We start from the raw sequence: 110,397 nt of genomic DNA, 5'->3' as shown, positions 1-110,397 counted from the left end.
CAAGTCAATAATTTTTAAAATAATAATATATTTATAGCAGGAAGACACTCTTTGCTTCAGGCTAAAAATGATGGCATAAGATTTTGCCTTACTCTGGAAGAATTTCGTTAAGCTGAATCAGAAACATCCAACTGAGCAATCACACCTAATTGTGATATATAATAAGGACCCCAAAGTAATGTCTTCCTTCTTCATCTTTTGTGTGTTTTCATTAACTTATTTTCTTATTTAATACTAACACGACAATCATTTCTGCTTCTAAAGTGCTTCTTAAATCATGAAGGTAGAAAACCACTTGCCTATTTAACTTAAATTCAGACTTCATATTCATTCATTGCTAATTCATAGGGTTGTTGGGAGGATTAAAGGAATTAAGAGAAGTGCTTAGAACAATACTTGGCGCACCATAAATGCTCTATACGTGTTTGCAGTAATAATGTTATATGTATATATTCTCTCCATTCATTTATTTATTCATACAGCAAATTACAGCTATGTATCCAGTACTATGCCAGGCACTGGAAATGTAAACATATTAAACTGCTCCCAAGGATCTCATCTCTATTGGAAAAAACAAATATATAAACGCATAATTAAAGTGTGATAAATGCAGTGATTGAGGTGTATTTAAGGCGAAGTGGTAGCAAAAGGCAGAAATTAATAATTCTGCTTGAGAGAAAGAGTTACAGAGAAAATGTTGCTCAAATGTTAAGGCTAGGCATAACCAGCTGAGAGAAGTTAGTAGAAAGTAACAAGAGGAAATAAGCTTTTAACAAAGACATAAAGTCACGGAGCATCAGGGTATATCTGAGGCCTTGTAGAGTGACTGATGTATATATTATAAGGAAGAAAGTGAAGTACTTATGATTATGAGAGGATTGTATCATTGGTAAAGAATTTGAACATTTTTTATAGAGGATGGTGAGCAACTAAAGGAGTTAGGTAGATTCCCATTTTAGAAAATATGCAGCAAGAGGCACAAATTCAAATAGCTGTGAGGACCAAGCAATTACCAAATGTGTAAGTAGAAAAAAACAAAACAAAAACAAGTGTGTAAATTAGGGTATGGTCTAAAGTGATGGGGGAACTGAAAAGTGTATAAAGACATTCAAGTGATTAAAAATAACAATGGGGCACTTGGCTGGCTCAGTTGGTAGAGCATGTGACCCTTGATCTCAGGGTTGTGAGTTGAGCCCCACGTTGGGTGTGGCAATTACTTAAAAATAAAATCTTAAAAAAATTAAAATTAAAAATAACAACAAAATAAAAGCTGCTAAGTCAATCCAGTCTGAGTGCTGCCAGTTTGAACTCCTGGTGTAGAGGCTGTTGTCTGTTTGGGGAAAAGTGGAAGAAGGTAGAGACTAATTAAGGAATCCCTTAACATAAAACATAACACAGAACAAAAGCAAGAAAAAAGCTGCAGGGGTGAAGGAGGACCCAACCTGAACAATGTTTAGGGAAGAAAAAAAATCCATAGACCTTGATGACCTACGGAAAGGAAGAAGGAAAGAAGCTAGAATGATTCCCAGGTTTCTGGCTTAGATGACTGGAAATATGATAAAACCATTCACCTCTACAGAAATGGTAAGGACTGGGAAGCAGGTAGACATGATGAGTTGGTTTTAGAAATGTTGAGTTTGTAGTGTTTGTGGGTCATCCAAGTGTAAACTCCCAGTAGATGGCTAGATTTACAGATGGAAAGTACAAAAGAAAGGCTAGGGCTAAAAAATACAGATACAGGAGTTATCAGGTTATAGGTAGGAATTAACAAGAGAGATGTAGTTGATATTGTCCAGAATAAAAGTGTGAGAAAAATTATAGAGAAGAAATTTTTAATCAAATTTTTAAAAATGCTTTTGTATCTCTGGTCATTTTCATATTCATTATATGCTAAGAATTCTTTTTATTTAACTTTGTATTCTTCTTAAGTGAATTTGGCATGTAGAAATAACAGTGTTAAAATGTACAACTTAGGGGGTGTGTGGGTGGCTCAGTCATTAAGCATCTGCCTTCAGCTCAGGTCATGATCCCAGGGTCCTGGGATCAAGCCCCGTGTTGGGCTCCCTGCTCCGTGAGAAGCCTGCTTCTCCCTCTCCTATTCCCCCTCCTTGTGTTCCCTCTCTCGCTGTCTCTCTGTCAAATAAATAAATAAAATCTTAAAAAAAAAATGTACAACTTAGCATGGGTACTGGAGAAACCAGTCTGGAAATAACGTATTTATAGGAAATGTAACATACCACATCTACAACAAGACAGAAAAAAGAGAAATTAAGGAGTCGATCTCATTTACAATTGCACCCAAAACCATAAGATACCTAGGAATAAATCTAACCAGAGAGGCAAAGAATCTGTACTCAGAAAACTAGAGAATACTCATGAAAGAAATTGAGGAAGACACAAAGAAATGGAAAAATGTTCCATGCTCATGGATTGGAAGAACAAATATTGTGAATATGTCAATGCTACCTAGAGCAATCTACACATTTAATGCAATCCCTATCAAAATACCATCCACTTTTTTCAAAGAAATGGAACAAAGAATCCTAAAATTTATATGGAACCAAAAAAGACCCCAGATAGCCAGAGGAATGTTCAAAAAGAAAAGCAAAGCTGGTGGCATCACAATTCCGGACTTCAAGCTCTATTACAAAGCTGTCATCATCAAGACAGTATGGTACTGGCACAAAAACAGACACATAGATCAATGGAACAGAATAGAGAGCCCAGAAATGGACCCTCAATTCTATGGTCAACTAGTCTTCGACAAAGCAGGAAAGAATGTCCAATGGAAAAAAGACAGTCTCTTCAACAAATGGTGTTGGGAAAATTGGACAGCCACATGCAGATGAAGGAAACTGGACCATTTCCTTACACCACACACAAAAATAGACTCAAAATGGTTGAAAGACCTAAATGTGAGACAGGAGTCCATCAAAATCCTTGAGGAGAACACAGGCAGCAACCTCTCAGACCTCAGCTGCAACAACTTCTTAGAAACATCGCCAAAGGCAAGGGAAGCAAGGGCAAAAATGAACTATTGGGACTTCATCAAGATATAAAGCTTTTGCACAGCAAAGGAAACAGTCAACAAAACCAAAAGACAACCGACAGAATGGGAGAAGATATTTGCAAATGACATATCAGATAAAGGGCTAGTATCCAAAATCTATAAAGAACTTATCAAACTCAACACCCAAAGAACAAATAATCCAATCAAGAAACGGGCAGAAGACATGAACAGACATTTTCCACAGAAGACATCCAAATGGCCAACAGACACATGAAAAAGTGTTTAACATCGCTCAGCATCAGGGAAATCCGAATCAAAACCTCAATGAGATACCACTTCACACCAGTCAGAATGGCTAAAATTAACAGGTCAGGAAATGACAGATGTTGGCGGGGATGCGGAGAAAGGGGAACCCTCCTACGCTGTTGGTGGGAATGCAAGCTGGTGCAACCACTCTGGAAAACCGTATGGAGGTTCCTCGAAAAGTTGAAAATAGAGCTACCCTATGACCCAGCAATTGCACTACTGGGTATTTACCCCAAAGATACAAATGTAGTGATCCGAAGGGGAACCTGCAACCCAATGTTTATAGCAGCAATGTCTACAATAGCCAAACTATGGAAAGAGCCTAGATGTCCATCAGCAGATGAATGGATAAAGAAGATTGGTATATATATATATATATATATATACAATGGAATATATATATATATGATGGTATATATATACAATGCAGCCATCAGAAAACGAAATCTTGCCATTTGCAACAACGTGGATGGAACTAGAGGGTATTACGCTAAGTGAAATAAGTCAATCAGAGAAAGACAATTATATGATTTCATATGAGGAATTTGAGAACAAGACAGATCATAAGGGAAGGGAGGGAAAAATGAAACAAGATGAAGCCAGAGAGGGAGACAAACAATAAGGGACTCAATCTCAGGAAACAAACTGAGGGTTGCTGGAGTGGTGGGGGGTGGGAGGGATGGGGTGGCTGGGTGATAGACATTGGGGAGGGTATGTGCTATGATGAGCACTGTGAATTGTATAAGAGTGATGAATCACAGACCTGTACCCCTGAAACAAATAATACATTATATGTTAATAAAAAATACAATGTAACATACCTGTATTTTTTACACATATTGTTAAAAGCATATATCATGTAAGTACATTCAATTCCTTTAGATGGTTCCTTGCTAAGTATTTTATTTGGCAAGACATACACTAAAAAGGAAGGGTTAGTACAAGAGTATGAGGTGAATGGAGACAGATCACACATAAAGAATATCACAGCCATTATCTAAGAATACTGTTTATAGAGTGTATGTGTGAACTCACCAAAAGCAGCAAGTTTTTAAAATTTAGGCTAGTTCCAGCTAACATACTGTTTACTATCCCTATTTCCAACCAGCAGTGACTCAACCCTAACAAGAGCCCTTTGTCTGGAATATTTGAGAACAAACTTGGACTGATGTAAGTGTGAAACAGGCTCCCACATTAAAACATAACCATCCCAGACCCAGGAATGGGTCAATCCCCATCAAAATGTTTACTTTGGGTCCATCTACATAACCTATTAAGAGTCAACTTTGTTTAGCAAAGACAACTACTAGAAGGATAATGAAGAAATACTATAGTTTCCAGGTTTTTTTTTTTAAATCACTGTTTGCTTAACACTTTTAAGTGAATTAAAAGCAGATGTTGAAATTGTTGCCAACTGTTGACTTGTCATCTGTGAATGGGAATTAACTTGGTTTTGTTCATCATTAAATTAAATGTTAGGCTTCAGTAGTTTAAAGAATCTTGGAATGCAGGTCCTAATGGGATTTTAAAATGACAAATAACTTAAGTAAATTTGATAATTGTGAAGATATCTGTCCTTGTAAAATAAAAAGAAAAATTCCTGGGGAAGTTTGGAATTCTGAAACTCAAAAATCAGGTATTTTGAAACAAATCAATATTTTAATATTCAACAAGAACTTTTGGACACCATCTATACTTTCAGCCCTTTTGTGGTGTAGTGGAGGTGTAATGGAGGCTACAAAGGAACTTAAAAGTGGTTATCATTCTCAGAGTGAAAGAGTACAAGATGCTGTATGACTCAGGGCCCACATGAGGGAGCCTATTAACAGTCCTTCACAAGTTCAGAAGAGGAATAGCTCAAGGAGAGCTGGGATGATATGGGCAGGGATCTCAGGGGCAAGTTGGTTGGACGATGATGGATGTACAGGATTTAATATTACCTCAAGTGACAGTCAGGTGCTAAGACGGCTCTTAGCAATTCTTGCCCTTGGGTATTCAAGCTTTTTTGTAGCTGACCTGTATAAGCAACAGGATATCGAATAGAGCTGACCTGTGTAACCAACAGGATATTGGTTGAACAGAGCTGACCTGTGTAACCAATAGGATATTGCAGACATGATGGGTGTGTGACTTTTGAGGCTAGGTCATAAAAAATATTGTGGCTTTGGTCTTGGTTTCTCTTAAACTCTCACTTTAGGGGAAGTCAAACTCCATGTTAAGAGGACATTCAAGCAGCCCCTGGAAAGACTAATTTGGAGAGGACCCTAAGCCTCCTGCCGATAGTCAACACCAACTTGTCAGGCATGTGAGTGAGCCACCACAGACGTAGATCCTCCTGCCCTAGTGAAGTCTTCAGATTGACTACATAACTGCAAACCTGGCCAATATCTTGACTAACCTCAAGAGACCCTGACCCAGAACATCCATTTACCTGCTTCTAAATTCCTGATCCACAGAAATTGTGAGATGATGAATGTTTTAGGACACAGAGTTTTGGGGTGATTTTTAATATAGCAGTAGATTAATACAATTTATTAGGTCTTCATCTTCACCTGGGAATACATGAAAATCAAGAAGAGATTGCTATCAGATACGGCACAACAGCCATTTGAAGAGCAAAGCAAGTCTCTTGAAAAACCAAAACAAAAAAAGAATCGCTGTTTCATGTGCAGGAAGAAAGTGGGACTTACTGGGTTTGAATGCCGGTGTGGAAATGTTTACTGTGGTGTACACCGTTACTCAGATGTACACAATTGCTCTTACAATTACAAAGCTGATGCTGCTCAGAAAATCAGAAAAGAAAATCCAGTAGTTGTTGGTGAAAAGATCCAGAAGATTTGAGCTCCTGCTGGAATACAAAATCCTTTGACCATCTGCAAACTAAAAATTGACTTGAGGTTTTTTTTCCTAGTCACTGGGAATGTAGAGCAATATATCTTGCATAGACCTTTTAAGCATGCATGTCATCAGAAGAATAGATTTTTGTTTTTGTTTTGAAAATGACTGAACATTTATTTCCATTGCAGTTTCTGTGGCTGAAAAGACTTAAGTAAACTTTACAAGTATTATCCTTTTAAGATCATTTTAATTTTAGTTGAGTGCAGAGGGCTTTTATAACAAACATGGCGAAATTTTGGAGGGCTGTGATTTTTCCAGTATTAAACATGCATGCATTGATCTTGCAGTTTATTTTCTCATTGTGTGTGTACATAGCTTTTCTCTGCAGCACGATCTCTGTCGATGGCGCCCCTCAGGGCACAACTAGTTACCAGTCACTGAATGTATCTTCATCCTTACGGCTGCTTCTGGGTTTTCATTAACAAAGGTTCTACATATGTTAGCATATAGTTTCTTTGTACCCACTATTTATGTCTGAATCATTTGTCACAAGAGAGTGTGTGCTGATGAGATTCTAAGTTTGTGTGTTTTTAAGTTTTTTTGAGCGAGGGAAGGAAAAGCTGTAAGCATTTCATTGCCGACTGCAGGTTTCTTTCAGATTACGTTCATTGGTCTGTGTGTATACAATATGAAGAATGATCTGAAGTAATTGTGCTGTATTTATGTTTACCCACCAGTCTTTGATTAAATAAAAAGGAAAACCAAAAAAAAAAAGAAGAGATTGCTTAAATATGAATAAAGGAACAACAGCTGGCATCACTTCTCTCTTGTTAAAAGAAATGCTATAAGATTATAATGAAAAGTGAAATAAATTGTACTACACTAACATAACAATTGACCACACAGATGAGTTCACAATCCCTACCTGCCTCAATCCCAACCAGCTGTATAGGTGAATGACTTCATCCATTCAAAAATACTTCAAAAAAACAAAACAAAACCCACAAAAACCCCTTAGTTCATTTGACAAATATTTATTGAGAATAAACTATGTGTCAAAATATGAATTAAGTACACATAATAAAATATAAATTACATAATTATATGGCATAGAAGAGCAAATAATAGATGAAAAATATTTTTTATAGTTTCATTTAAAACCAAGAGACTTAAATTTTCCCTTTATAAAAATTGCAACTTGATTTTGTCCAAGGATAATATGGCATAATTCTACACCTCCCTATTTGGGTGTGGGGATACAATTAGCTGCACAAATACAGGAAGGTAACATACCCTATGTGGATGACTGGGTGTGCCTTTTTTGGACATGCGTCTTGGGATAGCTACACTGTGCATAGTTCTGGATGGTCACCACTATCAGCATCACCTTAGTACAGCATCAGGTCTATAAAAAAAGAGAGTCCAACTCCCTCTGCTCCAGAGGGATATAGAGAAGTACAAGAACAGAAAGTGTTCCTAGTATTATTGATGAAATCTTCTTAAAATTAGGAAAAAAGAGAAATGTAAGAAAAAGAAACAGATGATTTCTTCTTTAGCTCTTGAAAAGGGCTTTTTTTTTTTTTAAGGCAGAGATCCACTACTAGAATTTAACAAATTCTGCCTGTAGTTCCATGCTGTTTTTTTTGAAACACATAACAATTGAGATAAATGGCAGGACTATGAGTTTTTTTTTAAAGCACAAAATACTCAGAAGTTACACCCATAAAAATTTGCATCCAGCTAGAAAATGTTCTGTGACCATAACGTGGTTCTTGTCATCTCAGGAAGTGAGGTGTGTTGGGGAAAATGTGGACAAACCAGATTCAGAGCAAGTAGAAGAGCTTATCATAACAAACCCATCAGCAAGGGGGTCAGTACTAACTCAGCGGCTTGGAGTTCAACAACCCAGTGCGGTGTTTGTCCTTTCAGAAGATAAGGCAAGGTGAGGGTAAAGTGTGGATGACCCTGATCCAGAGCAAGAGAAAGAGGAGAAAGGGCTTGTGGGCAGAGGACTCACCTACTGCTGAGATCTGTACTAACTGCAGCTTGGATGTTAACAAGCAAAACATGAGCAAACACCATACACTGTGGAAAGTAAACTAGTAGAACCTGTTCAAGAAAGAGGAACCAAAGGCATACCAAGTATCAAGGAATTCACCCAACAAGCAGATTCCTAGAATTACCACCGGAGGAAGAGGATGTCATCTTGGTGAATATCATGAACTCAGAGTGAACTCAGCAGAACATAGAACAGGTTGATGAGTAAAGAACAAATGATATAACTCCAGAAAATATTATCAATTTCAAGTGAGATCTTGTCCCCAGTGTGTTACATATTAACATCATATTAACCCTATCTAGGACTGGCTACAGAATTTGTGGGGGGCCCTGTACAAAAAGAAAACGAGACCTCCTGTTCCTAAATCATTAGGAATTTCAAGATGGCAATAGCAGAGCACTAAACCAAGTGCAGGGCCCTTCTAAGCAGGGGGTCTTGTGCGTTGCCCAGGTTGCATGCTCATGAAGCTGACTCTGGCCCTATTAAAAAGAGTAGAAGTCAGAAGTTTTGACTTTACTTTTACAAAGTGAAGAACTGCTTGAAATGTCGAGTGAAATATATATATATATTTTTTAAGATTTTATTTATCTATTTGACAGAGAGAGAGAGCACAAGCAGGGGGAACAGTAGAGGGAGAGGGAGAAGGAGGCTCCCCGCCAAGTAGGGAGCCCGATGCAGGGCTCAATCCCAGGACCCTGAGATCATGACGCAAGCGGAAGGCAGAGGCTCAACCATCTGAGCCACCTAGGCACCCCGTCAAGTGAGATATTTTTAATGGAATAATATTTTTACCAGAGTATAAAGCAATCACTGATTTAATTATACTAGACATGAACATTATGATTGAGGATTAGCAACATCTTAACCAGTGAACAACTGCTTGTCAAGTCACTGATATAATAGTTTTTTTTATAAGTTGAAACATTTTTTATTTATTTATTTGACAGAGAGAGAGAGAGAAAGAGCACAAGCAGGAGGAGTGGCAGAGGGAGATCCTGACTTGGGGCAGGGGGGGCAGACGGCAGGGTGTTGGATCCCAGGGCCCTGGCATCAGGACCTGAGCCAAAGGCAGACACTTAACCGACTGAGCCACCCAGGAGCCCCAACATAATAGTTTTTAAAACCATTTTATTTTTTTATTCTTTTAAGATTTTATTTATTTATTTGACAGAGAGAGAGAGACAGCGAGAGAGGGAACACAAGCAAGGGGAGTGGGAGAGGGAGAAGCAGGCTTCCCGCTGAGCAGGGAGCCCAATGTGGGGCTCTATCCCAAGACCCTGGGACCATGACCTGAGCCAAAGGCAGACGCTTAACAACTGAGCCACCTGGGCGCCCCAGTTTTTAAAGCCATTTTAGAAAAGCTTCTGAAAACCCACCAACAATTGAAGGGACACAGTGGAAGTCTTGAAGTTAGGATGGTATACTGACCTAGATTCATGCCTTTTATTCTTTTTGATGGTTGTCATCAAACCCCTCATTCCATGTTAAAAGAAATTTTCCCCATGGAAGGAAAAGATCCTGGGCTTGGAAATGGGTGTAATAACATGTGGTTCTGCATCATCCCCCTTTTGGGAAGAGAGTAAACATGTTTTTGGTTGTTAATGAAATGTCTGGACTATGCTTTCTACTTATTTTAGTCAAATAGTTTTAAAATTATGAAAAATTCTGTGTACTAAAATATAGACTCTATAAAGAATAGTGAACACCTACTGTACTACACTTCTCAGCTCTTAAGAAACAAAATATTAAAAATATAACAAGCCATTTCTTCCCCTTCCCCCAAATGTAATTCTCAGAACTGCAAAACTTTCTGAAGATAAAACCTTGTCCAAACCTCTGCACTAAGAGACTTGACCAAACTCTAGCATGGTTTCTAGCAACTTAACACCATGTCCCTAGGAGGACTCTAGCCCCTCATGGAAATCCAGCTTCTCATTAAAATGCCTGATTGAGAAAGTTCAACTGCCAGGAGAATTCACTCTTTGTTCTAGCCAATCCTGATGATAGGTTCCTGACCTCTCTTTCTTGGAGCATTTATTAGAAAGGGTTTACAACTGTGAATATGTTTCTCTTACAACTTAAAAGTGTCCTTCTCAAGGATCTGAGAGTCATTTCTTTGAAATGTAATCATCAGGAATGATAGGGCCACTGTCCTTCAGCCTCTGTGGGAGGATAGAATCCTAACTTCAAAAATTGCCAGCTAGCAGACACAGCTGGCCTAATCACACACTGGCTAACCCTTTGTAATTTTTCACTGCTCTGACTCTAATGAGCCCCCACTCTCCCTACTCCCTCATTCTCCCTTTAAAACCTCTAATCACCTCTGCACCAATTGGAACGGAGCTCAGCTCTTTCCCGTACTGTCAGTAGTTTCTGAATAAAATCTGTTTTCACTGCTTTAACTAATGTCTGGCTGTATGAGAAATGCCATTCCAGTTTTTCTATCCTTCCCCTTCATTTTTAAAAGCACATATGCATCTATTCATAAACAGTATATTGTTTTGCCTATTTTTAACACCAAATATAAATGACACCGTACCTTACCTAAACTTCTGCAATCTGTTTTGTCCATTCAACATTATATTTTTCCGATTTATTCATATTGCTACATGCATCTCTACTTCATCGGTGTTGGTTTCAAGGCTTGGAAAAGCATTTCCCTAGGTCCATCCTCCTGAGCTTGTGCCCACCCGGAATGGTAAGGGGAGACAAGAGGCTGCTGCTTTTATGGTGGTGGTGTGGACCTAGTTTGGACGTGGAGGCCAAGGTGCCCACACTTGTGGAGTGAACTGGAAAGGAAGTACGGCGGGAAGAGAAGAAATGTGGCAGCTCTATTTGGGATTCCAGGAGTTCTAGATATCTGAATTTGGATTTGACCTTCCAGGTTATTAGGTTGGACCTATTTCCTTTATTTTTAGCGCTTGTTTTCAAACAACTTCTAAGTATTCAGGCAGAAAGTATGTGGCCTCCATTTGTACTTTTGACCGCGCCCCACAAATAGGGGTGGGCGTGACCTTTCTTACACCCAACTCTTTCCGCAAACCGAGTTGTTACAGCAGGAAGTGACTAGTGTGGCTATCCTCCTACCTTCACCTTCCCTGTGGAATTCTCCCCCCTCCTACTCTCTCCACTAGTTAGGACTCCCAATTCTGATTTTGTTAAGAAGGACGCCAAGACATAATGAAGAAGCCAAAGGGACGCTAAAAAGCGACGCTCACAAGGCCTTTCACCAGGTCACGCTCCCTCATCAAGGTCCGCCCACTCTCCCTACTCCCTCGTTCCGTCCGGGTCCCGGGGCATCCTGGGACATGTAGTCTTTGAAAGGGCACAACAGCTTTGACTAAGTCTCCTCCCCCAAGCTGCCTTTCGCCGTGGGGATGTCGTGACGTTGCGTTCCTCCCGTCTCTTGCCTCCTTCCTCTTTCTTTTCCTCTCCAGAAGCTCAGTCCCAGACTTCCGAGAATCTTTTACGACATTGGGTCTCCGAGTCGGTCCCGGCGCCGGGTCCACTTTTCGGCAAAGAGACGTGGACGTCAACAGCAATGGCGGAAGGAGAAGAGGTCCTGTTAGGGCCAACGTCAAGCATTGACGGCTGGTGAGTGAAAGCCCAGGGCAGATTCTTATTGCCCCTCTATTCTTCCTTCTCACCATCCTGCCCGTCCTGGAGGCACCGGCAGGCGCCAGCGTGGAACGGGAAGACCCGTCCTGGACAAAGTCCACTGCCCTGCCCCGCCCCCTCTGCCGGCTGGGTCTTTTCAGCCAATTCCGTCAAGCCAGAGGGGCTGAGGCCCGACTCCAAGGGAGAGGGGTGTCGCCCAGGTACTGGGCCTCAGTTCGGTCACCCTGTTTCGTTCACCGGTCCAAAACGTGCTGGAGAGGGTGGCTTCAGGGCTGGGTTTGGCCGGAATATGTGGCCCTGGGAGTTAGAGTAGGTTGGTTCGGAAGGAAGTTGCGCCGATATAGATCTGAGGCTCTAGAATACCATTTGAAGACACTTGAAATTACCACCGCTACCTTTGCCTGAGAGGTTGAGAGGTACACCCAGGGAGGATCCCTCCCACAGAGTTCAGATGTTTTTTATTCTAGTTTTTATTGTTTTGCATTTCAACAGTTTCCACTATTCGTCTCACACAAGTCGTCTTTTTTCTTACGACCACTTTCCTCACAGCTCAGTCTTTACAGCTTTGGATGCTTTCTGGACATTGCTCTTGCTGCTCCCAAGCCTTTGCGTGCTTACCTGACTTATACTCAGGGTTGTGGGGAGGAGGGACCTCCAATAATTTTCGGTGGACTTTAGTCATCCAGTGTCGTTAATCTTTGGGAAAGGCTCCTACTTTTGAAATAGTTGATCTTTAAAATACATTTTTAGGGACGATATCATAAAAAAATATGAAACCCTTAGAGGCTTTTTGAATTTTTCTATTTAAGTATATTGACCACATGTATTAGATAGTTTTAGATTTGCTCTTTCATCACATGACGTGTATACAGCTCATGTAATAAAGCTGTTTGCCCAAAATTATACAGGACATTTTAGACATGGACTTTAATCCTTGAGAAAGAAATGGAAATCATTGAAAGGGATAGATAATATAGTAACTGAGAAACTCAACTCTCAGTTAGCAGACATCCAGTATCACCTTAGTGCATGCATGTACTCTCCAAGGTGTAAGAGGAAAACTTAACCGGTGACCTACATGTAGTTTCTTTTCTCAGTTTGCTTATATTGGAGCTGTGACAGTTACACTCAGTAACAAGGTAAAATTGATCCAGCTCTTTGGGAATGTGAGTGAAAGTGTTATGGGATTTCGGGGGGGGGGGCGCAGAAGCCACTTCATTTGCAGTTATTGGCGAAAGCTTCATGGAAGCAAAGGTGTTTGAATTAGGCCTTGAAGAATCAACAGGATTCAGACTAGTGTTGTCCAATAGAAGTATAATGTGGGCCACATATGTAATTTAAAATTTTCTTTTTAAGATTTATTATTATTATTTTTTTAATTTTTAAGTAATCTCTACACCCAACCTGGGGCTCAAACTCACAACCTGAAATCAAAAGTCACATGTTGTCTCAACTGAGCCAGCCAGGTGCCCCTATAATTTAAAATTTTCTAATAGCCACATTAGAAATTAAAACAAAAAACAAAAAGCAGTTGAAATTATTATATCCAAAATATTATTTCAGTCATTGTCAAAAGAAACCAATTAGATAATTTTACATCTTTTTTGGTAACAAGCCTTCAAAATTCAACATGTATTTTACCTTTACCCAACATCTCAATTGGATCTAGCCACATTTCAAATGTTAAATAGCCACACATGGCTAGTGGCTAACATTGGATAGTGCATTCAGATTAACAGATGGGAAAGGCCTCTGAATGGAGTACTAGTATGAGTATGGACATAGGCAAGAAAACTAATGATTATTTGGAGAGCGAGGACTAGAACTTCATGAAATTTGCTGTCTTGGAAGTGTGAATTTTTGTATCATAAACCTTCTCTGTTCAGCCTATTGGAGGCCATGAGAAATGTTTCTAGAGTTAAAGCATCTTTGAGAAGTTCTTAGGAGGATTGTGAATATGAGCCTGATTCACAGAGGCAAGGAACATGGAGCTAGTGACTTTCAATTTTTGTTGTTTATATTTTCATGAATGGAGGAACCCTGAGTCGTTCCGTGATTTCTGCTCTCCTTTCATTCTCATGTAATCTTTCTCCTTTTTCTCTGCTTACTCCACTCCGGGGTGTCCCCTAGGAGTGAGTTTGAGTACAATCAGAGAAGACATTTGGATTTGGAGCCATAGATTTGGTAAAGCCTCTGTTCTTAGACTAGTGAATGGATTGTTATGGAATGGGCAGGGTTTACTCTATCCAAAAAAAGTCACTTTTTTTTTTTTTTTTTTTTTTTTGTAGAGAGAGTGTATGTGGTGGTGGTGGTGGTGGTGGTGGAGGGGCAGAGGGAGAGGGAGAGAGAGAATCTTAAGCAGGCTCCATGCTGGGCTTGATCTTTCGACCCTGAGATAATGACCTGAGCTGAAATCAAGCGTCAGATGCTTAACCGACTGAGCTACCCAGGTGCCCCAAGTCACATTTTTATTGTAACTCTTTCTGAAATGTGTTATATATCTCATTGCCTAACTGGAACTTAGCTCAGTGACTTAGGGTCATTCAGTTTACAGATGTAAGTGTGTAAGAATAAAACTAGGTTCCTGTCCTCAAGGAATTTGTGGTCTAGTTAGAGGAGGCACATTTAAGAATATCAATTACTATTACACTTCAGTATTACAGTGAGACCTATCTAGGCAGAAAGGGTGGATTGTTGCTATGTTAAATGGCCGCATACAGCCATCTCCTTTTGAGATTGCTTTTTGTTAGTTTTTTTCTGTTTTCTTTCTTTGTTAGTGATATTTCCCAGTTTGTTTTCTTAATCTGTGAAACTGGGTAGCTGACCATGTTAAAATTGTGTATACATTTGTAAAAATGGCTAAGGATGGGGCCCAAAGATCTTAAAAGTACAAGATGACACTTGCGTATTTTCAGTTATGTTCCAGGCCAATGCTTCTCAAAATTTAAATGTGCATTAGAATTACCTGGGGGGCGCCTGGGTGGCTCAGATAGTTAAACATCTGCCTTCCGCTCAGGTCATGATCCCAGGGTCCTGGGATTGAGTCCCGCATCGGGCTCCCTGCTCCTTGGGAGCCTGCCTCTCCCTCATGAATAAATAAATAAAATCTTTTTTTTAAAAAAGCCTGGGGATCTTGTTAAAATGTAGATTCACTAGATTTGCTTGGGACCTGAGATTTCTGACTGACTAGCTTCTAGGTGATGGCAATTCTGCTGCTTCATGGACCATACTCTTTAGCAAGGTTCTAGATGATGTATAGCTCAAAATCAATTGGCCAGAGGAATTTATCTCTATATGTTACCTGCTATATTTTTTCCCCTAACACATTATGCTGTAATTTATCTGATTATATGATTTGTCATTGCTGTTTACATAGTGAACTCCTCAAGGGCAGTGGCTGATAGCAGGTGGCTAAGTAGATGTTTATTGTCTAAATGACTTTTGTAAAATCATGTGCAATAACATACCAACCTGTCATTTCATATACATTTTCTGACTCCATTGTTTTTGTGAACTGTGTAATCGTCTGCTTGTATGCTCACCTTTTCAGAAAATAGCTCTCTAACTTTCTGAAACTGCGGCCAGGTAAGCTCAGAAGGTGTGGACAAATCCTTTAAAAATGTTTATAGCGAGTTTGAAATTATTATTAAAAAAAATTTTTTTTTCTATTAAGTAAACTACTCCCAATATGGGTCTTGAGTTCATGACCCTGAGATCAAGAGTCTCATGTGCTACTGACTGAGCCAGCCAGGTGCCCGCGAGTTTGAAATTATTTAAATTTAAACAAGCTATTGGTTTGTAAAAGTCAAACAAATGTTAAATTTTTACAGTTCAGAGATTGATAATTACTCTTCTCGGTATTGAAGCAGTCCGCCTTGGATTTGGAACAAAAGTTTCTCATTTTCTGAGGCGTTCTTCCTGACATAAGGCCTAAACATGTAAAGTCATAATTTAAAAAATATATTTTATATACATATTAATTTTACAACTGTTGGTATCCTGAGTTTAGTTTAAAATTTTTGTACAATATTCACTTTAAAATCATGATTATATTTATTGCTAAACTTTTCATAAAATTGTAAAAGTAGCAGTTCATAAAGAAGCTTTTATTTTTCATTTGAAATGTGAATAGAATTGTTTGGGAATAATACGGTCTTTTTCAAAGTTCTGTGCACTTTGTAAATAGTGTTCTCAGTGCTTCCCATTTCATAAGCATTGAAATAGGAGAGATTTAAGGAGTAGGTGATTGCAATTTCAGACATGATATAATCAGTATATTTACATATAAGAAATATATTTAATATGAAAGAGAATGGAACTCGTTGTTTAAGAGGAATATTAGCAGCTTGTGGTTCTGGGCAGACTAGGTATTACCTTGAAGAAAAGGAAAAGGAAAATAAACCTTATTGTTTTGAATTAGGGGTTTTTAAGTGACAACTGTTTGATTTTGTAAACTATAAGCAGAATGCAGACAATGATTAGAAATTAAGAAGACTTAAAAAAAGAAATTAAGATTTATTTTGTTTATACTGTTTACATTAATGTTTTTCTTATAATTCAGATTTTACTGTTTTTTTTAAAGATTTTATTTATTTATTTGAAAGAGAGAGAATGAGAGAGAGAGAGAGCATGAGAGGGGAGAGGGTCAGAGGGAGAAGCAGACTCCCCGCCGAGCAGGGAGCCCGATGTGGGACTCGATCCCGGGACTCCAGGATCATGACCTGAGCCAAACAGTTGCCCAACCAGCTGAGCCACCCATGTGCCCCTGTTTTTAAAGCTAATTCCTAAATAATAATTCAGTTCTAGGATTTTGCTCCTGTGGATGTTAGTAATTGGTTTTTGCGTGCCAAAAAAAGTATTCAGTTAATTTATTTTCCTTCATTTGTACTTAAGGTAAAGAGTACAGGGTGCATTCCCTATCTTAGAGACAAGTCAGGTAATTCTGGAGCACCCTGTTAAGTGTGCTGCAATACACAGCCAACTTATGAGTAGGTGTCTTCTGAACAGAATTGATAAACTCTTGTGTGGCAAATCATTTCTTCTGCTTATGCTACAATGTGGATTCTACTTGGTATAAACTAAAAATAGTGGCTTCCCTCATGTCTCAAAAAGCAAAACAGAGTTTAGCAAAGCATTCAGCAGACATTAACTAAATACTGGTTATATTCAAGCTTCTGTGTGGTGTTTTAGAAAAAATTTGAGACAGATTTAAAACCAGAAGCCAGAAGTTGCATTGTTCTGACTTCCTTGAATAGGATTATATAGCTTGAAAGGGGACAGTGCTTGAAGTAACTTATTTAGATATTGAGAATTATGAATGGAAAATAAATCAGTCCCATGTTAGGCTTACAAGAACAAATTGTTTCTTGTGGAAATGCAAGAGCAGTAAGTTAAGAACCAATTTTAAAAAAAGCCTATTTCCTGAAATTTCATGTATATTTGTTTTTAAGAGTCTGTCTAACCTCTGACCTGAGCTGAAAAAATGATCAGCAATTAAATCATTAAATCATTTGTTTCAAGTTTCCTCTCTCTTTCTTGAGAGTTAAAGGAGTTTTTTCTTATCCTTAAGCTAACATAGCATTTCATAGTTGGGTGGGAATACTGTAGTGTGTGCTTTTCTTGCTTTAAAGCAGTGGTTACATAAAACTAGTTGCTATGGTGATATTTAATAATTTTAGCAGGATATAAGAAAAATACTATATGTTTGCATAGGGCTTTATCTCTTATGTAATGCTCATTTATACTATCTCATTTGGCTTTTACAACAATTCTATGAGAAGGGGAAGTTATGAATTATTGTAGTTTTCTGGTTAGAGATGAGAAGACAGGCTTAGGACTGTCAGATGACAAACCCAGTTAGTGGAAAATCTGGGACTTAAACTTCTGTCTCTTTCAGCCCTGTGTTCTTTCTAAAGTTGATTGCATATATTATGTATTTCATGTATACTTGAACTTGACACCCAGAGAGAACCCAATTAAAAATATGTTAGTCCTGGGGCACCTGGGTGGCTCAGTCAGTTAGGCGTCTGACTCTTGATATCAGCTCAGGTCTTCATCTCAGGGTTGTGAGTTCAAGCCCTGTGTTGGGCTCTATGCTGAGTGTGGTGCCTACTTAAAAAAGCTAAAAATAAATAAAAATTAAAATGTGCTAGTCTATGCTCAATCTTGTGTTTTTGAAAGTGTGTTTTGAAAGGCACAATATTCTAAGATATGCATTGTTGAACATATGTATCTGTGGCACCTATAAAGCTGTAAGGATATGCATAAGCTGTGTACCACATTGTCTGTCTTATATACACAAAAAGGGACAATTCATGATTGATATGGTGGGATATGATATAGAGCATTATATACTATAGCTTTGAAGCTCTTTAGTTTTCCTAATGTATTCTTATACCCTTGCCAAAAATAAATAGATTAGTTTTTGATCTTGAGATATTATGCTTATATATTCACATTTAGATAATATGTACATATCTGATGTTATATATTTAAATGTATTTGTATAATTATGTTAAATACATTATGTAAGTAATATAATTATATTACATGTACCTATATCATATAAAATAAAATTATTATATACAGTCTTTGAGAACATAGTGATATTTAATTAGAAAATAGAAGTAATTATACAGTTTAATAACTTTATCAGCTCAGTAATTTTTCTGTTGTTTTATTCAGGATATTGGAGAAACAAGAAACTTTTTTTTTTTCTTTTTAAAGATTTTATTTAATTATTTGAGAGAGAGAGGGAGCACACAAGGGGATGGTTAGGAGCAGAGGGAGAGGGAGAAGCAGATGGCCTCCCTCCCCTACTGAGCAGGAAGCCTGACACAGGGCTTGATCCCAGGACACTGGGATCAGTATCTGAGCTGAAGGCAGATGCTCAACCAACTGAGCCACCCAGGTGCCCCAAGAAACTTGGTTTTAAAATAGCTCTCTTGTGGTTACTTTCCCCTTTCAGGAGTTTCTAAACTTTGTTTTGAGTATAAAAGTGACCCATAGAAGAATGTATTTATCTGATATAGCTGTGCAGTTAAATACTAGCAATTCTTGAGCTTTATTTTGTAGATTCTATTTAGGTTTAACCACTGACACAAAGGTAAATGAGATTCTCTTTAATCAAATTATCATTGATGATTGCACTTGATCTTAGCCAAAAGGCCGAGAAGCGATATCATTGATGATTGCAATGCAAGTTAAAAAAAAAAATCTATTGTGTATTTCTTTGCCAAACTAATCTCCATTGGTAAAGTACCCTTGGAAAGACGTGCAGTGTTGTCACCTCATTTGTAGTAGTGTTCCTTTATTTTCTAAAATGATGGTTTCAAGGAAAGGAATATTGGTAGTGTTTCTTTTCTCATGACATTTTGGATAAATTTGACACTTATGATAGAAATAAGTAATGTGCTGTTTTATGTTGACTTGTGTTTTTATCCCATTCATTCTCCTGGGCAAAGGACATACTCTCTTTTCCAAATAAACTACTGCTTTGATGGGGTGGGGGAAACCTGGTGCATTTCTTTGTGCAGTGAAAGTGCTGGAAAGTCGGGGTGCCTGGGTGGCTCAGTTGTTGAGCGCCTGGCTCTTGATTTCAGCTCAGGTCATGATCTCAGGTTTCTGAGATGGAGCCCCACGTCCCTTGAGTTCTGGGCTCAGCAGTGAGTCTGTTTCTCCCCCGCCCCCGCATACACCTGCACTCTCTCTCTCTCTCTCTCTCTCTCTCTCTCTCTCTCTCTCTCTCTCAAAAATAAATAAATAAATATTTAAAAAAAAGGAGCGCTGGAAAGTCACCTCTTATGTATAGAAAAGAACAGTATATTAGGGATTTTTTATTTTGAGGAAGCATGAAAGAGGAAAGGCTTTGGAGCACTCTCTAAAGTCAACTTCCCATTAGTAAAGAAAATATTCTTCCATTTTGCAAGCAAAGGCTTACAGCAAATGCATTGCAACATTATACATAGAGTAAAAGTTATGAGAAGCTGCTTAAGCTGCTTTTTTTTATTCTTTTGCTTAGGCAAAAATTCCTGAGTTTTTTCTTAGCAGAAGGGGCACACCGCATTGGTATCATTGGTGCAATTTGATCTACATGGATTATGGATCAAAAATAAGTCTGAAGATTTAAAGCATCTGTTCCATTTGTAGTTAATTTTAGTAGTTTACAGAGCAGCATTCTATGATCTCTGTCTCCTTTGCCTTTTGCACAGTGCTGAAATACTGTAGATACCATGTTTGGCTGGTCAAGCATAGAGGACTAGATTTACACCTTCTTGGCACAAGATCCTGCTTAAATATAAATTCTGGAGAGGGTTATATTATTTGGGAAGGGAATCTCCCAAAGCTGCTTTTGTGGATCTGATCCTGATACAAAATTTCACTAATTTTTTTCTAAACCCGGTGAATGGGATTTTTTTTTCTCTTGGCGTTCAAATATACAACTTATTAAAATGCTGTAATAAGTGTGTCTGCTTCTGACAAAAATCCAGATAACATCAAGATTTCATAATTACCATATTTTGTTCTCATAAACTGTAAGGTATCATGGTCATTTCTTAATATGTCTCATACTGTTTGCTGTTAGAAAGTTTTGATGGAGGCGCCTGGGTGACTCAGTCATTAAGCGTCTGCCGTCGACTCAGGTCATGATCCCAGGGTCCTGGGATCGAGCCCCGCATCGGGCTCCCTGCTTGGCAGGGAGCCTCCTTCTCCCTCTCTCACTCCCCCTGCTTGTGTTCCCTCTCTCATTGTCTCTCTTTCTCTGTCAAATAAATTTAAAAAGTCTTAAAAAAAAAAAAAGAAAGTTTTGATGGCTTGAAGGGCTTAGTTGGGTAAGTGTCTGATGCTTGATTTTGGCTTAGGTTGTGATCTCAGGTTTGTGAGATGGAACCCCACGTCAGGCTCCATGTTGGGTGTGGAGTCTGCTTGAGATTCTCGCCCTCCCTCTGTCTCCCCCACCCCACTCTCCAGCTTGCTCACTCTCTTGCTCTCAAAATAAATAAATATAATTAAAAAACTTTCTTAAAAAAAAGTTTTGATGGTTTGAGATTGGTATTTAAAAATAAGTTATGCATGGGTGCCTGGGTGGCTCAGTTGGTAGAGAATGAGACTCTTGATCTTGGGGTCATGAGTTCAAGCCCCGCATAGAGCTTACTTAAAAAATATATAAATAAATAAAATAAAAATGTTATACATTACATATAATGGTCGTTGAACTTCATCCATATCTACTGTAGGAGTAAATGTGTAACAAAGTTGTTTTATTTTCATTTCTACCAAATACCACACAAAATATTCAGGAACTAATTAAGGAGTATTGGTGTGGTAGTAATTTGTAACCAGTTTGCTAACAATAGTAGCAAAATAAGTTCAGACAAAGCTTTTGATGCTGATGTGTAGGGACTTAGGCATTAAGAAATAACCGGAAATAAGGTGGCACAAAGTAAGTCATGGAACCACAACTTTACATGTGCAACTTGACACTGTTACACAATCTGGGGCTGGTGCTTAGAACTAGTTAGCTGGTCATTTTTGAGTTTTAAGTAATTGATCAGAGGCTTGTGCATGGATGTAATATATATGTAGGCAAGCTGGCCTGTTGTGGTTTAATCTGTGCTCATAGCGATTTACATTCCAGACAAATCCAAACAGACTGCACTTCAGAAGGAGCTGTTCCCAACTTTTTTGAGTGGGTTTCAGATAATAGGACTTAAGATAAAACTTGGAACCGCCAGCTAGATCTCCAGTACCTCGCACAGTGGCTAGTAGGTAGTTGTGCTCAATATATATTTATTGAAGGTTTGAATAAAAGAGTACTTTTAGCAGGGAAACAAAATTCAGAGCAAGGGTTAGAGAGAGGTATAGGAAAGTAATGGAAACTTGAGTGTTTTAAGAAGAGAATCTAACTTTGCAGAGTATGTAAAGAGGACAAGGACTGAGATAGATGATTTTTTAAAATATTTTACTTATTTATTTATTTGAGCACCCTGAGATAGATGATTAATGACTTTTTGGAGCAGTTTCAGTAAAAGGATGGAGGGTTTGAGTGAATGAGGAGAGAGTAAGTAGAGATGAGTGGTGATTACTGTTTGCAAGGAGTTGAACTGGAAAAGGAGGGGGAGAGAGTACTTTGAAAGGGAGTAGGTCATGTAGGACCTATTTAAATAAGCAAATGTGAAAATATTTGAGGAAACAGTCATCATAGGCTATTTTGTTCTTTATATTTTTGAATGCTGTAAGTTCTGAGTCCATTCTGTCTCTTGGCTCTCTTTAATACTCCTGGCAGACTCAGAATTTTGAGTAATATCCTATACAGTAAAAATAACATGTTTAAGATGTTTACATAGCAGGGGTATTTTATTGGGCTTTTATTGATTTCCTTAATAGTGCAGCTTTTAAATTTTTATTTTTATCAAACAATAATATATCTTAGACCCCAATCACTTTAAGATACAAAATTAATTTTTAAAAATTGGAAAAAAATTGGTAATTGGTTTTTGTCTATAGTTTCTCTGTACTCTTTGAAGTTTAGGTGATTAACGTATATTCTAGGTCCCATGTGGTCTTTTTTTTTTTTTTGTAGTGGATTAGATTTTTTTTTTTTTATTTAAATTCAACTAGCCAACAATAGTACATCATTAGTTTCAGATCTAGTGTTCAGGGATTCATCAGTTGCGTATAACACCCAGGGCTCATCATATCACGTGCCTTCCTTAATGCCCATCACCCAATTACCCCATCCCCCGACCCACCACCACTCCAGCAACCCTCAGTTTGTTTCCTGTAGAGTCACTCATGGTTTTTCTCCCTCTCTGATTTCTTCCCATTCAGTTTTCCCTCCCCCTGTGATCCTCTGTACTGTTTCTTATATTCCACATATGAGTGAAACCATATGTTAATTGTCTTTCTCTGATTGACTTATTTCGCTCAGCAAAATACTCTCTGGTTCCATCCATGTCGATGTAAATGCTAAGTATCCATCCTTCCTGATGGCTGAGTAATATTCCATTGTGTATATATATATATATACATATATATGTGTGTGTGTGTATATATATACATATATATATACCACATCTTCTTTATCTGTTCATCTGTTGATGGACATCTCCGCTCTTTCCACAGTCTGGCTATTGTGGACATTGCTGCTGTGAACATTGGGGTGCAGGTGCCCCTTTGGATCACTACATTTGTATCTTTGGGGTAAATACCTAGTAGTGTAATTGCTGGGTCATAGGGTAGCTCTATTTTTAACTTCTTGAGGAACCTCCATACTGTTTTACAGAATGGCTGCACCAGCTTGCATTCCCACCAACAGTGTAGGAGGGTTCCTCTTTCTCCGCATCCTCGCCAGCATCTGTCGTTTCTTTAGTGGTTAATTTTAGCCATTCTGACTGGTGTGAGGTGGTATCTCATTGTGGTTTTGATTTGTATTTCCTTGATGCCAAGTGATGTAGAGTATTTCTTTATGTGTCTGTGGGCCATTTGTAATGTCTTCTTTGGAGAAATGTCTGTTGGTGTCTTCTGCCTATTTCTTTCTTTTTTTTTTTAAGATTTTATTTATTTGACAGAGAGAGACACAGCGAGAGAGGGAACACAAGCAGGGGAAGTGGGAGAGGGAGAAGCAGGCTTCCTGTGGAGCAGGGAGCCTGATGCGGGGCTCCATCCCAGGACTCTGGGATCACAACCCGAGCCTAAGGCAGGCACTTAACGACTGAGCCACCCAGATGCCCCATCTTCTGCCTATTTCTTGAATGGATTCCTTGTTTTTGGGGTGTTGAGTTTGATAAGTTCTTTATAGATTTTGGATACTAGCCTTTTATCTGAAATACTATTTGCAAATATCTTCTCCCATTCTGTAGGTTGCCTTTTAGTTTTGTTGACTGTTTCCTTTGTTGTGCAAAGCTTTTTATCTTGATGAAGTCCCAATAGTTCATTTTTGCTTTTGTTTCCCTTGGCTTTGGAGACGTGTCTAGGAAGCAGTTGCTGTGGCCGAGGTGGAAGAGATTGCCGCCTGCGTTCTCCTCTAGGATTTTGATGGACTCCTGTCTCACATTTAGGTCTTTCAAAAAGGATTAGAATTTAAGAATTTGGTTTGATTTGGTTTACTCGGTAGACTGAAAGGCTTCATGAATTTAAAAAATTTTTTCCATTCGGAGGACATCCTGTCTAAAGTTAGAAATTTATCTCAATATGCTGAGGTGACAAGAGTGTTATTCTGAAGTTGAATAGACTATGAGAAATCATACAGACTAATAAGTTGCTAGGAATGATTACTAATTGCTTAATTCTAGGGCTCTTTCATTATTTTGTATGAATGCTTTCTATTTCTTTAAAAAACATATATTGAGTGCTAATTTTGCCTTTAAATATTTATTCTTAACTAAATGAAAAGTGACTTAGTGTTCCCACATATGTGTTTTCTCTTTTCCATGTTTTATTATTGTCTCGTTTGTCTCAGGATTTCTGTTATGTGTACCCATAAATGGTTCATGTGAACAACTTACTGTCTGACAACTACAGTGAAGGCTTCATTGCCTATGGAGTCTATCCAGAAAGAGAGTTGAAAAGGACAGATTCAGGCAAGCTGTAGGCATTAAGATGGAATGGAAAGAGGAGTGGGAGGGATACTCTGGTAGAACAGAAAATAATTCATATGCTGTATGAATACTTCTCACTTCTTGATTCATGGTACTGGTACTATCCAGTACTATCCCCATTTTACAGGTGAAGAATAAGTTTGTATTCTAGGTCATGCAGCTGTTAAGTGTATAGAGTCTGATGTCACATTTTCTGATTTTAAACTTTATAGATATTTTCTCTGTAATATGTTGCCTCAAAGCCTTTATATCCTCAGTTCCTTGGTGGTCTTGCTATTGAGCTGCCATGTCAATAGTGTAGGAGTTTGTTCCTTTTCCACAGTGGTAGTTAAATGAACTGGTATTAGCTCGAGGAATTAAAGAGGCAAGGCAAGCTCTTACCCCTTAACCTAAGGTGTGGCTTGAACCCTTCATGTGATACACTCCTTCATTGAAATGGTAAATGAGAGTTTGACACAGTAGATTCATTTGAAAGCCCTAAATTAAACTATTCCTAAACCTTTTCTGATACAGTTACTTCTTTTATAACATTTTTATTGACATATAATTTATGTACCATAAAATTCACCCATTTGAAGTATGCATACAGTTCATTGGTTTCACTATATTCAAAGTGTCAGGCAGTCATCACCATGATTTAAGTTTAGACTTTTTATTACCCCCAAAAGAAACCCCCTACCCATTAGCAGTCACTCTCATTCCTTGTCACTCCAGACCCCTGACAACCACTGATTCTATCTCTGTACATTTGTCTGCTTTAGACATTTCATGTGGGTGGAATCATACAATATGTGGCCTTTGTGTCTGGTTTCTTTCACTTAGCATACTGTTTTCAGGGTTTATCAACGTGTTACATGTATCAATACTTTATTCCTTTTTATTGCTGAGTAATACTCCATTGTATGAATACGTTACATTTTATTTATTCATCAGGTGATGGACTTTTGGATTCCTTCTACTTTTTAGCTATTATAAATAATACCATCATAAGCGCTGATGTACAAGTTTTTTGTTGTCTTTTTTATGAGGTAAAATATATATAACATTAAGTTTTACCATTTTAACATGTATGATTCGGTGACATTAAGTACATTCACAGTTATGTCCAACCATCACTCACCACTATCCATTTCCAGAATTTTTCATCATCCCAAACAGATGCTTTATAACTAATAAATGATAACTTCCCATTCACCTTTTACCTGTAGCCCCTGGTAACTTCTATTTTCTATCTCTATCATACAGTATTTACTCATTTGTGGCTGGTTTATTTCACTTATCACTTGTCTTCAGAGTTCATCCATGTTGTACCATCTGTCAGAATTTCCTTCCTTTTTAAGGCTGATATTTCATTGTATGTATATACTGCATTTTGTTTACCCATTCATTGATGGATATTTGAGTTGTTTCCACTTTTTGGCTCTTGTGAATAATGCTGCTATGAATGTGGATGTAGAAATAACTGTTTGAGTCCTTGTTTTTAGTTCTTTTGGATATATACCCAGAAGTGGAATTGCTAGATTATATGGTAATTCTCTATAACTTTTAAGTAACTGCCAAACTTTTCCACAGTGGCTATACCATTTTACATTCCCACCAGCAGTGCACAAGGATTGTAATTTCTCCACATTCTTGTCCTTTTTTTGATACTGGCCATCTTAATGGGTATGAAATTTAGTGTGTCTTTTTGATATTAGCCATTCTTGTGAAAATGGTATCTCATTGTGGTTTTGATTTAAAATTCCCTAATGGCTAATGATGTTGAATGTCTTTTCATGACTTACTGGTCATTTGTATATCTTTTTTGAAGAAAGAAGAGTTGTCAGATGCCTTGGAAAGGTTAAATTAAGGTAAAGATTTGGATATTAGGCAGGAAGTGGGGAGCATAGGGAGAGTGGCCCTATGGAGTGGTAGGGGTGAAAGAGGGAGGAGAAATGACACCGGGGGAGTAGAAGAGGGAATTGAGGAGAAGATGAGGGAGAAATAGTGACTTACAATGTTGAGAATTCTTTCAGAAAGCTTGCTGTGAAAGGAACAACCAAGAGTTTGGTAACTAGATGGAAGGGAAATTTTGGAGGAGCTTTTGTGGTGGTGGTGATGTTGTTTCTAATGCCAATATTGAGCTTATTGGAAAAAGAGAAAGTGGGAGATAGGAGAGAGGGGATAATTGGTGGCACATGGCCTCAGAGGAGTTCAGGGGAAGAGAGGAGACCCAGGTGAAGTTACCAGTGTTAAGGCTAGGGCAAGGATACGTAGATGTCTGTGCAGAGAGGAAAGACAGAAATGATGTCTGGAGGTGATGGTTTGTTGCTTCTGTTTGTTTTTGGAGAGGGGCTGAGATCAAAGGGAAGAGAAGCCTGCTGGCCTATGTTTTTTCTTTCAAGTCAGATGAGGTAAAGTGACTGTGTAGGTGTTCTGAAGAAAGTGGTGAATAGGAAATTTTCAGCCAGCATTGATGGCAAGCAGGTAGAGAAGATGGTGAATTTATGATAGCATCATAAAATTGTCTTACTTTATTTTCCCATAAAGTCTTTATTGAGCAGAGTATAGGAACAAAAGAAGGCAGAATTGGTTAAATTAACCAACCCAATGCTGAGAATTTGTAGCTTTCTGAATGAGGCAGGAGGACAAAGGAGTGACATTTAGGGTGTTAAGAATGTGCTTAAGGTCTTAGCCCATGGAGTTAAGACAGAGGACAAGAAGTGAAGCATCCTTCTTGTTACTTTCTTCTTGCAAATATTTGTTCATTTTAGACTACAATAATACCCCCTCCAAAAAAAAAAAACAAAAAAACCACACATTAAAACTGTCCTGTAAGGGCACCTGGGTGGCTCAGTCATTAAGCGTCTGCCTTCGGCTCAGGTCATGACCCCGGGGTCCTGGAATAGGGCCCCGCCATCGGGCTCCCTGCACAGCGGGAAGCCTGCTCCTCCCTCTCCCACTCCCCCTGCTTATGTTCCCTTTCTCACTGTGTCTCTCTCTGTCAAATAAATAAAATCTTAAAAAAAAAAAAAACTGTCCTGTAAGCACTCTACTTGAGTAAACATTTTTTAATAGCTTCCCAGCGTGTGTGGGAAAGAGTGGGTGGGGAGTGGGAATAGTACTATTTCTCTAACACATATATGCTGTATGTTAGTTTTAAAATTGCCCATTTTTTAAAACTTACTATATTTCATTAGTATGATAAACATTTTCTGTATCATTAATTGTCTTTCAGCATTTTAAATTGTTGCCTGGTATTCCATCTACTAATTTAAATCAGTTACTCATTTTAAGACAGCTACATTGTAGTTTTCATAGTCATAATAAGCACTACTTTGAACATGCTTTTAGCTGAATCATTTTACTCATTCTCAGTTGTTGCTGACTGAAAGGATATAAATGTTAAAAAGGAATCCATAAATACTTAAATTGTTCAAGCAGTCCATACAAATATAAGACGTAAATATACTCAAGCTTTACTGACTGATGCTATGTGCGAAGTAAATGTCCTTCTCATCTCATTTCTCTGAAGTAGCCACCTTTCACAATTTTGGGTTTTGTTCTAATGGATACTGACATACCTCTGACCCACATCCAGTCCCTGGCAACTACCATTTTCTTTCTGTCTCTGTGAATTTGACTATTCTAGGTACCTCAAGTAAGTATAGTTGTACAGTATTTGTCTTTTTGTGATTGGCTTATTTCACGTAGCATAATGTCCTCAAGATCCATTCATGTTGTAAATGTGTCAGTGCCTTTCCTTTCTAGGGCTGGATGATATTCCATTTTGTGTGTATATACCCCATTTCATTTATCCATTTATCCACTGAAGTATATTTGGGTTGCTTCCACCTTTAGCTATTGTGAATAATGCTGTTATTAACATGGGTGTACAAATATCTGTTCAATGTTCAAGTTCCTGCTTTCACTTCTTTTGGATATAGAATCAGAAGTAGAATTGCTGGATCATATGGTAATCCTGTATTTTAATTTTTTGAAGAATAGCCATACCGTTTTCCATTGTGGCTACACCATTTTACATTCTCACCAACAGTGCACCGGGTTCCAATTTCTCCACATCCTCGCCAACACTTATTTTCTGTTTTGTTTTTTCTTTTAATAATAGCCATCCTAATAATAGGTGTGGTTTTAAAAGACTTGATTTTTAAATTCTTCCAGATCTTCTTAAGAAGAATAGTTAATAGGGTGCCTGGGTGGCTCAGTTGGTTAAGCGACTGCCTTGGGCTCAGGTCGTGATCCTGGAGTCCCTGGATCGAGTCCCGCATAGGGCTCCCTGCTCGGCGGGGAGTCTGCTTCTCCCTCTGACCCTCTTCCCTCTCATGCTCTTTATCTCTCATTCTCTCTCTCTCAAATAAATAAATAAAATCTTAAAAAAAAAAGAAGAATAGTTAATAAATACTATATATGCATCATATACTTAACCAGTTGAACTATTGATATTTATGTTTAAAATTGAGACAGTCATACAGCCAAAAAGTTAAAAACAACTCTAATGTCCATTAACTGATGAATAGATAAATAAAATGTAGTATAGGGGTGCCTGGGTGGCTCAGTCAGTTAAATGTCCAACTCTTTTTTTTTTTAAGATTTTATTTATTTATTTGAGAGACAGAATGAGAGAGAAAGCACATGAGATGGGGGGAGGGTCAGAGGGAGAAGCAGACTCCCTGCTGAGCAGGGAGCCCGATGCAGGACTCGATCCAGGGACTCCAGGATCATGACCTGAGCCGAAGGCAGTCGCTTAACCAACTGAGCCACCCAGGCGCCCTAAATGTCCAACTCTTGATTTTGGCTCAGGTCTTGATATCAGGGTCCTGAGATCAAGGCCCAAGCTAGGTGTGGAGCCTGTTTGGGATTCTCTCTCCCTCTCCTTCTGTCCTCCCCCTATGTGCGTGCTCAGGCTTGCGCGCGCTTGCGCTTTGTCTCTCTCTCTCTCAAAAAAATAATAAAATAAAATGTAATATATACATGCAGTGCAATATTTAGCAGTAAAAATCATGTACTGATACATGCTACAACATAGATAGACTTTGAAAACATTATGCTGAGTGAAAGAAACCAGACACAAAGACCACATAAATAAGATTCCATATATAAGATGTCCAGAATTGGGGCACTGGCTCTCTCAATTGGGAGAGCATAGCATGCGACTCTTGATTTTGGGTTGTGAATTCGAGCCCCATGTTGGGTGTTGAGATTACTTAAAAATGAATAAACTTTAAAAAATAAAATAAAATGTCTAGAATAGGTAAATGTGTAGAGACAGAAAGTAAGTCAGTGGTTGTCAGAGGCTGGGAGCCGGGTGAGGAGGAGTGGAGAATGGTTGATGATAATGGATATGGAGTTTTGAGTGCAGAAAGATGTATGTTAAAAAAAGAAGAGAGAGATGAACTAAATCTTGTTTTCATCTTGTGTTTGGAGTATATACAATTAAAGTTTCCATCAATTTTTTAAATTATAGGGAAAAGAAGTTTTTAGAACATGGTTGGGGAAAAACAATTTAGAAAATAGGGTAGGGGCACCTGGGTGGCTCAGTTAGTTAAGGGTCTGACTTCAGCTCAGGCCAAGATCTCAGGATCCTGGGATCAAGCCCTGCATCAGGCTCCCCATTAAACAGGAGCTTACTTCTCCCTCTTCCTCTGCCCCTCCCCCTGCTTGTGCTCTCTCTGTCTCTCTCACTAATAAATAAATGAAATCTTAAAAAAAGTGTAATATATAGTCCCCCCAACCCCCGTGGCAGATTTTCTATGACTTTTTAATTTTTAGGAACACAACATATACAGTCTAGTTGCTTTTAAAAACTATAATTTCAAATGGATTCATTTTATGGCTTATTCATAAAATTATGTACAGAATTTCAAATTGAATTTATTAATCCTAGAAGCATTTAGAAATCCATATTTAATTTGGTAGTGCTTGAAAATTCATGCCCCCCCCCCCCCCCACCACCATGCCCTCTTAACTTGCATTGTGCAAATGCTTCCGTATGCTAGAAGTTACCATTTGGTTGAAGAAGAAGAATCTTACTTAGTTGCTAGCTTGAATAAGCATTAAATTAACTTAAAATGAATGTAGTTACGTTGTTTGCCTTGCTATAATTCTAAAACAACGTGGGTTACAATGCTTAGATTAGGTGATTTTGCCACAGAACATCAGGTGAGGGGATATTCTATTATGTTTTATTTAGGTTTTGAAAATATGTTATTGTTGGATCATCAGCAGTAATTTGTAGTATTATACTAATAAATATGGTTTCAGTGCCACGGAACTGGGAAGAGACGCATTTCTGTTACTATGCAACCCCAAAGCTTTGAATTTATTTTGCCATGAACCTTCTGAGCAAAGTAGACAATTATTTTTCAGACTTAACTAGGATAAATGGACAAGGCCTGTGCTTTTCTATTTTAGGACCTGCCTGAGTGTGCAGTACATTTCTACCAACCTTTAGCTTGTGAGGTCAGTAAGAAGCTACCATCATCAAAGAAGATTTAAAAAATCACAAAACACCCAATCATACTCCATCAGACATGCATCTTGCTTTTGAATGTAGGTATTGCTTATTCAGAAGTAGAAGGAGTTGGTTTAGGGAAGGAAAATTCTATTTGAGAGCTAAGTGCCATAGAGTTCCTGTGTCTTGATAGAAACTTGAGCCTTACATGAATTATTTAACTTCACTATTTTCAACTCTTTTCCTACTTTTACAAGTGCATTTGTAATGTTGAAGGTCTGATAACTGAACTTTTGAATACCTTGTTCAGAAGTTAATGTTACTTTTAATTATTTAGTTTGTGAGAAATTCCTTTTAGTACTTAAGTTGGAGCATTTTCTGGTTTCTTGCTCATGGTTGTACTGCTGGAGACCACGTTTGTGGTTCCCTGGGGGCAGCATCAAAGAATCCAACAGCAGCTGTATCAACAGGGATGTGCTTGTACATTATTATGATTTAAAAAGTATGTTGAGGGTTGGGCATTTTGCCCCAAAATACTGACTTTTTTGTCTGGAATAGTAAGGGATTTGGCAAGGTTACTTCAAAAAGAAACCCAGGATATTTGCACTGAAAAATGGAAAAATTCTAGTTCATCATTTACTTGGTAGAAGAATTCCATCTTATGCAATGGTGTTTTCAGTTCATTTCCATACTTAATCATTAAAAATATGGCATTCATCAAAGATCACATTAAGTTTTGTTTCATGGTCACAAACAATCTTTCAAATTCTAACAGGTGCTCTCGTACATTTGGGCCAGAAGATAAAGATAAACCCCATTCTTTATCAATGTACAGGCCTGAACCATTTCTCAACAGAAGACTTGAAATCTCTTTCCCTCTCTTTCTCCTCCAACACTTTGGTGACCATATGGCAAAAGAACAAGATGTTTCTTGTGTGGTTACTAGTTATCTTCTTGTTCTTACGAATTTGTAGTAGCTTTGTTAAGAAATCTCTCAAATTTGATCACTACATTTGTGTTGAATATGATCCCAAGTGATTACATTTTCATTTAATTCCTTCCTCTTAAAAGGGCAACACTTTAGTAAATTTATACATTTAGGGGCGCCTGGGTGGCTCGGTCGGTTAAGCATCTGCCTTCGGCTCAGGTCATGATCCCGGGGTCCTGGGATGGAGCCCCATGTTAGGCTCCCTCCTCAGCAGGGAGCCTGCTTCTCCCTCTCCCGCTGCCTGTCGCTCCCCCTTGCTTGTGTTCCCTCTCTCTTCCAAATAAATAAAATCTTAAAAAAAATTTATACATTTAAACTGATATTTTTGGAATCCCGTCTTTAAGGGAGATTAACGTTGTCTTATTGAGAGAATGTGGAATGGGAGTAAATTATTTTTCTCAAAACCACCTATATACACAAAAATGTGACAAAATCTTGGTTTCCTGATTGTAGTGGGAGACTGCCTTTTGGGCTGCTTTAAAGAATTTTTAGAAATTGGCTGAGTTGTGGATTTTTATTTGTATAGATTTTTTTTATGTATTGTATATTAAAATTATAAAGAGTGAAACTTCAGCTTTTGAGAATTCTGAGGGAATTAGTTATTTTAAGTGGTTATTTTGTGGCTAAAAATCAATTCATAATATTTGTGAGAGTTTTTTTAAAATATATTCTTTTTACTATATACAAACAAAATTTATTTCGTGTTTAATTTTCTCTTTAAACATAGTAGACTGAGCATAACTGCTTGATGATTGTATTGTTTTGCTTTATAATACAGTGATGCCATTAGAGCTTTTTTGTTCCTTTAACATTAATTGGACACTGTAAGCCAGGCAGTGCTCTGGGCATGATATCTGTATAAGTTATATACTAAGTATTCCCATACTGCAGTGCTTTGAATTCTTGGCTGAATTTTATGATTTCTCCTCCTTGCCACCATTTAACGTAATATTAAGAACATAAATTCTGGAACCCAACTGTTAAGGTTTGAATCTTGGCTCTAGTACTTACTTGATAAGTGATCATAAGCTGTATAACTCCTCTTTGCCTCAACTTGTACGTATGTAAACTGGGGCCAGTGATGATTGTGGTTACTTCATAGGGTTGTGAGAATTAAAAAAACACAGGCACAGTGTTTGGAACAGTGCCTGGTACAAAGATAGTGCTATATAAAGTGTTAGTCATTACTATTACCATGAATAGTTACTATTATTGTGACTTTTCAGTGCTGTCAGCTTGCTTGCCCTGTCTTCTCTTTTTAAATTTCTTTAATCTTAGAAAACATAACTAAGCTTATTAGAACTAAATGCAAAATAAGAGTCAATTGCATGAAACCTGAGATTCCCTTTCAAGCAAATAAAATGCCGTGTATGCCTTGGCATTACATTTTGGCTGCTGAGAACCTTCTTTTTGTAGACACAACCTTTGACAGGCCATGCTTACATAAATCAGTCTTGAATAAGAAAAAATAAGTAAAATTGATCTATTAAAGACCTGTTTTTTAGGGAAAAAGATCTTGAAGAAGCTCTGGAAGCCGGAGGTTGTGATCTTGAAACTTTGAGAAATATAATTCAAGGGAGACCACTGCCCGCTGATCTGAGGGCCAAAGTTTGGAAGGTAACTGGAAACTAAAACTTAATCACTTAAGAATAACATTTGAGGATTTTTATGTTCAGTTGTTTAAGTTGCAGAAGACTTTATCATCTTATGAGCATGCTGCATCTAGAGAATTTATTGAACAGAGCAACTTACTGAAATGTGTGTTTCTGTCATGTTTGGTTATTTAATAATTTAGGTTTTAAAAGACTGTTTTTCTTTCGTAGTTATTAGAAATGATGTTTATGAAGATTGTTTAATGAAATGGGAAAATGCAGCCAATGAGTAAAATAAGATTTATAATCGCGGCTGGAATTACCTGAGCTATGTTAAAGACAAGGTGGGGAGGGGATGTAGGTCTCTCTGGGTATTGGAATTATAGGATGTTTTACTTTGCTTTATTTTCCTCTTCAGCTGTTCTCCAGTGCATGTGTATTATCATTTTTTTTAAATTTTAAATTAAGATTTGTTATGACTGCAAAAGGAATACTCATCTTTGTTAAAACATATAAGCATAGGATAAGATAAGAATCATCTGCTGTCTATCACTTAGGTAAAACACATAATTATGTCTTGGTATTTATCTTTTTATTTTTTCTTCTCTGCACATATATATGTTACAAATGGAATTATAACTGTATATAGAATTCTGAATGTTTTATTATAGAAATTTAAAACACAAAAGTAGAGACTTGTATAATGAACCTCCATGACCTATCACTTAGCTTTAACTGTTAACATTTGGAAAATCTTGTTTGATTAGCATCTCAATCTTGGGGCGCCTGGGTGGCTCAGTCATTAAAGCGTCTGCCTTCGGCTCAGGTCATGATTCCAGGTCCTGGGATCGAGCCCCTCAGCGGGAAGCCTGCTTCCGAACCCTCTCCCACCCCCACTGCTTGTATTCCCTCTCTCGCTGTGTTTCTCTCTGTCAAATAAATAAATAAAATCTTTCAAAAAAAAAAAAGATTAGCATCTCAATCTTTTCCTCCCCACTCTACCCACTGGATTATTTTAAAGTAAATCCTTGATAGCACACTAAAATACTTTACTATGAAAGTCTAAAAGATAAAGACTTTTAAAATAACCATAATACCATTAAACTGAAAAAAATAGTGAATCATTAATGTGTCCTCACATGTGTGAAGGGATAGGGGCTCCTTCTGGGGTCTCTTTTATAAGGATACTAATTCCATTATGAGGGCTCCACCCTCATGACCTAATCACCTCCCAAAGGCGTCATCTCTAAATAACATCATATTGGGGCTTAGGTTTCAACAATGAGTTTTGTGGGGGGACACAAACATTCAGTCTATAACATTGGTGATGTTTGCTTGAAATAAATTTATATATGCTATTCAGTAGATTGATATGAAGTAGTAAAATTTAATATAGGAAGATTTAAAATAATTGTGTTCATTGTGATCTGACTTAAGAGATCAACATTTGGTGGAGCATAAGTACATTACTTTGTAATCTTAGAAGTATGCATTATTATTTCTAAATTCAGGACTTTCCATTATTACAGCGTTTTTTCCAAGAATGAGAAATGACATATGAAGCTAGTTGCTTTTATCTTTCTTCCAGATTGCTCTAAATGTTGCAGGAAAAGGCGATAGTTTGGCATCATGGGATGGTATTCTAGACTTGCCAGAACAGAATGCTATTCACAAAGATTGTCTTGAGTTTATTGGTAAGTTTAATCATTGTTTTCAAACAGTGAAAAATTCGAAAATAATATTTTGAGGTAAAGGAATTACCCTATTAGAATCATTTTGTTATATTTTGGGATATGTTGTGTTTGTGAAGGGCTGATAAATAGTTTTAGAACTTCTCTTTTGAAATTCTTATGAAGTAGTGTCTAATATTTTTAAGAAGGAGAGTCCAATTTTAGGGTCTTTTTTTTATTATATGTTCAGTTCTTCAGGTTACCTGTACAGTTTTAAAATTGTTTTTTGTGTAAAGATCTGTATGATTGTATATAGTCTCCACATTAAAGGGGTCTGTGTTCCAAAAGTTTATCTATACAACATAGGTAATGATCTGTTATAAAAAAAACTACTGTAAGTCATGGGTGAAAGATTTCCAGTCACTCCACAAGGTCTTTTTCAAGATTAAATGAATTTAGTTTGTATTTTTAAATTCATCTACAGTCTTTGGTGTCTTTCTATTTCCCTTTCATCACATTTTAGTTAAGTTTTGATTAGATAAGCTTTTGTGTACTAACCACAACAGAAACATTATTGCTGGTGTGTACAAAGGAAAGGGAATTTGGTAGTAGAGAATGAATCACCTTCCTTGACAAAGTTATAGTGGCAGCTGCCCATCATGGGGTAGATCATAATCTGTTGTTTAGAAAAAAACCTTTTTGCTTTCCAGGAATATGGGTTAAACCTATCTTTCCTACCTTTCTACTTCAGATTATCCATTCTTTGTTTAATGTATATATACATATATTAAATATACTTAACCTATATATATATACATGTGTATATATATAGGTCAAGTATTCTTGAGTTAGTAAATATCAAATAGTAAATATTGGATAAGTATAAGGAAACATGTGCTTTCATGTAGTTTTATTTTGTCCTTTTCATGCTCCAAATATACTAAGATAGTATCGTATGTTTGTAAACAAGTGTTATGTGCAATAATGGAGTTTCTAACAGGCCGCTGGCAACTTAATTTTGACACTTCTTTTCTAGAACAGCTTTCAGTGCCAGAAGAGAAGGCAACAGAATTACTTTTGGATATTGAATCTGTAATTACCTTTTACTGTAAATCACGTAACATTAAATACAGCACATCCCTTAGCTGGATACATCTACTGAAACCATTGGTGCATCTTCAGCTGCCACGCAGTGATTTGTACAACTGCTTTTATGCTATCATGAATAAGTACATTCCCAGGTAAAATACGATTTAGTTATTATAGTAAATGAGTAAAGGTCTAGTTTGCTTTGAGCTAAAGTTGTTAGATTTACTTTGGTGGTAAAGTAAGAGATTCAAATAATTTTTAGGGTTGTTTGAGTCTTAATGGTTATTTGACTTTATTTTTGTGGTTATAGACATTTTTTAAAGGATTCTTCAGTTAAGAATTTATGCTTATAGAGTTTATGCCAATTTTTTCATAGTATCCCTATTTTAATTTCTTTCCTTATAAAATAAAAATAACATTATAATGTCTACATGGAATGTAAAATTTTTAGAGTGCTTCCTTAAGTGAGGTGCTGGCATTACAGCTTGGAGGGTAATCTTGGATATGCAGGCATTGAACAGGTAATTAGAAGTGTGCTGAGTGTTAGGAAGATGAAATATAGAATGCTATGGGAATTATTTTATTTCGGTGGGAGGGGTAGAGGGAGAGGGAGAGAATCTTAAGCAGGTTCCATGCCCAGCATGAAGTCTGACACAGGGCTTAATCTCAACAACCCTGAGATCATGACATGAGCCTAAATCAAGAGTTGGACACTTAACTGACTGAGCCATCCAGGTGCCCCTAGAATGCTATGGGAATATTTAATGAGGGTGACCTAACTTGCCCTGGAGGTCAGAGATGGCTTTCTTGGGCAAGTGACACTTAGGCTGAGAATAGATAGGTAGATGTTTAGATAGTTGTAGTGGTGTGGGGGGGGGGGTGCAGGGAGGCTGGGGAAGGGAGTACAGGGGCTGCACTCATGAGGCCAGAGAGAATTCTTGTACTTCCCAGTGCTGTGGATCAGGTAGTCAGGATTTCAGAACCAAAAGGAACTTTTGACATAACCTAGACCAGTGGTTTGGCCACACAGTGAACTGTGGATGTACACTGGAATCATTGAGGGAGCTCTGAAAAATCCTGCGGCCTCTTTGTGTACCTGATTATCAGATCTCTGAGCAGGGCACCCAGGCATCATTGTTTTTTCAGAGCTTCTTAACTGACTGCAATATGTAGCCAAAGTAGAGATCTACTATTCTGGAGCTTGGTAGTTAAATGACTACCATTTTTTACTGCTCTCTGTGATAACACATTATACTAAATGCAGGTGCTTTGTGTGTTTTCTCATTTAAACAACGGCCACTAAGGGGTAGTTATCTCTGATTTACAACTACAAAAACTGAGGCAAAGAGAGATTAAAGACCTACTCAGGATTACACTTCTGGTATATGTTTGAGTCAAGATTTGAACCTAAGTGTGGGTGGTCACCTGTGCTTTAACTAATACAGTTCTTCACCCTGGTTGCTTGTTAGAATCAACTGAAGAACTTTTTCTTTAATAGTTTAAGATATTATTTACATATAAAATGCATCCGTTTAGTTTGTACAGTTCATTGGTTTTTAGTATAGTCACAGAGTTGTGCCACCATAACCACAGTCATTTTTTAGAACATTTTCATCACTCCAGAAAGGAACCCTGTTCCCATTAGTAGTCAACTCTCCATTTTCCCCCAACACTCTTAGCCCCAGGCAGCCACTAATCTTTCTGTCTCTGTGGATTTGTTTGCATTGCATGCATGTACCACATTTTATTTACTCATTCCACAGTTAATGGACATTTGAATTATTTTCACTTTTTGGCTCTTATGAATATGCAGCCCCACAAAATGCTGCTAAAAGAACTCCATTGTCATATATCTTCTTATTACAGGTTCAATATAACTTGTGTAGAATCCCATCAAACACAGTGCCTTGCAGTAATAGTACACAGCTATTAAATAAATAGATGCTGTTTCAATGGCTGACTCCCTGAGAGGTCCTGCTAGGGACACAAACTAGGCAGCTGTTTCTACATTTTTATGTCCCTACATATCTTACTCTCTGGTTCTGTGTTTTGCCTTAGCAGTCAGTTGCCTTGCATTTATAGAATGGGGAGAGTATTCAGACAGAGGAGGAGGTAATCTTGCCAGTTTGAATCCTGTTCTGTCTCTGGGCATCTGAATTGACAACCTAGGGCTTTCTCTACAAAACGTCCCTATCATTTACAGTATCAAAAAATGGTAGATAGAGGTTCATTCCAAATCCTGTCATTCATCTCAGAACTTGGTTTTGTAGAAATTATTTTTCAGTATTCCTACCTAAATAGCATTTGCCAGCATTCTTTATCAGAGTGCTTTTATGTCAAAATTGTGACATTCATTTCATTAGCTTTTTCACATGAAGGGTTTTACTTTATTTCAGTTGCTTTACAATTTGTTTTTTTAGAGACTGTACCCATACCAAAATACCACTTGTCGAAATACCAAATTATATATAGTGAAGTGTATGGCATGGTAGTTTAATGCAGTTTCTGTGTAGAGGTCTTAACTGACTTCTGTGACCTTGGGTGAGCTACTTGCCCACAGCTAAGCCTCAGTTTTCTCATCTGTAAAATGAGGGAAAAAATAGTAACTATTTCATAGGGTTGCTTGTAAAGATAAAATTAGATAACTTTGTAGAGTGCCTGTTACAGTGTCGGGCACATGATATTTTCTCAATGAATACCTTTATTGAGGTGGCCTGTACTTTGAGCTGTTTATGTTTTTATTGATTCATTAGACACAAGGGAAGAAGAAAAGAAATAGTACACTTGTTCCATAAAGTGTTTTGTACCTCTTGGAATTCATTCTGAGCACTAGTACCCAGGCCACTTCAACAGCTTCTAAGGCTCTGGTACAGTATTTTGTTCACCTGTGGCCATTTCACACTTTTACCTTTGTTAAAGGACATCCCTACTTGAATATGTTAACTGTGGAGCTAACTGGAAGCCTTCCCAAGAGTTTCCTCTTATTTGGTAGGGAGGAAGGGCTGGACTTCTTTGGAACTCTATAGATATCCTTTTGGGATCCAGAATTTATCAAAATAACCTAAATGGTCCTGCTGTTTTCAGTGGTCCCTGCAGTCCTTTTGTTTGAGTGCTACCTGGGTTTACCTGGAGAGAATCTCCCTAGAGTTGGCTGTAGACCTACTGTTTCTACAAACTTTCTGTCAAGTCATGTATATTAGGTGTTCCGAACCTGATTGTATCAGATAGGCTTTGTTATGAATGCTGTGGCGTTCAGGTGTTTTGGGGGTGGGGGGAAGAAGTGGGTATTGCAGGAGGACTGGTTACTAATATGAGCATTTCTGACCCATTAATGCAAAAACCTTGCTTTTCTTTCTTTTAGGGATTGTTCTCTGAAGGGAAGACCATTTCATCTTTTCCGATTACTCATCCAGTATCACGAGCCTGAGCTCTGTTCTTTTCTTGATACGAAGAAAATTACTCCAGACTCCTATGCACTCAACTGGGTAATAAAGTGAAAGTAGGAACACTTAATGAAAAATAGCTTTCTATTAAACTATAGTTAGGTTTTTTCTTTTCCCAAGGAAGAAAAAGAAAAATACTGAATTATAGACCATTATTACTTAAACCAAAGGAGTAAAATTTTTGGCACTTCAAAAATTGGTTTTTTAGCTCTTGCCTGTGTTCGGATTATTTAAAATGAAGTTTAGCCTTTGGTTGTTTTACATATATCTCACATATATTACCTATGTATGTGCTATATATAATAATATTTGAGATAGCTGTATATAATATGTGCAAATATATGCATGTAATATATGTAAATATGTGATATGGATCAGTTCACTTTAGAACTTTGTGTGATTAAATTGTTGATGGTGTGTATAAAAATTGGTATCTAATCATAAGGTTGGTATCATAATCTTAAGGTTGTCAAAGGATCAGTATAAAAGAATATAAAGGACATCTCAGCTCTGTTATTCTATATTTATATTTTCGGTGGGAAATTTTATTATTCTAGGTCAGTGGTTTTCAGACCTTTTGGTGTCAGGACCTCTTATACTCAATATCTATTGAGGATCCATTATGTTGGTTAGAAATTAAGACTAAGAAAATATTCATTTAGAAGTAGTGGTAAATCTATTACATGTTAACATAAATGGCCTATTTTTCTAATGCAAAATAACTGTATTTTCCAAAAGAAAATTAGAATAGTGGCGTTTTATATTTTTGTGAATCTCAGTATTTGGCTAGATCACAGATAGGTAGATTCTCATATCTGTTTCTTTATTCAGTCTGCTTCTTTATTCAGTGTGATGATACTACAGTTCATGTAGCGTTCAGAAAAGTATTGTTCATTTGTGAGAAAATGAGTATGAAAAAGGCAATTAAAGTTTATATATCATTATGAAAATAGTTTTGACTTCATGGACTCCCCTGTAAATACTCTGGGGGACTTCTAGGGCTCCTTAGACTACACTTTGAGAACCTCTCTTCTAGATTAACTTGACGATTTTTCTAAACAGTGATTGGGTGCTGGAAGAATGTATATTCAGAAATTAAACATATTCCTTGATCGTGCCTTAACCTAACTTTTCTTCAGAAAGGATTCCTTTCTGCCACTTATTAACTATGTGGTTTAAGACACTTAGCCTCTGAGCCTCAATTTCTTTACCTGTAAAATGGGAATAATAATAATAATAGTACCTATCTTGGAGGGTGATGGGGTAAGTAAACAATCAAGAAATGGTACTTAGAGAATTCTAACTGGTTTCAACTCTGGCATATTAAATCTCAAACTGCAGCAGCTTACTCTTTAGTTCTAAGCCACAGTCTTGTTGCTTTGAGTTAAAATAATAAAATACCTATAAAATTATGGTTTCTCTGAGATACGTGTGTTGCCATTCAATGTACTTATTTGTGTTGAAGTGAAAACTATTTCTCTGAAGCATTCTGATATCTAACAGAGGTCTCTCCTGTCACTTCTGCCATTTCTGTTGCCAGGTCTCTGAATTAGTCCTCAGTGCTGGTAGCAGATTTTAACTAAGTACTAAAACAACTGTTCTGCCTTCAGTCAATGCCCCAGATAGTTTGTTCTTGCTACTAGTATCATGTCTATGGAATGGAGTCTTTTTTTTTTTTTTTTTAATCATGAGATGAAACAGTTAAAACCAGTTCCTAAACCTTGAGGACCTGTAACTGTGAGCAATGCAGTGATAGCTGTAGTTTGGCTACGTGAGTTTAATGATGATCATATATTGTGATTCTGTTTGTACATATTTGGTATTTGTAATAGTCTTATTTGTAATAGTAATTTTTAAAATAACAGCATTATATATTTTAAAAACTTTGTGGTCAAGTGTAATGGCAGTTAGCTGGCTGTGGAATATCAGGTCATTTTTCTAGTGCAAACATCACCACTCACCATCTCTGTGAGCTTGGGAAGGTTATTTAATACCAGTCTATTTCCTCACCTATAAACTGGGAGAAAAATGTCAAATTTGAAGCCTTTTATGAGAATATTTAAAATAAGTGATAGCTAATAAAGGATATGTGACAGTAATTTAGTACTGAAATACGCACTAATGGGTATGTTCCCATTAGCCATTAAAAATGTTTTAAATTTAAACCTGTAGATGGAATTGTTTCTGTATCTAATGAAAATTGAATACTTTAAAAATATCACTGAGCTTATTTAATTTAAAACACAGGTTCTAGAGAAACTTAAACAACTCTTTTATTTGAAATAGAAAACCCCAGAGCTCCTGAAATATTGAGGGATATAAATTTGTCTCTTCTGTTTCAGATGATGAACAAGGAAGCTTTGGCAGCAGTTCACCATTATATTGTCATTAAAACTTTTCTCTATGTTCTTAAGTTACCATGTTTGAGCCTTGCAGTTACCTTATAAGTACCATAATAATTATGCTAGTTACCCTTATAGTGGTAGTTATGTTAGTTATTATGCTATGGCAGATAGGTCCTAGTTACTTTAGTTACTCTAGGTTAATTATCTCTCTCTTCCCAACAATTGTAGAAGAAGGGTAGCAGTATTCCTTCTTTTTTTTTTTTTTTATAAGAAGTAGAAATGGAAGCTTTAGAGGTTACATGATGTGCCTTAAGTCACACAGATAATAAGTGGCTTCATTGTGCCTTGAATCCACATATTCTGCCTTTGCATTACATACAGTAAAATTAAGCTACACATTAAGTGTCAGGTGCAGATAATTTGATGTAATGTTACTTACACATATGATTTCATACTTTTCAAAGAACAGGTCATGTCCAGTGGTTTATGTCTCATTTCATTTCCTGATTACAGCTTGGAAGCCTTTTTGCATGTTACTGTTCCATTGAAGTCACTCAGGCAATATGGGATGGATATCTACAACAAGCAGATCCATTTTTTATTTATTTCTTAATGTTAATAATCCTTGTTAATGCAAAGTAAGTATCAAGTTGCTTAGATTTTTCTCCTTTCTATTCTCAGGATGCTTTGTTAATATTTAACTCAAATCCATTTGTTTCTCTTTTGCAGAGAAGTTATTTTAGCACAGGAGTCGGACAGCAAAGGAGAAGTTATCCGTAAGTATCACTTAACATAGAGAAAATATTTCAAGTCACTTTATTTTCTAAAACTCAGGTTCTTCATCTATAAATTTAAGAGATTAGTCTACAGAACTCTGAGGTTTCATTCAACTCATGCACACTGTACAGGTACAAATCTTTTTTTTGCAAATCTTAAAGACTATTTTCCTTCCATTTTGCATCCTTGTTCATTTCTTACATGTTTTTTCACTCTTTCAATTCCTTTTCATATACTGTTACTTTGGTTTCATTGTTCATATCAAATGCCCTCCTCTGCCCTCTTTCCTTCCTTCTTCCTTTTTCCTTAATTTACCTTTGCGTACTCAGATTTCATAATTATTTCCATTGTGGAAATGTGGTTCTTTTGGGTCTCCCCATTCTAGCACTCACAGAGATTAAGTTACTTCCTCTGTATATTGCCTGCCACCTTGTACTGTTTGTATTGTGGTGTTTTATCTTGCTACATTACAATGATTTTTACATTTCTCACACGAGACAGAGTTCCTTAGGTCAGGAACTCCAGGGGCCCTGGCACTTAACATGTGTTTGTTAAATAAATGACAGTACTGCCATCAAAGCTAATGAGTTTGATTTGATTGCCTGAACCTATCTTACACTAACAGCAGAATTGCACTACCAGTTTCAGCTCTTTTGGGGAACTCTGCTTCTCCTCAAACAGTTTTAAAGACATCACTGTTAAGATTCCATTCATGTAGTTTTTATTATGTTGAAGATATTCTAGCTTTGATATGTAAATAATGTTCATGGTTGTATTCATCAATTTTTTAAATGTTCTCATATCTGTAATCCTTTTTCAGAGTTCTTGGAAAATACTCCATCCAGTTTGAATCTAGAAGATATAGAAGATCTTTTCTCTCTGGCTCAGTATTATTGCAGTAAAACACCAGCTTCTTTCAGGAAGGTAGAAGACAAGAAATTACCAGCTTCAGTATTTCACATTTTGTACATTGTTTTATGGTTTATGTTGTGTCTACTTAAGTTAAAATACTCTAGGTTGTCACTCTTTTCTTTCTTTTTATGTGTTGCAGTTTTATGTGATTTTTCACTGTAAATACTCTCCCTACTAGAGGAACAGAAAAATTTAAAAAGATAGTATACAGATATGCTAGGAATTACTTCATTTCTACTCTATTAGTTACTTCTGATCATGAGAAAATTGAGATACTTCTTAAGTTAGTGTTTCTTGACTTTAAAAATTTCAAAAATCTGATGGAGGATGTATAATTATGCCTCCTTTATCTGGAGTTCTGCTTTGTGCAATTTTAGTAATGCAGAGCTGTCTCATGAACAAAAAAGGGTCCCTTAGCTGCATAGAGACTTAGAACCTTTCTCAAGTGCTTTCAAGTGAAAGGACACCAGATTAGAGACATGAGTGGTGTGAGTTCCTAGAAAGTAAAACTCCAAGAAGCAAAAGCTAATAGTAGAGGAGGCACAGAAGTACCATTTATAAAGTAAATGGGTTTTTCTGTGACCTCAAGTGCCTGTGAGAGCATTATAGTCTTTTATTTATTTATTTTTTTAGGCATTCTACCATAATGATTGCTAGTTGGTGGTCATGTCACTGAAACATCAAGATGAGGTTAAATTATGTTTAGTGTAATACGTTTCAGAAGTCAGACAAGAGAAACCTTTTAAAAACATTTCCCCTGAAACTAATTAATTAAAAAAGAGATTCGTTTCTAGGGACTAATTTCAGCTATTTTAATAATTGCCTTATGTAGACCACCTCAGTTCCTGACAATGTCAAACAAGTCAGATGATGGGGTTGTGGTTTAGGATTGCTGGATGAAAACGAAGTCTTTCAGTCTTTTAAGAGGAACAGCTTTTATTCGTCAGACATAGTAAATAATCTGCACTAGCAGTTGCTAATTAAATCAGGCTGTAGATCAGTGTATTACATAATTTTTTCCTTACTTTTGTTTTTATTATGTTAAAATATGAAAAGTAACCATTTTTAAAATTTAATATTTAACTACAGGTGATACAGAAAATAGCTGTGTAGAATGTTTTATTTTTTCGTAGTCTTTTATTTTGTGTGAACTGTGACAAGGACTTTGTATATAGCCTTTTTGTCGCCTTTGGCCTGCAGTATTTGAGATGACATAATATTAAGTTTTAAAAGTCACATGACTCAAGAGTGTTACATAATTATTTTTACCTTTCATCATGGTTTATTAAGAATGTTTTTTGAAAGAAAGATTAATTTTGTTTTTCTTCGTGATGTTTTAAAAATTTCTCTTCAAACAGGATAATCACCATCTATTTGGTAGTACTTTGTTGGGAATTAAGGATGATGATGCAGATCTGAGTCAGGCTCTTTGTCTGGCCATCTCGGTGTCAGAGATCCTTCAAGCAAATCAGCTTCAAGGGGTAAATAAAGAAAACCCACAGTTTGTCAGAGGAATGCCCCTTTTAAATGCGGGGAACCAACATTTCCTCCCTGTTTGTGAATTCCCACAAAATTAATTTACTACAACAATGTAGCTGTTGCTTTTTTGAATGATTAATGTGTTGCCAGCTTGTGTGTTATTTTAGTTGTCAATAATTATTCTTGACAATTATTTTTATAAATTGCCAAATCTTATTTCATTTTTTAACAAAGCAACTGAGTATTGTATAAAGTACTTAAAATGGTGAATTTAGCGTTTAATAGTTAAATTCTGGGTAATTATACAGCTAATTGAATTAGATGGTCTGATGCCAGAGAGCATATAACAAAGGAGAATTGAGGATATACCATAATTTTCTGTCTACTGCTGTCTTCATAAAAATCTAGTGAGCCAGTGTTTTCAGTATATGTTCTTTATTACTAGTAGTGGAACTGTTAACATGGGATGTGTATTTGGAAGGTGGGGTGTATTTCCAAGATGGAGGGAAGAAGTATGGGCATGGAAAGACAGGTGTTTTATAATATTTTTAAAACAAACATTTCACATATTTTTCTTATTAGAACTAGTTTTGGTTTTTTTTAAGATTTTATTTATTTATTTGAGAGAGAGAGAGAAAGTGAGCATGAGCTGGTGAGGGACAGAGGGAGAAGCAGACTCCCTGGTGAGCAGTGAGCCCGACGTGGGGCCTGATCCCAGGACCCGGAGATCATGACCTGAGCCGAAGGCAGACGCTTAACTGACTGAGCCAGCCAGGTGCCCCTTATTAGAATTAGTATTAAAAAAGCAAATGAGGGCGCCTGGGTGGCTCAGATGGTTAGGCGTCTGCCTTCGGCTCAGGTCATGATCCCAGGGTCCTGGGATCGAGTCCCGCATCGGGCTCCCTGCTCCTTGGGAGCCTGTTTCTCCCTCTGCCTTTCTCTCTCTCTCTGTCTCTCATGAATAAATAAATAAAATCTTAAAAAAAAACAAAACAAATGAAAAGCTGTAGCCCAGTTTAAAGATCCTCATGTGAATTTCTTCAGCTCAGACTGGCATTGCAGAACTTCCTCTCATCCCAAGATGTTTAGTTCTTATATGAATTGAATTGCTGGCAACTTGTGGACTTATTTGCAGAAATAGTAATTTTATCTAGATTTGTGTTTATAACTATGTAGTTTTAAAATATATTTTTAACATGATACACATTAAAATTTTAAATTCCAACATAGTTTTATAGCTCAAACTGACATTCTCCTGCTACATATTTTAAGACTTTCTAGTCAACAGTATATATAAAGTGTTTTAACTGTTGAAAATGAATATAGTTATTTAAGATCTTGAGGTTATTTTCTTGCATCTCTTCTAATTGGGTCCTCCTAATTCTGTGAGATCTGTTTTTTGTTGGTTTTTTTTGTTTTTGTTTTTAATCTGTTCCCTCTCGTTTGGCTAATTGTAACATTATATTGTGTGAAATGTGACCCTCATGGCAAATTCCAGTATCTCAGATGTTGTTTTCCTCTTAGGAAGGAGTTCGGTTCTTTGTGGTGGATTGCCGTCCTGCAGAACAGTATAATGCTGGGCATTTATCAACTGCTTTCCACTTAGATTCAGATCTGGTTAGTATAAATGCTAGTTTAAATTTTTTATAAAGTAAGAGAATAAATAGTTTTTTTTTCTTTAGTTCATAAATAAATATACATGTACCAGATTGGTACATTTTCTTTCTGCTTAAGGAGGGGGTCTCTGCCCTTATAACAAAAGTATTGTTTTCAGGTTTCCGTTTCACCAGGACACCCTTTAAGTACGATAAAGGATAGATGCAAACAGTTAATTGTGGCTTACTATTGCTTACCATTGTTATGTCAGTAAATTCTAAACTTCTTACTGTGAGTTGTCTGATGTAGCACTTAGCATAGTGCCTTGCATCTAGTAAGTACTCTATAAATATAAGCTCTTACTATAATTGGGTAATTGTTCTAAAAGTTTTTACTATAAGCCTTTTTTAAATCATGAGTACTTATGCATGTAATAAACTAATATTTAATAAGAGTAGTATCCGGCATATCGGTGCTCACTTGTTAAAATTGCTATCTAAGGGCCACTTTAATTGAAAGAGTAGATGAAGTAAATAATTAAATATTGTCAAAAATACTTAGAGTGGGATAGACATCATTTAAACCATTCTGGGTTATAAGAGTCTCATGGATGGTGAAGACAGAAAGAGGTGTAACCCTTTTGGCTGACTGTGCGATCTGCCCTTCTTCCCATCTCATCTGAAAAAGGTGACGCTGAGGCCTGAGAAGGTGATAGTGAGGGGTTTAGGTGGTGTTGAGAGGAAACTTATGTAAAGTAGAGGAAAACTCAGACAGTTTGGGTGTTTTAAGTAAGGAAGGTGATCAAGCTTGTTTGCATCCTGAAAGTGAACCCTGAGCCTTTCTCATCCTTGACTTGTCTGGGGGGGCGGGGGGGTTAGATGGTCCTTCTTTTATGCTTATTTAAAAATTTGCTCAAGTGATTCATGAATATTTGATTTTTTTCTTCAAAAACTCAAAAGAATATCTCCAGAGTTATTACCAGCTGGTTTAATCTTCCGACCTTTTAATGTGTATTTATGTATTTCTTGTTTACTTTTTTCACTAAATTTTTCACTTAACAGTTCACTTGCTTTTTCAGCAAACTGTTTCTTAGAGATCTTTCCATTTAAGTACATTCTTTTTTTTAGTATCCCCACATTTTATCTATGTGTTTATTTTTACTCTTCGTCCAACATGGGGCTCAAATTCCCAACCCCACGATTAAGAGTTGCATGCTCTGACTGAGGCAGCCAGGCAATGACTGTATAGTGAACCATGGTACAGATGTACCATAATTTATTGCCCAGTTGATGTACATCTGGGTTATTTTCAGTTTTCTTGTAGTAAACAATGCTGCAGTTAGATCCTTATACAAGTTTTGTGAACTTGTGCAAATATTTCTGTAAAAGAGGCTTCTGAAAGTAGAACCGTTGGTTTGAGGGATGTGAGTATGTAAAACATTACTAGAAATGCCTTATCCTTTAAAGAGACAGAACCAGCTTACACTTTACAGCTGTAGATGAGAGTGTTTCATACTGTTGCATTATAGCACATTACCAATTATTTTTTATATTACAAGAATGATGGGTGAAGAACAGTGGTAATTTTAAGTGATGTTGAGCATCTTTTTGTAAGTGTACTGTTTGTATTTTGATTTACGAATTGCTTTTCTTTGTCCATTTTTCTGTTGGATTTTCACTATGCTTTTTATGTAGCCCTATTATAAGACTTATAACAGATTTTTGTAGTTATTGGCATATGTTTCCTTGAGGGAAAGAAATTAACATTTTTCATCCTTTTATCTCTAGTACCTGGAGTAGTGCTGATAAAAATGGCTTCTCCTATTTCTGTCTTCTAAGAAATACATTGTTTGCCATATAAGTGTAAGCTAAAAAATATGCTTTGTTTTAATGTATGGTTTTTACTTATGGACCCTTCTACTCAGTGTTAAACTTTTCTTGTCATGATACCTAATGACACCATAGCTTGTTTAAGAAACAACAAAAACATTTTTTTCTTATAATATTTTCTGTGCATATTTAACCTTTCTGTGAATCTTCAACTTTTGTTCTAGTATATTATAGGTACATTTATATACATTTCTTTTCTCTTATCCCAGCAATTTTATTTAGAAGAGCCTTTATTCCTTTGTTTTTATGGTAGCTATTTAAATTTTTTTTTTCCTGGAAGAATATTTCAAATTTGGAAATGTATGTCCAGTACCATTTTGCCACATTTTTAGTTTTTAAAAAATTGTCTAGATGCTCCAGAATCCATCTGAGTTTGCACAATCAGTAAAATCTTTGCTGGAAGCACAGAAGCAGTCCATCGAGTCCGGCTCCATCGCTGGTGGGGAGCACCTCTGTTTTATGGGCAGCGGTAGAGAGGAAGAAGACATGTATATGAACATGGTCCTCGCACACTTTTTACAGGTATGCTGACAAATTTTTTCAGTTTTGCTTGGTTATTGCTATCACCTTTAAGAAGTTATAGGTAATTTTGTACTGTTATCTACATTGTCAAATGTATACGTAGTTTTTCTTTCCAGCTTATAGGTTTTGTGTCTTCCCAAGAAAGGCCTTCCCGAGAGTTTTCTTACATGCTTACATGCTTACATGCTTATGTGATTTATTTTTTATGTTTAGATCTTGAACCATCTGGAATTTAATTTTGTATAATAAGTGAGGTAGGAATCAAAAAAATTTTTTTTTTCCAGATAGCTACCCAGTTGTGCTATCAATTTGAAATTCCACCTTTCTAATACACTGAATTCCTCAGTGCATCAGGACTACTTCTGGATTATTCTGTTGTATTGCTCTTTATGTCTGTATTTTTTACAGGAACTACATATTTCATTTTAATCTCTTTACTTTGAAATAGAATATACGTGTATATTTATTCAATACACTTAGCCACGTTTCCTTTTTGTGTTCGGATGTTGTCTTCAGCACAGCTAATTTGTATTAGTGATTTTATACAACTTGTTCCTCTATCTTCTCTACAAAGCTTCACTCAGTGATGGCTCTTTCTTACAAAAATAGTTGTTTGTTAGGTATTCTTTGATAGTTTATACATTAAAGTCTTCATTTTTTATGACCCTGAACTATGGAATCAGGAAGACCATGGGCATGGTGTTGCACTAGCCACTCAATTTGGATCCTTTTCTGTTCATGTTGTATTTTACTGGGAATTTGTTTTGAGAAAATAAGTCTAAGGGAAAGAATCCTTGAAAGACAAAATCAGAGAAGGAACCAAGGTATTTGGGGGAAGGGGATGGTAAGATAATTTTATACCTTATTAAAGGAGAGATCTTTAGAAATTTACAGAAAAACAAAAATAGCAACTCAGACTCATTTTACTGATAAATTTAATTGCCCTATTTTTAAAAATTCTCTGGTATAAACTATATATTGTAAGGCCTGTCACATGGCAAGAATTTGAAATACTGTGAACTTCTTTTTTATAACTCAAGTTCTTGATGTGGTTTTAGAAATTTTTTCCCTAACTTTTATCATGGAAAATTTCAAACAAATTCAAAAGTAGGTGGAATTGAACCCTATAAACTCTTTATGATGACATAATCACATTATCATTATTACATTTTATTATAAAAAATCTAACTATTGTTCAGGTTTCCCTGGTTTTCCCAGGACCCAAAACAAGATGTTGCACTTGGTTGACATCTTTTAAGTCTCTCTCTCTTTTTTTTTAAGATTTTATTTATTTATTTGACAGAGAGAGACACGGCGAGAGCGAGAACACAAGCAGGGGGAGTGGGAGAGGGAGCAGCAGGCTTCCCGCGGAGCAGGGAGCCCGATGTGGGGCTCGATCCCAGGACCCTGGGATCATGACCTGAGCCGAAGGCAGACGCTTAACGACTGAGCCACCCAGACGCCCCTTTAAAGTCTCTTTTAATTTATAATTTCTCTTTCCTAATTTTTTTCCTTGCTGATTAGTTAGAAAAACTGGTTACTTTGTCTTATAAAGAGTTTCCCACATTCTAGATTTTGCTGATTGCATTCACATTGTGTTGTTTATCAGGTTCTGTCCCTGGTATTTCCTCTACATTGGTAATTAGATCTAGCGACTTGGTGGGGGACAGGAAGTCCTGGGTGGTGTGAGCTTTCATCAGGAGGTACATACCCAGATCGCTCTCTTTTTCTTTTTTTTTATTTGACAGAGAGACAGCGAGAGAGGGAACACAAGCAGGGGGAGTGGGAGAGGGAGAAGCAGGCTTCCCACTGAGCAGGGAGCCTGATGCAGGCTTGATCCCAGGACCCTGGGATCACGACCCGAGCCAAAGGTGGACACTTAACGACTGAGCCCCTCTCTCTTTTTTAAGATTTTATTTATTTGAGAGAGAGCACAAGCAGGGAGAGGAGCAGAGGGAGAGCAAGAAGCAGACTCCCCACTGAGCAGGGAGCCTGATGTGGGGCTCTGTCCCAGGACCCTGGGATCATGACCTGGGCTGAAGGCAGACGCTTAACTGACTGAGCCACCCAGGTGCCCCGATATCTCTCTTCTTTATGTCTCATTCTTTCTTTGCCATTGTTTATTAGATCCATTAATTTTTGTAGTTTGTAAAATGGTAACATTCTCTTATTTCTTACTCAAATTAGCTCTAATATTTGTTTTTATATTTCTTTTTTATGAAGGACACAACATATTTTGAAAGCTTTTAAAAACTCTAAATTAATTATATCTAAAAATGTAATTTACTGGTTTTGGTTTGACTCCTTATTATATTGTTGGAACTATAATACAAATAAAATCATAATATTGTTAGTAGCTGTGAAGTTGTCCCCATCTTTCCACCCAAACACAGACCTTACAATATATAAGGTAAATTTGTGTATATCTTTTTGTCAGCTTCCAAAATGTCAAAGAAAAGAAAAAGTCCAGAAATCTAATGTATAGCTTTATATTACATTTGTTAATGTTTATAGAACTATGAGAGGTTTTAATTAAATTGCATTTTGGAATAACTTAAGTTCTGTTTTTTTTTTTACAGAAAAACAAAGAATATGTGAGCATTGCCAGTGGAGGATTTATGGGTAAGATTTTAATTTATTAATCGCTTTGCCTCCACTTTTCAGAGGAAATTATATCACCAGACCTCATTTGGAGTGACCAAATTAGTTAATGGATAAACTCTCTCTTCAGTCATTCTATATTTTCAGACAAGGCAAGGCAAGCAGGACGTATAGATAACAGACAAACACAATAGACAATTGAAATGAGCAAATATTTAATGGAAGATTATTTCAGTAGATATGTTTAATGAGCTTGTATTTGTTAAAAAGCAGCATCTAGTCTACATGATTTGTCTTTATGGAGAAGGTAGAAGAGATAGGACTGGGAAACAAGGGTAGAAGGAATACTTTTCATACTCTTTCCTTTTTGTTATGTTTTTATTTAATTTTTAAGCTACTTGAAAGTATTAGCTGCTAAAAAAATATGGAATGGAATGGAATAAAACAAACTGATGTTTTCAAATCTTCAGACTAATATATGGTAATCCAGGATAGTAAAATAATTGCCAAAATCTCTGCAGGCAGAGATTTGAGAATTTATGAAGGATTAGGGTCAGGGTAAAAAGATTAAAAAGAGCTTGTCTTTTTTACAAATGATGTTATTTAAGAGTACAAACTTGCGACTAGTAGAAAAATAAGTCCTGGAGAACTGTAAGTATGGTGAACATATACAACAATATTGTATTATGATAAACTTGCAAAGAGACTAAATCTTAATTATTGCCACCATAAAAAAGAAATGGTAATTATGTGATGCGATAGAGGTGCTAACTATTGCCGAAATGGAAATCATATTATAGTATATAAAGCAAACATGTTGTATACCTTAAATTTGTACACTGTTTATAGGTCAAGTATATTTCAATTAAATAAAGAGCGTTTTATAGTAAAATTAATATTTGTTGAATAGTAGAATCATAAGTTTGAATCATGAGAGTCTCATAAGGATTAAGTTCTGACCTAATATCTTGTGTTATAACTTAGAATTTTTGATAGATTAGGATCTATTTCCTTTTGGTCTTTGATATTAGCAAGGATTATGATAATCTCCTACATATCATGGCCTGATAACTAACAACCTTTGGGGCTCATACCCAGAGTGATCTGCTGCATAAGGGGTTATTTTAATAAGTAGTGTTAAGCAAGTATTGGCCTTATGCCCAGTGTGATTTATTAGGAATTTTGACAGCATGATAGAGAATTGGTTATTAAGCTTATTAGGAATTTTGACAGCATGATACAGAATTGGTTATTAAGCTTATTATCAAAAGTATCTGAAAAGCAGTCTTTTATGGTATAGTCTAGGTTTTAGAAGCTTTTTTCTAATTATGGATTATTTCTTTTTCAAAAATAATCTCTCCAAAGCAGTTAATACCTTCTTTACTACGGGAAAGATTAATTAGATGTCTTTGGTAAAACAAAAGCCACCATAGGTTTTCTTTTGATCCTTTATGTCATAAAAATGTTGCTGAGATTATCTCTTAATACTTTAACGATTCCCTTCCAAAGAGGAAAACATCAAGTCTACATTAGTTATTGTCATCCTTAAGGTCAGTTATGAAAAATTGTAGTTGTACAGAGGGCTTTAGAAGAAGAAGGCTTTCTGTAGCTTAGAGTCCTTCATTCCTTTACAGAGGTACAGAAAAAAATACCTGTAATTATATCTTTGGATCCTCTTTCATTCAGCTATGACATGTTTATTACATTCTCTGGTAACGAATCTTTCCAAAGGGGGTTGATATGTGAGCTATTGTTTTTTTTCTTCTTGTTTATCTTAAGCACTGCAGCAGCACCTGGCGGACATAAATGTGGATGGACCAGAAAATGGATATGGCCATTGGATTGCTAGTACCTCAGGCTCAAGGAGCAGTGTCAATTCTTCTGTTGATGTAAGTGTATGTGTAGAATATGTCGCCAGATTTGGATAAATGCCCAGAAGGTGACTGTTAAACCCTCACCATAACAGAAATGGAGTCAAAATATTTCAAACATATAGAGTGATGAGTCATATTATTGCAAGGTTAATGTAATGATGGAACAGGCCTGCATATCTAAACTAGCCAGGAGTTCTGGAGATCCACCTGCTGAATTCAGATTTCTCCCTGTCCAGCTGCAGTTTGGTATCATCTAGTGACAATTTTCTGCTTCAGCTTAAATATCAATGGAGATAATACTGAGGCCTATGACTAGCTGGGACTCCCAAGTGATCTGGTTCTAGGAATCTCCCAATTAGTGTGAGCCAAAAGAATACTGAGCCTTATGGTCACATCTCCTGCAGACCATATCTGTACCCCCCCACCACAAATTTACATGATTATAACTTCAGTCCACCCATATATATATTTGAGAGAGGTAGCAGAGGGAGAGGGAGAAACAAGCTCCCCACTGAGCAGGGAGCCCAATAACGATGTCACAGGGCTCATCCCAGGACCCTGGGATCATGACCTGAGCTGAAGGCACACACTTAACGGACTGTGTCACCCAGGAGCCCCACCACTAGAATCTTACATTATACTATATGTTAACTGTAATTAAAACAAAAACTTTAAAAATAAATAAAATGCCTATTTAAAAGCATTTCTTTTTTTAAAATTTGTTTAATTTTCCATCTAATAATACCTAAATCCTAGGGCACTTTCTAATTATTTCCTTCTCAAGTTCTAAAGAGTAATTAATGGGCAAAAGATGGGCACACTTTTAAACTTCTGACACCTCTTGCTACCTTGCCCTTTAGGGAGTATGGAGCAATTCCGTGAAACAGTTTAAGAATTACACTCACACCTATTACATTAGGTACATAAAAATAATTTTTCTTGAGAAATTAAAGGCCTAGGTGAAAATATTTAAACAGCAAAAATTTATAAGGAATAAATGTTTAAAAAATTTAGCCACATGAATGATATTCTGATTATACTTTTGATTATTTTTGTGGAGTAATTGAAGTTAAGAAAAGGTCAATAACTATTTCTTATTGAATAAAGACGGTAGTTTCAGACTTTATGCATTTTTTTAAATTTTATTTTATTACATTATGTTAGTCACTATTCATTACATCATTAGTTTTTGATGTCAGACTTTATGCATTTATATATGCAACATATAGCCTCATTTTTCATTTCTAATTCCCATCCCTAAAATGGTTTTACCTAGTGTATCGGTCTGTTAGGCCTGTCATAACAAAATACAACCAAGTAGTTGGCTTAAACAAAGAAGTTAATTTTGTTTTTTTATAATGTATTATTTGTTTCAGAGGTACAGGTCTGTGATTCAACAGTCCTGCACAATTCACAGCACTCACCATATCACATACCTTCCCCAGTGTCTATCACCCAGCCACTCCATCCCTCCCACCCCCCCACCACTCCAGCAACCCTCAGTTTGTTTCCTGAGATTAAGAATTCCTCCTATCAGTGAGATCATATGATACATGTCTTTCTCTGATTGACTTATTTTGCTCAGCATAATACCCTCCAGTTCCATCCACGTTGTTGCAAATGGCAAGATTTCATTCCTTTTGATGGCTGCGTAATATTCCATTGTATATATATACCACATCTTCTTTATCCATTCATCTGTCGATGGACATCTTGGCTCTTCCCATAGTTTGGCTATTGTGGACGTTGCTGCTATAAACATCGGGGTGCACATACCCCTTCGGACCCCTACATTTGTATCTTTGGGGTAAATACCCAGTAGTGCAATTGCTGGGTCATAGGGTAGCTTTATTTTCAACTTTTTGAGGAACCTCCATACTGTTTTCCAGAGTGGCTGAGAAAGGGGAACCCTCCTACACTGTTGGTGGGAATGCAAGCTGGTGCAGCTGGAAAACAGAAGTTAATTTTCTTATAGTTCTGCAGGTCTGGGATCAAAGGGTTTGCAGGTTTGATTACTCCTCAGGCATCTCTTTGGGTTGCACATAACTGCCTTCTTGTCTCTCTGGATGCACATGGCCTTTTTTCTGTGTATGTGCATCCCTGATGTCTCCCCCTCTTCCTATAAGGACACTAGTCATATTCAATTAAGGCCCATCTGTATGACTTCATTTAACTTTAATTTACTCTTTAAAGGCCCTGTCTCTGCATACAGTCATTTCCTGAGATGTACTAGAAGAATGAACTTTTAACATATGGCCACAATTCAGTCCATAACATCTAGACAACCTTTAGCAGTAGTGTCTCTGCTAATCATTAGGAGAACAGTTAATTTATCAGTAAGTTCTTTTTTTTTTTTTCAGGGTGAATCTTCTAATGGCTCAAATGATAGAGGAATGAAATCACTAGTAAATAAAATGACTGTTGCTTTGAAGACGAAATCTGTTAATGTCAGGGAAAAAGTTATTAGTTTTATTGAGAATACATCAACTCCTGTGGACCGGTGAGTTGCTTATATGGTATGAGTTTATGATTAGTAACTAAAGAAACGTGTCTTACAGTAAAAGCTAGTTGAATTGAATGTGTTCTAGAAGAATCATAAAGTACATTTTTTAATTAGATAATTTCAGTTTTCATTGTATTGCAGAGATGTCCTTTATTGCTATAATATTTGACTATAATGATTTCTTTCTTCTGCTCATAATAAAACTCAAATAATGGTACTGCCCCTTTATGTGATTCATTAAAAAAATATTAAGATGCTATTCTATATATTACATTTCATATAGTAGCTGTTGCCCACATGTCAGATGGATGGGAACTATCTACCGAATGCAGTAATCTCAAAGCAGGAACCTCCTCTTCTCTAGGAATTTGTAACCTAGAAAATTTGGTCATGCTAAATAAAGCAAAAACCCATTTTCTTTTTTTTAAATTATTTTTTAAAGTACTCTCTACACCCAACATGGGGCTCAAACTCAACAGCCCCAATGTCAAGAGTCAGATGCTCCACCAGCTGAGCCAGCCAGGCACCCCAGAAACCCATTATCTCAAGTTTGAGAGTTTAGATCTTCATAGAATTATGTTCATAGAATATAAGTGACCCCTGTTTTCTCATGAATTACAAAAGAAGGGTTTAGCTAACAAATGATAAGTTTATGAATGTGGGTTTTAATGTTTCTTACTGGAACTGTAGAGTCCTCAATGTTTTTTCCTCCACATAGTAGTCTGATTGATCTTTCTTGTTCTTTCAGTTCAAAACTAACCTAATAATTCCAACACAGAATTTGTTGTTAAGCAAGCCTGATCTTGAAAGTGCATTATTTCATTTCACTCTCATGTCTTCCTTGCAGTATCCTAGGAAAGTTGAAACATTTGACTTTAAGAATTGAATGTCAGAAATTTATTGTTACTTTTTAATTAAACATATGCATACAAAAGTACATTTTTTTTCCTTGTTTAGTAAAAAGCAAAGAAGAGAGTAGGTTATTTTCACAAATCCAAAAAAACTGTGCCTGTCTAAAATGGCCCACTGATAAATAATATTAAAGTGTTTTATCAAGCCTGAGGGTCTTTTTTTGCTCATTAAAATTGTTCTCCAAAGCCTGTAACTTTTTTACTTTAAAGTCAGTGCATTCTGAACTAGAGTACTATTGCTAAATTTTGTAGCATGAACATTTAAAATTGTATTTTAAAATGAACTAGTGATAACTCTAACTTGAAAAGACTATTGTCTTTGTTAAAAAAAAATCCGTTGAAACTAGCTTTTCTTCATTTTTCTTTGTACTTGGGATCAAAACATTATAATATACGCTCGCTCAAGGTTAGAAAAAGTGATTATACTATATTTTTGTTTTAAAGCCGTTGTGTTTTTAATAATCATTTTGTTCTGTCCTCTGCCTCAATTTGCTATAGAATGTCTTTCAATCTTCCTTGGCCAGACAGAGCATGTACAGAGCGGTAAGCCAATGAGTAGAGCAGCTTTCTGGGACCATCGTTTTCCTTTTTTGCATGCCTCATGCTCTCTATAAGCCTCACACTGTCTTAGCTAAAATTTCATGCAGCTGTTTCAAATGCTGAACTTTTCTTATTCTGCTTTTAGGAGTGTGTGATACTGATTGAGCTGTATTTGTTTTTTGCTTGATCATTTTAATTTTTTTCCTTGCATGCTGCTTTATATATGTCATACCTCAGATAAAAATCAAGTACATTCAAATCCAAGAACTTCATAAAACCTGCAGTTTTTATTCTGAAAGAGAGGAAGATGAAACAAAGAAAATACTTAGTCTCAGAGTTGGCAGGGTGGTAGCTTTGGAGATCATTTGCTTCTATCTTCTGCTCTAACACTAGAGAATATCACTGAGAGAAGGCATAGGTCATGGTTCAAAATTGCTAATATAAGTATGTTATATAATTTTATAATCTTTTTAAAAGATTTTTCTTAATTAGATGTATTTAGGTTGATGAGAAAACATATAAATCAGTTCCAAAGAACCATAGTTCTTTGGTTTTTCCATGAAAGAAATTAGGTCATGGGGGACATGTTAATGCATAATCCATCTCTTCTCTGTCCCAATAAGATGGGGTACTTGTCGTTAGATTCTGCAAGTCTAAGTTGGAAAATCTACTGGATCTTCAATTAGGATGCACAGAAGAACTTTACTAACTTAATACTTTTATATGGCTTTACAGTTTTTATACCCACAGAATTTTTCTGCAGTTTGAATTACAATATCAATTACAGCAATATCTATGGACATTTTAAAAGAAATTCTAGTTGTCCTTTAAGATTTATTATTTATTTATTTTAGAGCGTGCGAGTGAGGGGAAGGGGGAGAGGGAGAGAGAATTCTCAAGCAGACTGTCAGCTGAGTACAGAGCCTGACCAGGGCTCGATCCCAGGACCCTGAGACTATGACCTGAGCCTAAATCAAGAGTCGGCGGCCCAACTGACTGAGCCACCCCGGCACCCCTCAAGTTGTATTTTAAATATGTTAAGCTTTGGAATAATGGAGTTGACTTTTTTTTTTGGTCATTTCAATATTTTCAGTGACTAGAAGTAGCATTTTTAAAAGCAGTAGTTTACTCCTAACTTACTGGTAAGAGTTTTTATTTACTGTGACTATTCCTGCACAATGCCAATTATAGAGCTTCTATTACAATTTTATCTGAGACTATTTTAAAGGCAGTTGCTTCTTTTAAAATTATAATCTATTTGTGAATCTTTCTACCTTCTCTTTTTATAGGACCATCGAAATAGTCTAATTTTAACTCCCAATTTTCTCCCCAATTCTTAAGGTTTTAAAAATTTAAATGATCTTCTTTGGTCTACAGGCAAATATTTAGAAAACAGAATTTAGTGAAAAGTTAGAACCGGGTTTCCTTCTGAGCACAGTGAATAAAACCTGTTCAAACTATGTTACAGATATTTTTGTTATTCAGCTAAAAACATATAAGTATACTGCTTTTTTAAGAATCCAGCCATTGAATTTCATTAATTTTTAGCCAGTCTATTAAGAACTATTTCAGTAATCTTTATAAACAAGATTATTAATTTTTTTTTTTCATTTTAAGTTGGCTCCATGCCCAAGGTGGGGCTTAAACTCACAACCCTGAGATCCAGTCAGATCTACTGATTGAGCCAGCCAGATCCACCCCCCCTTTTTTTTGTTTTTTGCTTTGTTTATACTTGCCTTCTGGTTCAAGCATCTACTGTAAACATCTTTGTTTCTATGTTATGTCTTTTTAATTATGCTTTACCATCAGGAGAGAACCAATAATCTCATACAGTTTTATAATCTAGATGGCACTAAAGTATTTTTAGACAAAGCTATATTATCTTTATCTTTTATAAGAAAACTCAATCTGAGTTTTAGTTGTTTGAATTATTTATTTCATTTGCTCTAATGAGCATAGTTTGATAATTAAATGGATAATTTTATATTAGATATGTTTTAACATAAAATCAAATGATTTTGTGATTTAATTTAAACTGTCTACTATGTTTGATTAATTTATAATTCCCAAAGAGTGTTACACATTCAGCTCTCAATTGATTTTTCTAGTGAGGTTTCTGTTGAGGAATGTTGTTTTGGGAGAAGTAAAGATTCAAGCCTATTTCAACAAAATTGGGTCATGATAAGATTTTTATTGAAGATATGTATTAAGAAATTATTTAAAATACGGACTTGATCTCTATATTCTGGAAAAATTGAATTCTAAGATTAAGACATGTAACTTGAATTTTTTTCCATATTGGACTATCTCTTGATATATGACCCAAGAAAAGGCCAGTTTTTCTTCATTGTAGATAATCTTGATGGAACATTTATCTTACAAATAATAAATGCTTTTTCCCTAGAAACATGTATTTTGTTGAAATATTTTAATTTTTCTTCTTGGTTGGTTTGAGTTTACCTAAAAAGTACTAAGGTATACATTTTTATGTTAAAAAGAGAGAGGTCATACTTCCTGCAGAACTAATCAAGTTTTGAGTTTACATGTTGTTTATGCTTCTGCCACTTGAAAAAGAAAGGCGGATTAAATTTTCATGGTTTATTTACATTTATGTAAAAGAAGTAGCATGTTTCTATTAAAACAGAAGTAACAGTAATAAAAAAATGGGAGGATTATAATGTGGTGAGCATTGGGTAATGCATAAAATTGTTGAGTCACAATGTTGTACAACTGAAACTGATAAAAAAAAAAATGGGAGGAAAAACCTTAAGGTATTTGCTCCCATATGAGAAAGCCTTAACACTTCTCCTAGAATTTGAATATTTGGTTCCATAACCTGTTTTATCTAACAGTTGTGCATAGCACTTGCTATATGCCAGGCATTATTCTAAGAGCTTTACAAAATATTAACTGATATAATTCTCACAGTAACCTTGAAGGGTAGATATTGTTACTATTGTTTTAGAGATATGAAAACAGAATCACAGAGAGGTTAAATGACTTCCCTAAGGCTACACAGATCTAAGCACTGGTTTTAATATAAATATTAAAAGTTTTTTTTTAGTTTTTACAGATTAAAAGCATTCAGCCTATCAAGACATAATGCCACTTTTGCTAACATAATTTCCTTATCTTGTTACAGTTTCCCTAACATAACTGTCCTAAACTGGGTGTTATATGGGGGCTAGGGACAAAGAATATGTACATTTTGTTTAAATATTCATATGATACTTGGTGAAAATCTTTGGTAACTTCTTAAGTGAAGTCTAAAATTCTTTGAATATAGGCATGTGAGCAGCAGTGACAGAGTGGGCAAGCCTTACCGTGGTGTAAAGCCTGTTTTCAGCATTGGGGATGAAGAAGAATATGACACAGGTATAGTAATAACACTTGCCTGTAGATGCTTTCCTTATCTAATCAGCGTGATTAGAGAGAGCATTCTGGGATTAGCCAACGACTTTAAAAAAAAAAACAGATTCTGTAGATTGGAGAGTCTGTAGTTTTTCTACTAAGAGTTTGGTTTTAGACATCCTAAGTTATGCCTGTTAGAATTCAAGCAGAAATGCTGAGTAGGCAGAGAGAAGGTCTAATAAACTGGTGATGATCTGGGAATTATCAGTGTTGAAATAGTGTTTAGGTCCATGGGATTTGATTTAAATCCCCTTGATCCATCCACCTAGAAGATTGAGAGTTGTGAGACTATAGTCAGGGACTTCAATTGAGACATCTGGAAAGAGCCGTTTTGAATTGGAGGCAATATCCTAAAGGGCCACAAGATGGGGATATTGTGCCATGGAAATTTGTCATTCTCTGTGGTTGTCTTTATATTTTTAAAAATAATTCATTACTTTGGTTCATATTGTGGCTGCCAAGATTACTTTGGTTAAGAAATCATGATTAATACTAATACGTGTATTGGGTTAGAAAAAATAAAAGAGTAAGTATACAAAACGAGAGGAAAAAAACTCCCAAATTTCACCTTGCTTTTTCTATTTAGTAATACATGTTGCATATTTTCCATCTCAGCCCATATTCCACCATCATTCTCTTTCTATCATATAAGCATACCATAATTTATTTAATCATTTTTCTCACAATTTGCATTGATAGTTTTCCAGTTTTTTTGTCTCAAGTGATAATATTTTTATACATATATCTATGAACTTTTGTAACTATATATAGAGGGTATATTCTTAGTATAGGGAACCACATTTGACAGTTTAATAAATATTACAAAATCACCTTCCCAAAAACAATGTAACGTTGAGGTAAATGAAATTTTCTGTGTGCTATTTCTAATTGTTTCTTTTTGTCCTTGCCCCTCTCTTTTTGTTGCTATCTTCCTGTTATTTATCAGTCTCTAGCTCTCGCTGAATATTTCAACTTCTTTCATTAACAGTTTTCATTTCAACTATTTTCATTCCTCTGAGAGGCATATGGATGAATAAATTATGGTATATTTTCATGTGTCATGTATTTACGCATGTATTTATATTATGGAAAATTGCACAGTAATGAAAATGAGAAAACTAGAGCTGTGTGTATCAACATGGATAAATTTTACAGTGTTGGGAGTGAAGAAGCAGTTGTGGAAGAATACAATCCAACAGTCTACTATTTATATAAATGTTACTTAAAATGCCAAAACACTACTGTATGTTGCTTAGGGATATTCATGTATGATTAAAGGAAAGGATGAACCGTAACAGATAGTCACTGTTTCTTAGTGGATAAGGGAGAGGAATTTGATTGGGGGGAGAGATACAAGGGTTCCACTTTTTATTTAGGCTGAAAGTATATAGATATATGAGATTTCCTTTTTTATTATGTCTTTATACTTTGAAGTATTTCTTAAAAAGGGAGGAATATTTGTAATTATTAACCCTAGTGACTGTAATTCCTCTTTCTTAAATTAGAAAAACAAAATAATTAGAATGTCTTAAAGTTCTCTCATGAAAAAAAACACTGAAGAGATTTTTACTTATTTATCCCAGGGTGGATTTTTTGGGTTGTTTTTCTCAAAATCAGAAACCAGCAAAAGAAAAAGAACTCTGCCATCTTTGCCCTCAAGATAGGTGCTTCTTATTGGACAATTCAGCCACCTCTGTAGAGTCTAGACATAGATTAGAGTCATGTTACGTAAAGCAAAAGTTTTGAAATTCCTCAGATAGTTTAGTCTTTTAAAAATCCATTTACATTATTTTTTATTGAAGTATTTTTTATTGAAGTTGACACACAGTGTTACAAGTGTATTAGTATTTTTACCTCACTTTCTTACCATGTGGCCTAAAGTTTCATAATATTTCTATATTACGCCAGGGGCATAAGGAAATATGGTAGCAGGATTAGAATTGTTTTGTTTTTCAAACTGTATGTTTAAAATATTGAAATCTTTTTTTCAGGCTGTTAAGAAATGTCTCATTTTTAAAGTTGGTAATTCCCACTTTTAATACTTTCAATTTTTCATAGATGAAATTGATAGTTCTTCAATGTCAGATGATGACAGAAAAGAGGTTGTAAACATCCAGACTTGGATAAACAAGCCAGACGTCAAGCATCATTTTCCTTGTAAAGAAGTTAAAGAAAGTGGACACATGTTTCCTAGGTACTTTTTTAAAATGCCTTCTTCTGAAGTAAAATTAAATTAGGGACGTTAATACAAAAACTGAACTGCAGAAGAAATTTTCTTTATTCAAGTATAGTAAGATATAATTTCACTTTGTCAATTTGTATCATATGTCTTGATTTTTATTTTCTTTTTTTGAAGATTTAATTTGTTTATTTTAGAAAGAGAGAGAGGGCACACAAGCAGGGGCAGAGGCAGAGGGAGAGGGAGAAGCAGGCTCTCCACCTAGCAGGGAGCCCAGCATGGGGCTTGATCCTAGGACCCCAAGATCATGACCTGAGTTGAAGGCAAACACTTAACCAACTGAGCCACCCAGGCGCCCCTAAATGTCTTGATTTTTAAAAATATTTCTTATGTAGTAATTTTTTATTTTGAAAAATATAACCAGAAAAGTTAAAGAAACAGTACATTGAACATCTTTATAAACCTTTTAGGTTCATCGGATTTTAATTTCTTTTTGCACTGCCCCATCTCTCTATTTATATATCTATACATAGACACACATACATATACAGTTCTCTTTTGTCAAGCCGTTCAGAAGAATCTTACAGATATGACACTTTACCCCTACATACTTCAGCGTAAATCACCCAAGAGTATGAGCATTCTCTTACACAACTTCAATAGCATTATCACTCTTTAAAAACCTTAAAATGAACATCATTCAACAACATATAGTTCACACTCAGATTTTTCAGAGTGCCCCAAAGTATCTTTTCTAGTCTCTTTTTTTTTTTCCCTGATCCAGGATCCAGTCATGGTTCACACATTGCATGTTGCCTGTTAATCTCTTTAGTCTCACCCAGTGTCCAGCAGTACCACTGCCCTTACCAGCACCTCCCCTTTCCTCCATGATGAATGAATCCTCTGAGGCTAGGCCTTTTATTCTGCAGAATGTCCCACATTCTGGCCTTGTCTGATATTAGTCTTATTGTATTACATAAAAGTGTATAAGTATGTCCCTATATTAAGTGAGCTGAGACACAAGGAGGGAGTGTGTTAATAGTTCTGTGCCCATTCTATGTTCAAGATCCAGTTACCAAATATAAAACATGTAAGGCAGCCCAACTATTGCTTAGTGGTCTTCAATGTAAAGTATACACTATAGTATAGTGAATGAGAATAGTTTATGAATATAGACTATAACTGTGGAAAAGTTTGAAAAGTACTATATTCCATATACCATGTAGAGTAGATTCTAAAAATATTATTTTAATTTCTAACTGTATCGTACATTTTATTATATAAAATATAAAACTTGCTCTTAAACAGTTACAAGATTTTCTGTTAATAAAATATTAATCTTGCATACAATTAAAGGGAAATTAAAAACTATTGGGTAGCTTTTTTGTTTTTAGGTGATCTTTTGTCTATATTCTTTTAATTCAAAAAGTGATTTCATCTGGAGTTGAATATTTTTTATTGTTGAAGTAACAGCTGTTTTGCACATTTCTTTAAAATTCTTTTTGTTTTTTAATGTTTTTTTTTCCCCCTCTCAAGTCATCTGTTGGTTACTGCAACACATATGTACTGTTTAAGGGAGATTCTTTCACGGAAAGGATTGGCTTATATACAGTCTCGACAAGCACTAAATTCTGTAGTTAAAATTACATCTAAAAAAAAACATCCTGAGCTAATTACCTTCAAGTATGGAAACAGCAGTGCTTCAGGAATAGAAATCTTGGCAATTGAAAGGTAAGATTTTCTTAGGATGATATTATCTGAATTATAGAATTAGTTCATTATTAAACATAGTTTGTTTCTCTATTTGGGGGAATAGACGGTGGAATAGGATACTTGAGCCACTTTTATTAGCATTCTTTGCTGATCTTTTTCTTCTGTATCGTTAGTCATATGTGGTTAATCAGCACGTGGTTCCAGTGAGTGCCATAGCTAATTTCATAAACTTTTTGACAGAAGGCTCTTTAATCTGTACCATTGCTGCACTAAATGCTGGTTTGCAATCAATAGGATGCTTGTTTCAGAATATAAGCCAGTGTTTCTATTTTCCTTCATCAAAAAAATTATTGCTTTGAAAAAGTGGTCAGTGAAGTAAGCAGTATGCTGAGTGGTATATTTAGTTTACAATCTTACAAGCTCCTCCTTATTGTCTTATTGTGGACCAGTGACAAACAGTTCATGGACTGGCACCAAGGGCCATAGGACCACACTGATCTCAAAACTAAACCATCTTTATAATCCTATAAAAATGTGAAGCCCAGAGGAGTTGAATGACTTCCAGATCTTCACACCTAGCTTGTAATTGGACCAAATATAGCCCTCCTGACTCCTACTAATCTGTGGTTCATTCCATCTAGCTGTGCACTATATGAAAAATCACCTTGCTTTTACATTTAGATTTTCTTTCTTCCAAAATGTGCTTTCGAGTGTGTATTGAGATAAGTTATGGGGAGTAAATACAAGGGTGTGTGCTTGCTTTGTAGGTTACGGGAAGCTTCCCACTGGAAGTGACATCTAAGCTGAGTCCTGGAGTGAAAGCAATTTATATTAATATATATGTATATTCCCCTCCCCCAGGTATTTGATTCCAAATGCAGGAGATGCTACCAAAGCCATAAAACAACAGATCATGAAAGTTTTGGATGCTTTGGAAAGTTAATATAAAAGAGAATTATTTCAAAAGAAATTAAGGCAACCAAGAGAAAGAAACATGGACATATTTTCCTGATGGAATACTAACTGAGGACCTTTCATTTGCTCATGGGGGTGCTTGAATTGCAGGTCTAAGAATGTGTATTATTATAATCAATTTCTGGACAGTTAAAATTTTTCTTAAATTTTCTTTTGCATTTTTGGTTTTGTAAAATAATTTATAAAGGTCAGTTATTAAATGACTTTGAAGTAACTGACCCTATGCCCTTATGAACTAAGGGTGCAGAATGCAGTTCTGTTTTGAAGAGCTGTGTTTTAAAAGGGAACATGCATCACTTTCAGATTTAAAAACACCCGTACACATACATACTTGCAATGTCTTCACTGAAAATTAGAGATAGAATTAGTTGCAGAGACCCCTTTAATTGCTACATTTAGTTTTATCCACTGAGCAGTATCAGAAACTGAAAGTATTACATAGATTAATAGCTTGCTGTTTCTGTTCTTAAAAAACGTGAAATCTTTTTAATGAAGTGGATGAGATTTCCAGCCAACTCAGAAATGCAGTCCAGCTAGTTGAAGCATCAGTTTCTAAATCATTTTTTGTGCCATTAGCTAATGATTGAACACTGGGTGCTTCACATACTAAACTTCATCCTAATGGTTTCTAAGGAGCACTTAAAAGCTTATAAGTAGGTAGGCATACTAAGATTAAAACAAACATTTTGGAGACAGAATTGTACCTGTAAAAATGTCATTGGCCTTTATTACAAGTGGAATATTTGATTTAGGATATTTCAGAACAGGTGTTACACACACATTGATTTATCCTTACTGAGATTATGGTCTGTGACCACACTAGTATCCACTTAATAAAAGCCACATACTAAGAGAACTGTATAAAGAACAGTTGTTTTATCATCTGTTTCTGAAATTTCTTTCTCTTCTTTGGTTTTTGTCTTCTCTTGCTAAAAGTTCCAGTGTTTTGAAACTATTTTTATTTTTTAATATGATAAAACTAAAAAGTGATCTTCATTTTGCAGCTTTCTCAATTTAATTTATTGAGGTCTATATTAGACACATTTGGTGGGAAGAAATCCGGGAACATGTTTGGGGCTGTGGAATGACTCCTTATAAAATCTTTTTGGGAACTAGCAAATCCTAACAATCTGCCATGTCCTAAAATGTAATGGATTATCTCTAAGGGGTTGATAGAAGAAACATTTAGATGTACCCTATTTATAACCAGTTATTTTAATTTACTTAATGGAAATCAAGTGAATTACAGGTAACATAGTTCAAGATATTTTATTCTAGTATCTAAATAAAAACCGTTTACTTGAGTGGTTGAAGACACTTGCATGAAATTGCACCTGGTGCAGTACTTGATATTTATAACTCTACCCACAGCAGTTGTATTGCATTTTTCTTTTTTTCTTTCTTTGGCGCCCCCTTTAGAAATGCCCTGAAGTCTCCATTTTTTGCCCATTTCAGTCATGGGACTTTTTTCATAATATTAATGTAAAGATGTTTGTGTTACTGTTTATAAATTACAGTTGTAAATAAACCAGTACAATTTGCTCATAACTTTGTTCATAATGACTCTCTCTCTCTCACTCTCTTTCTCCCCTGCCCCTTCCTATTTGTAAATCTCTTGGTAACACAATATTAGAAAATTGACGGCAACCTTTTCAGTGGAATCTAATGTTCAGGTTTTAGGATTAAAAGTATTAGATTCCTATTTCTGCTCATCTATATGGGGAGGGGGGAAGAGGTAGTTTAAAACTAATGACATTAAATTCCTCGTGTAATAAATTTCTGCCTTGACCTACTTAACTTCCCTGAACTTTAGTTTCCTCATCTGCAATAATATCACAGTTACTAGTCGTAAATATTAAATGAAAATACATGTCACTGATTGTATTAGGTACTTATGTAGCTCATCCTTCCTTAATGGGCCCACTAAGTACAGAACTGGAATTCATTCTGGGATATCCACCTCTTATGGACTCTCAAGGATTGCAGAGTTTGCAACATTATGAGGGTGTTAATATCTTCTGTATTTCCAAGATTAGAAAACAAAGGCTGAAAGAAATTGAGTGAGTGAAAAGGGAAGGTATCCCCTCTTCCCTCCCTACTCCCTGAGAATTATTTTTGCTTTTTAAGGTAGAAAATCAATTCTCTTTACATAGATTTGATCCTAATCGCCAACCAATAATGAAACACATTTTCTAGTAGGGATGATAAATTTGTACTGATACATACTCAACCATTTTTGCTGCCAGTATGTTTCACACAGGGTCTTTAACTCCTTAGCATGATATACTAAACTAGCCAGCCATAGTTTGGCAATTCTATTTAAAAATTGACAGTTTGTCTTGGGGAAAACCCAACTCCATAGGTTGTGATGAAAGTAATGTTTCAGTTTTACCCTTAACATTTTGAATTAAAAAATTTATTGAACTATAATCCACATACCATAAAGTTCACCTTTTTGAAGGTCAAGGAAGTGGTTTTTAGTATATTCACAGACTTGGGCAACCATCACAACTATTTTATTTCAGAACATTTCAGTGCTCAAAAAAGATCCATACCTGGGGCGCCTGGGTGGCTCAGTTGGTTAAGTGGTTAAGTGTTTGCCTTAGGCTCAGGTCATGATCCCAGGGTCCTAGGATCCAGCCCGTGTTGGTTCCCTGCTCCGTGGGGTCGGGCTTTGGGGGGGAGTCTGCTTCTGTCTCTCCCTCTGTCCCTCTCCCTTGCCCTACCCCCTTGTGCTCTTTCATGCGCTCTTTCTCTCTCAGATAAATAAAATCTTTAAAAAAAAATCCATATCCATTAGCAATCACTCCCCTTTTCACTTTCTTCCTCCAGCCTTTGGCAGCTGCTAATTTCCTTTCTGTCTCTATGGATTTGCCTATTCTGGACAGTTCATGATAAAAGGAATCATACAATAAGTGTCTTTTGTGTCTGGCTTCTATCACTTAGCATATTATTTTCAAGCTTCCTCTGTGTTGTATTATGTATCAGAATTTCATTCCTTTTTATGCCTGAAGAATATTCCATTGTATGGATATATCACGTTTTATTTATCCATTCATCATTTTTTTTTTCAAAAATTCATCGATTTTTTTTTTTTTTTATTTGAGAGAGAGAGAGAGAGAGAAAGTGAGTATGAGCCAGGGGAGAGGCAGAGGGAAGGGAGAAGCAGACTCCCTGATGAGCAGGGAGCCCGAGTGTGGGGCTTGATCACAGGACTCCAGGATCATGACCTGAGCCGAAGGCAGACACTTAATGACTGAGCCACCCAGGTGCCCCTATCCATTTGTCACTTGATGGACATTCGTGCAAAGCTCTAAACCCAGTATGATGATTCCCAAGTTGGATCTTTTGTTTTTTTTTTGTAGTATATATTCTCCTAAGATCTCATCTGCTCTTAGAGTTCTTGTTCTTATATGGTGGAGATGATTCTAATTCTGATTTTCAGCCCTTTGTCTCTGACTGCTATTAATCATTTGTATATCTACCTCACCCCCAAAAATTGAACTTTATGTCCCCCCAGACTAACTTCCCTAATACTGTGAAGAGTGATTGGAGGATAAGATGCTGAGGGAAAGGAGACCAGTTAAATTGCCTAAAGCAATCTCCCCCAAATGAGGAAAGCCTAGCCATGAGGGTTGGTCATGGGGACAGAAAAGGAGGAAGCAATCAAGGGGTATTTTAGGAGAGTCAGAAGACCCTGTCCTTCACCAGAGGTGGATGATAAAGATACAGAAGTGATTTTGATTTTTGAGGGGAAGGCATGGGGAACTAAGAGAATTGGAAAATAGCACAAATGGTGGTGCCTCTATGTAAGAGCAAAGCTGGGAGAAGCTCTTTTGGATGGTTGAATTTAAACTGATGTCAAGGCGGGGTGCCTGGGGGGCTCAGTCGTTAAGCGTCTGCCTTCGGCTCAGGTCGTGATCCCAGGGTCCTGGGATCGAGCCCCACATCGGGCTCCCTGCTCAGCGGGAAGCCTGCTTCTCCCTCTCCCGCTCCCCCTGCTTGTGTTCCGTCTCTCGCTGTGTCTCTCTCTCAAATAAATAAAATCTTTAAAAATAAATAAATAAAACTGATGTCAAGGCATGTAAATAGAGATGACTTACAGGCAGCTGGAACTGCTGGGAAAGCTCCTCTGGAGTAAAAATAGAAATCTGACCAGGACCAGCCTGGAAATGGTCACTGAAGCTGTGAGACGTGACTGGCAATATCAGATTTTGGAGCTCCATTTAGTGTAGTGCTTTTAGTCTTTGGCTACTTTTCAAATGTCACATGAAAGGGAACATGGAAACATGAAGGCAGAGCTGCTGCGGTTCACAGGGAGTGAAGAGGTGACAGACGAACTCAGTCCTCCGACCTCTCCTTTTGCCTCTGAACCCTTCTGTGCTACAGATGATGAAAAGGCCCTGAGAATGAGGCGATTTGCCTTAGCATCGTATCAGTGGCAGAACCAGAACTGGAACCCAGTGACTAGCTTTTCCCTTATGGCTTAGGTTAGAACTTTAGAAAGTTCTAAAGGAAAGCTCAAAAACAGTTTTCGTATTTCTTACTGTTCCCTTTTCCAGAAGCCCAGTCACTAGCTTCCCTGCATGCAATGTAGGGGATGTAGCGCCCACAGACTCTCGGTCTTGACGTCCCTCTCCCGGTTCTCCTACCTCTCGGGTGGCTCCTTACCAGGTTTCACAGGCTCTTCTTATGCCTGTGCTTTTCACAGTCCACTCACAAGTTGTCGTCCACACTCAGAACTTTGTCCTAGTTTAAATTGCTGGTGACTCCTAAATCAGTCTCCAGCCTGAACATCTGAGTTTGAGGCTTATGACCAACTGCTTAGTGGACATCTCCACTTGGATGTTCTAATATGTCTAGCCATGTTTGGTACCACTATTAGACACAACTTTATGCCAATGAACTTGCAAATCTAAATGAAATGGGTGACTTTTTTTTGGCCGATTATAAGTGGCCAATATTGACTCAGGAACTTTAATAGGCTAATAAACATAGCAGAAATTAAAAGGTTATTATCTTCCTGCTATAAAGCCAGGTCCAGCTAGTCTGTTAAACCTTTCAAAAAACCATCATTGCAATGTATTTCCCCCTACCTTTTTATTATGAACATTTTATAATTTGAAGTTTTATAGTTTAATACTTTTAGAAAGTCTTAAAATAGTACCATGAACTTGCCACATTTGCTCTATAAGCACATATTTTCTTTTTGCCTACCATTTGCAAGTCAGACATTCTGACACTTTATGCCTAAATACTTCAGCATGCATCTTCTCAGGCTAAAGACATTGGCATAATCACAAAATTCATTAAAGCATCAAATATCCAGTTCATACTTGAATGTCTCTATTCCAAAAATGTTTTTAGAGTATCCTTTTAAAAACTAGGATCCACTTCAATAAACTACTCCAGAGCACTGAAAAGGATAGCAAGAAAAAAAAAGGATAGCAAGCTTTTATTCATTTTATGATTTTTGATCCCCAAACCTGGAAAAAAAAACCACACACATACACAAAAATCAAAAAGCAATCCGGGGCGAGTGGGTGGCTGAGTTAAGCGTCCGCCTTTGGCTCAGGTCATGATCTCAGGAATCTTGCTCCCCAAGGAGTCTGCTTCTGCCTACCCCTCTGCCCCACCCCCAACCCCCACACTCACTCTCTCAAATACATAAAATCTTAAAAAATCAAAAAGCAACCCTAATAAATATAAATGCAAAAGTCCTAAGAATATCAGGGTATTTCAGTAACAGTGAGTAAGGGACAGGCGGGGCGAGGTAGGGAGAGAGAGGTAGGGGGCTATGGGATCAGGCTCACAGAAATCCCAAAAATGCTGAGGTGTAAGGAAACCAGAGATAAGGGAACAAACCAGACCACCCTGCCCTAGGCGTGTGGGGGGAGTGTCTTTTTTATAATAGTCACCTGTGACCAACAAAGAATAACCAGACCCTAACAAAGAAGCCATTAAAAATGTTAATCGCTAGTCCTTACTCAAGCCAAGACATCACAAGAATGGTAAGGCCACAAGCTGCCTGGTCAGTTCTAAATAAAATACTGTCAGTGGAGGCCCTCGTTGGCAACCCTGTCGGGACCCCTCTCACTCCTAAAAGCTTTTTTCCCGTGTCCTTGCTTAATAAACTTCTATCGCTTTACTCACTTGTCCGCGAGATTCATGCATTCTCCGACTGCGTGAGACAAAGAGAAACCTAGCTTTCCCGCTTCAAGTGGACTGAACTTTTGAGGATCCTGTGTTTGAACTGTTTCTCTTTTCCCCTCCCCCATGACGCAGGAGCCTTGCGGTCAGAGCCCACTAAAGTCTTGAGTGATTAAACCAACCTAGGTAATTCCATCCCCGTCCCAGCGACTTGCTCAAGTAGCCCAAGGCAATCAGCAAATACGGTATTATTCCCGGCCAGAGGTGATCTAACCAGCAAGGGGTTCAGTCCTTTTGTCGAGAATCGGAGAGGCCGATTGTTAAACACTACCCCAATTTAGGTCGCCCACCTTGGTCCCTTTGCCTTTTGAGGCATTCCTTTTTCTGGATTGTGTTGTTATTCGTCGTTTCTCCTTGGTTCATCCTAGTGCAAACAGCGAGTACTAACAGGTGTTTGGAAGAGAGCAGGAAAGACTACACGCTCTGGGCGGAGCCGGGAGGCGGGGCGTGGGCGGAACCTAGGCCCCGCCCCCTCCTGCGCGCGGCTCTGCCCCGCCCCGGGCCGTGTCGCCGCGCTCAGTCCAGAGACCTCTGCTGGGGCCGCACCGCTGATGGTGCTACCTGGGAGAGCAATGGCCAGTAAGTAGCGCGGCGGCCCGAACTCAGGCATAGGACAGGGAGGCCTAGGTTGCGGAGCCGGCGGCGGGTCTCCCCGGCTCAGCCCCTCGCCTCCGCTTCGTGTCCCCGCCGCGCCCCAGGCCTTCCCCGGCCCGGCGTTCGCGGACTGGGGCCTCGGGCGTCTTGGCTGCGAAGGTGGGCAGGGCGGGCCTGCGCACTCCGGGGGGATTCCAGGCTTCCGGGAGGGCAGACGCGGCCGCGGGAGCGCGGGGCCTCCCGGCCAGAAAGGCCCGCGCCTTGCTCCTTGCTGGGCTCCTGCGTCCCACCCGGTGCTTCTTGGTGCATTCGGCCCCTCCCCCCCGCGCAAGTTCACCTGCGCCGGAAGAGGAGGGTAGACGGATGATCACTTAAAATCCAAGTTCCGCACCCCCTTTTCCCTGCCCCAACTCGAAGACTGCACTTTCAGTAAAGCCTTTCAGTGATTTTGATACTTCTGCTAGTGTGGGAACCTCTGCCTTGTGGGATTCTTGGAGGCTCTTAGGTTTTGCATTAGAAAGCGCTACTATCCAGTGGGGTCGCTTTCACTCTCTTCACAGATTGATTTTTGGACTTGGGTTTTGCAGAGGCATTAACCCTAATTATTTGTGGTTGGAACCCGGTCACGTGAAAATGAAGCATCTGTTTTCTTTCAGTTGGACTCTATGGTCAGAGGACTGGTTAACTTGCCTCATGTTGCACCCCCCCACCCCCCACCCCCCACCCCCAGTGGGGAATGCTCTCTTCTGGACAAGACAGACTTTCTGCATCTGGACATTGAGCTTTCAGGTTAGGTATTACATGTTCCTTACACATCCCTGTCCTGATTGGCCCCAGGGGCACGTTTCTAGCTATCTCTGACCCCAGGCCTCTGCCAGATTCTTTTACAGGAGGCTTTGGAGTGCTCTGGACTCATAGTCTGGAGACCTGGATTGTTACAGTTTTGCCTCAGCCCATGTCAACAAGTCATTTAATCTCTCAAAACCTCAGGTTCCTCACCTGTAAAATGGGCATAAACTGCCCCTGCTGAGTCATGGGAGGCTCCCATGAGATGGTAAGGTTTGTGGAAGTGCTGTTTTTCATCTTAACCTGACAGAGCGCAGTGCAAGTCAGTGGCAGTGCAAGTCAGTGGCAGAAGCAATGTTCAGGATCGGGGTATGGAAGTCCTTGTACACCCCTCCCTCTGCGTGTGGCCGGTATCTTTGAAGACGCAGGACATGACAGAGGCTGGTGGACTTGAGAGCTGTGGTTCCTGGTGGGGTTGAGGGAGGTGTCTGATTTCTGTGAGGAACGTTTTCAACTTACATGACCTCCCTCCCCCCCCCCAACCCAAAAACAAACAAATGAAGTTCCCATCCTGCTTTACAGTTCTAGATTTTGGCTCGGATTTGCCACTGACAAATTTGTTCACTGATCCTGTGCATCTTCCCCCCTGCAACCCCCTTGTTTCCTCATCTACCAAATGGTGTTAAGGACGCCTCACAGATGCTCATGTGCTTAAAGGGCCTGGCACATTCCTTATGCTTTTTCCCAAGTTGGTCCCTTCACTTAGATATTTTTTATCCTTTTTTTTTCCTTTGGTCAGTCTTCCGTTTTTAGATTATGGTAAGTATTAGAGCAGCCAGGGACCTTAAAAGTGATTGTATTTTCATTTTACAGCCGAGGCGATGAAGTGACTAGTATTGTTTTCGGCATCAAGAAACCCCTCACTGGTGGCCTTTCCCTGCCTCAGCCCCTCAGAGGACGGGGTGATTTGCAGAATGTCAGGCAGTTACAGCCTGGATCAGGACAGCTACCTTTCTGGGTAGGATGAGGGAGAGGGGAAATGGTCAGCAGAGCCGTGGTGAATTGCATCTTTTAATCCCTCAGAAGCAGAGACAAAGCCCAGCTTCTGACAGAGTTACAGTGGTGACTTTCAGTGGGTCTGCAGGATGGTCTGGTGACCCCTAAAGGTATCTGTTTGTTCCCAAGTAATCCCAGCTTTGGTTTTTCCTGTTTCCGTTTACTTCATTTTCACTCCGATTCTGAAACTACTCAAAAAGCAGCTTCAGGGTTAAGTTGAGCTCTTCTCACTATATTTAGGACAAACCAAGGGATGGAACATCTGAGTTTTCCTACTTTTAGGGTTACCACTTAGCCAGACAGGCCTTCACAGGTAAGGGTCTGTCAGTGTTGCTTCTTCTGGGGCCATTTGCACCACTGTAGGCGACACCCAGGGGGAGAATTCTCTAATGGTTTTCAGGTTCTAGAGCTTTTCAGATTTCTAGAGCAGAGGTGGGGCAGGGAAGCCCGGGAAGGCCGTTACTGATAATTCCTGAAGTTTTGCAGAGCTTCATGGGTCATCACGTGCTTTGGATCCTTTAATGTCCCCTTCCATCACACCATGAGCGAAAACTGCATCGGTTAGGGTCCAGATAGGACACAGAAACCACACCAGTCACTTGGACAGGGAAAATTTTGTATGAAGAATGATTATCCAGTAGGTGATTACTCTAAGAGCTACCAGAGAACTCTAAAGAATATAGGAGAAGCACATGTGGGGTGTAGCTATTACCCCAAGGAGGGAATAAGCCTGGAAGAGCCCTGACCTCCTTGGCTGACAACATTTCTTGTTGGCCACATAGTCGGTGGGACTCAGTCTCTGATGAAAACGTGGAGCCCCTTACCCAGGTAGCAGGGAGAAGACTGCTAGTCTTTCCTTCTACAGTCTCTCTCTCAACCACTCGTGGTGTTTTTTATTTGCTACTTACTGTTGTGCTCTTTGGGGCACAGGAATATTCATGGAGTGAGTGCAAAATCTCACAGGTGCCCAGGGGCCCTGCCCCGGGATAAGCACCGGTGCAGCTCATCGGCTGCCAAACCGCCCCCCCACCCCTGCGAGCAGCTGGGCCTGGGACACCAGGTCCCAGCTGGTGGTGGTGGGGGGAGCAGAGACAGGCGTCTCCCCTTCCCATGGGCCCGCTGCCCCACTTCACGGCGAGTGGCTGATTTCCGAGGGATTTCACCTGTACTGAGATGTGCTTAATACCCAGATCAGGGGTAGGTTGAGTCCCAAGATCAAACAGTAAGGGATAATTGCATGTTCAAACTCAGTCTCCTTTCAAGCCGTGTTCTCATTAGTATGTAAGACGCTGGCCCTGCCTACCCCACTGAGGCTCTCGTGCCGGTGGGAGCGTGACCCGGGGTGGCGTTCTCTTCCAGGGTTTCTCAGCCTCGGCATCAGTCACATCTCGGGTTGGATAATTCTTTATTGTGAAGGACTGTCCTATGGCCTCTGGCCTCTGGTATGCTGAGCAACGTCCCTGACTTCTGCCTGTTAGATGCTAGTAGCACCCCAATAGTTGTGACCATTAAAATGTCTCTGTTGTCACGTGTCCCTGGGGGTCAGAATTGCCCTCCGGTTGAGAATTGCTCTGATTCAGCAGTCAGATCTTCTGACAGTTTTCTCTTCATCCTCAGCTTTCCGCTTGGCCCTCATCCAGCTTCAGGTTTCTTCCATCAAATCAGACAACCTCACTCGAGCCTGCGGCCTCATCCGGGAGGCAGCAACACAAGGAGCCAAAATCGTTTCTCTGCCAGTAAGTGGAGGCAGAGAGGGTCACCTCTTAGAACTCTTGACCGAGTAGAATACTGCCTGCATCTAGGGGTCCAGCATATTTTGGGGAATGAGAGATTTCTCAGGATCAGCATGATAGTGCTGGAAGGGAGCTTAGAAACCGCTCATTTTATAGATAGGAAACATCTTCTGTGGCTTTTGAAGCTTCTGTATTTTTTTCAAGCACAGGCTTATTGCTTTTCATAGTTAAAGATGTAATTTTGAGCCCGTGGATTCATTCTAACACCCACAGTCCTGTGATTAAGACGAGGTGTAGCAGGGCCTGGGTGCCCAAGGGTGGGAGCTCATAGTTCGCTTGCAGACAGTGAGGAAGGGGCTGATCTGCCAGGTTGACAAGGGTCTGAGAGAGCACACATGCTGTGTGTCGCCTCGCCCCACCTGAGCCAGCCCAGGTGTTCTGCTTAGGGCCACAGGCTCTCTAGCTCAGGGATACTGTTGTTTTTCTTACCGGCTGTGTTTTAGCCCTTCGAGAGCGGAGCTTACGAGAGGCAGCTGTGCCTTCTTGAAGCGGAACTTTAAAATGGGTTGGATATTTTCGTGGTTTTTTTCCCTTTTTCTCTGCCAACATTATTCTAGGAATGCTTCAATTCTCCATATGGCACGAAATATTTTCCTGAATATGCTGAGAAAATTCCTGGTGAATCCACACAGAAGCTTTCTGAAGTAGCAAAGGAGTGCGGTATATATCTCATTGGAGGTAACGTCCTACCCTCAAGGTGTAGTGGCCTAAATATTAAAAACATCTGAATAATTTCTGTTACATTTAAACCATGGAATACAAACCATGTAAATTAGGCATTGAAAAGAATGTGTTGAGGGCACCTGGGTGGCACCTTCTGATTAGGTCATGATCTCGGGGTCCAGGGATCGAGCCCCTGCATCGGGCTCTCTGCTCAGTGGGAGCCTGATTCTCCCTCTCCCTCTGTGCTCACTCACTCACCGTCTCTCAAATAAATAAATAAAAAAATCTTTAAACAACAAAAAAAGAATGAGGTGGATGTTATGTAATAATGTGGAAAAATGTTCAAGACACACTGTTACATGGAAGAAGCAAGTACAATATGACATGAACAGGTATTCCCATTCAGATTAATCCCTCACACAAAAGGTTATGTATTTTTTTATGTCTTTATATATGTAGCACATGGTAAATATTGTATAAGGACACACCAAACTGATTTTCCCTGGAGAAGCAATGGGAATACAGAGGCAGGTGGAAATGTGGAAAGAAAAACTGCATTGGATTGTCTTTCATTATACTAATACAACATTAAGAAATTTGTTTTTTCACAAAGAGGCCATATACATCAAGGTAGCTTTATAAATGTGGTTTTGAAATGTGATTTTTGAAATGCATTTAAAATTTTTTTAAATTATTTTTTTAAAAAAATTTATTTGAGAGCGAGGGAGAGTGAGCGTACAAGGGCAGAGGGAGAAGCAGACTCTCTGCTGAGCAGGGAGCCCATTGCGGGGCTTGATCCCGGGACTCCGGGATCATCACCTGAGCCGAAGGCAGACGCTTAACTGACTGAGCCACCCAGGTGCCCCTTGAAATGCATTTTAAAATGCTCTATTTGCTTAAAGAAAAAATACAGTAAAACTGTTTAATATAGCAAAATTATTCTGTTATATTGAGAATTAGAAATGAATGAGAGGTGAAGAAAAGACCAAGCAAGAAAAGAGAGAAATGCAGGAACTACATTCAGTGATGTCAGGACTGGTTTACATTCCTATCTTGAGGCCTTTTTGGATACAGTTATGTTGCAGGTCCTGGTGAATTTAAGTTGAGCAACAGTGAATCCTCCATGTTGCTCTAGTGTTATAGATTAAGTGTAGCTCAAGATCAAAGCCGAATTCAGAAACGGTTTGGTTATTTTTGAGACCTGTCTTTGGCATCTGACTTAATTATATTTTATCTCTACTCTGAAGTTTATCTCTGAAAGATCATCCTCAAGAAGACAAAAAAAACCCATTAATAACCCTTAGAAGATAGTATACCTTATTCCTGGACCCAAGTGACAGTTTATCAAGTGTTTGTCCAGTGATCATAAAAGAATGCTTTAGGGTGCCTGGGTGGCTCAGTCATTGAGCGTCTGCCTTCGGCTCAGGTCATGATCCCAGGGGCCTGGGATCGAGTCCCGCATTGGGCTCCCTGCTCCTTGGGAGCCTGCCTCTCCCTCTGCCTCTCTCTCTCTCTCTGTCTCTCATGAATAAATAAAATCTTTAAAAAAAAAAAAAAATAAAAGAATGCTTTATTCAGAATATTTGCTTTGCCTGTGTGTTTCTCCTCTCAATGAAAGGTTCCATTCCTGAAGAGGATGCTGGGAAATTATATAATACCTGTGCCGTATTTGGTCCTGATGGCACTTTACTGGTAAAGTACAGAAAGGTAAGCAAGGAATGTCGCAAGTCTCATTACCTCTTGAGAATTTGCTGTAATGTTCCCTAGTCTCCTCATCATATTGTACACACATGGGGCATTAGATGAATTGGTACAGTCAACTTGTCAAATCTTGGCTGTTGACATTTTGATATAAATTTTAGACTTAGCCTGTCAATTTCAGGAAAGGAAAAAATCTATGGGAATTTTGATTAGAATTGCATTGAATATAGAGAGATCACTTTGGGGAGAGTTGACATCTTTGCTGTAGTAAATGCATACACATTGAGAATTGTTAAATATTCCTGGTAAATCAATCTTTTGGCATTGTGAAATCCATTTTTTTTTTTTCTCATAATACTCTTTGTCTTGAAGTTTATTTTATCTCTGATATTGCTATGGCCACTCTAGGCTTCTAATACTTAGTGTTGTATAATACATCTTTTTCTAATTCCTTATTTTCAACCTGTATGTGTCTTTATATTTAAAATGATTCTCCTATAGATAGCCTGCAGTTGGGTCTTGTTATTGTCTTCATTCTGACAACCTCTGCCTTTTAACTGGAGTGCTTACTCCACTTACATTTAATGTAATTATTGGTATGATTGGATTTAGGCATTAGACATTTTACTGTTTTTTTTCCTTTGTTCCTCTTTCTTGCATTCTTTTGGCTTAGTTGAGTATTTTTTAGAATTCCATTTTAATTTTTCTATTGGCTTTTAGCTGTATACATCTTTGCTTTTGTTTAAGTGTTGCTCTAGGGATTACAACATGCACCCTATCTTTTTGCAGTCTCCTTAGAATTAATATTATACTGCTTCATATGAAATTTAAGAACTTCCCAATTGTATCATTTCCTTCCCCCCCATTTTCTGTTATAGTTGACGTACATGTTTCATCTACATATATTATAAATCCCACAAAACACTAAGTTTTTAAGTAATTATGTGTATTTTAAAGAAATAAAGATAAAAATATTTTGTTTACTGAAATGTTTACCTTTTTGGTACTTTTCTTTCTAAAGCATAGTTCTCTCTGGTATCTTTGCCTTCCAACAGAAAGACCTTTAGAATTTTTCTAGTGAGGATGTGCCAGATAGGAATTCTCTTAGTTTTTGTTTATGAATATATCTTTATTTTGTCTTCATTCTTGAAAGATACTTTTGCTGGAATAGAATTCTGGGTTGACCGTTTTGTCTCCTAGAAATTTGAGCGATGTTTTTCAGGTATCTTCTAGCCTCTTTTAAAATTTTTTCTGATAAAAAGTCAGTGGTGATTTGTATTGTTCTTTATGTAATTTATATTTTTTTCTGTCTGCCTTCAAAATTTTTTTCATAATCCTTAGTGTTCAGTGTTTTGACTCTGATGTGCCTGCCTAGATACGGTTTTCTTTATATTTGTCCTGCTTTGTGCTTCTTTAATCTGTAAATTTAACTCTTTCATTATATTGGGGGCATTATTTTGTTAAATATCTTTCTGTTCCAATCTCTTTTTATTGGACTTCAATTTTGATACTGTTCCACCAAACCAGGTCACCAAGACTCTGGTTTTTTGTTTTTCCCACCTTTTTTCTCTCTCTTCTTCAGTCTTCTTCAGTGTGGACACTTCACATTGATCTGTTTTTAAGTTCACAGAATCTTTTTTCTGTAAGCCCCAGTCTCCTGTATGCCAATCCAGTGAAATCTTTTAATATTTCACATAAACTTTTATTTTTCTACTGGTATTTCTTATATGTCCATTCATTGAGAGTGTATTTTTCTTTAGACCTTTGAGCTTAGTTTCAGTAGCTCCTTTGTGGTAATTAATCACATCTGGTCTAGCTGGGGTCTCCTTCATTGATTGCCTTCTCTTTAAAGTTGGGTAACATTGAGATGTTTATACAGCGTTCAAGAACCTGTCTTTCTACTAAAGTTGGGTAACATTTTCTTGTTTCTTTGTCTAGTAATTTTGAATTACATATTGGATATATTTTTGAGATTCTAGCTTCTATTACTCTGAAAAATGTTGTATTTTTTTTGTTTTAGTAAGTAGTTAACTTGGTTGTACTCAAACACCATACCCTTTTCCTTTGGGAGTGGGCAGCAACTTCAGCTGCTCTGTTCTAAGTTGTTTAGCTTTAGCTGGGCTGCCTGGGGTCCACCCTACATCTTTAATTCAGTACTTAGCAAGAGATTTGGACAGATATTTAGATGTAGAATTTAGGGCTCTTCCTCTTGGGCTTCCTCCTTTTCAGGATTTCTCCCTCACTTTTCCAGCTGCTGTGAAACTCTGTCCTCTGGTTCCTTGGGCCAATATGGTTGTGATTTTCACTACCACTCCTAGCAACAACTGGGATCTTACTTGCAACTAAAAGGTGTAAACAGGAAACTCACCTTGTCTTATTCCTGATCTCAGTATGAAAAAGCTTTTAATATTTCACCATTAAGTATGATGTTCCTTCCTTTTTTTTTCTTTTTTCAGATTATCAAATTAAGGGAGTTCCCTTCCTAGAAGAGTTTTTTTCTTTTGTTTTTAAAATAAGAATGTATGGAGTTTACCACATGCTCACCATGCACCTCTTAAGATGATCATATGACTTTTCTCCTTTATTTTGTTAGTGTGGTAAATTACGTTGATTGATTTCCTTGAATAAATCCAATTTGCTTCTGTTTGCTTTCCTTGAATAAATCCAATTTCGAAGTGATGTGTTACTCTTTTTATATATTGCTGCATTTAGTTTGGAAAATTTTACCTATTTTTAATTGCTCTCCCGCTCTCCACCTCTCCTGCCAGTTTGTCAGTTTATGAGTCTGTGAAGACTTCATTTAGCATTTATACTGAATAAAAGAATAACATGTTAATTGCTTCCCAAAAGAAACCTAGACAGTGAACTTGCACACCACCTAGGAAAGAAGTGTCATAAAGCCTACAGCATGATTTTCCCGTTTTGCATATTAGAACTCATTTTGATAAGATGTCAGCTTGTGGGGTGGGTTGTGGGCAGGTGGGGGTTGCTGTTTGTGTAGTTGATCTCAGAGCATCCCCGTTTCTGGCCATGGAAAGATGTTGGCTGTGATTGCCATGACCCTGCTGGAGAAGAGGTAACCAAATTCATTGCTTGTGGTGCAGCTCCATCTGTTTGACATTGATGTTCCTGGGAAAATTACATTTCAAGAATCTAAAACGCTGAGTCCTGGTGATAGTTTCTCCACATTTGATACTCGTAAGTACCAGACACGTTCACCTGTTTTAGTAGTATCAGTAGAAGAGGATCAGGTGTTCCCTTTTTTTTTTTAACTCGTATGTCCCTCCCCTACTTCTTTACATACCCTGACTGCAACACCAGAAGTGAGACAGGCGAATGGTCAGAGATCTAGAAAGGGCGGGCTGAACAGAGAACAAAGGGTTTGACCTGATTTTGCTCTACCGTTTGGTCACAGCATGCTATTAGCATGATTGCTTCCAGAGTTTACCTCTTAGGTTGTGATTGAACACCTCCCACACAGATAATAAGCATTCAGTTAGTTGAATTTCTCATTTCTAATCTGAGATAAATGATGTCTTTATGAGGGAAAATCCAAGCAGGAATAAGCTTATACATTTTCTCCAGCCACGGCCCCGGGTTAATGTATTGCCATCAGTGTTTTGAGATCTTACAATGGAGGCTTTACTCTGCTGCACCGTGTTGCAAGAGGTTAACTTTTCATTTGTGCATTTTCTGTTTGGAAAACAGCTTACTGCAGAGTGGGCCTGGGCATCTGCTATGACCTGCGCTTTGCGGAGCTCGCCCAGATCTACGCCCAGAGAGGTGAGACGGCACCACGACTCTGGTGTAGGTGCTTAGAGATTTGATTCTGGCTTGGTCTTTGTGTGTCGAGGGAGCCCTTAGGCAGAAAAACTGGAGAAGGGGTCTTAATCTCTCCACCCCCATCTGATTCCTCAGACTTTTGCTGTATATGGACAATATGGTTTTTCAGAGATTGTATTTCAACACACCATGCAGCTAAGGCAGGGAAGGCAGGAACCGTGCTCCTAAATCTGCTCTATTCTTTGAGCCCTTCTTGCTACCATGTTTGGAAAGAGTCACATGGAGCCCACTAGAAATAAGGATGTGGTCTAGGGTGTCTGTCATGGATTTCACACTCAATAGTCCTAGATATTGGTTACAGTAGAAATATAGTCTGTGACCTTTTGGTCCAGAGAAGAAATACCCTACTGGCCTGGAAGAACACTGAGCCAAGTCAGAAGATCCGGGTTCTGCTTCCAGCTCTCCTCCTTAATTGACGTGATACTTCGAGTAAATTATTTAATTTTTAGAGCTCTGTGGATCTCAGGTTTTTCATAGGCATGGTGTGTGGAGATTAAGGAGGGAGAACTTAGCTCTCCGTATGGTACTCAACAAATGTGAGCATCCCTGCTAGACTGTCCAAACTACTCTGATCCGGACTTGACTTTTCCCTTAAAGTGGAGTGGGTGCAAACATTTTGATGGCCTGCTCAGCAAAAAAGGTGGACGTGCGTGGGCTCTGGGTTGGCAGACCCTGTTGAGCTCTCTCAGTAAGCATTACAGCACCTACTCTGCCCCCCATTTCACTTAAAAGCATTAACGAATGTGGTCCTTGGCCGTGTGGAGCTGACCGTATGGTGCTGAGAGAAATTTGAATGATTTTTTTTTTTTTTTTAAGTGAAGTCACATACCCTGGTTTTGGTCATCAATACCACTGTATTTGTATGTGTGTGTAGCGTGTGTGTGTCTCTAAAGGAATTCAGAGCCGTAACTTAGTACTCCTGACAGTGTCCGGCTTGGCTGACATCTTTTCATGCTTGGGGAAGTTCGAGTTTGGTCCCCACTGGGTAGAGAACAGAATGGGGAGCTAGTGTGGTGGGGTGTTAACCTGGGCCCACTCTTCTCTGGCCTTTCTCTCCCAAGGCTGTCAGCTGTTGGTATATCCTGGAGCTTTTAATATGACCACTGGACCAGCCCACTGGGAGTTGCTTCAACGAGGCCGGTAAGAAAGCACCTCAGGCATACCTTCAGGTGTCTCAGTGTTGCTTTGTGAAAAGATTTCCAGTTTGGTGGAAGTACCAGCGTTCCTGACTCAGAATGCTGCCCCTGACCCAGCCTGCTTTGCCATCCAGATGCAGTCGGAAGAGAAGAATCAGCCCGTTGACTGTGCTCTGCAGATTGGGGTGCTTATCCCCCCCATCCTTTACACCATTCTGCTCTTCCTGGAATACTCTGCCAAGACACTTGTTATAAGGTCTTGGTTTTCTAATCTATAGTCCGAGGCATTGCACAGTGTCTTTGGCACGTCACAGTAGCTGTGTCCTGAGTCCCCTAGGGTTGGGGAGTGAGCAGTGAAGGGCAGCTAGCAGAGGTGGATGTAACATGGAAGGGAGGAAGAGTGTGACTGTGTGTGTCTGTGTAAAGTGTGCTGAAAACCATGAAATGGTGGTCAGAAATGCCAGTTTTCTTCATTACGGTTCTGTTACTTGAGGTATAATAAAAGAGCAGGACACCAATTTTAAGTCTGTAGGTCACTGAATTTTCTACCCGCGTATTCACCTGGGACCAAGGTCAACACAGAACACCTGCAGACCTCTAGAATGCTCCCTTCTGTTCCTCCATCAACCCTGCCCTTGTTTGCCCAGATGTAGCCGCTATTCTCACCTCTAAAAATGATGGTGATTTTTATCAGAGGAGGCAGCAGAGGTGTTTGGCTGATTGCTTGGTGGAAGATGGGGTAGGGGCATCTGATACCATGTATATTAATGAATGCAGTCTTGAAGAAAGCAGAAAAGCTTGAGAAACATTGGAATGGCCTGGCGTGGATCCGCTGATTGAGCCCAGAGAGCTCCCGGGTGAGGTGGCTTGAGGTACGCAGGCTGCCACCTGAAATTCTTATCTAATTTGAGCTGATGGGACTTCGGCCACTGGGGGCATGGAAGTCCCATGCGGCCCTGCAAGGCGTATGGCCCCAGCGAGGCTGGTCCATTCTCTCTGGCCACCTTGACTTGCTCTTTTGTAGGTTAACAGGTTGGCTCCAGCCAGGGTGTCAGCTGTGGCGGGACTGACATTTTGGACTAGGTCGTTCTTTGTTGTGGGGCTGTCCTGCGCACGGTGGGATGTTCACAGCACCCTGGTCTCCATCTACTAGGTGCCAGTAGCAACCTACTATCACCAAAGTCAAAAAGTCAAAGTCATTGTCTTTGGACATTGGCAAATGTCCCCACTGGGCGAAATCACCCCCAGCTGAGAACTGGTTTACGCATTAAGATACTTTTTGAAGAGAGGGTTTCATGGCTTTGGGTATTTCCTTCCACGTCAGAGCCAGCCTACCCAGTCCTAGTTTTTAAAAGAAGGATCCGTACATTTGGAATAGAAAAATGTTGCCCATCTATAATGTATGAATTCTCTCTTTTTTGTTGACAACAGGGCTGTTGACAATCAGGTGTATGTGGCCACAGCATCTCCTGCCCGGGATGATCAAGCCTCATATGTTGCCTGGGGACACAGCACTATTGTGAGTCCTTGGTGAGTTGGCTAAGCAGGGACAGGCTCCCCGGGAGCTTGAGAGAGACGGCACTTGGGTGGGTGGGTTTTCTGATTCCCCACCAGCCCTGCCGCTCCCTCGAATCCCCATATCCTCACATGCCTGCCAGGTCTGCGCCTCGTCTGCGGGAGACCCTTCCACTTGAAAACCATGTGAGGAAGAAGTGGCCCTGCTGTCCTGACTGAGTATTTGGCCTTAGCCCTCTTCTGAGTTTCTGCGTGTCTCTTTTGTCAGTTGGACTTGGATCACATGGGGGAAACAAGGCAACACTGATGATTTTAGTAAAAAGGGCTCCCAGACTCTTGGCTTTTGGTTAAAATTTAAGCTGGGTGACTGGTTCTAGAACAGGAATTAGTTACAGGGTGAGGATTTTGCTCCCTGCCTAATGAATAGAGGATGGGGGAGGATGAGTTCAGTTAAGGGGAACTCTGCCCTTGACCTCTGTGACAGGGACAAGCCTTGTCCTAGTGAAGCGGCACCAAAGCCCCCCAGCGCGCAGTCACTCGTTAACCGTATGCAGCTCGTGGGCTGTAGCCGCGGGGGGTTTCGTAGCACTTCCGCACACGCGGTCTCCGTGTGAACTCAGAGACTTTTCCCAAATTGGGCTCCGTTTATAGATGGCAGAATTAAGTTCGTGGGACAAAGTGGCTAGGGCCGGTGTTTAGATTCAGGACTTTTGACTTCAGAACTTGGGGTTATTCCATACCACTTCTCACATATTTGTATGATTACACACACACTGATGTGTATTTCTATAATTGCAGGGTAAATAGACCAGTAACAAGGCTGAGAAGGGTTATTGATCACTGTGGGTCCCTGAAGTTCTTTATTTTTATAGGACCCAAAGATTAAAGTATGTGATAGGAGAAGGCCTTGGAAGATATGACCAGGGAGCCTCGTGCACATTAGGATTTGGGAGGCATTGGCAGGCTGGAAGGATGAACTGGCTTGAAGATTTTCTCCAACTTGGTTCAAGTTCCTCTGTCCAGATGTTGGTGATAGGCTTCCTGGCCTCTTGGGCGGCTCTGCTCCCTGCTGGTTCTCCTGATGAACCTTGTTACTGGTCAAGCTGCTTCTGAGACGAAGTAGTTGTACATGATTTATCTTTGTTCCTTTTCAAAATTCTGTCTGTAGGATTTGGGGGGCCTTCTGGCTTATATTGACATCAGGATGGGTGCCTGGGGTTACCCCAGAGAGAGATCTTTGAATGCCGGGGCAAATGGGGAGGAAATAGAAAAGAATAAAAATAATTCGGTTAAATGGCATTAATGATGATGTTTGTAGCTCATTGGTGCCAGAAATTTGTGGCCATCTGGGAAATGGAACCATTTACTTTGTCAGATTCTTTGTTGGGTCAGATTATTTTGTGTTTTGGAGAAATTTCATTTCGATAGATGTCTTTGAAGTCCTGCTTTGGGCCAAGAAACTCAGGACTGGAAGGTTTTCCAGGTCAGCCTTTCCCCAGATTTAGGCAGGAGGAGTGTTGCTCTTTCTAAGCTTGGAGTTCCTCTCCCGTTGGGGTGTGGTTTCCCCACCACTTCTTTCCTTCAAAAAACTAAAACCCGATAACAAGATACTAGGGGCCACAAGCATGAGACCAGAGACCCAGGCAGCGCTGGGCTCTGTTCAGGCCCAGCCTCCCTGTCCCCAGCCTTGGAAGGTGCAAAGAACCAGCCCACCCTCCCGAAAGGGTCTTACTGCCACAGTCACGAAGTGACAGGATGGAGCTTCCCGATCTTTACAGGGAGCTCTGTTCCTGGAGGTTTATAATCGTGGAATAACCACCATTTCCTAGCAGTTGGCAGTTTACGAAACCTACTGCATAATCTGCTCAGTCCTCACAGAGCTCTTATTTCCACTTTATAGGTTAGGGAACGAGATGGCAGATGACTCGCCACAAGGCCACACAGCTACTTAAATTGTGGAGCAGGAATGTATGCCCCTCCCTTCCTGTCTTCAGTCTCCTGATTCCTTCCCCTGGGGCCCTGAGGTGGGAGGAGGGCAGGGATGTTAGTACCCACTCCCTCCCTCTGGAATCTCTTTCAGGGGGGATGTCCTTGCTGAAGCCGGCACCGAGGAGACGGTCCTGTGTTCAGACATAGGTAAGGTTAGCCACATAGGTAAGGTTGGCCGTCGGCACAGCTTAGGTCCGTGGTGTCCCCATCGGTCTGGGGTGATCCCGTAGCTCTGAAGCTGCTGTCCCCTGGAAGGGCTCCCTTGGGCCCCCTTCTCCTTTATCCTTAGTTCTCTGGCCAAGCCCCGGGGGGCTGTTGCTCAGCTTAAGTTTTCTTGGTTTGGTTTGAAATGCCCCCAGGGATGGTGCCAGGCCACCTGGGACTCCGGACAAGGCTGATATTACTGAGTTACTTGCTGAGATTCTGGTGGGTTTTATACTGTTTGCAGAAGAAATCCTCATTGGTTAGTGAGGAGTTAATGTCTTAGTAATGGTACACTTTCCTGTTTTTGCAGACCTGAAGAAGTTGGCTGAAATACGCCAGCAAATCCCCATTTTTAGCCAGAAGCGATCAGACCTCTATGCAGTGGAGGCGAAAAAGCCCTAAGGTTTATGTTTCTAACATGTTACAAACAGGAGGATATGTTCCTGCAACGTAATCCATTCCCTGCTGAATTCTTTAAAGAGATTTTTTTTTTTTTTTTTAATTTCAGCCTTTTTCCCCTTCCTGGGAACTTTCTAATGAGATGATGGAGCATCAGCACATGGTATTTTTCACACCATATTAAATAGTTAAAAAGGACTCAGGCTGGCATTGAGAGCAGAAGGAAGAGGGGATGACTATATACCTTCCATGCTAAGTTGCCTCATAGTAGTTGGTAAAAGTATCAGACCTTGGTATCTAGGTTGATTCACCTGCTACAAATACATTTGTGTCACACACACCTCTCATCTCATTGCTGGAGTTGGAATCCATTATGTAGAAAACTTGGTCTGGTGTTACGCTTTTTTGGAGCAGGATGTTAAAGTTACATTTTTAGTCTGTGAGCAGCTACGGGAAGCAAGGTGATGGACCCTTGGTGTTTGCTAGAGGAGATGGCAGCCCCAGTCCTTCCTAGCAGCCTGGAGGTTCTTCAGATTCAAGAAGGAGCTAATGAATCAAGCCCAGACCCTCCTGGTCTTAGGGGAAAGGCTGTGTCAACAGTGAGTCCTTTGGGAGAATGACTGGTGGCATTTGGTCAAGGCAACCAAAGATGAGTCTCTGCAAAAGATTTTCTTGATAGGATGAGTGTCTGAAAATCTTTTTCTTTTTGTTTTTCTCCCTAGTAACACTTTCTAGCTTGATAAAGGTAAATTTTTAGCCTAGTGGTTTTCAGAATCCTTTTGCACCATTAAAAATTAAGAATTCCAATGAACTTTATTTTTATGTATATGTTGGGCTGGTAAAACGTTTAACAACCAGCTGTCCCCAAAACCCTGATTTTGCAGTAGCATTTGCCAGTTTCCATGGTGTAAATACTTTCACTGTGGCCAAGGTTCAGACTGTCAGTATGACACCTCTAAACAGAGTTGGAAATAAATGCAGTTAGCACTTGTGAGCTGGTGCAGTCCTGCTCTAGCACACCACTGTTTACATATATATTTACCATCCTGGAAAATAAAACAAAATTTTAAAACAAAAGAATGCATGAGCACACATTTTATTAGCTATAAGAGTGATGACATCATCATGTCATTTAACCTTTGGAAACCATCATTGTATACTCAGAGGAATACAAGAGTGAAAAAGGTAAATGACATTTTAAAATTAAGTATACAATTTGGTAAAATTGGACACATGTATACTTCCATGAAACCACTCTAATCAAGATAATGAACAACCCTCACCTCCCGCCTCCCTGCAATTTTCTTGTGTTCTTGTATAATCCCCTCTAGCTACTCTTCTCATCCCCAGGCAGTCACTGATCAGCTTTGTCACTGTAGATAAGTTTGAATTTTCTGTAATTACCTAAAAGTGGAATCGTACTTAATGTGTATACTTTTTTGTCTTCTTTCACTCATCATGATTATTTGGGGAGACATACCTGTGTGTGTCACTCATTTATTTTTTATTGCTGAGTGGTAGTCCATTATATGGATATACCATAATTTGATAGACATTTGAGTTTCCAGTTTTTGGCTATTAGAAATAAAGCTGCTAAAAACATTTTGTACAAGTTGTTCGTTTTTCTTGAGTAACTATCTAGGAGTGGAATGGCGGGGTCCTAGGTGTATTTCACTGCCAAACTGTTCTCCAAAGTGACTGTACCATTTTACTTCATCACCATCAGTCTGTCAGTGTCCCAGCTGCTCCACGTCCTCACCGATATTTGGTATGATGACTGTTTAAGTTTAGCCATTTTAATGTGTGTGTAAGGTTATTTCACTGTGGTTTTTTTACTTGTATTTCCCTAATGACTAATAATGCTGAGCATCTTTTCATGTGCTTTGCTATCTGAGTATCCCTTTTGGTGAAATGTCTGTTCATATCTTTTCCCCATATTTTTGTTGGGTTGTTTATCCTCCTGTTGATTAGTAAGAGTTCTTTCTATACTCAAGATAAAAATCCTCTGTCAGTTATTATGTTTTGCAAATATATTCTCCAAGTCTGAGAAAAAAAATGTCTTTTCATTTTTTTAAAAAGTATTGTTTAAAGCAGTTTTTAATTACCATGAAGGCCAGTTAATTGCTTTTTCTTCTTTTAAAAGTTTGTCTTTTTTATGTTGTATTTAAGAAATTGCCAAACCTGATGTCACTAACTTTATCCTGTGTTTTCTTTTGGAAGCTTTATAGTTTTAGCTCTTATATTGAGGTCTCAGATCCATTTTGAATGGTCAATTTTCTATATATGGTGTGAGGTAAGAGTCAAGATGCTTTTCGGGGCACCTGGGTGGTGCAGTTGATTGAGCGTCTGACTCTAGGGTTCGGCTCAGGTCATGATCTCAGGGTCCTGGGATAGAGCCCTGTGTCAGGCTCCACACTCAGCATGGAGTCTACTTGAGATTCTCTCCCTCTGCACCTCCCGCTGGTGCTGTCTCTCTCTCTCTTTCTAAAATAAATAAAATCTTAAAATGAGTCAAGATTCTTTTCTTTTCCGTTTCTTTTTTTTTTTTTTGGCCTAAGGCTATCTGTTTGTTCTAGCACATTTGTTGAAAAGCTTACCCTATTCCCATTGAATTGCCTTGGCACCTTTATGAAAAAAAATGAATTGGCTGTATATATCTCAATCTACCTTTGTGTTCTGTTTCATCAATGTATTCATCTATTTTTACACAGTAACTTACTGTGTTGATTATTGTAGCTTTATAATATTAAAGTCTGGTGGTATTAGTCCTCCAGCTTTTTTCAAAATTGTTTTGGCTATTCTAAGTCCTTTGTATTTCCATATAAATTCTAGAATCAGGTTGTAAATTTCTACAGAAAAAAAGCCTGCTGGGATCTTGATTAGGATTGCATTGAATCTGTAGAGCAGTTTGGTGGAAAATTGACATCTTAATATCAAACCCGTGAACGTGAGATATGTCCTCAGTTATTTAGGCCTTTAATTTCTCTTAGCAATGTTTGTTTGCTTCTGTAAAGGTAATACATATCTTTTGTCAGATTTATCTGTAGAGGCTACAGATTTTTTTGATGCTGTAGTATTGTTTTGTAAACTTTAATTTCCAATTTTTCACTGCTAGTAAAAATAAAATTTCCTGTATTTTATCTTATATCTTGCAACCTCACTAAACTCACTTAGTCTAGCAGCTTTTTTGGGGTAGAGTCCATATGATTTTTTACATAGATGATTATGTCTGCAAATAAAGACATTTTGTAAATAAATAGGCTTTTTCCTTTCCAATCTGGTTCCTGTTTGTTTGTTTGTTCATTCATTCATTCATTCATTCATTCATTCATTTTTGGCCTGTGGCATTGGCTAGAAGTTCCAGAACAGTGTTGAATAGAAGTAGTGAGTGGACGTAAGTTGTGTTGGTCCTGATCTTAGAGAAAAAAATTTAGCCTTTCATAGATGCCCTCTAATACATTGTGGAAATTCCTTTTTATTCCTAGTTTGATGAGAGTTTTTATCAAGATAGGATGCTGGGTTTTTTTAGATTCCTTTTCAGTCTTTATTGAGACAAACATATCTTTTTTTTCTTCTTTAGGCTGTTTATATTGTGAATTACATTGACTGATTTTGGAGTTATAAAACCAACCTTTCATTCTTGGGATAAACTTCACTTGACCATAATGAATTATTGTTGGATTTGATTTGCTAACATTTGAATTTCTGCATCTGTGTTCATAAGGGAGTTTGGTCTGTAGTTTTCTTGTAATACCTCTTTCTGGTTTAGGTACCAGGATCTGCTGCCTCCTAAAATGACTTGGGAAGTGAGGTGCCTGGGTGGCGCAGTCAGTTGGGCATCTGACTCTTGGTTTTGGCTCAGGTTGTGATCTCAGGGTCAGGAGATCGGGCCACACATGGCCCTCTGTGTGTGCCAGGGAGAAGCTTGGGACTCTCTTTTTCCCCTCCCTCTGTCCCTTCCCCTCATAGTCTCTCTCAAATAAATAAATCTTTAGAACATTTTTGAAAAATGACTTGGAAATTATTTCCTTCTCTTCCGTGGTCTGAGAGAGTCGTGTGGTAATTTGCATCTTGTCTCTTAATTTTGATTATTCTTGTTGGAGGTTTATCAATTTTATTGAACTTTTCATAGAACCATAATTTGATTCCATTTTTTTTTAAATCTCTTTTTTAGATTTGATTTCATTGATTTCTGCTCATTTATTTTCTTCTTACTCTGGGTTTCATTTGCTCTTATTTTTTCTAGTTTCTTAAAGTGTGTACTGAGTATCTTTGGAGACTTTTCCTTCTTTCCAGTATAGGCGTTTCATGGTATAAATGGCACAGGATTGCTTTAATTGCATCCCCAACCTTTGATATGTTGTTTTCATTGTCATTCAATTTAAAATCCTAATTTCTCTTTGTCATCTTCTGTGATCCAAGAGTTATGTTATTTAGTTTCTAAATATTTGGAGATTTTCCAAATCTTTCTGTTACTGATTTCTAATTTGATTCCACTGTGGCCAAATATCATACTTGTATAATTTGAATCGTATTAAATTTATTGAGACTGTTTATGGGCCAGAGTATGCTCTATCTTAGTAAATGTTCCATGTGCAGGTGGGAAGAATGTGTATTTTGCTGTTTAGGTATTCTATAAATGTCAGGTCACATTGGATGATAATGTTTTCAGTGTTTTATATCTGTACTGATTTTCTAATTTTTCGATCAGTTAACAGGGGTGTTGATATCTCTGATTATAATTGTGGATTTGTTTATCATTATACTTCTATCAGTTTTTGAAGCTCTCTTATTAGGTGCATCAATATTTAGGGCTGTTACATCATCTTGCTGAATAGACCCTTTTTCCATTATGAAGCAGGTATCTCTTTTTTTGCCCTAAAGTGACTTTGTCTGATATTAATAATGCCAGTCTTTCTTTTGATTAGTATTAACATGATTTATCTTTTTCCATTTTTCCTTTTAATTTTAACCTCTTTGTGTCTTCAGCTTTGTTGGTTTATTTATTTTAGAGAAAAAGAGCGAATGGGGTGGGGGAGGGGCAGAGGGAGAGGGAGAAAGAGAATCTCAAGCAGGCTCCACACACAGCACAGAGCCCAATGTGGGGTTTGATCCCATGACCCTGAGATTATGACCTGAGCTGAAATAAAAGAGTCGGATGCTTAACCAACTGAGCCACCCAGGTGCCCCATGTATCTTCATGTTTAAAGTGGGTTTCTGTTAAGCAGCATATAGCTAGGTCATGCATTTTTATCTAGTTTGACAATTTCTTAATTGGGGTGTTTAGGCCATTTATGGTCATTGTGATTACTGATATGGCTGGACTTAAATCTACCATCTTTTTATTTTGTATTGATCCCATTTGTTCTATGTTTCCTTTTTCTTCCTATTCTTTCTCTTGGATTAAATACTGTTCTGTGGTATACTTTATCTCCTTTGTTGGATTAAAAATCATAATTTTTTATTGTGTTATTTTACTTGTTGCTTTATGGTTTATAGTATATATTCTTAACGTCACAGTCAACCTTCAAGTATTATGCCAGTTGACATGTAAGAATCTTAAAGTAGTATACTTCATTTTACTCCTTTCTTTGTATTGTCATACAGTGTACTTCAGCATATGTATGAACCCCACAATATATTGCTATTTTTGTTTTAAACACCCAGTAATCTTTTAAAGATACTTAAAAAACAAGTAAAAAAAAAAAAGCAAGTAAACATCTTTTGTAGCCAACATATTTACCATCTCTGGTACTCTTCATTAGAGTGGATCCTTTGTTTTTCTGTTTGAAGCACTTCCTTTAACATTTTAGGTAGCGTAGGTCTGCTGGTGATTTATTCTTTCAGCTTTTGTATATCTGAAAAGTTTTTTTATGCTTTCATTTTCTAAAATATATTTTTACTGGTTATAGAATTCACCTCTTCTTTCCTTTGAATACTTTAAATATGCTGCCACACTGTATTCTGGCTTGTATCTAGAGGCAAAGTGTACTGTCATTATTGTCCTTTGTCCCTCTCTGTAATGTCTGTTTCTCCTCTGTGCTTTTAAGATTTTTCTCTTCATCATTGATTTTATAGAACTTGATTATGATGTGCTTTAATGCAGTTTTTTTTTTTCATGTGTCTTGTGCTTAGGAGTTCTTTGTGATTTCTGCATCCTTGGTTTTATAATTTTCATCAAATTTAGAACAGTATCAGCTAGGATTTCTTGAAGTGTTATGAACCCTTCCCTAATTACATGTACATCAGGTTCCTTGAAATCGTCCCAACAATGATACTATTTTTGTCCTCCCTCCTACACACCGCCCTGGTATATTTTCTGTGTATTTCCTTTTTGCTAGTTTCTGTGTTCCGGTGTATTTTTTTATCATTGTCTGATACATCGGTGGCTATCTTTTCTTTGTCACTGTCAGGTGGTTCCTGCCCATGCTTTAGGTAGTTTCCTTATATCCATATGCTTCAGTACTCAGCTGAAGATGTGAGCACACCCCTTTGCAGATCTCTTGAGCTTCCTCTGTATGCAACTCTCTCCTCTCCCATACCTCTGCCCGGTGAACTCTTATCATCTTGGCTTCCCAGGGTTTCTAACAGCCTCCTCAATTCAGGGAGACTGTTAACCTCCAGCTGTGTTCTCACTCCCTTGCTGCAAACTGGAAACTCAAGCCAGAGCAATTAGAGGATTCGCCTCTTTTGTTTACCGTCTCTTGGATCGCTGTCCTGAGGACTGATATCTGAAAAATAGTTTCGTGTGTGTGTGTGTGTGTGTGTGTGTGTGTGTTTAGTTATTTCAGATGGGAGGGTAAATCTGATCCCTATAACTCCATCTTGGCCACAACTAGAAGTTCCCAAATAACTTCTTAGTATTTTGGGTGGCTCAGTTGGTTAGGCGACTGCCTTCGGCTCAGGTCATGATCCTGGAGTCCCGCATCGGGCCCTCTGCTCAGCGGGGAGTCTGCTTCTTCCTCTGACCCTCCCCCCTCTCATGCTCATTCTATCTCATTCCCTCTCTCAAATAAATAAATAAAATCTTAAAAAAAAATACTTTAAACCCCACAGATCCTTTTAAATGATGGAAGAACTTTCAGGTAACCATGGACTATATTTTGAGAATCATTGCTCTGTATCCTAATAGGCCCACAGACAAATATTTAAACTTCATAATTTTAGTGTGAAACTATTTTTTGATAGATAATCTTGCAGTAAACCCTATATCTGAATGATCTGACTGATGTGGGTGTGGCGAGCCTAGGAGCCCTCTGACTTGGATTCCCTTAGTCCCCAGACAACACTTTATGGTATTTCCTTCAAAGAACAGCTCAGAATAGTTTGAAAACTAGTGGATAAGCCATCCTAGCTATAGAAGGAAAGATACTTTACCTTTATGTAGCATTCCTATAACAGATAAAGCACATAGATGCTAGAACTTGTTTTTGTATTTAATTAAATGCATGTTGTCCTTTTGGTGTTGAATTGGGTGAGCTTGCCTTCTGGTGCATTCGAAGACTATAAAATGAGTGAATGAAGTAGGCATCTACATTAGCATGTAACATTTTATTCTCATACAGTATGTGGTAACATGCCCCCTGATTCCACTTTTAAGAAAGTGATACCTGATCAAAATGAACCCTGGATTTGGTCCACTTGAAACAGTAGAATACTGCGTTCAAGGCCATGAAAATGTTTTGGTCAAAGGTCATTCCTCTGTAATCCCTCACTTTTTGTTGAGTTAGGCAGTGATACTTTTTTGCATAATACTTTCAAGTTTGCTATTACATGTTGCAGTCTTTCTCCTGCAGTTCAAATAAGGCAGCACATTTAACTAATTGAAGTGACTCCCATACAGTGATGATGTCCTTTGTTGAAATAAGTCAGGATATGCAGGTAGTTATGAAAGTATCACTCAGCATTGGCCTAGCTATTTAAAGTTGAGAGCTAACAGATAATGGGTTTTGCATTGGTTGCAAATGAGTAAATTACTAACATTACAGGGTTTAAAGTGACTGTTAGATTGTGACATCAAGTGGGTGTTTAGGGAAGGACTTCTTGCTGCCACCAAGTTAGGTCTGTGCAAAGTCTACTAAATGAAAAAGGGTTTAGACAAGAGTTTAGGTTCCAGGTCAATGTTCTGCTCTACTAGCAGTAGTTTTAAGTCTTTTATTACCTCCTTAGCGCTGTGGGGTGTGTTTTGATGGTGAACGGGTCTGATGAAGCCAGGAAAAGCTGTGTGTTCTGTGATGTATGCACTGGCCAAACATTGCCAGTGCAGCAGGTTTCATATGGGCTTTTCTCCGTTATGCCTTAGAACCACTTTTGTGTTGTAGTTACGTATTTCTTGGTAAATTATTATCTTCATTCGGCTCTATTTCTTCTTGAGCGAAGATTGAAGAATAAATAAAAGCTAGTTATTGGAAGAGAGAATGCACTTTAGGATAAAGAGGTTTGTTAAAATCAAGAATTAAAAAGTTAAGCTCTGGGGGCACCTGGCTGGCTTGGTCAGTGAAATGTGTGACTCTTGATCTTGGACTTCAAGCCCCACCTTGGCTGTAGAGATTACTTAAAACAACAACAAACAACTTAAGCTCCAGATCTACCATCAAATAACCAAACTCAAACAGGTGAGGACATTACTTGTTCAGTAATTTCTTCATAGCTGGTTCATAATTCACTAAAGTGAACAAGAATCTGGAAGAATGGAGCATGGTGGGCAAGGTGTAGTAATATTCTAAGTGTTGTGATTCCTAGCTCTTCCTGAAATATTTAAAACCCTACAAATGTGTTCCTTTGTGCTCGTGTTATTTCTATTGTGTCTGTAGAGTGATTCTCAAAGTTTCTCCCTTAAAACCATACCATCCTGTAAAATGTTCCTATTTTTTTACCACATTACATTACATTATTACATTACAACTAATGTAATATTGAGATATTACATTAGTTCAAGTGTACAACATTGTGTATTTCCTTTTTGCTAGTTTCTGTGTTCCGGTGTATTTTTTTTATCATTGTCTGATACATCGGTGGCTATCTTTTCTTTGTCACTGTCAGGTGGTTCCTGCCCATGCTTTAGGTAGTTTCCTTATATCCATATGCTTCAGTACTCAGCTGAAGATATCTCAATATTACATTAGTTCAAGTGTACAACATAGTGATTCACTATGCTGTGCTCACCACAAGTGTGGCAATCATCTGTCGCCATACGATGCTGATATAATATCAATGACTATATGCCCTACACTGTACATTTCATCCTCATGACTTACTCATTCCATAAGTGGAAGTCTGTATCTCCTATGCTTTCACCCATTTTGCTCTCCAAACCCCCACAACCATCAGTTCTCTGTATTTATGGGTTTCTTTCTGCTTTTTCTTTATCTGTTCATTTGTTTTTTAGGCTCAACATATAAGTAAAATCAAGGCAAATACCTTTCTCTGATTTATTTAGCATGATACCCTCTAGGTCCATCCATTGTTGTCACAAATGGTAAGCTCTCATCCATTTTATGGCTGACTAATATTCCATTGTATACATAGCTCACATCTTCTTTATGCATTGCTCTGTGGATGAACACTTGGGTTGTTTCCATTTTTTTGGTTATTGTAAATGCTGCAATAAACATGGAAGTGCATGTAACTTTGAATTCATGTTTCCATGGTTTTTTTTTTTTTGCAGGGTGGGGGTAAGTACCCAATAATGGAATTACTGGATTATAAGGGCTTTCTATTTTTAATTTTTTTGAGGAAACTCCATACCATTTTTCACAGTGGCTGCACTAATTTGCATTCCCACCAATAGCACACAAGTGTCCCTTTTTCTCCACATCTTCACCACACTTGTTATTTCTTGTCTTCTTGATTCTACCAATCTGACAGGTATAAGATGATATCTCATTGTGGTTTCAGTCTACATTTTCCTGATGATTAGTGATTTTGAACATGTTTTCATGTTGGCCATCTGTATGTCTTTGGAAAAATGTATCTTCAGGTCCTTTGCCCATTTTTTAATTGGGTTATTGTTTTGTGGGGGTTGAGTTGTATAAGTTCTTTATATATTTTGGATATTACCCCTTATTAGATACATCATTTGTGAATATCTTCTCCCATTCGGCAGGTTGCCTTTTTGTTTTGTTGGTGGTATCCTTCACTGTGCAAAAGCTTTTTATTTTGATGTAGTCTCAGTAGTTTAATTTTGCTTTTGTTTCCCTTGACTGAGGAGACAGATCTAGGAAAATGTTGCTATGGCTGATGTCAGAAATTACTGCCAGTGTTTTCTTCTAGGACTTCGTGATTTCAGGTCTCACATTTAGGTCTTTAATCCATTTTGAGTTTTATTTTTGTGTATGGTGTAAGAAAGTGGTCCAGTTTCATTCTTTTGCATGTAGCTGTCCAGTTTTCCCAGCACCATTTATTTAAGAGACTATCTTTTCCTCAGTGTATGTTCTTGCTTTTTTTGTCATAGATTAATTGACCGTATAAGCATGGTTTTATTTCTGGGATGTTTATTCTGTTCCATTGATTAATGGTGCCAGTACCAAATTGTTTTGATTACTGCAGCTTTGTAATACATCTTGAGATATGGGACTGTGATACCTTCAGCTTTGTTCAAGGTTGCTTTGGCTATTCAAGGTCTTTTGTGGTTCCATACAAATTGTAGTATTCTAGTTCTGTGAAAAATGCTGTTGGTATTTTAGTAGGGATTGCACTGAATCTGTAGATTGCTTTGGGTAGTATGGACATTTTAACACGATTGGTTCTTCCAGTCATGAGCATGGAATGTCTTTGCATTTGTGTCATTTTCAGTTTCTTTCATCAGTTTTTACAGTTTTCAGAGTACCCGTCTTTCACCTCCTTGGTTAAATTTATTCCTAGGTATTTTATTCTTTTTGATGCAATTGTAAATGGTATTGTTTTCATAATTTCTCTTTCTGCTACTTCATTATTAGTGTATAGACATGCAGCTGATTTCTGTATAACTTTTGTATTCATTATTTCTAATGGTTTTTTTTTTTTTTTTTTTTTTTTGGTGGAGTCTTTAGGGTTTCCAGTGCATAGTATGTCATCTGCAAATAGTGACATTTTAACTTCTTTACCAATTTGGATGTCTTTTATTCCTTTTTCTTGTCTGATTGCTGTGGCTAGGACTTCTAGTACTATGTTGAATAAAAGCAGTGAGAATATGGGATATCTTTGTCTTGTTCCTGATCTTAGAGGAAAAGGTTTTTTCACCATTGAATAAGATGTCAGGTGTAGGGTTTTGTTTTTTCCCCACAAATGGCCTTTATTATGTTGAGATATGTTCCCTGAAAACCCACTTTGCTGAGAGTTTGTATCATGAATGGTGTTTAATTTTGTCAGATGCTTTTTCTGTATCTGATATGATCATATTCTTATCCTTCATTTTGTTCATGTGGCATATCATGTTGATTGATTTTCAAATAGGGAACCATCCTTGCATCCCTGGAGCAAATCCCACTTGATTGCAATGAATGATCCTTTTAATGTATTGTTGAATACAGTTTGCTAATATTTTGTTGAGGACTTTTGCATCTATGTTCATCAGAGATATTGGCCTGTAATTTTCTTTCTTAGTAGTGTCTTTGTCTAGTTTTGTTACCAAGGCAATGCTGGCCTTGTAGAATGTTTGGAAGCTTTCCTTCTTCTAATATTTTTGGAATAGTTTGAGAGAATAGGTTTTTGTTTTTGTTTTTTTTTTAAAGATTTTATTTGTCAGAGCGAGAGAGCACACAAGCAGGGGGAGCGGCAGGCAGAGGGAGAAGCAGGCCCTCTGCTGTGCAAGGATCCTGATGCGGGACTTGATCCCAGAACTCTGGGATCATGACCTGAGCTGAATGAAGGCAGACGCTTAACCGACTGAGCCACCCAGGTGTCCCAAGAGAATAGGTATTATCTCTTCTTTAAATATTTGGTAGAATTCACCTGTGAATCCTTCTGGTATTACCAATTCAGTTTCATTACTAGTAATTGGTCTGTTCAGATTTTGTTTCTTTCTGATTCTTTTTGAATCACATCTGTTTCTTTTTGAAGACTATGTTTCTAGGAATTTACCCATTTCTTCTAGGTTGTCCAGTTTGTGGGCATATAATATTTTGTAGCATTGTAGTCCTTTATATTTTTGTGGTGTTGACTGTTACTTCTCTTTCATTTCCAATTTTATTTTTGTCTTCTCTTTTTTTGAGTCTGGTTGGTTGAAGGTTTAGTAGTTTTATTTTTTCAAAGAACTGACTTGATTTCTTGGATTTTTTTTTTTTCAGTCTATTTCATTTGTTTCTGCTCTGATCTGTATTATTTCCTTCCTCTACTAATCTTGGGTTTTGATTTTCTAGTTCTTTTAAGTATAAGTTTAGATTGTTAATTTGAGATTTTTCTTATTCCTTGAGGTAAGCCTGTATTGCTATAAATTTCTTTCTTAGAACTGCCTTTGCTACATCCCAAAGATTTTGTACTGTATGTTCATTTTCATTTGTCTACATGTAGTTTTTTGATTTCCTCTTTCTTTGTAACCCATTGGCTGTTTAGTGGCATGTTGTTTGGCTTCCATGTTTGTATTTTTTTCAGTTTTTTTCTTGTGATTGTTTTCTGGTTTCATACTGTTGTGTTTGGAAACGATGTATGATATGCCTTTGTCTTCTTAAATTTATTGAGATTTGTTTTGTGGCCTAACATGATCTGTCCTGGAGAATGTTCCAGGTGCACTTGAAAGAATGTGTAATCTGTTGTTTTGGGGAGGGGTGTTCTGTGTATATCTGTTAAGTCCATCTGGTTTAATGTGTCACTGAAAGACACAGTTTCCTTATTGATTTTCTGCTTGGATGATCTATCCATTGATGCAGGTAGGGTGTTAAAGTCCCCTATTGTTATTGTATTACTATCATTTTTTTCCTTTATATCTTTTAATATTTGCTTTATGTATTTAGGTACTCCAGTGTTGGGTGCATACATTATTTACAATTGTTATGTCCTCTTGTTGGATTGATCACTTTTTCATTATGTAGTGGGCTTCTTGGTCTCTGGTTATAGTCTTTGTTTTATTTTTATTTTTTAAAGATTTTATTTATGAGAGAGTATGCATGCACAAGCAGGGGGAGGGGCAGGGGGACAGAGGGAGAGGGAGGAGCAGGCTCCCTGCTAGCAGGGAGCCCGCCAAGGGGCTCAGTCACAGGACCTAGTATCATGATTTGAGCCAGACAGATGCTTAGCCAGCTGAGCCACCCAGACGCCCCTCTTGTTATAGTCTTTGTTTTAGTCTATTTTGTCTAACTATTGCTACTCTGGCTTTCTTTTTTTCACTTCTGTTTGCATGGTATATCTTTTTCTATCCTTTCATTTTCAGTCTGTATGTGTCTTTAGGTCTGAAGTGTCTTTTGTAGACAGCATATAGATGGGTTTTATTTTCTCCATCCATTCTCCCACCCTGTGTCTTTTGATTGGAGCATTTAGACCATTTACATTTAAAGTATTCATTGATAGGTATGTACTTGTTGCCATTTTGTTGTTTCTGGTTGTTTTTGTAGTTCTTTGTTTCTTTTCTTGCTCTCTTGTGATTGATGACTTTCTGTACTGTTAGGCTTGGCTTACTTTCTCTTTATTTTTGTGCATATTACAGGTTTTGAGTTAGTGGTTACCATGAAGTTCATATATAGGATCCTAAGTATATAACAAACTAACATTAAGTTGGTCATTTAAGTTTGAACACATTCTTTTTTACTCCCTCCTCCACATTTTATGTGTATGTTGTCATATTTTACATCTTTTTATTCATAATTTTCTTACTTTTCTATCTGTGCTCTCCCCCCCCAACTTAAGTCCCTTTAACATTTCTTGTAAGGCCAGTTTGGTAGTGCTGAACTCCTTTTACTTTTGCTTAGGAAACTCTTTATCTCTCCTTCAATACTGAATGATAACCTAGCCTAGCGGAGTATTCTTGGTTGTAGGTTTTTCCCTTTAGCTCTTTGAATATATCATACTACTCCCTTCTGGTCTAAGTTTCTGCTGAAAAATCAGTTGATAGCCTTATGGGGTTTCCCTTATATCTAAGTTTTGCTTCTCTTTTACTGCTTCTAAAGTTTTTTTTATCTTTAACCTTTGCCATTTTATTTTTTAAAGATTTTATTTATTTATTTAACAGAGAGAGCACAAACAGGGGGAGTGGCAAACAGAGGAAGAGGGAGAAAGAAGCAGGCTCCCGGCTGAGCAAGGAGCCCAATCAGGGCTCAATCCCAGGACCCTGGGATCGTTACCTAAGCTGAAGGCAGATACTTAACCGACTGAGCCACCCAGGTGCCCCTAACCTTTGCCATTTTAATTATGTCTTGGTATGGACCTCCTTGGATTCACGTTTAGAACTTTTTTCACCCCATTTCTTAAAGGAGTTATTTCTGCTCACTAGTCCATTCTTGTCTTTCAGTTACTTTTCAGAGCCTGGTAGCCAGAATCTGCCCTCACCATTCCAATGACACTTCTTTGGCAAAGATTACTGATAATCTATTTGTAGACCTGTCCATTTGACCTCTCTGAAACCTAACACCATCATTGTGACCTTGGTCTTACTGTGGTCAGTGGTTTGACAACTTTTCATTGCCACCTTTGTTTGTCCCTTTGATGTTGTTTTCCAAAGTTTTATTTTTAGCCCTTTTTATTTTCTCCTGAAGTAACCTCATCTATATGCAGTGTTAAATATATGCTGATAGTGCTCAAACATGCAGCTACACTATTGGGATCTTCTCACCAGTTAAAATAAAAACAGCTTCATCTTGCTGGAATCAACTTGGATGGCTTATTTTCAGCTCATACTCATAATGTGTTTTCACTTAGGTTTTATTTTTAAATTCTGGTGGTTTTCCCCATTTTCTAGAAAGCTCTTTCCCTAAATCAGTTTATCCCTCAAGTTCTAGCAGAATTCATTACTGTCGTGTGTGTTTCCATACCACATTGTATAGAGCTTTATGACACCAATTTTGTCATCTTAGTTTTGGAGCTCCTCAAAGCCTTTATGTTCATCTTTCTGTGGCTAGTCCTCACCGTGATGGGTGCTCAGTAAAAACATGCTGAATTGGAGTGACTTTATTCCTACAGATTGCACTAATATATGTACAAGTTTTCTGGCTAAATGACTTCCACATTTTCTTCAATCTTTTCTTTACCCTAAGGGATTCTAACTGGGTAAGATCTGGGACATGGTGTAGCTTCACATAATTTAGAGCTGGATGGGACAATTATTTACTTAAAATCACACAGGCAGTGGAAAGCATTGTTAGTTAGAACTTAGGTCACTTCATGCTGAGGCCGGTAATACTTTTCCCTGAACCATGCTATTGTCCAAGACACATTGTAATTGGTGAAAGATTAAACTTGAGATGAATAAAAGGTAAAAACATGTACGGATGGGTAGTCATTTCTTGATGAGTCTCTTAAGTTTATGCCTGTGCTAGGAACAGAGGCATTGATAGCTTTTCTTCCAGACTGTCCTTTCAGAAAAGTTTGTAGAGTGAACGATTTGGGAAGATAGAGACTGTCTCCTTCTGGAGAATAGGACAGGCTTGTTCACAAACCAGTATAATAAAAAATGTTTTCCTCTGATGCCAAAGTCAGGCATGTTTGCTTGCAGTCAGCCCGTTAAGATCTGGTTTCTTAAGCTCAGTTTTTCATCTGTGACACAATCCCACTGCCCGTGCAGCATCCATCTAGATACTTCAGGTCATCTCCATAGTATTTGGGGTACAAGGGAAGCAAAGCAAACATGAAGCTCGTGTTAAGTAATTAGGGCCATTGTCTCTGACCTAGGATCTCAAGTCTTTTGCCATCATTTGTGAAACTATAAGAATGGCAAATAGTTTGCAAGAATGGTAAAATCTTAGATCCTTCACAGTTCTTGACATAAAGCAGACATTCTGAGATAAAATTGGGTACAACTGTTTAATAAAGCGGTTCATTGATAATTTAGATGATGGGCCATCTCTGCAGAGAATCTCACCTGTTCTCTCTGGTCCCCTTTACTTTAAACTTTCCATCCTCCAAAATGATGTCCAGGAGTCTGTTTTAGTTGTGGTCTTCTTCCCCCACATTTGCTCTGTGAGCCTTCTCTGTTGAGCCCTCCCATGGCCTCTAAGACAACGCTTGCACAGAGTCCTGTTTTCTTCCAGTGCCAACAAAAGAACTGGAGAAATTAAGCTGTCTGAGCTCTGAAAGGCAGTTGTCATGTTGGTCCTTAGCCTGTGCCCACTTTTAACTCCCTCCCCTCCTTTGGTTAGGGCCAGGCAACACAGCCATTTCTGTCCCAGTGATCAGCAGGTCCTTGAATAAACTCTAGCATGAAGACCATCTAGAATGGTCTAAGAATACTAGCTTTCAACCCCCAATAGAATTTGTGCAGTGTCACCTTAATATAAACCAGAGTGTAGTTATTTTCATATTGCCTAATTTTAACACTTTTAAAAATGTTTGGAAATAGTATAATACCCTCTAGTTCCATCCACGTCGTTGCAAATGGCAAGATTTCATGGGGTTTTTTTTTGATGGCTGCATAATATTCCACTGTCTATATATACCACATCTTCTTTACCCATTCATCTGTTGATGGACATCTTGGCTTTTTCCATAGTTTGGCTATTGTGGACATTGCTGCTATAAATATCAGGGGGGTGCATGTACCCCTTCAGATCACTACATTTGTATCTTTGGGGTAAATACCCAGTAATGCAATTGCTGGGTCATAGGGTAGCTCTATTTTCAACTTTTTGAGGAATCTCCATACTGTTTTCCAGAGTGGCTGCACCAGCTTGCATTCCCACGAACCGTGTAGGAGGGTTCCCCTTTCTCCACATCCCCGCCAACATCTGTCGTTTCCCGACTTGTTAATTTTAGCCATTCTGACTGGTCTGAGGTGGTATCTCACTGAGGTTTTGATTTGGATTTCCCTGATGTTGAGCACTTTTTCATGTGTCTGTTGGCCATTTGGATGTCTTCTTTGGAAAATGTCTGTTCATGTCTTCTGCCCATTTCTTGATTGGATCATTTGTTCTTTGGGTGTTGAGTTTGATAAGTTCTTTATAGATTTTGGACACTAGCCCTTTATCTGATATGTCATTTGCAAATATCTTCTAACATTCTGTCGGTTGTCTTTTGGTTTTGTTGACTGTTTCTTTTGCTGTACAAAAGCTTTTTATCTTAACGAAGTACCAATAGTTCATTTTTGCTCTTGCTTCCCTTGCCTTTGGTGATGTTTCTAGGAAGAAGTTGCTGCGGCTGAGGTTGAAGAGGTTGCTGCCTGTGTTCTCTAGGATTTTTTGATGGACTATTCCTGTCTCACATTTAGTTCTTTCATCCATTTTGAGTCTATTTTTGTGTGTGGTATAAGGAAATGGTCCAGTTTCATTCTTCTGCATGTGGCTGTCCAATTTTCCCAACACCATTTGTTGAAGAGACTTTTTTCCATTGGACATTCTTTCCTGCTTTGTCAAAGATTAGTTGACCATAGAGTTGAGGGTCCATTTCTGGGCTCTCTATTCTGTTCCATTGATCTATGTGTCTGTTTTTGTGCCAGTACCATACTGTCTTGATGATGACAGCTTTGTAATAGAGCTGGAAGTCCGGAATTGTGATGCCACCAGCTTTGCTTCTCTCTTTGAACATTCCTCTGGCTATTCGGGGTCTTTTCTGGTTCCATACAAATTTTAGGGTTATTTGTTCCATTTCTTTGAAAAAAGTTGATGGTATTTTCATAGGGATTGCATTAAATATGTACATTGCTCTGGGTAGCATTGACATCTTCACAATATTTGTAAGTGAAATAATCAGAGAAAGACATGATCTCACTGATATGAGGAATTCTTAGTCTCAGGAAGCAAACTGAGGGTTGCAGGAGTGGTGGGGGGTGGGAGGAATGGGGTGACTGGGTGATAGACAATGGGGAGGGTATGTGCCATGGTGAGCGCTGTGAATTGTGTAAGACTGATGAATCACAGACCTGTACCTCTGAAACAAATAATACATTATTTGTTTAAAAAAAAAAAAAAGTAGGAAGGAAAAAATGACGGGGGAAATCGGAAGGGGAGACAAACCATTAGAGACTATGGACTCTGAGAAACAAACTGGGGATTCTAGAGGGGAGGGGGTTGAGGGGATGGGTTAGCCTGGTGATGGGTATTAAAGAGGGCACATATTGAATGGAGCACTGGGTGTTATACACAATGAATCATGGAACACTACATCAGAAACTAATGATGTATGGTGATTAACATAAAATAAAAAATCTTTGGAAATAGTGTCTTCCTTTTGATGTTATTGGCAGAAGCATCTCAACTTTAACACTAACATAGTGTTATATTAATGTTTCAGATGGCAATGTGGTGATTCGGCAGTTTTATACATTTGTCAGTACTCATTGAGCTAAATGTAGTCTTAATCCCTTTTATTTCACTCATCCCATTACCCAGCTCCTCTCTGGAAATCATGTTTGTTTTCTCCAAGAATGTTTTTTTTTTTATTAATCTCTTATCTTTTCAGAAATCATGCTATTTGTGTTTCTTATTTCACTTAGCATTATATCCTCTAGGTCTATCCATATTGTTGCAAATATCAAGATTTCATTTCTTTATGGCTGAATGATATTCCATTGTGTGGAATTACATACATACACGTCCATACACATATATATACTGCATCTATTTTTTAAATTCCAATATAGTTAACATACAGTGTTACTTTCAGGTGTAAAAATATAGTGATTCAACAATTCTCTACTCAGTGCTCATCATGATAAGTATACTCTTAATCCCCTTCACCTATTTCTCCCATCTTTTCCCCCCTCCGCCTCCCAAATTCCACCTTCCCCTTGGTAACTATTTCTCTTTAGTTAAGAGTCTGCTTTTTGGTTTGTCTGTTTTCTTTGTTGTTCCTCTAGATCTATCCATGTTGTTGCAAATGGCATGCTTTCATTCTTTTATGGCTCAGTAATATTCCACTGTATATATATACATTTTCTTTATTCATTTATCAATGAATAAATTATGCTTCCATAATTTGGATATTGTAAATAATGCTTCAGTAAGCATAGAGTGCATGTATCTTTTCAAATTAATGTTTTTGTATTCTTTGGTAAATACCCAGTAGTGGAGTTACTGTATCATGGTAATTCTAATTTTTTGAGAAAAACTCCATACTGTTTTCCACAGTGGCTACACCAGTTTGCATTCCCAACAGGGCAGGACGACTCCTTCTCCACATCCTTGGCAACACTTTTGATTTCCTCTTTTTGATTTTAGCCATTCTGACAGGTGTGAGGTGGTAGCTCATTGTGGTTTTGATTTGCATTTCCCTGATGATTAGTGATGTTGAGATCTTTCCATGAGTTTGTTGGCTATCTGTATGTCGTCTTTGGAAAAATGTCTATTCGGGTCTTTTGCCCATTTTTAAGTGGATTATTTGTTTTTGAGGGGGTTGAGTTGTATAAGTCTATTTTTGGACATTAACCATTGGATATATCATTTGTGAATTTCTTCTCCTACTTAGGTTGCCTTTTTGTTTTGTAGATGGTTTTCTTCACTGTGCAAAAGCTTTTTATTTTGATGTAGTCCCAATAGTTTAATTTTGCTTTCCCTTGACTGAAGAGACAGATCTAGAAAAATGTGATTGCCAATGTCCAAGAAATTACTGCCTGTTTTCTTCTGTGAGTTTTATGGTTTCAGGTCTCACATTCAGGTCTCATCTTTAATCCATTTTGAGTTTCTTTTCGTGTATGGTGTAAGAAAGTAGTCCAGTTTCATTCTTTTGCATGTAGCTGTCCATTTTCCTCAGCACCATTTATTGAAGAGACTATTTTTTCCGTGTTGTATACTCGCCTCCTTCATCGTAGATTAATTGGCCATATAAGGGTGGATTTATTTCTGGGTTGTCTATTCTGTTCCATTGATCAATGTGACTGTTTTTGTGCCAGTACCATCCTGTTTTGATTACTACAGCTGTGTAGTATAATTTGAAATCTGGGATTGTGATACATCTCCAGTTTTGTTCTTACGATTGCTCTGGCTATTCAGTCTTTTTGGGTTCCATACAAATTTTACAATTATTTGTTCTACTTCTGTGAAAAATGTTGGTACTTTGATAGGCATTGCATTTAACGTGTAGACTGCCCTGGGTAGTATGCACATTTTAACAAGATAGGTTCTTCCATTCCATGAACATGGAGTACCTATTTCTGCCATTTTGTTTCATTTTATAGTTTTCAGAGTACATGTCTTTCACCTACTTGGTTAAGGTTAATCCTAGCTATTCTCTTTGATGCAATTGTAAATGGGACTGTTTTCTGAATTTCTTTCTGCTACTTCATTATTAGTGTATAGAAATGCAACATTTCTGTATGTTGATCTTGTATCCCACAATTTTATTGAATTCACTTATCAGTTCTAGTCGTTTTTCAGTGGTCTTTAGGGTTTTCTGTATATAGTATGGTGCCATCCACAAAAAGGTGACGTTTTACTTCTTTCCAATTTAGATATCTTTTCTTTTTGCTGTGGCTAGGGCTCCAGTACTGTGCTGGACACTCAGAAGTATTGAGTGGATATCCTTGTCTTGTTCTTGATCTTTGAGGAAAAGCTCTGAGTTCTTCATCATTGAATGTTAGCTGTAGGTTTTCTCATAAATTGCTTTTACTATGTTGAGGTATGTTCCCTCTAAACCTTTGTTGAGAGTTTTTGTCATGAATGGATGTTGTACTTTGTCATGTTTTCTGGTGGCTGCCAGCATTCCTTGGCTTGTGGCTGTTATCACTCCAATCTCTCCCTGTGATCACATCCTCTTCTCTTCTATGATTTCTCTTACAGGCACACTTGGGATTACATTTGGGGCTCACTCAGATAATCCAGCATAATCTTCCCATGTCAAGATCATTAATTGAATCAAATGTTCAAAGTTCATTTTTGCTATGTAAATAAACATTCACAGGTTCCAGGGATCAAGATGTGGGCATCTATCTTTCATGGGACCAATATCATTCTATCACAATATGTTAAGGCTTGAAAATAGATCATTATTAAAGTTCTATCACTTTATTCACAAATCAGTTTTACAGAGGACTGAGGTTAGGATTAATTGCTCCCCCTTCTATGTTATTTCCTTATAAATATAGCAAAGAACCCAGTGTACCCAGGACAGTCTTAATTACTTTTATACTCAAAAGTTTCTTGTTTTGTTAAACTATACGGTCCTCATGTTTGTAAACAGCCTTAAGATGATGACAGTTAGCTGAGATGTACTGGGACACTTTAAACTACAATTTGAGTTTCCAGAGGCCTGAAATTCTGTCTGAACTGTTTTAAAAGCAAAGCTGCTGCTTGTTGTTTTGGGATGTATTCCCTATTTATACCTCAATTAATAAAGGGTAGATAACTTCAGGCATCCCTTCTGAAACACTACAGAGTGGTTGCAAACTGATCAAAACTCATTGGTGAAACCAGTTTGAAGATCATGTTAGTCTCAAGGCTCAGGTCTGGTTGGCAAACTTATAGGCTGCCATGCAAGCATGGGTAAGGCAAGTATAGGTAGAAATAAAGGAAGCTGGTTCTGCTAGCTCTTCTTAGAGCTTTGTTTAACCAGTAGGAAGGACAAATGTTCTCAGGGAACTCCACCATTCACACCAAAAACTTACTCTGCTTCATATACTAAACATGACCTATTTTCAGTTAGTTTGAGCCCACAAGAGAATGATTATGGTTTTACTCTGTACTATGACAAATGAATAAACTACCTATCTTATTTAAAGAACAGATAGAAAAGCTTGAATGTGATATTTATTTGGTGAATTTACATGTGAGGTCATTTACAAAAGAAAAGATACAGACAGATGCAGCTTTCAGTGCAGTTTCAAATATTTTTCAGAACAAGCAATAGTCCATGAGGATTTGGAATGATAGTATTGAATGGCACATGCTTCAGTTTCCTTCGTGTTTTTCTACCCAACCCCAAAGGGTAGAAGGGAGAACAGAAGAAAATACCAGTGTTAATACAGCCATGCAAATAAAAACTTTAAGTCAGAGGTTATTCAGAGATGTAGAACATTTCTGTATTCAGGGGTTATGATAGTTGGTACATAATTTAAGAACTAAAATGGAGAGTTCTCAAACTTTTCCGTTATCCAAGCCATCTTAAATTGTCCCCGCTAGAGGCCTCCTCAATATTTTCCAAACTCTGACTTTGGAAGGGGTCATTTCTTATAGTTTCTAAGAAGATCGATAGCACTTGCAGACAAAAACCTTTTTGACTTCACTAGGATAAAGCACCCTCTTACAGAGGGGTACAATGTTCCTTTACTCCCCCCAAATGCAAACTCTTAGATCTCATTTCCAGAAGTGTAACTGAAGGCTTGCTTGCGCTTTTATTATACTCAAGACTTAAATAAACCCTTCCTAGCCCCAAATATCTCAAAACAAGAGATACCTTAAGAACACAACCCCTCTCCCACCAGAAAAATCCAGCATATAAACAAAAGGATGGTCTATAAAAGTGACAATTAGAAAAACAAACAAAAAAACCCCAAGTGATTTCTAAGTAAAAAGGTAAAGTAAGGAAAAAAAATCTGTTAGTATTCCTAAGTAAAGACCTGGACATGGGC

General features: G+C 37.9%; 2 protein-coding genes across 9 annotated transcripts; both read left to right on the top strand.

The window, feature by feature from the left end:
* The first annotated feature begins 11,197 nt into the window (after positions 1-11,197).
* On the top strand, positions 11,198-67,438 carry TBC1D23 (TBC1 domain family member 23). 4 transcript variants are annotated; one of them, XM_027583630.1, is made up of 19 exons: positions 11,525-11,807; positions 33,375-33,486; positions 35,050-35,155; positions 36,168-36,372; positions 39,582-39,705; positions 42,522-42,646; positions 42,738-42,784; positions 43,606-43,709; positions 45,056-45,178; positions 46,701-46,793; positions 49,013-49,183; positions 51,763-51,805; positions 53,564-53,673; positions 56,019-56,158; positions 57,571-57,615; positions 60,899-60,987; positions 63,082-63,217; positions 64,739-64,933; positions 65,777-67,438. In XM_027583630.1, the coding sequence occupies exons 1-19, from the start codon at positions 11,755-11,757 to the stop codon at positions 65,856-65,858; spliced, it is 2,103 nt and encodes a 700-aa protein (XP_027439431.1). In that variant the 5' UTR covers positions 11,525-11,754; the 3' UTR covers positions 65,859-67,438. The 4 variants fall into 4 exon arrangements, with proteins under 4 accessions (XP_027439434.1, XP_027439431.1, XP_027439435.1 ...); XM_027583634.2 differs by having other exon boundaries at positions 11,541-11,807; positions 33,362-33,486; positions 36,173-36,372; XM_027583631.1 differs by lacking the exon at positions 11,525-11,807 and adding an exon at positions 30,946-30,979 and having other exon boundaries at positions 33,362-33,486; positions 65,777-65,858.
* Positions 67,439-72,600: 5,162 nt separating this feature from the next.
* On the top strand, positions 72,601-89,382 carry NIT2 (nitrilase family member 2). 5 transcript variants are annotated; one of them, XM_027587255.2, is made up of 10 exons: positions 72,601-72,679; positions 76,154-76,272; positions 76,887-77,007; positions 78,611-78,699; positions 81,798-81,891; positions 82,402-82,476; positions 83,598-83,676; positions 85,104-85,202; positions 87,268-87,323; positions 87,691-89,382. In XM_027587255.2, exons 1-10 carry the CDS (start codon positions 72,652-72,654, stop codon positions 87,780-87,782), a joined length of 852 nt encoding a protein of 283 aa, XP_027443056.1. In that variant the 5' UTR covers positions 72,601-72,651; the 3' UTR covers positions 87,783-89,382. The 5 variants fall into 5 exon arrangements, 4 of the variants coding, with proteins under 4 accessions (XP_027443056.1, XP_027443055.1, XP_027443057.1 ...); XM_027587256.2 differs by lacking the exon at positions 72,601-72,679 and adding an exon at positions 73,188-73,483 and having other exon boundaries at positions 85,104-85,191; XM_027587253.2 differs by lacking the exon at positions 72,601-72,679 and adding an exon at positions 73,195-73,483.
* Positions 89,383-110,397: the final 21,015 nt, after the last annotated feature.

This window comes from Zalophus californianus, chromosome 1, assembly GCF_009762305.2.
Source record: "Zalophus californianus isolate mZalCal1 chromosome 1, mZalCal1.pri.v2, whole genome shotgun sequence".
Classification (NCBI taxonomy): Eukaryota; Metazoa; Chordata; class Mammalia; order Carnivora; family Otariidae; genus Zalophus; species Zalophus californianus.
The sequence above is the reverse complement of the archived record's forward strand: the minus strand, read 5'-3'. Positions and strand labels throughout refer to the sequence as shown.

Excerpts from the sequence above, each read along its gene's own strand:
- TBC1D23 (XM_027583630.1), top strand. The coding sequence starts at position 11,755 with ATGGCGGAAGGAGAAGAGGTCCTGTTAGGGCCAACGTCAAGCATTGAC. Across the intron at positions 42,647-42,737 it reads ATAATCCTTGTTAATGCAAA|AGAAGTTATTTTAGCACAGG; the intron begins GTAAGTATCAAG and ends TCTCTTTTGCAG. Across the intron at positions 51,806-53,563 it reads TGCCAGTGGAGGATTTATGG|CACTGCAGCAGCACCTGGCG; the intron begins GTAAGATTTTAA and ends GTTTATCTTAAG.
- NIT2 (XM_027587253.2), top strand. The coding sequence starts at position 73,360 with ATGGTCAGAGGACTGGTTAACTTGCCTCATGTTGCACCCCCCCACCCC. Across the intron at positions 83,677-85,103 it reads GAGTTGCTTCAACGAGGCCG|GGCTGTTGACAATCAGGTGT; the intron begins GTAAGAAAGCAC and ends TGTTGACAACAG. Across the intron at positions 85,203-87,267 it reads AGCACTATTGTGAGTCCTTG|GGGGGATGTCCTTGCTGAAG; the intron begins GTGAGTTGGCTA and ends AATCTCTTTCAG.